At 45.4% G+C, this 144,179-nt stretch overlaps 1 protein-coding gene across 4 annotated transcripts; it reads right to left on the bottom strand.

Moving 5' to 3' along the window:
* Window positions 1-53,233: 53,233 nt before the first annotated feature.
* On the bottom strand, window positions 53,234-124,693 carry CCDC50 (coiled-coil domain containing 50). Of its 4 annotated transcripts, XR_003858636.1 has the most exons (13): window positions 124,234-124,691; window positions 92,672-92,734; window positions 88,055-88,184; window positions 87,084-87,174; window positions 80,260-80,383; window positions 77,228-77,710; window positions 76,782-76,897; window positions 74,571-74,615; window positions 72,525-72,629; window positions 71,913-71,992; window positions 66,728-66,828; window positions 57,506-57,613; window positions 53,234-54,675 (listed from the first exon to the last, which is right to left on the bottom strand). XR_003858636.1 is itself a non-coding variant. In XM_029616011.1 (12 exons), the coding sequence occupies exons 1-12, from the start codon at window positions 124,280-124,282 to the stop codon at window positions 54,662-54,664; spliced, it is 1,401 nt and encodes a 466-aa protein (XP_029471871.1). In that variant the 5' UTR covers window positions 124,283-124,693; the 3' UTR covers window positions 53,234-54,661. The 4 variants fall into 4 exon arrangements, 3 of the variants coding, with proteins under 3 accessions (XP_029471871.1, XP_029471870.1, XP_029471872.1); XM_029616011.1 differs by lacking the exon at window positions 57,506-57,613 and having other exon boundaries at window positions 124,234-124,693; XM_029616010.1 differs by lacking the exon at window positions 53,234-54,675 and having other exon boundaries at window positions 56,912-57,613.
* Window positions 124,694-144,179: the final 19,486 nt, after the last annotated feature.

Below are 144,179 nucleotides of genomic sequence, written 5' to 3'. Positions count from 1 at the left end.
AGGCACTCCACTGCCCACTCCCTTCCAGTGAGAAAATTGTCCATTTACTCCTACTCTCTGTTTAATGTCTTTTAGCCAGGTTAAAGCAGCAAGCTGCGAATGAAGGAGGCCAAGGTTAAATCACCCCTGCTCCATAAACTCCTGCGACAAAGATATTCTCAGAAGTGACCTTTTCCCCTCCAGAATTCTTCTGCAAAGATGAAAGCTAAGGTTCTGTGGCTTTTGCTTCAGGTGCAAAAATGTCTGTACATCTCTGCTGGTGTGAACACAAGAATACTCCGGTGGAGCGCAGGTCCCTGGTTCCTGTAACCTGAAGCTGGCCAAGTTTTTGCTCAGCTGCTACGTGAAAGAATTAAACCCGACCGGTTCTCTTGACCCCCGGGACATGTACTGATGGAGACGTCATAGCTGGGAAATCAGAAACATTGTTGGATATTTTACAAAGCTACTACAAAACCGCTGGATCCTGTCAATCCAGTTTTAGCTTTTCAGTTGTTATCTGATGAAGTGAGGGCTGGGCCTGTGATCAGAGGACGAGTCTGTACGCTAGGGGCCTCTTACATTAAAACTAGAAAGTCATCATGAATAATAGTAGTAAGTTTTATGGTTAGAGTAGAGCAATAGTAAAAACTGGAAGCATCTTACAACTGAAAAGCTTAAACTTGTACAGAAGGGAGGTTTCTGCGCTGTTACTTCTTGGTGCCTCTCAGAGAAGGTCGCACCAGGAGGTTCTTTTATTCACTAGAAAAAAAAATAATCATGGGCACAACTGTTCAACTAAGAAAAAAATCTGTTTCTCCTCTAAATCAGATGAGTGCACGTATGTTCGACAGAGAAGAGGCGTGGCCTACAGGTTAAAGCAGCAGGCTGCGAATGAGGGAGGCCAAGGTTAAATCACCCCCTGCTCCAACCCTCCAAAAATCACCCCTGGTGGCCCCCACTCTGGATCCCCCTGACCCCCCCTACCTTTAAAAAGTTCATTGGTGTCAGTGGAGGGCTCCCTGGTGACGCCATTTTCCAAAATGGTGCCCACTTGCCTTTGCCTCTACTACTAAGGCCACCAAGATGAGTTTTGGGGGGGTTGGGAGAAAGGGATCCTACCTGGGTTTGCCATTATTGGAAAGAGGGCATTTTGGACCAAGGGGGGGGGGGGGGTAGGGGTTTGGGGCAGAGAGGTGAGGCGTCGCAACATGGTAGTCTATTTTTAAACATTTTTTTGTGGACCCCCTCGAATGGCAGCCCCGGGGTGGGGGGTCTACTAAGATCAGAGTGTCTTTGGTTAACTATTTTGTTTGGGGGGGGGGGTCATGCCGGGCTGCATGTCTCTTTAAATTAATGGCAGCCCCCGTGATTTGGGGGCCACCCTTGAACGTTTAGTAAGCCCCCACCCACGTTCTTTTGTCTTGGTGACATTTTCTGTGAGACTACAACAATGCAGCAATACAGATGCAAAATATTGCGGGACTGGGCCCCTCCCATCATAAAAAAACAAACGGTGGCTTAGTAAACCTAGAGCTATGATTGTAACAGCCCTCTGGGGACAGGAAACTTACCTGCAATACCTGAATGTAATCCTGCTTTGAAGTGTTTTTAAATAAATGGCATATCAGAACTGAAAAAGGCTTTGTCCAAAAATAAGGGGGGGATTTTCAGTTTGTTTGTTTTTTTGGCGGCCTCCCAGGGCCCCCCCCTATTGCCACTTCCTAGGGCTTCTAGCACCTCCCCAGGCCCCCCTTCAACTCTGTACTTCCAGAAATCAGCTGGGCTCAAGTACCTCCCTGGCCCCCTCTTACCCCTTCTGTGGGAGACTTGCAAAAGAAAGGGGCAGAAGTGATCCCCGTTTGCTTCTGCCTCACTGCATCTATTTAAAAATGGCACCCAGCCCTGCGAGCAGCACCAAAGTGATGTCAAATGGTGCCAGTCTCAGGACCAGCACACGCTCCTTTATCTTGTACGGCTTGTAAACAAATGGCCATACAAAAAAAAAAAAAAAAAAGATCCCAGTTGACCCTGAGCCCGGTGCAATTTTGACATCACTTTGGTGCCTGTCTCAGGGCCGAGCACCATTCAAATTTATGTGGCAGGGCAGGAACGAGCGGGGATCTTTTCTGCCATTTTCTTCTGCCACGACACTGCAGAATGGATAAATGGGGACCTGGGAGATCCCTAGCTGGTTTCTGTGGGGGAGAAGGGGGGGAGGGGATGGGGAGCTAAGAGGAGCCTGGGGAAGACCTCAGCCCCGCTGGGTAGGCCCTGGGACCTTGCATCTTAGATGGGGGGTGGGAGGAGTCTGAAGGGCGTAGGAATGCCACAGGTAGTCGCAAGTAGAGCCAGGGTAGTCTCTTTTAGATTTGTTTAGTTTTTGTTTCTTATTTTGGTTCAGCAAAAAAAAAACAAACCGAAATAAATATTAAAATGATCCTAAATTCCCAAACGTCCCTAAAATGAAAAAAAATGAGCTGAAAATAAACATTAAAACAAAAAAAAAAATGTAGTCTGCACATCCCTAATACCCCCCCCCCAACACACACACACACACACACACACACACACGCTTTAGAGGACTTGTTAACAGTGAGGCTGGCATTGTTGTGTTACCTGTTGATCTATACAAAAGCTTGTGGGAATCATGCAATGATCAGCTAAGAAGTAACTCTTTTTTCCTTCCAATTCAAACTATGGGGTCTATGTACTAAAAGTTTCCTCCCACTTTGTGTCTATGGGAAAAATGCTCAGTGTAGAGAGCTCCGTGTTTAGAATCGCCAGCTGCATTGCTTATCATGAGGCCTTTACATCTTGCTACACAGCAGAGAAGGGGGGGAGAAATTTGCTCAGAAGCCTAGGATCCGGGATAGGAGGAGCTGAGGCCCCCTCTAGAGAAATTGACAGGGATGCTGACAGCCGGGAAAGTGCCAGTAAGCAGCACTGCCAAAAGAGCTTGGCTGAGAAAACTGACAGGTCCTTTCTACAGACATAAGGTTCCTCTGTCACAAGGGGAGATGCCGGGGAAGCAGAGCAACATAAATAGGCCGCAATGTAGGATCACAGGGCTGGAAAACTCTAAAGTAAACACATTCAAAATGCTAAACTAGATGACCTAGAAAATAGGTTGAGAATGAAATCATCATATATATGTGTGGTGGAATTCCCTGAAGGCGCAGGAGTCTCAGGTGCAGAGGATTTAATTGACACACGGTTTAAAAAAAAAAAAAAAAAAAAAAATCAGAATTCATGGGGCAAGATTCACTCAGCTACTTGACAGTGGAAGGGGCTCCTACGTCTCCATTTTCCACCACAACCTCGGGAGCTCCACCTAAAGTAATGATTGTCTGAATCCTCAATTCTCAGAATATGTTATGGAGATGGCCAGGATTTTAAAAAATAAAAAAGAAAAGAAAAGGCCGGATTGTTTTCCATTTTGCAAAGCTAGCATTGTTGCCCGAGTTCTCAGTGGATGTGCAAAGGAAACAGTATAAATTTGATAAGGCCAAGAGACAAATATGCAATTTGACAGTCTGCTGTTCCCTGCGAGGCTGCGTGCGGAATAAAAGGGTCAGACAGCCCAGAAGAAGCAATTAATTGGGCAGAATGTAATGTGTGCAAATCAAAATCCGACAATTAGGTGGTACTGTGATGTTATAGCACCACTGAAGAGGGATTCAAGTGATAATGCAGGAAACTAATATTGAGAAATTACTACTTACCTGATTAATTTCCTTTTCTTTAGGACAGACAGATGAATCCAGAACCAGTGGGTTATGCACCTCTACCAGCAGATGGAGATGGAGCAAACTGATGTTACAGTATACCCCTGCAGTGACATCAGCCCGCCAGTATTCTCCGCAAAAGCCATCGTGGACAGACTAGCAAAGAACTTGATTAAAAACTGACAAGCAATACCGTACTCAAACAACAAGAAACACTGAGCTCAGACAAAGAACCAACTAACACTAGTTTAGGGACTGCATTAACACTTATCAGTAATCCCTGGGAACTCATAGCCTTGCAGGAGGACCATAGCGCAATAATTCGACAGCCCATGGTGGGAAGCTGGAGTCATCTGTCTTCATTAAACAAAAGGAAATTATCAGGTAAGTAGTAATTTCTCATTTCTTAGTGTCCAGGCAGATGAATCCAGAACCAGTGGGATGTACTCTAGCTACTCCCAAACAGGGTGGGAGGCTGCCCACAGTCCAAACCAAACGGCACGTGCAAGCAAGGCTGCGTCCTCCCAGATGATAATACCTGGAAAAGGTGTGTAAGGAGGATCACGTCGCAGCTGGGCAAGACAGGAGAAAACAAACTAACCTTCACCCATGACACTGCCTGAGCCCTAGAAAATGAGCTCTAATCTGAGTGGGCAACAGCTTTTCAGCTGCCACATACACGGCCATGACCACCTACTTAATCCAGTGGGCTCTTATAGCCCACGAAGCTGGTTCACCCTTTTTTCCTCCACCATGATGGACAAACAGGCGATCCATCTTTCGGAAAGGTTTAGAACATAAGAACATAAGAACATGCCATACTGGGTCAGACCAAGGGTCCATCAAGCCCAGCATCCTGTTTCCAACAGTGGCCAATCCAGGCCATAAGAACCTGGCAAGTACCCAAAAACTAAGTCTATTCCATGTAACCATTGCTAATGGCAGTGGCTATTCTCTAAGTGAACTTAATAGCAGGTAATGGACTTCTCCTCCAAGAACTTATCCAATCCTTTTTTAAACACAGCTATACTAACTGCACGAACCACATTCTCTGGCAACAAATTCCAGAGTTTAATTGTGCGTTGAGTAAAAAAGAACTTTCTCCGATTAGTTTTAAATGTGCCCCATGCTAACTTCATGGAGTGTCCCCTAGTCCTTCTACTATCCGAAAGAGTAAATAACCGATTCACATCTACCCGTTCTAGACCTCTCATGATTTTAAACACCTCTATCATATCCCCCCTCAGTCGTCTCTTCTCCAAGCTGAAAAGTCCTAACCTCTTTAGTCTTTCCTCATAGGGGAGTTGTTCCATTCCCCTTATCATTTTGGTAGCCCTCCAGATGTCTCACGACATGTCTCTTGACATCCAAGGGATGCAACAGGTGGTATTCCGACCTCCGCATCGCTTTCCTTATCCAAGGATGGTAAGGAAATGGACTGATTCAAGAGAAAATCACTTTAGAGAAGAAGGAAGGAATAGTAAACAGCTGTAATGCTCCTGGAGTCACCCGAAGCAATGGCTCCTGGCAAGACAAGGCCTACAGCTCGGTATTTTGACGCGCAGAACCAAACCACCATTTTCAAGGATAGCTACCGCAAGGAAAGACTATGCAATGATTGAAACATAGGACCCACCAAGAAATCCAACACCAGGCTAAAACTCCACAAAGGAACCGGTAACCACAAGGGAGGATGAAGATGCTTCACTCCCCTCAAGAAACGGACCACATCAGGATGAAATGATAAGGATTGATCATTCATGTGGCCCCCGTAACAGGTAAGAGCCATTACCTGTACCTTCAAGAAATTAAGGGCCAATCCTTTATTTAACCCATCCTGCAAGAAATCCAAGATGAGCGGGATCTTAACTAAATGAGGAAGAACACCTTGATCTTCACACCAAGCCATCACTCACCAAACCTACACATAGGCTAAGGAAGTGGAAAATGTATGTTCTCAGGGCAAGGTGGCAATTACTGCAGTAGAAATCCTCATTTCAACAAGTGAGTCCTCTTAAGGGCCATACTGGAAGACAAAAAAGAGTCAGATCTACTTGAAGGCCAGGCCCCTGCTGCAAAAGGTTCCTGTGCAGTGAAAGACGCAGGGGGGTTTCTACCAGGAGTCTTTGTAGATCTGCATATTATGGTCTTCTGGGCCAATCCAGTGCCACCAGCAGCACCATCCCGCTGTGGCCTTCGATTCTTCAAACCATTCTTCCTAACATGGCCATAGGGGAAAGGCATATAGCAGCTTGCCTTCCAGCCAGATCAGCCCGAGAGCATAGATTCCCAAGGACTTCAGATCTGTGACGGAAGAATCAAGGAACCTTTGTATTGCGAGAAGCCACCACCATGTCTAGAAATGGAAGGCCCCTGCGATTCATCATCAGCTGTTACGCCTCGTCTGACAATACTCATTCTCTTGGGTCCAGACTCTCCCTGCTGAGAAAATCTACTCTTACATAGTGTCTTTTCCTGAATGCGCGAGGCTGAAGCTGCACTTAAGCCTATTCCATAAATTGGTCTTATCTCCTGCTGATTGATGTAAGCCACCATTGTTGCATTGTCTGACATTATTCAGACCACTGAACCCTGCAGCTACCCTGCAAATATGCCAACCAGATTGCCCAGGCTTCCAGCCGATTGATGCTCCAGAGAGACTCTGTATTCCAGCACCCTTGGAGGCTCGCATCTATCGTGAGTACGAACCAGTCCAGCGACATCAGGGAGATTTCCTTTCTCAGATGATCCATTTGCACATCTCTCGCCACTGGATCCAGGGAGCACAGGCCTTCCAAGGTCCAACCCCCTTTAAAATTTGCCTCTGGGGCGCCCCATTCAAGATCAATCAATTCTTGATTGGCCTCCATAACCAGGAAAACAAAAGGCTTTACGCAGTCCCTAGTAGGGAGAATTGCGCCCACCATCTGCTGGAAAAACGGAGAATACTGGCAGGCTGATGTCACTGCAGGGGTATATAATACTGTGACATCAGTTTGCTCCGTCTCCATCTGCTGGTAGAGGTGCATATTACCCACTGGTTCTGGATTGATGTGTCTGGACGCTAAGAAATGCTCTATTTATTGATACTGCTTGTCAGCTGGAGAAAGGCACTGAATGTTGTTCTCAGAGGAAACAATGCTCATGGGGTTGAGATAAACTTCCCAGGTTTGAGGATGGAGGATGTGGGGGGTAGAGTGGGGTGGAAGTGGTTTGCACAAATGTTCTGTGTATATTACCTTATGTGAATTTCTTTTATACTGTCCACAGGCTCTGTCTTATGCTGCTGACATGCCTGCAGTCAGTAGATTGAAAGGAATCTCCTGGAATGTGAGGGGGGGGAAGATTAAAAGAACCAGAGCACGGTAGTATGGAAAAATGACTGAATCCCGACATGAAAGTCACACCACAGACCGGATGTAATAAGGGTTTACTTTTTTTTTTTTTTTTCCATTTCCTGTCCAAGCAAATAGATCCCCTGAATGGCTAGAGATCCTCATTTGCCTTTGAGACTGCCAGGAGTACTTTTAATTAAAACTGGATAATCCGAAAGGCTAAACAGAGCTAATCAAGCTCTGAATTGCATACAGAAAGAGGATGAGGTTTGTGGCAGGTTTGCTACATTTTTTTGGGGGGGATTTTAATTCCAGTCCCAAGGTCAGTATGTAAATGTGCTTCTCTCCTAGTTCCCCCTCCCTAGACAATTCCCGCTCACCCTTGACCTGTTTCTTCATTGATATTTACATTTCCTAAGGAAATGCCCAGCCTGCTTGCATGATGCAAGTGAGTGCAAGATGTACTTCTATCTTAGATATATCTGTTTTTAAAGATAAATGAATTACAGATGTAATATGAAAGAGGCTGCAGCTGAAGCCTGCTCACATCTTAGAAACCCTTTTCTGCGTCTGTGGGAAGTATGCTTCGTGCATGAGCCTCCTCAACCGGAGAGAGAGACCTGTTTGACTACAAAAGGGCTGGATGGGCAAGCTCCACATTCCACTTTCACAAGTCACTCAAAAGATATGCAATAAATAGTCACAAAAAGGTAGGCAAGGCAGAATTAGAAAAAGCCGAAGCTGATAAACAGGGCAACCGTTTAGTAGTTTCTGGAACTTTCACCCCAGAACTCCCTCACATTGATTCATTTCCGTGCTCCATCACGACTGAGCTGTTCCACAAACTACTGGATTCAGCTGATGAATTTCTTTCTGCAAGAGTCCTTCATTTTTAGTTTAAACTGATTTTCACCAATAAATTCCCAGGGTTTATTAAAAACTGATATACACTCTAATTTTTAAAAACATAAACAGGCCTGCATTACTGTCTGGCATGTCCTCCCCTGGAAGAGCGAGACCTGCACACGAACCGGGCCTGGACCATACGTGGAGTAAAAAATGCCGGAGCAGCATGCACATGCACGTGGCATGCTGCAGCCGTGACGACAGGCCTCCTGCCATGGGACGAAAAAAAAAAAAGGGATGCGGCTGGCGAGAGATGGATCCACTGTGAAAGCCGGAGTCACCACGGGAGACGCCCCAGAAGGCCAGAGTCGCTGCTGCTGCCACAGCTAGTGGGGAGGGAGGTCGGAGTAACCACTGGTGAAGCCAGGACAGAGAGGGGGACGAGGTGGCACGGGCTCATCCTCGGTCCTCCAAGGCTGCATGGTGCCCGACACAGAGATCGTTGGGAAACGCCTGGGTCTCCCAGGTATGTTGGAGGATGGGTCTCTTCGGTGGCAGTAGGGTGGCTGCCAGTACTGCACCGGAGCAGGAGCCGCATGTCGACAGCCACCGGTGTCGATGCTTGCGGGACCTCTCATGGTGCTCGGCCCGGTCTTTCCCCGGTTTCGAGGAGGCGGAGAATCCCGATGTCCTGGAAACCGGTGAGATCATGGAAGATCGGTGACTCTTTCCTCGATCCTTTGAAGAAGTGGAAAGCGGAGTGGCAAGAGGGAATGTATCCAGGGACTCCCCTCGACCCCCTGGCTTCGATGACTCCAACACGGGTGTGGATGGAGTGGACTTTTTAGGACCGAAGATTTTCTCCATCTTATCAAGGCATGCACAACAGCCCTTGGGGGGGTCATCTGGTCACACAGCTGACACCCCTCGGATGTCGTGCGAAGCCCACAGGCAGAGGATACAGAACTCATATGGATCCATGATGGACATGGTCCGCGGGCACTGGGGGTATTGACGAAAGCCAGACGACACCATAGAAAATTACCTGACGCACGGCCGATGACTGGCAGTCACCAGGAAGTGAAAGCTGGGAATCTACCACAAAAAGCAGGAAAACAGAAATTTTAACCCCTTCACACAGACCGCGAAGAGGGACCAGACGATGGAAACAGGAAAAGAGAGACTTTTCTTGCAAGAAAACAAGAAAAAGAGCAGAGTTCCATGAATCATGAGGCAACTGCACCACGGAAAAAGAGAGACTGAAGGGACGGGCAGATAGTGGCATGCTGGGCATGCTCAGTGTGCTGGTCAAAGCTTCTAGAAACTTTGACAAAAGTTTTCCGGACCGGGCTTCATTGGATGATGTCACCCACATGTGAGGAGAAAGGGGGGATTTTGAGAAAGAGGATGTGGATGAGAGAGACTGAGGATGGTGGTCACTGAGATCCAAAATGAAACAGATGATGCTGGTTGGAAAGTCCCTGACGTGCCCATGCAGAAAGATAAAAATCTGCCATCCGCCCCCCACCCCCAGCTATAGGGCCAAAGTACAACCTAACTACCTACAAGAAAGTTTCCCCCTATTCTTCCCCTTTCCAAAATGGCTAAAAGATAAGTCCAATCCACACAATCAAACAATTTCTGTGCATCAAAACTGATTATGTTACGGCCGGTCACAGACGGCTGCAACCGCTCTGCCTCACCTCTTTCTCCTCTCTCCTGGTCTATTGGAAGAATGGCTGTCTCTGCTGCGGCCTGCTGCACCTCTCGGTGTTCTCGGACCGGCATGGGCGTTCCCATCCGCCATGCCTTCCTTGGGGCCGCCTAGCTGCACTCGCGCCACCCATGTTCTTGTACATGTCATGGCGGGAACCTCAGGGGCGTCCCCACCGCATTATGTCAGCATCACTCGCTATTTGAATCTCCGCTCCGCTACAGTCCAGCGAGTTACCAAGGACTTCGGTTCGCTACTCTGACCTTCGCTAAGTACCCTCTTAGTGCCTACCTCATCTTTGGATTGTTTGCTGGCGGAAGCTCTAGGTAACCACTCCTCAGGGGCCTTTCACTTCTTGCTCTACTAACCATATACCCGCTCCTCAGGGGTCCTCTGTTTCTCTACTTCCAGGAACCCTCAGTAGTTGTGGGTACTCGCTCCTCGAGGCCCATCCAGCTCTGGGAATCCTGTGCCACAGACCGGGTCGCTCGTCCATCTTACAGATGAAGCCTTCATCTACTTTATAAGCTACCCTCAGTATTTGTAGGTACTCGCTCCTCGGGGCCTAGCTCTGGGTAATCTTCCTGCTCGACCCCGGGTCCCTCCTCGCTCTCTCTTCAACAGAGCTTACTACCTATGCCAAGCTGTGAGTATTGTTACGCTTCTAGCCTTCTAAGAGCACTCCTTGAATCGCTGCCAGCCCCATTCTACGGGATCCCCATCAAGCATCGCTACTTCCGGGTGAAGGCACCGTGACGCTGCTACTTGACATTCAAGGATTAAGCTACAGCTTGATGCCAGCACTATTCGTCCTCGGACAGTATCACTACCAGCATTTGCAGTATAATAAACGTATCCTTGCTCTGTGTCCGTCTCTAGAGTCTAGCCATATCGTATTGGTTCCCCACGGGGCCCCTCCCTGTGGGAGGAGTCATCTCCAGTACGACCAAGGGTCCACAAATACCACAAACACAACAGATTAATAAAGAATCTACATTTGATGCACTAACAGTAATTAGGGAGGCCAGAATGTTCTGGCTATTGATCACTGAATGTCTATATTGCACAAAACCAACCTGATTTCCCAACATCAGCTTAGGGAGTAGAAGAGCCAAACTCTCAGCCATAATACTAGCTAGCAGCTTCAAGTCAAAGTTGAAAAGTGAGATGGGTCTGTAAGATTCAGACTTCTAGAGGTCCTTCCCAGGTTTAGGTATCAAAGTGATATATGCCCTATTTGCACCATACAAAAAGGAAGCCTCCTTCACAGCCTGCTCATACATAGCTGCCAGCGGAGCCACTATCTGTCCACTTAGCAACTTATAACACTCACTCCCATACCCAGCTGGTCCTGGAGCCCTATGTAAACTAGCTTGCTGGGTACCAAATTCAATTTCTTGCACCCCTATAGGTGCATTAAGTTTATCAAGCTGCACTCCCATTAATTGGGGTAAACAGATCTTATCCAAATACTGTCGCACTGAATCTGTTGATCTCTTCCCTAGTGTACAGATCCCAAAAAAGTCTTAAAAATACCTCCCATTCCTGGTTTGTTTTGTTTTTGTTTTTTTTTAAAGAATTAACGATGGCATCAGACGGTTCCCTAACTGCCACTATACATTTTTGCCCCTCCCGTTTCTTAATTAAAGCCACCAACATTGTCCCAGTCTTATCCCCATACTGATGTAGTTTAAATTTATAATAAAACATTTACTTTTTTGATCATTTGATGTAATAAGTGAATTTATTGTGGTTTGCATGGTCTTATAGGAAGCCTTTGCTTCTTCTGTATGCTTAACAGCTAAAAAAAAAGTTTAGCTTTATTGACCTCTCTTTCCCATTTAAAAATATTCTTATCCAGACTCTTCTTATACTGGTGCATAAAATAAATTATCTCCCCCCCACCATCCCCCGCATACCTGCCTTTGCCGTTTCCCAGAATGAGCTGGATTTGACTTACGGTCGGAATTAAAAGTCTTGAAACTCCTTCCACTTGTTCAGTAGAACTTCTTCAAAAAGAGCATTCTCCACAAAGCTGAGCAGGGAACTTCCAGGTTCGAACCCTCATCCCGTTCCTCGTGCCAGTGCAAACCTACCCACACCACAGCATGATCAGAAATCTGAAACTACTTTAGAAAAGCATGTCTGAGAAACCAGGAGATAATCAGTCCTGGACTGGGTAGCCTGCGCCCTGGAGACAGGGGTGTAATCCCGCTCTTGATGATGGAGATCCCTCCACACATCTAACAGGTTGAGTTGGCTACATAAAAAGGGAATGTCCGTGATCCCTTTGATCTGTCTTGACAATGATCAAACACAGTATTAAATTCTCCCCCACAAATCAGTGGACAGATGTTAAATACCTTTAAGCTTATCAAGAAGGGTTTGGAAAACAAAACCATGATCATAAACATTGAGGGCATATAAATTTCACAACACCACTGACTCTCCCATTAATTTAACTTTAACAATCACAAAACACCCCTCAGGATCAATAAGAGTAGATTTTGGTACAAAGGAGATCCTTTAGTGAATTAGTATCATCTCGCTGGCTCTCTTAGTCCCTGGGGACACCCCTAATGTCTCCCCTGCCCATCATCTCCTTAATTTTCCCATGCTCTGGCTCCGTGAGATGCGTTTCCTGGAGCATCGCAACATCCGCCCTCTGCCACGCAAGAGCTCTCAATGCCCGGAGGGGCCAATGCCCGCGACATTCCACGACACAACTCTCAAAGAGGTTTTAATCATAGTCACACATTTTACATTTATTCTTCAAAGTAGAAAGACTCTAAATGAAAGAGGACCTCCCCCCCAGGTCTAGGGCTCCCCCACTTTGCTTCCTGAGTACAGAATAGAGACCTCCTTTCAGGAATCCCTCGCTATAAAGATATGCGCTCCGTCCCTCCCCAATTATCTCCTTTAAGTCCGCTACAAATATTTGGACTACCCCAATAATCCCTATTCCCCCCCCTCCCGGTCCCCCCCACTTCCATTCCCTCCCTACCCCATACTCCCGACACTCTCTAACGTGAGGCTTTGAGATCACGCGTATCACTATGGACAAGCCATCCATCCCCCACCCAGCTTCCCAGTAGAACCCCCCCCAATGACATACATGGAACCTTTTATCCATCTTCCCACTACAAACAGGAGGAGCAGGCAGAAAAAAAAAAGATTTAAGGCAAATTCAGCAATCGTTAAAGGCTAGCGCCTGCAACCTTTTCAAATAATCCTAATAACCTCTCGCAGATCTGTAACTAAGTTGAGGCGTCAAAAACAAATAAATTATACACAGTCTACATCCCGATCATAATGCAGGTGACTTCCTTTACAATCCCTTGGTGTTGTTGTTCACCATAATATAAACCACGAAGAATGTCGGATAAATATAAAATCTCATGCAGGAAGCTCCATTATGCTCCCGAGTCAGATGGAAGGCCTATTCCATCAAAACTCTACATCAAACTCATTTAAGATTTTGAGGCATCTCCTCCTACCGACGCCAAATTTTTCGCAAATGCTTTGGGTCTCCGCAGCTGTAGAATACCAAGTTACCGCTCCATTGTGCACCACACACACGGATAGATTTTTAAAAACTATGCCCCTGAGGCAAGCGTAACTTGTGCGCGATTCCCCAGCCCAGGAGCAGTTTCGGAGGTCTCGGCCAAGCCCCCGAAACGCCCCCGGGCCAGAACTGTGCTCGCGGCCCCGCCCCCGGATGACGCGCCACCGTGACTCGCCCCCCCAGGAAAGCCCCGGGACTTGCGCGTGCCGCCGAGCCTATTCAACATAGGCTTGGTGCACGCAGGGGGAGCTTGGGGCAGGTTTTTGGGGGGTACGCGCCTACCCCTTTGAAAATCTGCCCCAAGCTGTTTACCGGATATCACCGCTCTTATCATCGCCTCCTTATGCAAAGAGTTAAAAAAAAATCGAGCGATGACCACACAGGCCTCCCCCTACATCACTTTCCTTTGCCCAGGCCTGGGCATATGCTCCACCGTTACTGCCGCCAAACTGCCAGTGAGGCCTAACTCAGAAGGCAGACATTTTTCAAAGACAACCCTGAGCTCACTTTTTAGCAGGCTTTCCAGCAACTCTACGAATCAGAGGTTGTTATGGTGAGATCTATTTTCAAGATCTTCCAGCCGCATTTTAGAAAAGCTCACATTGTAGTTACTTCATCCGCACGCTCATGCAGCTCATTCTGCACCTCGGATTTCCATTCCTCCACATCCGATGCTCGCTTGGTTAGATCACCAAAAGTAACCGACATTTCCTTCCAATTTATCGTATATTTTATTTAAATTTATCAAACCAAAGCTCTAGGGATTGCAGTCTCAGTCACACTGCTGCTTACAGCAGGAGCCTCTAGGTTCAGGGCTGCGGACGCCATCTTAATGTTCTGATATGCCTGGCTTTGCTTTTTCTTGCTCCTTTTTAGCTGCTTGCATGCTTAATCACTCAGATAACCACCAGAACAAAAAAAAGAACAAGTACTTTGAGCTGCTAGTACATTTTAAGGGTGTAAGAAGGCATTTAGAGGCCCGATCGACAAAGATAGCACCCAGAATAAAGCTCCCCTTCATCCTGCCTTGCCCACAGTGACACGTGAACTCGTCTGTGCGTTCGTGCAACCCTTTGTGCTTTTATTTTAATTCCCTTAATTTTTCCTTTGTTAATTAACCTTTTTCAAAGTATTTAGTAATCCCTTGTTAACAATTTCCTTGTTAAAAATGTTCAATGTATTAGACTTAGGAAACCTATTTTCCTGCATACTCTGTTTTAATGTAAACCGGAGTGATTTGTATTTGATACAAGAATGTCGGTATATAAAAATTAAAAATAAATAAATAAATGAATGAATAAAACAAATCCTATTCATCCCATTTATTTTCACTCTCCTTTCATTTCTAACCTAACCCCAGGCGCAGACTGGGTTCCAGCTCCTAGGCCTGGCCCGATGCCAAGACCCAGTTACTGATTTTTAAGTCGCTGAGGCTGAGCCAGAGCCCAGCTGAGGCTGGGTTTTGTCGCCGAGTACTGGGCCTGTGCCCGGGCCTGATTCTGGTTCCTGATTGTCGATGCCCAGGCCTATGCCAGGACTCAGCCGAGGCTGGGCCCCTGATGCTAGGTCTCCATCATTGAGGCCCAGGCTCAGATCTGAAGCTGGGATTTAACAACAAGGCCCCTGCCTGGGACTAGATATGCCCAATGTGAGCCCTGGTCCCGGACACCAAGGCTTAGGCCTAGGTCCAATGCAAAATTGCACCATCCACCCTGGAGAAAGACATCACAGTAACATCACTTCAGCGTGTCCTCTGGTGGAGGATGTCATTCTTAGTTACCGGATTAAGAAAAGAAGACATTGGGAAGCCTGCTTCCAAACCTCTAGGCCTAGGCCCCAGTGATGGGACTGGGCCTCAGCATCAGGCCTAATGTGCCTAGGCTCTGGTCTCAGTAACAGGACCAAGCCTCAGCTGGGCCCTGGCATTAGACCTGGTGCTAGACCTCAGACCTAGTTTTGGGTTTCAGTGACTGAGCCCCAGATTCAAGCCAGGCCCAGGCTTCTGAATCACAACGGCATAGGCTTCGGACTGGGTGACCAGACCTCAGCATGAAACCTAGGCCCAAGGCCCAGACTCTACTAGGCCCAGGCTTTGGGATAGAAGCCAGGCCTAGGCCACAGGACCTGGCAATGAGCCTGGGCCCTGGCCCATTTTGCTTTTACAGTGAAGTCACTGGGGCCTTCCCCCATTGACCTCAATGTAAAATAAATGGAACAAATGAATAAATGATTTTTTTTGTTCCAAAACTAATGAAACAAATTGAGGTTGCCACAAAATGAACCGAAACTAATTTTTCTAGGCTGCACTAGGGACTCTAGTTCACCATTAGTTCGTGACTTGGATTGCCGGCACTCTTCAGATAACATCAAGGGTTCAAAATCTATATTGGCAGATACTATGAGTTCATAGGAGTTTCAAGAAACATGGTGACTTAAGAACACTAATTTAAAAGACTTATGCTGTTTGGCAACATACAATTCCTGTGGTGGCTATGCTCCACTACGAATGAATTCAAATCGAAAGAATACTGGATGCAGGAACAGTTTGTACAGCACAATTATCCAGGGCAAGTGTTTTTGGCAGGCCTGTAAACAGGCCCTTCATATTAATAGAGATCTTTTATTTGAAAAGCAGAAGACTGTGAGATCAGCTCATCCAGTTTGTGTTTTACCGTATACTGTTTTTCAACTCCTAGGTGGTACCTGTTATAAAGAAGCATTGGCATATATCTAATTCGGATTCATGAACAGTTATCTAATCAAGTTCCATTGTTTGCCTTTAAAAGAACACATAATGTATGTGATGCCTTAAGTAGCTTTGTGTTTTCTGAAGTTGCAAAATTGGCACCTTTCACCCTGGAGGTAACAGTGACATCACCGTGCCTACAAGACTAGACTCAGGCCCTTGCGTCAGGTCAAGCTCCAGGGTCAGTCCTGAGCCTAATTGATGTGTTATTGATAAATATAATAGCAATGTATTTCGGCATAAAATGTTAATAAACTTTAGCTGACCAATCATCTGTAACAATAATATGAGTTTTTAATTAGGATATTCCAATCCAAAACAGCTCAGACGCAGATGCTCTATAACAAAATAAAAAAAAATGAACTATGATGATACACTCCAAAAGAGTGATTAGAGATGGAGGGTTTTCTTGTGTTTAAAAGTGTGGCGTGGGATTTGGTTGACTTTATGTGAATTTTCTGCTGTGTATGTGATTTTGTGTTTTGTTTCCAATGTTTGTTTGTTGATTTGATTTAAATTGGTTTTGATATTGTCTATACTGTATTTATTTAAAAACTTTTCTATACCGTCGTTAAGTTAGGTACCATCACAACGGTTTACAATAAGGCACAAACATTAATGTTGGAAAAATAATGAATTCTATCCACTAAACAGGTGCCAACAATTTACGGTAACAGTTTGTTATAATTACTCATAGGTGGGTGTGATACATCATGTCCATTCTTTTTATTGACAGATTTAAAATAGAGAACTTATAGTATTTTAATTTGTAATGTTGAATGTCAAGGTTGGCGTCAGTATTTTTTTACAAGTATTTTTTGCAAATGATGTTAAAAATAATTTATTTGATAAATATTACTGTACAAATTAATGAAACACAAAACAAAATAAATACAACTAATAAAGTAAATGAACTTACCATAAAATATGAGCATGTTAGCGCAGACCCTGCAGGTTTCATGATGGAACACTACAGCTACCCATACACAGAGAAGTCTTGGTGATGTGAGGTTAACACTTATTCCTCCAAAATTAAAAGCATAATTAACTTTTAATTACAGTATTTAGTATCTACTCAATTTCAATATCAGGAATCTGGGAGCCATAACAGATTTTTTTTACTTCCACAATACCTTTTTAAATGGTTTTAATTTACAGTTTAGACTCCGCGAGCATGGCAGGTGCACAGTCTCCATTCTGTGTACTGTAAGCAAGTAGAACGCAGTCATTTATTTGGTACATCCTGTTAGTAATTTCGGTCTACATGGAATATGGAGGGCTCGTGCTTTCAGGAAGCGTTTGTGCCAGTGATCGCCCTGCCGAAATTGCCTCCAGGTACAGTGTTGCTGCTGCGTATAGACATGCCCTTTCCAGTAACAGAAATCCTGGTGCGTGTGGCATTCAAGGAGGCTTCGTCACTCACACTTGTTGGTATTGTGTGAAGGGTAGTAAAGGGGGGGGGGGGGGGGGTCAGGCATGGTGGCCGTTTTATAAAATGCTTCCATTTGTTTTCAAGGATGCACGTGAAGAGTTAACGGGTGCTTTTCCCCCATCTGTCGCACGAGACACCAGCAGCGTGGGCCATAACTTTTAACAATATAGTCTGCAAAACGTTATCTAACATATGCTGAGACCTCACTTTCATTCCCCCCATCCAGCACTCACTGTGACCTTCCAAATGCTCTCAAGCTTAAGACTGCAAGCTGCAGGGACGAAGGACATTGCAAACCATGCGAGCTATCTTTTACAACACAAATAACAAGTATTATTCATTGAATTATAAGGAAGTCACAGGTCTTGCAGGGAACAGTAATTTTTTTTGCAGTGGTTTACAAGGGCTCCATTTTCACAGCTACAGTCAGGCAAACCTGCGCCAAGCACCTAGATCTGGCTGAACCCTGTCATCCTAACAGATCATAAAACAAGGGCAAGGCAAGCCACAGCTGCTCCTACTGCTGCCACCCTCTTACCCCATTCCTGCCGCCATGACACTTTCTGCATCCCCTTTCCAGGTGCCCCTGCTCCTTCTCGTACGACGAGTGAGGTGATCAAATCTGTGGATGACATAAAATTATGCAGAGTAGTTAAATCTCAAGTGGACTGTGATGAATTGCAGGAGGACCTTGCAAGACTGGAAGATTGGGCTTCCAAATGGCAGATGAAATTTAGGGAAAAATAAACCCATGCTGTAGATACACAATGTTAGGTTCCATATTAGGAGCTACCACCCAGGAAAAAGATCTAGGCATCATAATGGATAACACATTGAAATTGTCGGCTCAGTGTGCTGCGGCAGTCAAAAAAGCAAACAGAATGTTAGGAATTATTAGGAAGGGAATGGTGAATAAAACGGAAAATGTCATAATGCCTCTGTATTGCTCCATGGTGAGACCACACCTTGAATACTGTGTACAATTCTGGTCGCCGCATCTCAAACAAGATATAGCTGCACTGGAGAAGGTACAGGGAAGGGCAACCAAAATGATAAAGGGGATGGATCAGCTCCCCTATGAGGAAAGGCTAAAGAGGTTAGGGCTGTTCAGCTTGGAGAAGAGACGGCTGAGGGGGGATATGATAGAGGTCTTTAAGATCATGAGAGGTCTTGAACGAGTAGATGTGACTCGGTTATTTTCACTTTCGAATAATAGAAGGACTAGGGGGCATTCCATGAAGTTAGCAAGTAGCTGATTTAAAACAAATTGAAGAAAATTATTTTTCATTCAGCCCATTAAACTCTGGAATTCATTGCCAGAGGATGTGGTTACAACTGGGTTTAAAAAAGGTTTGGATAAGTTCCTAGAGGATAAATCCATAAACTGCTATGACGGTAATTAATAAGCAATAGTTGTTTGTGATCTATCTAATGTTTGGGTACTTGCCAGGAACTTGTGACTTGGATTGGCCACTGTTGGAAACAGGATGCTGGGTTTGATGGACCCTTGCTCCGACACAATATGGCAATTTCTTATGTTCTTATCCTCACAGCTGGTGCTGCTCTTTCCTTCACCCCAGCCCGATGCTACCGCTGTATTTGGTGTCGGGAAGGAGTTTGTGTCATTACAGTAGAGCTGGTTACAGACGCAGGGTGTTTTGTGCTTTCCTCTGCATTACCATGTGGGGAATAGTTAGGCAGGCAGGTTGAACATGTTGGCTCCCTGGTCTTCTTTCAACTTAAAGCAACTATGTACCCCTATAGGGTAAAGCCAGGACTGGCTCTGCAGCCATTGAGTAACCAGACCTCAATGGATCGGAATGCCTTTGGCACAGTTATGGGACTTGTAATATTGAAAACAGAGCTGTGAAATCTTTCAAGAGGAGGCCAAATAGAAAAATGAAAACTAAACATAAGTCTGAAATTACACAAAATGATCATGGAAAGCCTTCCTCACTGTGCAACCTCTACACCTATGGTAACAACCATCCTCGTGCCTGACACAGAGACTGGGCGATGTCTTCTGCAATGTACAGGAAGCAGCTGGAGAAGCCTTTCCATTGGTTGAAATGGGCCCCTGATTTCATCACTAGCAAAGGCAGGGGGAAATGTGACACCGGGAAACCTCTGATCCAGGGCTCTTTTCCCTTGCTCGCATGCCAGTCTGCCCGGAGCTGGAAAGATTTGATTCCACAAACTGCATGCTCGGCCTGGACGACGGGTTTTTCGCATTGATATTGTGCAGCAAGCAGCACGTTTCTGCAGGAAGGCGTGGAATAAGTGCAAGATCAGATCAGAACTGTTCGATTCGGATTGTGCCAATGCAATTAGAAGTACACCGTATGGGCCAGATGATCCCATCAAACCCTTGTTTAGCAGAATATGTTCTGAAAATGAGGCTTTTTTTTTTTTTAAGCCAGCAAAATGCCACACTCCCTGCTTCGCTGGTGAAGCCGAATCTCTTCCTTCCCAACTCTGCCTGGTGCTGAACCCTCCTTCCCAGTTCTGATGAGGCCCTCCCCTCCCCCCTGCGATGAGACTTTTTGCACTCACCTGCCAGGCACAGACACTAGGCCCTTAAAAGAAGTGGAGAGAGAGAGAGTGAGAGAGACAGTGATTCTGTTGACTCAAATCTGTTCTTTCCAGCAAACCGGTTTTTCCTGAACTATTGCTACATAGTTATCGGCGTAAGAAACCAAAACAAGAAAACCTAAAAATGAAACCCCCATGCATATATCTTCCTGGTGTCTTGGGCACGGCCCACACTGACATTTTGCAGCTTTCCCCCATCCCCTAGCACATTTTCTGGACAGCCAGCTGCAGCCACGGTCTTCCTCACATAGCGGTGCAGAAGATCTTCTCCTCCCCCCCCCCCCCTGGGCAGAAGTCAGAGGAGCTGTCTGGGGATTTGTACGCCAGGCTCGCAGCTCGGGGGTGAGTATGGAAATCCTTTTAGCGTCTCCCTGCGAGGTGAGCTTGCAGGTCCTGCGCGCCGAATTCGGGAATTTAAGTTTTAGAGGCGCAAAGCAGGCGGCGTTCGAATCCCTGCCAGCAGCAGATTCTGCCTTTAAAAAAAAAACCATGAAATCAGCTCTTGAATATTGCGGTTAAGACTTTTTTTTCCAGCTGCGTAGCCGGTGATCTGAACACCGAGGCACATGGACTAGCCCGTTTTTAGCGCCGAGCGCTCCTAAACACAAACAGTTTCCTGTTCCTTGCAGTTTATGGAAGGGGGGAAACCTGATAGTGGGGTAGCCTAAGGAGTTAATGCCTGGCTCTTTATCCTCTCTTTTGCAGCCGTGAGTATCCAGCTGCACACAGCTTGACCCCCTGCTTGGAACTCACCTCCAAGGGGCATGCATTCTTTTTTTTTTTTAGCTCCACCCTCAGGGGTCATCACGCACTCTCTCTCTTTGGCTGATCCGCAGCTTGGCTCCTGCCAGAGCCCACTGCCGGCGAACCTCCCTTTTGGCTGCCGGGGGAAGCGCAGGTCAGTAGCTGTTGCCTTTGAGTGGTTACCTGCAGAGTAACCTTTCCTTCTAAAAGACTGCGAGCACTGTTTCCACAGCATGCCCAGCCCAAAGGTCAGGGGGGTCAACCTAAAAATAGGCTTTTGCAAATCCTTCAGGATATTTAGCGCAATAGCTAAATATCCTCCTTCTTGCTAAAGTTGGCTGAATCAGAGTTTTAATGCTAGGCCCCTGAATTGCAAGCAGTAGTTTTAATCTTTTAACCACGGCAGGATCTTGACCTTTGTAGCTTATTAAAAATATTGCACAGTAAACACACGACTCAGCAGATTTTGTTTTCATTAAATTGCCATTCAGTGGGCGCTTAACTTTATAATATCCACACGTAGTAAAGGGGGTTGCCGTGCCATGCACTTTCAATCTGAAATTAAAAATATAAATGCACAGTATCACCAGTATAGCTCATTAGCTTTAAATGGAGCACAAGCCCACTCAATCTCTCCTTAATTCTGAAAGCTCTTAATGCTGCTTTACCGCATTCGGACAGTAGTGTTTTAGGCGAGCAAAAACCCCTTTTACAGATGAAAAGTGCTGTGCTAGAGCCAGTGGTTTCCGGAACAGTGAAGTAAACACACGTGTGTTAGCACATGTTAAAAGTACTATTAATGCATGTAAACTAGGGAAGACGGGCCATTACTGCATGCTTAACTTGTGAGTTTTAAATGCAAAAACCTAGGCTGAAGTAACAGGATACAAAACTGAGGGACAGCCGTGTTAGTCTGGCCTAGCATCTGATGAAGTGGACTCTTGTCCTCGAAAGCTCATGCACTTAATAAATTGGTTAGTCTATAAGGTGCCACTCAATTCCTGTCATTTTAGGATAAAAAAAACCCCCAGCTTATTTCCTATTGGTACATAGAGTACCACATGTTCAAACACACAAAAGTTAACACTGACCCGTTCACATCAAGAAGATGTAGTTCATTTTTTTGACGATAAAGTTAGTGCAATAATGTGGGTGCCGACACTTGTGAATTACTGCAAAGGTTATTTGCATGTCATTAATATGGGCTACTAATGCATGCCGAATAATATGCATGGTAACATATTTTAATACCTTGGACACCTTGTCAACTTGAAAAGCCGTCAAATAACCGCCATGCCCAGTCTGCATTGTGAAAACTCCACGCTGATTAGTTAGCATTGGAGTTGACTTTTATAATGACCTTCTGGGAGATGCTAGTGGCAAATGGTGGTTTATTCTGGTTGCTTCTAGTTCAAGCATTCACTGTCGCCAACAGACATGAAGCAAAAGACGGCAGGCTGAGCCCTCTGTTTCTGTGCTACAAGTCTCACTAACCTTGGTGGCTGTGGTAATTATTACAGATTTTGGCAATAAGAACACAGAAGGGGGCCTGGGTGTTGGCTTTAAGTATTGGTGTAAGAATCCAAAGCAGAAGATGACAAGGCCCGAGATGACCCTACTGGTGGAGGCCAAAACTGTAACAGGTTCTGGGCATGTTGGAACATTTGTGTGAGCGGAGTGGTAGGAAAAGTGTTGAAAAGTTGGGGAGGGGGAAAGCTGTTGTTGGAGTACATGGGGGGAATTTATACGTGCATTTACCCAACATGGACAAATCTGAACTGGACAGACTGGATGGGCCATTTTGGGGGGCTGTAGCTGCCCTCATAAACGGGCCGATACAGTAAAAACGCGGGAGAGCGGGCGAGCGCCTGCTCTCCTGTGCACGCGATTTATTTTAATTTATTAAAATTAGGCCCGGCGGTAAAAAGAGGCGCTAGGAACACTACCGCATCCCTAGCGCCTCTTTTTTGACGGAAGCAGCGGCTGTCAGCGGTTTTGCATCCGGTTTTCGACCCGCCAGCCGCGGGCCCATTTAAATTTTTTTTTTTTTTTTTTTACTTTTTTAAACTTTCGAGACCTCCGACTTAATATCGCCATGATATTAAGTTGCACAGAAAAGCAGTTTTTACTGCTTTTCTGTGCACTTTCCCGGTGCCCGGAGAAATTAGCGCCTACCTTTGGCTAATTTCTGAATCACGCGGGAATACCTAATAGGGCCCTCAACATGCATTTGCATGTTGAGGGCGCTATTAGATTCGGGGGGGAGGGGGGGGGGGGGTTTGGATGCACGTTTTGGACGTGCTATTACTCCTTACTAAGCTAGCGCGTCCAAAACGTGCATCCAAATGCCGGCTAACAGTGCATCGGAGCACACTGTACTGTATCGGCCTGTTACTAAGTTACTGTGTAATAGGAGAGCAGAGCGTGCCTAGAGCAGGTGAAATGTGCCATTTTGGACTTCTCCAGAAACTTGTCCAATCCTTTTTTAAATCCAGATAAGGTAACTGCCTTAACCACATCCTCTGGCAACAAATTCCAAAGCTTAATTATGTGTTGAGTGAAAAATAATTTTCTCCAATTTGTTTTCAATGTGCTACTTGCTAACTTCTTGACCTGCAACCTAGTTTTTTTAATTATTTGAAAGAGCAAACAACCAATTTATATTAACATATCCTAGTCCTTTCATGATTTTATAGACCTCTATCATATTCCCCTCAGCCATCTCTTCTCCAACCTGAAAAGCCCTAACCTCTTTAGTCTTTTCTCATAGGGGAACTGTTCCATCTCCTTTATCATTTTGGTCGCCCTTCTCTGTAACTTCTCCAGTACAACTATATCTTTTTTTTGAGATGTGATGGCCAGAATTGAACACAGTACTTAAGGTGCAGTCTCTCCATGGAGCAATACAGAGGCATTCTGACATTTTCTGCTTTATTCACCATTTCCTTTCTAATAATTCCTAACATTGGGGGTCATTTATCAAAATGCGATAAGGCGTTTTCGCATGCGTTAAGGGCTTATCGCATGCGAAGAGCCCCGTTAACGCATGCGATGACGTGTTTAATGCATGCGATAGCACCATATCGTATGGTGCGATGCAAAATCGGAAAATAGGAGTTAGGGGCGGAGAGTGGGCTGGGTTAGCCTGTCTGCGAAGAGCTATTGCACAGCCGTAACGCCGATTTTAACAACACCTCTTTGAATTGAGCTAGGCTGTGTGATAGCTGCCGTGACCTCCCGTAAGGCCTATTTGAGGTGAATTGAAGGGCCCGGCCCAGATCAGAGAGAGAGAGAGACTGGCCATAATGTCATCCCCATAGGTAGGTAATTGAAGCCCTAGGCTAGGCCCACCTAGTAACTCGAGGTGGGGTTTAGGTAAGAGTGTAGGGGGTTAGGGGCCACTTTGCCATTCTACGTGACACATACGAACAGAACAGTGGTCTCTTGTGAAGATTTGATGACCTTCGGAGTGAGGAAACTCACTCCAAGATGAGATTTGGGCAATGTTCTCTCCACCTAGCTTGATGTTACCCAGGTAGAGAGTCCATTGCCCAAATCTCATCTTGGAGTGAGTTTCCTCACTCCGAAGGCCAGCAAATCTTCACACGAGACCACTGTTCTGTTCGTATGTGTCACGTAGAATGTCAAAGTGGCCCCTAACCCCCTACACTCATACCTAAACCCCACCTCGAGTTACTAGGTGGGCCAATGTTTGCTTTTTTGACTGTTACAGCACACTGAGGCAATGATTTCAATGTATTATCACTATGACGCCTAGATCTTTTTCCTGGGTGGTAGCTCCTAAGATAGAACCTAACATCGTGCAACTACAGCAAGGGTTATTTTTCCCTATATGCATCACCATACACTTGTCCACGTTAAATTTCATCTGCCATTTGGATGTGCAATCTTCCAATCTCACAAGGCCCTCCCACAATTTATCATAATCTGCTTGTGATTTAATTACTCTGAATAATTTTGTATCATCTGCAAAGTTGATCTCGTCACTCGGTCTTTTCCTTTCCAGATCATTTATAAATATATTAAAAAGCATCGGTCCAAGTACAGATCCCTGAGGCACTCCACGGTTTACTGTTTTCCAGTGTGAAAACAGACCATTTAATCCTACTCTCTGTTTCCTGTCTTTTAACCAGTTTGTAATCCACGAAAGGACATCGCCTCCTATCCCATGACTTTTTAGTTTTCTTAGAAGCCTCTCATGAGGGACTTTGTCAAACTCCTTCTGAAACTCCAAATACACCACATCTACTGGTTCACCTTTATCCCCATATTTATTAACCCCTTCAAAAAAATGAAGCAAATTTGTGAGGCAAGACTTGCCTTTGGTAAATCCATGCTGGCTGATTCCCATTAAACCATGTCTTTCTATATGTTCTGTGATTTTGATCTTTAGAATAGTTTCCACAGTATTTACTGACACTGAAGTCAGGCTCCTGATCTATATTTTCCAGAATCACCTCTGGAGCCCTTTTTAAATATCGGGGTTACACTGGCCACCTTCCAGTCTTCAGCTACAATGGACAATTTCAATGATAGGATACAAAGAACTCAAAAATGAAATTTCAGATCTTTTACAAATTACTAGTAAAAGATCTGAAATTTCATTTTTGAGTTCTTTCAGAACCCTGAGTTGTATACTATCTGGTCCAGGTGATGTGTTGCTGATTAGTTTGTCAATCTGGCCTACTACATCTTCCAGGTTCACCATGGGATTTGGTTCAGTTCATCTGAATCATTACCCATGAAAACTGTGTGCGAAATGCGTATCTCCGCCACCTCTTCATTATTAAACATGGAAGCAAAGAATTCATTTAGTCTTTCTGCAATGGCCTTATCTTCCCTAAGAGCCACTTTCACCCCCTCAATCATCTATTTATTTATTTGAAAGCTTTTCTATACCACCTGTACAGTATGTAGGACTAAGTGGTTTACAAGATTTAACATACCTAAATGAATTCTGACATAAAAGCAGTCATGAGGGAAATAAAATTGCAAACAAATTCTAAAACTATATATAATAGAAAACAAAACATACATAAAGCAAAAGTTAAAAATATAAGGTTCGGCAAGAGGAAAATAACTTTCATGCCTGAGTTTCATTGAAAACTAATGAACACAGGTTATTTTTAATGGCCTTTTTGAATTCTTTAGTATTTGTGAGAAGTTGTATGAAATATGGTAATGAATACCACAGTATGGGGCCTGCCACAGAAAAGGCACGTTTTGGTACTTGTAGATAGTTTTTGTCAAGAGAACATGGGATCTTCTTGGTGTTTGGATAATTGCCAGGTTCTTATGGCCTGGATTGGCCACTGTTGGAAACAGGATGCTGGGCTTGATGGACCCTTGGTCTGACCCAGCATGGCAATTTCTTATGTTCTAATGTCACAGAGGTTGGTAGAGAAGCAGAGAGGAACATAACCACACAGTTGATGAGTTATAAATCAGATTGTGAATTGTGGATAGACTCATATAATGAATATGTAGATGTATTGGTAACCAGTGGTGATGATTTAAGAAAGGAGTTTTTTTTAGTTACAGATGAAATATTGGTAGTCATGCATAGATTGGAGTTTAGAATGACGCCTAAATTGCATGCCTGTCTCGTATTGACAAATGTAAGCTCTGAAGGGGGAACATGTGAAGAATTGGATTAGCTGACAAATATATAATTTCAGTTTTTGCGGAGTTGAGAGTGAATTGATTGTGTGACATCCAGGTTTTTTATCAATTTTAAATAAAAGGTCTAGTAACGAAAATGTGTTACTCCAAGAGGTGTTATATGGTAAAATAAATTGAATGTTATCTGCATATATTTTGAATGTTATATTGTGACCGGAGAGTAGGTGGCAGAGAGGTAACATGTAAATGTTAAATAAGGTAGCGGATAAGGTTGATCCTTGAGGGACACCTGAGACGGAGTAGTTCCAGTTGGAATGAGGGTGTCCGAGATTAACTTGTGGTCTGTGAGTTAAAAATTAGTTAAACCATTGGTGAATCTTACTGTTGTCACCAATGTGTTGAAGAGTAGCACAAAGAATGTTATGGTCTAAGGTAAAGGCAGCTGAGATGTCAAGAAAAATTAAGATGTAAGATTCAAAACCATGAATTATGGAGTCAAAGGAGGAAAGAAGTAATGATTCTGTACTGCGTCCTTTACGGAATTCGTGCTGGTCTGGATGAAATATGTTATTTTCATTAATGTATTCATTTAATTGGTAAAGTACTACTGATTCAACTGTTTTAAGCAGTGTGGTTAGCGAGGCAATTGGACGGTAATTAGTGAGGTCACTGGGGTATTTTGATTTCTTTTTGGGAATCGGAAGAATTGAGGTTTGTTTCAAGATATCTGGGAAAGTATGGGAAAAGATAGGCTAACTAATGGCATCAATGATGGGGAAATGGATTCTCTAATTTGTTTTAGTAACTGTCCAGGACAAGGATTATAAGGACTATTTGATACTTTCACTTTGGTGAGAATATGATTAATTGTAGAAAGATCGCTAGGCAAGAAATCAGACTGTGAGCTGATTACCGGTGGAAGATTAATTTTCGGGATAGGAAGATGATTAAATTTGGATGGTTTCCTGATCTTTGGATATATTATAAATATACGGCCAACTTTTCAAATTCTCTCTTAGCCTGTCTTATTAGTGTCTTGCCAGTGCTTATGCTTTTTTCATATTTTCTTCAGATGGATCTTTCTTCCAATTTTTGAAGGAAGTTTATTGACTAAAATAGCCTCTTTCACTTCACCTTCTAACCAAGCCAGCAGACGTTTGGTCTTTCTTCCAACTTTCTTAATGCATGGAATACATCTAGACTGTGCTTCTAAGATGATATTTTTAAACAATGTCCACCTTCATTGCATACTCTTAACATTTGTAGCTGCACTTTTCATTTTTTTTCATTTTTTTTCATTTTAATCAACATTTCCCTTTTTAAAGTTTAATGCTAGAGCTGTATTTGCTTATTGTCCTCTTTCCAGTCATTAATTCAAATTGGATCATGTTATGATCATTATTGCCAAATGGCCCCACCACCATTACCTCTCTCAACAAATCCTGCGTTCCACTAAGAATTAGAACTAAAATAGCTCCCTCGCTCGTCGGTACCTGAAGCAATTGCTTGATGAAGCAGTTATTTATTCCATCCAGGAACTTTACCTCGCTAGCATGTCCTGATGTTACATTTACCCAGTGAATAAATGAAATCTCCCATTATTGCTACATTGACAAATTGGTTAGCTTCTCTTTTTTCTCTTAGTTTTTCATTCTCCATCTTATTATTATGGCCAGGTGGATGGTAGTATACTCCTATCACTATACTCTTCCCCAACACACATGGGATTTCTACCCATAAAGATTCTATTGTGCACCTTGGGGGGGGGGGGGGGAGTCTGATTAGCAGGTTATTTAGTTTATGCTTGTATTATTAAAACTTCAATAAAAATATTTCTCAAAAAAAGAAAAAGATTCTAGTGTGCATTTAGTCTCTTGCAGGATCCTTATCCTGTTGGACTCTATGACATAAAGCACCACCTTTCCATCAAATAGTTCCTCCCTATCATTGTGATATAATTTATATCCTGGTATAGCACTGTCCCATTGGTTATCCTCCCTCTACCAGGTCTCTGAAATGCCAGTTATGTCTGTCTCAACATTAACTCTCCCATCTTAAACTTCTGGCATTGGCATACAGACATTTTAAAGTGTGTATTTTGTTTGTATTAACAACCTGCTTTTTAGTTGATAGGGATAATGTGGAATCTTTTAATTCAGGTGGTTCTTTACCTACAGGCAAATTGGAACCTCTCTGTTGGAGTGCCCTAACTCTCCTGTTTCATTAGTATCCTTTGAGGATACTTCCCCTCTGACCCTACAGCCATGGGAGAAAAGTGAGTTGTGAGGGGTTATAGAGGAACAAAAGCCCTGGCTCTTTCAGAGCTGAACTATAAAGGGGGAAAGAGGAGGAAACTGCTGCCTCGACACAAAAAAAGTTAAAAAGAAAAGAAGAGGTAAATAAGAATCTCCTGCTACCTAACCTGTCTGACAATCGTGCTCATAAATCATTCCCAACAAGAAATCCTATGTTAACAGCAGTCACATCACACATCAGGCAGGCGTGGATTAAAGAGGGGCAAAGCAGCACAGGGCCTATAGTAGTAGTAGCCTAATGGTTAGAGCAGCAAGCGACAACCCAGGGAGCCGAGCTTCAGATCCCGCTACCACTCCCTGTGACCTTGGGCAGGTCGCTTTTCCTTCCACTGCCTCAGGTACAGACTTTGATTGTGAGCCCTCTAGGGATAGGGAAATAAGAACCTGAACATAATCCAATTCGAAGTGTCAAAAAGAAATACGAGGGAGGTAACCAAATTTGCAGGTGATACAAAATTAGAGTAGTTAAATCACAAGTGGATTGTGATAAATGGCAGGAAGACCTTGCGAGACTGGAAGATTGGGCATCCGAATGTCAGATGAAATTTAATGTGGACGTGCAAGGTGTTGCATATAGGGAAAAATAACCCATGCTATAATTACACAATGTTGGGTTCCATATTAGGAGCTACCACCCAGGAAAAAGATCTAGGCATCATAGTGGATAATACTCTAAAATAGTCGGCTCAGTGTGCTGCAGCAGTCAAAAAAGCAAACAGAATGTTAGGAATTATTAGGAAGGGAATGGTTAATAAAATGGAAAATGTCATAATGCCTCTGTATCGCTCCATGGTGAGACCGCACCTTGAATACTGTGTACAATTCTGGTCGCCGCATCTCAAAAAAGATATAATTGCGATGGAGAAGGTACAGAGAAGGGCTACCAAAATGATAAGGGGAATGGAACAATTCCCCTATGAGGAAAGACTAAAGAGGTTAGGACTTTTCAGCTTGGAGAAGAGACGGCTGAGGGGGGATATGATAGAGGTCTTTAAGATCATGAGAGGTCTTGAACGAGTAGATGTGAATCGGTTATTTACACTTTCGAATAATAGAAGGATAGGGGGCACTCCATGAAGTGAGCAAGTAGCACATTTAAAACTAATCAGAAAAATTTATTTTTCATTCAAAGCACAGTTAAGCTCTAGAATTTGTTGCTAGAGGATGTGGTTAAGGCAGTTAGTGTAGCTGGGTTTAAAAAAGGTTTGGATAAGTTCTTGGAGGAGAATTCTATTACCTGCTATTAATCAAGTTATCTTAGAAAATAGGCACTGCTATTACTAGCCTCAGTAGCATGGGACAGGCTTAGTTTTTGGGTACTTGCCAGGTTCTTATGGCCTGGATTGGCCACTGTTGGAAACAGGATGCTGGGCTTGATGGACCCTTGGTCTGACCCAGTATGGCAATTTATTATGTTCTTAAATAATTCTCACAGAATCAAATAAAACAGGGGCCCTATTCAAACAGGATTTTTCCCCATTCTATGCCTCTGCCAAAAAGCGTGATTGAATGAGGAATACTGTGAAAGCTTTGGAATCTTTGAGCATTAATAGCTGCTCAACTACATTGTTGGTTTTATATTAATCAATTTGACTTTTTGGGGTGGAGGGGCTAATGCATTTTTTATCCACTGACAGACTGGGCCAATTAGTCTGAAAATGGGTAATATCATGCAAACCCAGTCAGCTGAAAAACACATTCAAATATTGTCTCCCTTTCATCTTGACAATTCCTCGAATTCTGTGACTTCAGACAAGTTAGGAGGTCGAGAATGGACCAAAACCTTTTGCCAGTCCTCAGTTATGGTAGCCCAATATTGGGTGGGGGGATGTGGGACAGATGGCTAAGTTCCAGCCTAATTATGACCGTTCCCTCTGCCCGATGTGATGCAAAGACAACACGGACAGCAACTATCGCCTTGCACGTATAAGGCTGCCCCTTCTCTGACTCTGGATTTGGTTCTCACCTTCATTAACTATATTTTAAAAATTCTATCTCGTTATAAAATCAGCAGGTCATAATGGAAAAACGACAATGGATGACTACTTCTCTCTTCGGGCCGGATGGCGGTTTCCCATTACGGGACTATGCAAAAAATGCTCAAGCCTTAGTGTTGTCCTATCTCAGACACCTGACCATTATGTCCACGTCTCAAGAAGCGACAGAAGGAACTCGCTCTTATGCGTCATAGTAAATGACATTGGATAAAAACCAAGATGGCCCATCCTATCTGCTTAGCAAGGTGTTTAGTATTGTAACCGTCACTCCGTGCAGGTTACACCTCAGTGCTTCATAGGGATCCTCTGGGTTTATCCTATGGGCTTTTGTATTCCAGCAGCATTTTTGTCTTCACCACGTCCTCTGGCGGTGATTCCAGGCATCCACCACCCTTTCTGTGAAGAAATATCTCGTGACTTTCCTCCTGTGTCTACCCCCTTGAACTTTCAAATTATGGCACCGAACTCCACAGCTTCCTTTGCATTGGAAACAAGTTTCTCTCATGTGCATTTTTAATACCTCCCAGCAGTTTGGTTGCTTCTGTCCTGTCTCTATTCTTTCTGACAATCGGCCTCCAAAACTGAGCACAATACTGCAAGTAAAACCTCACCATTCATCTGTACAAGGGGCTTAACACTGCTTTTTCCCTGTTACATATTAGGGATAATAATTTGTTTAAAACGACATTGTTTCTTTAGAACCATGACACACAAGAGAAAACACCAACATTTTGGGGTTATTTTGAGTTTCATGTTAGTGCATTAACAGAACTTTATGCACACTAACCACATTTAAAAAAATGAAATCAAGCAAAAAATGACACGACATGAATACAAAAAACAGACCACTGCACACACCTACTAATTATGCCTTTCTCTAGCATCCCCCTGGCCCTAGACAACACCCATGTCACTTTAGGAAGCCTAAAATCTATGTTATGCTGAAAAAAATAAATGGTTACCATACATTGTATGGCCCAAGAGATTGGGGCTGGGGAAGTCTTTACTTCCAACGTACATTATCCAGCTGTTGACCTAACATCATCTGCTCAGAAATATCTCCAGTTCAGATTGTCACAGTAAGGATAGTGCATGCATGGCGCACCCTCTGGGAGAGGACGGTGAAGGCCAGAACACGAACAATGCATGTGATAAGCAAAGAGGTTCCTTCAGTCACAAGAAAGTGAGGCGGAAGCAGCACGTGTTTAAAATGCAACGACAAATGGTGAGACCGCCGGAACGAATGGCAACATGGCTAATACCGAACGTTAGAAATCTTAGTGGAAAATGCAGGTAACCCCCCCATGGCTATGGCTCTCTGTTAGGCTGTGCTGATAGCATAGTAAATGACGAGAGAAAAAAAGAAGATCCAAGCGGTCCATCCAGTCTGCCCAGAATATTTATTTATTCTTATTTATTTAAGATGATTATTATGATTTTTTTATTACTTGATTATTGCTTTATTCTCAAAGCAGGTACAATAATAATCATTATTTTAAAAAAACCTAAAAACCCCAGCCATCCTACCCAGCAGTCACACAGCAGGCCAGACTGGATGAGGCAATTAGTCTTTCTGACACCATCTACAATATTACTAGATTAATAGGCCTACGTCATCATTTAACTCCTGATTCGCTGTTGTGAAAGCAAATAACAGCTAGCTCTATGACGGCAGCTGGGCACAGGAACCGACCGAAATATGGACTTTTACTTGTGTGTTCAGACTGTTTACACAGCTTTTACATTAACTGAATTTGCTTTCTGTGAAAACTTCAGCAGGGAGATGCAGGCTCCTCTCTACCTATTCAGAAGCAAGGCTGAGAACTTTACATTTTAGCCTCAGAATTTACGTGGATAAATCAGGGTCATCGCTGGCCGAATTCAGATCCGATTTTCCATTCCTCCTGGGAAAAAATCCAGTTCTATTTTTTATTTTATTTATTTAAAACATTTTATATACCGATTTTCACAGAGGGTATCTGACCAAAACGGTTCACAACTTCAAATTAGAAAAGATAAAATAATAATAATACTAAAGAAAATAAAAACCATAATAAATGAATAGAAAATAGTAAAGATTGAAAAAAATACATTATATAATTATAATCCCTAACACTCTGCATGACTTAACTAAAAAGAAAATCTTTTAACAAAACAAGAAAAGTCAGAAATTTAAGAAGAATTACGAAACCAAGGTCCTCATTATCATGTAGTTAGCAACAAATAGTCTATTAGGCTCCAGATATGTATCATAAACCGATATTGATATTATAAGGAGTTTTGAGGAGAGATATTCACTTCCTCAATTCCTGCATAAGCTATTTTAAATAGATAGGTTTTTAGAGCCTTCTTGAATTCCTTGTGATCCATAATTGATCTCAGGGAGTTTGGAATCGAGTTCCAAAGAATGGGTCCCGCCACTGAAAAGGCTCTCTCTCTTGTTATATTTAGTCTAGCCAATCTGACTGTGGGCACCTCAAGCAGATACTTAGAAGTAGATCTAAGATTTCTAGTAGGCTTATATAACCGCAATGAGGTTACCGCAGTCAGGTTACTTGATTTATGCAAATATTTGTAGATATTGTGAATCTTTGCATTCGTTGAATAAAAGTGCATATCTATGAATTCACACCTGAAACAGACCCAAAACAATTAAAAAAAAAAAAAAAAAAGGCACAGATGGAGATTGAAAGGCCTGTCTCAGTTTGCCTCTGGTTATCTGAGTAATCAGAAATTACCTTTGCCCTGTTCAGACACATGCAACCCAAAACCCGTTTCAGCATCTGGAGATAATTTTTGCTGTAAGGTTTTAAACGGTTAACTTTAAGCTCTTCCCTACAATTTGCAAACAAGTAAAAAGTGAATTCACAGGGATGGTAACTTTCAAACCAGTGTGCAGGCGCAAATGTGCGTGCACTGTCCACCTGTACCCAGGGACACGGCTATTATTATAACTTGCGCGTGTACATGTACAAGTACGCACTTAGTGCCGCTTCTACCAGGTAAATCAGGGGATTTTTAAAAGGGACGAAAACCGACGCCATTCCAGCTTTACCAGTTCGCCCAGTTAAGGGAGAGGTCCTCCAAACCTGCTTAGTTTAATAGCTTTCACTCCCCCCAGTTATCCCCGGCCCTTAAAACCCCACACATCTGCCTATTTATCTGTATTTTATAGCTTATACCGCCATCAGCAGAAGTGAAGTTACGTGGCAGGGAGCCTCCGTGCGCTCTGGATCATGTAAGTATTTACAGGCAAATCTCAGGTTCATCCCCCGCCCCCTTTTTTTAAATCATCCGAGATGTGCACGCTCCGGCAGAGATGTGCATACGTGGAAAGCTTTTAAAAATCTGCTCAGCTCACGCGAGCCCGACATTCACACATCCCCCTAACGGATGCGCACGTCAGGCTTCCACGATTCACCTTTCAGGGGCTTTCCCTATTCTGCGTCTACGGGAAAAAGGCTTCGGATGAATCAGGTGTCAAGAATACTGATGCCACGGCATTTTCAAAAGTTACAAGTAGGAACTGATGTCGTGTCAACCAGAGGTTCCTTCTGCCTTTTCCTCATATAAGGTTATTAAAGCCTACGTTTCTTTGTTTTTTGATTGCTTTGTGGACTTTTGTGAGATGAATCTATGGTGGTGGTGTTCTTCTCTTTCTTGCTCTGTCAAGTATAGTATAGATCTGTGCACAATATCTGTTGGTTCTATTTAATTTGCTTAAGATTTATTCTTAAAATATATATGTAAAATAAATAATAAAAGTAAAAAAAATTAAATAAAATCAAGAAGCCAGGCGGCATCATGCTGGGATAGGATGTCACCGTATGGATCAATCTCATCTTTTCAACATCTTTGCTGAAGCATTCTAGCGTTTGTAGAAACATGAGGGCAGAAAAAGGTTGTATGACCTATCTAGTTTGTAATTTACAAGTCCTATGCATAACTCTGCATTTTCCGACATTACATTTTAGCTTCCAGACCCTAGATCATTCCTCAAGCTTCACTGGATCCCTCCCTCATATTTTCCTCTCCTTCATGGCTATCTACCGCGTTGCAGACAAACCTTTCCTGACAATTCTTCTGCACGGTCACTCATGAAAACGCTGAAAAGAATTGGTCAAAGAACTGATAAGAGGCGCACCACTAGTAATGCCCCCCCTCTCTTCAGAATGACCTTCATTTACCACTACTCTTTGCTGCCGCCCACTTAACCAGTTTCTAATCCAATCAGTGACTTTAAGATCCATTACCAATGTATTCATAAATCGCCTATGGAGGCGTGTTAAAGGTCTTACTGAAATCCATGCTCACTACGTCTACTGGTCCAACTCTCGGGTCATCCAATCAAAGAAATGGATCAGATTCATCTAACGTCTGGTAAAACCACGCTGCCTCGGATTTTGCCATCCATTGGATTCCAAAAACTGCGCTATTGAAGAGCCTGAAAAGTGGATAATGAAATAAATCCTCTGCTTTAGCAGCAATGCCATTAATTTGCTCATCACAGAAGTCAGGCTAATCGGCCTGTAGTTACCAACCTTACTTCTGTTTTTATGGACCCACATCTGCCCCTCTTCAGTCCTCTGGAGCTGCTAAAGAAGCATTGAAAGGCTCAGCCAGCAGTGCTGCCAGGACTTATCCCCTTAGTACCCTCGGATCACCTTATCTACTTTCAAGTTTAGTTAGCTTTTCCTGAAAATCGATTGAGGTTTATCTCACTTCCAGTCTTAATTGTGTTCGTTTTATGTGGTCCTCCTCCAGGAGGAGGACCACATGTAATTTCAAAAAATAATTAATTCTTTTTTTTTTTAATTTATATGTAGGTTTTAACTTTATATGACATACAAGTAATTTCAGATTGTTCCTTTTTTTTGGGTTATTATTTATATGTTTCTTGTTTTTGGTTTTTGGATTCGACTTATACACAAACCTCCCGGTGCACTCTTTACAGCGGCACAAGTAGCAAGTTTTACTACCACGGTTTAGAAGTAAAATACAATGGTGCCGTGATATGCTTATAAATTAAATGGCAATCATATTGATTTTAGTTTAAATTATATGTTGTCAGCTTCAGCCCGTGGGTAAATGTGTTTGTTTGGATTCTTTACATTTTTTTGACTAATATAGAGGTGCTACTGTGCACACCTGCATTTATGGACCAATGCCATTTCTCTGTTCACTATTAGGGATCTGCAATTTATGGTAAAACATACAAATAAAATCCTGTATTGTTGCCCACCCCAAACATGGCATCCCCCCTAAGATGGAGAGTACAGTCCCGAAATGGGCACCACTATAGGAAACCACAAAAGGCAATACTAGATATCTATTAAGATGGTTGCATATAAGGCGAAGCACAACTTTTCTGTACACAATACATATTGTGTGAGCATCAATTTTATTTTACACAGCTTTGATGATATATACATATATATATAGATAGATTAGAGGTATATAATGTTTAATAAGTCATGATTTATATACGGAAAATTTGTGCATGTTAAGCATGGCTTTCGGCACACATTTTTGAGTTAGCCCTTTTTTAAAATTCCTGATGCATTAGCATCTCGTTACTTTTTTTGCATGGTGAGTTTTTTAGCATGCAAGTAAAGAAAAACGTGTGAAGTTCTGGTTCTCGTTTCTACTTGTGGTTTCTTACATCGCTGTCCTGTGTTCTCATTCAGTGCACGTTCGGAGATTGAAGAATGCAGCCCTTCCTGTTCAGGGTGATTTAAGTTTGCATCTTTCTTGCTGAAGGCTACAGCTAATCCCATTCACAGGCTCTATTCCCCAGCCCTTTGCACAGCACATCCATTGTGTGCTGCCTTTGCCCCTGTGAATTTTTCATCTGACGGCCTCTCTCTGCCAGATGCATATATAAAGCTCCATTCTGGTGGCTGTTACTTACTGACTCTTGAAGGATAGGTTCCTCATGAACTTTATTTTCATAAAAAGTTGACCATTGTAAATGCCCACAGCTGCTGTACTCAGGCCAGCTGGCTTGTTTGCTAAATGGTGATGTAGTGAGGGGTTCATTCTTGTTACCTGGTGTGGTAGGGTTGATGAGGTCTAACTTGGTGTTGATCACAATACGGATTCCAAGAAGACTCAGCCTGGATTGAGCACCTTAAAGAAGCTGCGGAACATATATAAATCCTTCATTGTCCAAGAATATTCAACAGCAACATGCTATCAGCTATTCTCAGTAATAATAGATAGTACAGCTTTTTTTTTGGAGGGGAGCAGTCGTTTTTTTCAGGATTTGCTTTTAGCCATGGATAATGAAAGCAGAATTTGATGCCACCCATAGCTATAAATAATTTTAAAAAGAAACCATGAATCATAACTCCCCTCACAAAAACAACTTGTTATTATTGCTAACGCAAATTCAGGTGCAGTTGGTGTGGACGCTTTAGTTCTTTGCCGATGAAATATGGGATTTAATTCTTAAAGCTGTATTATTTCAAATAAAAGTCTTTGCATTGCTTGACTGCAGGTTAAGTTTTGACTAGTGCATAAGTGAAATGATAGATCAGAGATCTGAACAAGGCGATAACATTTAGGAAGGTCACATTTTAAAACAGATACAGTCTATTTGAATGAAGTAATTATTACATATGTTCAACACAGGCCGGACTTTACAGCTGGCGAAGAGAGAAAACGTGAAAACCTGAATTAAGGTAGGAAACCACCAGGCAAAAATCTGTAATATGCAGGTGCAGAAGGGTCTCGATCCCGTGGTCTGGATGACTCAAAACACCAGCGTGCCTTTTGTCTCCAGCGTCCCAAAACATTAGGAGGAGGTGGTCTTAACTTTGCTTCTCTAATCCTTTTGCCTTGCTTTCTAGGACGTTGCAACCCCGTGGTCCTCCTAACCTGAGCCCGGTTCTCCGGCTTGACCTTTGGTTGTGCGCCCCACCTGAAATAGTGCCTGCAATGACATCCTCGGCCAATTTCAGTCATTGTTTCTGGTGAAGTGTGGAACCAGCTCACCTCCAGCTGGCTGTTCATCGTCAAACACATGGTTTTTGCAAAGGGGGGGCGGCTGACTTAGAACAAACCAGTCAACGCCTGTCCTTGCAAAGACAAAGAGCAAGTAAAAAAAAAAGTGAATTGAAAGATGACAAAACCTGAAACAAGCTGCGACATGCTCTCACCCTTGGGGCACTGCCCCTCCCTAAGTGCTCCGATTATATGGAAAGAAAATAGAAACTTTAATTTAAAGGCATATTTGTCAATACCCCTTATCCCTTGTGATGCATCTGCAGGGATTCATCCGTGCACCATCTAATACAATAGCATAAGAAAAATAGATCAATTATTTTTTTTCACAACTAAAATGGTAGATTGATTACATTTGTATGCACTGAAACAAAACTTGCATGCATCAAGTTTAGCTCTCGATTACATGTTGCAAAAGAACCTAGTCATCAATGTATTACATCATTGTATCTTTCAGTGCATGCTATGCTTCTGGAATGATCCAATTTGCTATTAAAAATGGCCAATGATATTGTACGTACAGTCTCTCTGAGATTTCAGAATCTGAGTGCCCTAAAGTTCAACAGTGCCTCCTTACATTCTAATTTCCATGTTCTGTAGCTTGCTGGGTGTTGCAGAGTATTCACTGTACGCATGTTGTTTAATGAAAGATACCCATGTACATTAAGGTGCCGTGCTGATGCAGCTCAACTTAAACTTGATGCAAGATCTGTCTCTTTTCCCATCAATGCAGCTGTCCGCAGGAAAAGCTTATTTGGGAGGAATGCTCATCTGCGTACACTTCCAGCATCCATAAGTTTATGAGTCCAGTGCCCTAGATATATCCATTCCCGATGACAGGTATTAACCAGTGCTAATGTCTGCCCATGAGAACTGAGTTTCTAACATGTAAGGTATAAAAATTAAAAGAACTCCATAGCTGTAACCCCTTGTCTCAATTGGTCTCACATACACAAAAACCATTTGTAAAATGGGATTCTTGATACGGGGAAGAGACAAATCTCTTGTAGACTCTCCAGTGAAGTAGGACATAGGCGCACAGTATTCCAGTTGTCTTCTCTCTCCAGATTAAAACTCAGCTCACTGAATTTTGAAGTTCCCAGAGACATTTAGTACAATCACCAGGTACTATTCTCTGCTTTTCTATAGATAGGACATAAGGTTACAGATGAACATCACCATTAGTACAAGTTAGCCACAGGAGTTTTACTCCCCAAATTGCTGGCATGCACATCCACAGGCTGCTGCAAATGTTCTCCACAACCCTTCCACCGCAGAAATACCCGACTGCTGCAGCAGGTCCCCTGCTACTCACTTATCACTTCCCTTCCACTCTTAACTTAGCTTCTATTTTGGTTTTCAAAGAATGTAATGGATGTAACTAGGAACTGTCCTGGCTTTAGGACCAGCTTCCTTCATTTCATCCTTCAAAGCTCTTTCCTCACTGGGATCTCAACTCCAACTCCTTTCTGCAAGAAGACTGCTAAGCTGCTTGCTTCCTCTAGCAGATTGATCATTTCCACAAGAGTCTGCATTGGAACCCACTGGCAGAACCCACTGCATTCACACGATCAGGAAATGCAATTCCTCCTCACTAAAGCCACTTACTCTATACCAGTGAAGTAGCCTGAAAATAATGTTGGGGTGGGTGGGCAGTTGACATACAGGTCTAGGCCCTTCTGGTTGTACTCTTTAGAAATCCATTGTCAGGTGCACTCTAAGTAGTTTCAGCATGTGATGCTTTAAAATATTTTAATTCTATTATAAAAGCACTTACCAGCATTACAAATTCCCTATTAATCTCTATTCATTTATTTTATATTTATTGCAGTTTATAAATTCACATCATGGAAAAAGTAAACCAAAAACACATAACAGAAACATCAGATCCAATCATATAATAAAACAAATATTAATGTATTTTATGAATCCTCTTTCCAAAACTGCAGAGAATATCATAGCTACAATAAAACAGCAATAATCATAATATTCATCATAAGATCTGCAACATATGCAGAACAGAACTAGGCCATGCAAAAAAAAAAAATATATATATATATATATTCAAATTCTGGTGCCACCTCAACAACAGCAAAACAAATTCCCTCCAATGCCAAACATTTTGTGAAGACAAATCCCTACAAAAAAAAACAAAACACAAACAAAACCCAAAAAACCCAACTGAGAACCTTCCCAAGCCATACCATAACAGCAGTAACTCTCAGCACTCAAACAGCAGCAACCTTATCTATAAATAGGCAGCAAAGGCAAACATTACGCCAAGCCCTAGAACACTAATACACCACCTAGTGGGCAAACAGAACAAGCCGAACTGCTACAAATCCCTACTGAGAAACTACACACTAGCCAAAGTACTGCACTTCTGTCACATATGCACAACACAGACAGAGCTTTACCCAATATAGAATAAGGGACTACAAATTAGAAACAGAAACATGTAGACAAATCTGCTATGGAAAGCCTGAGAAACCAGACTCTGAACACTGGAATACTGGAAAAAAAAAAAAAAGCAAAATTCAAATATATAAGAAATGCACATTCCCATAGATTGCATATTTCATTCACTAAAAGTCAATTTTTTTTTTTTTTTACCTTTGTTGTCTGATATGTTTCTAATCGGTTGGTCCCAGTCTCTTTGTTCCCCTTGTCTGTCTTTTCCTAATTCCTTTTTCAGAGTCTCTTATTCTTTGTTTCTTCTCTCTTCTTGTCTTTCCTTCCACCTTCAAACACACAGACTCTCTCACAGGCTCTGACACTTGCATGCTCTCTCTCACATACACATAGGCTCCCATTCCCACACACTCTCTCTCACTCAGGCTCCCACGTTCATATGCTCTCTTTCATGCAGGTTCCCACTCTCATATGCTGACTTTCACATGCAGGATCCCATTTGCCCTCAGACACACACAAGCTCTCACTTTTACATTGTCACACACAGGTTCACATTCCCACACAACACACAGACTTTCACAAGTAGGCTCACACACAGACAGGTTCTCACTTATAAACAGGCTGCCACTCCCACACACACAGAAGTGCCCACTCACATGCAGACTCTCCAACATATATACGCTCCCTCACATACACAAAGGCTCGCACACCCACATGCGCTCTCTCACACACAGCTTCTCCTCCATGTTGTTTCTCATACACAGTCCCACCCGACAGGCTCCCATTCACAACACACACGCAGCCGCCCCAGGCAAGCTCTCATTCATAACACACACAGCCACCCCAGGCAAGCTCCCCCATTCACAACATACACGCAGTTGCCCCAGGCAAGCTCCCCCATTCACAACACACACAGACACACAGCCACCCCAAGCAAGCTCCCATTCACAACACCCCCCCCCCCCAGGCAAGCACCATTCACTTATTAAGCCAAAACCCAGGCAGTCTTCCCATCAGGAGCAGAAGGGGGAGCCCATTGTGCAGCTCCTCATGGGCTGGCCTTTGCGCTATACAAAACGTTTGCAGCTAGCACTTCCTCTTTTCTTGGATGCCTGTAGGATGGGAGCCACTGGCAGCCTGCGAGCCTCCTCCTCTCTTCGGGTGCCAGTGGGACAGGGTCCATTGGTGGTCTCTCTGGCCACTGCTCCACGAGCTGTGCCACTTGGCAGTGCCGGGCCTGTTCATCGGGGGCCCTGAGACAAGGCCTTTCTTCTTGGGCTGCCACTAAGTGGATGGGCCTGAGCTCAAAGTGGGTGGGCTATAGCCCACCCAGGCCCATCAACGGCTATGCCACTGCTCCATACTAAAGACAATGGGTTCCTAGATATAAAAATTATATATTTTTCAGTTAGGCCACAGAGGTTGAACATGACGTTTGCTATTTTTGTATCTGTCAGAGTAATCCAACTTTGAGTCTAAAATGTCACTACTATTTCTGCCAAGTAATTCTTTAGAGTCAGGGTGGATGTCCTAGTCCAGTGGTTCCCAACCCTGTCCTGGGGACCCCCCAGCCAATCAGGTTTTCAGGATATATATAATGAATATGCATGAGAAAATGTGCATGTTATGGAGGCGGTGCATGCAAATTTTCTCTCATGCATATTCATTGTGGATATCCTGAAAACCCGACTGGCTGGGGGGGGGGGGTGGTGTCCCCAGGACAGGGTTGGAAACCCCTGTCCTAGACCCTAGGGCGGTGCTTCTCAACCCAGTCCTCAGGGCACACCTAACCAGTCAGGTTTTCAAATTAGCCACAATGAATATGAATGAAATAGATTTCCATACAATGGAGGCAGTGACTATGCAAACCTCTGTCATGCACATTCGCCGTGGATATCCTGAAAACCTACCTGGCTAGGTGTTGCGTGAGAACTGGGGTGCGTGACACTGCCCTAGGGACCCAAATACTGTTTTTCATTTGGCCATCTCCATCACCTCCCAAAATAGACATCCATGCGCAGAAAGGGTGACATTTGCAAATGTGAGTCCAACAAAAATATCAAGCAGCCTTCCCAAGGTAATAACAGTGGAAGAAAAAAAGCAGTAAAGCCTGGGATAAGCACAAATAATCCTCACCCACGAAGATGTGAAAGGAAAGTCAGAGATCAGACTAGATCTGCCATCGCGGCCCGTGTTTCAATAAAGAGAACGTCTTTAATTTATCCTTACCCTCAGACTCTGCAGTTTCAACCAAAATAATATATTTTTCAGCTACTTGTCAATAAAGAGCAAACTCTTCCCCCCTCTCTGCCCACAGCTAGATTCTGCCATCTTAAATTCTCTTTCAGTGCCACTTAGAGCTATTAAATTCAAAGAAAATCAATTTACCGCACAAACACCAGGAAATTCCTCTAGGCAGTCAGGGGCTGAGGAAAAACTACAGCAGCAAATACCTGTCAGGGTGCAGGGTAAATTCCACAATCTATTAAAAATAAAATTCCTTATAGTCAAGTATTCATACAGTATAACCAGATTACCCAGTCACTTGCCCTGACTTTTAAAGGGGTTTTTTTTTAATATCCGTTAACTGAAGAAAACCATTGCCAATCAGCAACACAATATAAATAAAATACAACCAGTTGCAACAAACATAGAAACAAGCACAAAATTATAGAACCTACAGGGCTCAGGATGCCTCTGCCCCTATGAAAACTCATACAAAAATAAGAAATTGCCATACTGGGTCAGACCAAGGGTCCATCAAGCCCAGCATCCTGTTTCCAACAGAGGCCAATCCAGGCCATAAGAACCTGGCAAGTACCCAAAAACTAAGTCTATTCCATGTTACCGTTGCTAGAAATAGCAGTGGCTAATTTCTAAGTCAACTTAATTAATAGTAGGTAATGGACTTCTCCTCCAAGAACTTATCCAATCCTTTTTTTAAACACAGCTACACTAACTGCACTAACCTCCTCCTCTGGCAACAAATTCCAGAGCTTTATTGTGCGTTGAGTGAAAAAGAACTTTCTCCGATTAGGTTTAATGGTTTTAAAGAGCATTGCAATGAGCAGACTCTCTTTCCTGTTTCCATACAAGACAGGTAACCCTAATGTACAGGAATGTAATGATTTGGATCAGCCAGAAAAAAAAAGGGCAGCCTTTTTAAACGGTTGCTGGCAATGCATGGTACATTTAGGAGTTAGATCAGAACATCAGCTTGTTCAGAACCAGCACAGGGAATGCAGCTGAGGACTGGGATGTACCTGCAGAGGCAGAATAATGCGGGAAATTCTAGCATATTCTTTCCCCGCCCTGTCTCTCTCCCCCCTCTTCAAGCGCACTATCGATCGTTTATTTTTTCCTCCCAGCTTTGCCCGAAAGGGTTGGTGGAGCTCCCATTAACTGTTTCAGCTGTTGTGTTAATTAAAAAAAAACAAACAAACCCAAAAACACTGCAGATGCTGAAATGAAAAAAGGGCACCTCCTGTCACATTCTATCTGGCCTTCAAGATTGTTATCCCCACGCCAAAAGCCCGCAGCCATGCCAGGGGTAAGGGGAACGGCAGTGGCCCAACCCATTCCATTCTGCTAACTTTAGCTCTAAATATGCAACGAAAACATCCCGGTGCCTCCGCTTTGCTGAGGTAGAAAACACACAAAGGGCTAGATGGAGCTAAAAAGGGCAGGTACAAGGTTTAAAAAAGTCCTAGTGCGGGTGCCGTGGACTGCTTGAAAACACCGCTCACCAAGTAATAATATTCAGCTTCTAATCAGTTTTGATATTCTTGGTGCTGGTTCTGCAGTTTCCCCAGAGCCCTCGGGAACAGGGCCACGAGTTAGCTTGCGAGCGAGGGAATCTGATTGGTTCATGCAGCATGCGTGATGTCATTTGTGACATCACACCAAGTACGGGTCCCATTCAGAGAGCAGGCCTGCTGACCCGGCTACCACCAAGGGCTTCCTGGACATTCCGGCAGAATTTATATAAGGACTCCAGTGGCCACTATGAAACTCAGAAGACTCGATTTCCTGAAGGCTGTGTGTATACACACACACTCCTGTTGCTACATCTACAGACATTCAATCAGAGGTACACTAATCAGCTACATGAGTACACGCACCTATTTCACCGGATCCCACTGACTTAATCTGTGCCATTTTCTGTATGCAAAATGAAAGCAAAAACATCTTTTTTTTTCCCGGCCCTTTCGGTTTCCTTTGATTTTCAGCTCAGTTGGGATTGGCCTGTACCGTGTTACCGCACCATAAACCTTCATTCACAGCTACCCAGGGGCTTCCCTCCTCGGCTACTCCCATCTAGCCTGGCCCTCAGCCAGGAGCCACAGGTCATGGCTCCATCTGGACGCCAGTCATCACTCGAATAGTGCCTACGTTTTCAATCCTTCACTACTACCTAAGTGCCTGTTATCCTAGTAGCAAGTGGTAGTCCATGTAATCCCATCATGAAATGTGATTTTTCTTTTGCTTCTTTCTGTCTCGTATCGGCCCCTTGGGAAGGAATGGTGGTCACTGCATGGCATCAGTGTTCATCCGACACTATGGCTTCCTGGGGTATTACGCTTTCTTAGATCACTCAACCGCCGTAGACTGAGAACGAGATTTCATTCTCCAAACACACACACACATTCACTAACCAGTTAGTTACTCAATGTACAGATCACACAGAGTCATCTTATTCGTTTAATGGTTTTCCTTTATCAAATGCTTATTGTGATAGTATTAAAATAACAGATTACATGGGAATATTCAGCTCATGGGTCCGAATAAGAACATGCTGATCGTGTCTTACAAGGACTTTTAAAGAATTGTATGTGCAAATAAACATATTTCTATATTAATGCATGTGTATATTTCAATCCTTCACGTCATCTACGATCGAAGAACAATTTTAAAATTCATGTCACATGCAAAAAAAAAGCCCTTTTGGCAGAGATAACATCTTTATGGCACAACGTGTCAACTGTGAAATGCATAAGTGTGTGCATGTTCCCAAGGGAAAACAAGCCATTGACCAAGCCACATGGCTATTCATATAGTCAGCTCAGGTTGCCCACACAGCAGCCAACAACCATTACATTCTACAGTACAAACAGCATTAACGGACTCAGGTAATCCAGGATAAGGTCAATCAATGGTTTCTTTAGATTGAATCTTACTGCTTTCTGACAGGTCAAGGATTACAAACTTCAAAAAGAGATGAAGAGTCATGTTTGCTGTGGCCTTTATTGCTTTTGCATCTCTCCAGGGATGTCCAGTCTCTGCTTTATCAGGTGGGCACTGGGTTCTTGTAAAGCAGTCTGGGACTTTGTGGTCTTGTTATGCATATGAAGCAAGTGTTGTACAAGATCCAAAATGCGTTGCCTTGAAATGGAGCAGTCCAATTCCAGTGAGGATGCTAGAGGCTTTATTGTATCATCACAGCATAGACCTATCACTGGTTGGGCTTCAGCGGCAATGACTGCAGATTGTAAGGATCATGGGACCACTACAATCGTATCTCTCATACTATCGAACTGTACAAAACCAAATTCCAGATCTTTCTCAACAGAGTCCTAAATAGCACAGACATTAAATATATAGGAGTTGATTTTCAAAAGGTTTAATCAGGTAATTATGGAATTAGCAAGTTAAACCTCTACTTTTAAGTTTCTTCTTCTGGCAGGCTAAAATTCACAAACCAGATCAATGTAACCGGATTAAAAACAGAGACGGCTCAAGACTTAGCCGGTTATTGCTGGTTTTCAGCTCTAACCAGCTACCCCAGACATACAACTAGCAGTCCTAAAATGTAGCCAATTAAAATTTTTACCAGCTTTATCTAGGTGCTTGACTAAAGATAATTGGCTAAAATAAATCCGTCATTTTATCCATTCTGTGGATCTTTGAGAACAGACTCATCAATAACATTTTTGCCATTAAAATAAGATATAGCCCTAAGCACCTTACAGCTCTGGTGACAACAATTACCCTAACCACACAGTGAAAGCACCAAATTAAACTGTAAGATTATGGACAGCGTTAGGGAAATGCTACAGTAAATACCCCAAATCTTCACCCACTGCTGGGTCATGGAGACTTGCAAACTCGTCTGCAGATGAAGAGCAGAAGGCTGGTCAGAGAAACTTTACTGATACGTTCCAACACCAAAGACCGTGAACCTCGACACGTGAAAATCAAAGGCACTGCTGCAGCAGCAACACTGCTAAAAGTCATTTGCCAATGGTTTTTAGTATCTTCCAAACCAACAATACTGGCCAGCCAATGACTGCTCTTTGCTGCAGAATTCTGTTTTGCTCTAATTGATTTCATTTCCTGAGTCAAAGATTGCTTTTCTTTTTTTTATAACTTTATTTTAGCGTATAACAATACAGAAAGGAGGAGAAAATAATCCTTCATAAGAACAGCCCCCCCCCCCCCCAGAAGGGAGCAAAATCAAAACGTTAAGTAGTACAGAGCGAATTGACAAAATTACAAAGAGGCTATAAATAAACACAAGAAGCCAATGCACGAGGTCCAGATTGCTGTCCTCAGGCAGAGTGGCTATTCCGAAACGCCCAACAAGGGACCGGATTTTATCATACAACAGCTTGTTGCGTTGGAGCATAGAGGTAAGCTTCTCTCCCAGAGCAATTTCATGAACCTGCCAGTGACTCAAGAGTAGGAGCAGACTTCTACATTAGAGCCATCGTAAATCTCCCAGTGTGTTCCCCCACATATCCCCAGCAGACAGAGCTCTGGTTTAATGGCTATCTCCTTTCCCAAGATAAGGTGACAAACCGCCATAACTGATCGCCCAAAAGGCACAATAACGTCACAAGACCACCAGACGTGAATATAGGAGCCTGGAGAGCCACCGCCATGCCAACCCAGCCCCGTGGAGTCAGAAGAGAATTTGGCCTAAAATAAAAGGGCATCTGTATGCTCGGTGGAGAAGCTTTACCATCATTTTCCACACGTCGAACACATACAGAGATCTTGTGTGCTTTCTCCCAAATTCTTTTCCAGTGTTGGCTTGTCAATTCCAGCTGAAGGCCTCTATTCCAGTGCTGTATGAAGCCTGTGCAACCTGTATTTTCTACAAGGCTTTATAAAAACGAGCTACAACCCCCTACGAGGTAAAGTATCCTGATTAAGTATCAGGAACCAAAGGCTGCCACCCTTTATCTCAGATTGCTTTTCTAACACTGCCATTTCTTTCTAGTGTTTCACCACATTTGTCCATCTAATATTGAATTTGGTCAGCAAATATGGACATCTAGCAATATGAAGTTTTAGAACACGTCAGGCCTAAAATGTCACAGGAGCAAAGTGGCAGATGTGATAACATGCACGTAAAAATTGTACCTAAAATTTTCCGCACGTTTCCTTTACTCAAGTGTCTGTTTACTGTATCAGAAGTTAATAGTATGCAAATGCACCGGAAGTTTACAAAAATGCATGCATAAACCAAACGTGCACTGAAACCGGAGTAAAACCGTGAGCCTGGCTTGGCAGAGCTCTTTCCATTGAGCAGGTGTGCTAAAAATGGTCTGAATGTGGTGTGGGAGTGTGGATTACAAAAGGGATAGGAGATAAAATGACTATTAAAGGAGATGAGATGCTGTGTCATATGTTCATTTGTTCTCACTGATCTCAGGATGGACTTTTATGATTTTGTGTGTTCGTTTACCTCATGTTAATAAACAATACTATTAATAAAAAGATACACTAAACTAAAAACTTACTACAGTTTTAAGTTCAAACAGTTGGAGACTCTCAGGTCCAGCCCAGGTCCCCCAAGCCAGACAGACTCAACCCTGGGACCAGAGAGCTCCTAATCCAGCCACTTACCCTCTCTAATCCTTGGGAAAAATCCCTCTGATTCGGGATTGTGGACTGTAATTCTTAATGCTGGAATGTAACTCCTGGGTTAGAGATGGAGTAAAGTTCACTCACATTTCTGGGGGGGGGGGGAGCATTAGTCTATGGCAGCGGCTCTCAACCTTTTTCCCATCGTGACACACCTGACAGACCACGCTCACATGTGTGACACACTGTTCATTACAATTCACAGTGGAAATAAAAAATAGAGGTCCAGTATTATTTTTATTGTTAAGAATGACACAAGGAAAAGACAAGTACTCTGTCTGAACAGAAATTGCATAAATAGTAAACTTCCCATACCTGAACAGCACCAATTTTCCAGCACTCAAACAGTAAGGCAACACTGAAAATATTACACCAGGCCTTAAGACACCAATACACCTCCTACTAGGAAAACGGACCAAGCCAGGCTGCTACAGAGCCCTACACAGAAACTACAGGCCAGCAGAATCCCTCACCTCAGTCACCTAACAAAGAATAGAGAAACCATAAAGCATAACTAGAAACATGCAGACAAAAACTGAACTGGAAACCACATCAAGCCAGAGAGGCTGTATGCAGAGCAACAAAGGAAAAAGAGAAACATCTCCAGTCCTCAAGAAATATAAAATCAATAGCAGTAAAACCATACTAACAAAAAGAACAGATGATGAATGGAATATCCAATAATTAAAAACTCATATAAAAATTTTCCATATACCAATAAAATATTTCAAAATAGCAGACACAAAGACCCAATACTGAAAAATAAGGATTACAAAAAATGCTTTGCTCTGCATACCTGGGAACGTTTGATATCCAGGTGCCCTGAGATTGTTTTGAATTCGCACGAGGGATGGTTTGCTTGCAACTTTCTCCTCTCTGTGTCACATACAAGCTCTCTCTCTCACACTGGTTCTCAATTACACACACATACACATGCTCTCTTTCACTTACATAGGCTCTCAATCACACACACATATACACATGCTTTTTCTCTCTCAATCACACATTTACACACAAGCTGTCTTCACACTTACACACAGACAGACATGCCCTCTCTCTTACTTATACACACAGGCTCTTAATCATACATACACATGATCTCTCTCACACATACAGGTTCTCAGACATATTCATGCTCTCTCACACACAAAAGATCTCAATCACACACACACACACACACAAACAGGTTTTCAATCACACACATATACATGCTGTCTCACTCACTCACACTGGATCTCACATATGCTTGCTCGCTCACTCACTCACTCTCTCTCTCCCCCCCAACTGAACTATTGACATCAGCAGCCTCCTCCTCCAAGTTTTATCCTATATATTTATTTAAAAGAAATATCTTTAAACTATTCCTTTAAAGGTTCTATTTGAACCTTATTTACATATAACCTGAGCTCCGGCCTAGTAGCCTGTGGTAGCCATGATTAAGAAGAAGAAGGGTTTTCTAAAGCAAGGCAACAGATAGGGTTGGATATGAAGTTGAAAAATGCCCCTGAAAAGTATTTTCACAGGAAATAACCATTTGTTTAAATCATTGCCTGATTTTGTCATATTGACACTGGCAAGTTGCTTGGCAACATGGACAAGAAGGCTTACAGCATATAAACACTGGCACGTCAGTTTTATACAACTCAGCATTTCAAATATTACAAAAGAACATGATGCATCCAAAGCCAAATTCTCATTTCAGTAGTAAAGCATTTTATTCATTGTATATCAGCAACATTGTGGTCAGAACCAACCACAAAATGTGCTTGATTTGTGTAGAACTAAGCCATGACATTTATTTGGCCAGCCTGAGATGCACTGTTGCTACATTTGCTTCCCTAGCATCTGTCATCATACAGTAAAACGACAATCAAGAAATATTAAAACAAGATTTGCTACTACCTTTGCTTGGAAGAATGTGGTCATTGGTATCATTATACAAAGTAAGCAGCTCACAGCCTTATTTATAGCTCATCAAGATCGATGATTAGTAATCACCTTCTCAATATCAGCTCCTGACCCCAAAACGGCATTATCTTATCTAGGCCTGACAGCAGAAAGAGGAGACAAGACAGTGTACCGCCTTGTACAGCACTTCTGCTCTCCTCCCAAGTTCAGACGAGAAACGAGGGGAGAGGGGATGGGCGACAGGAAAGCAAAAAAAAAAACCAAACAAAAACCAGCATGACAAGAAGCCCCTCCAAGGTCTGGCTGGTGAACAGACAAAGCTACATGAAAGTACCGAGACAGATGGTTATAGGAGACACAGGAGCGCCTGGTGGCAACACGTTACCAGCAATAGATGATAAGGGAAGCGAATGAGAGAGGCATGCTGACTTTGGAGATGTAATGAAGGAGGTGGAGAGAATAAAACATGGATGTTATAAACTAGGGATGCCGTAGCAACCCTTCCGCTTGAAGTGTAGGGATGCTGACGTGTGTTATACACAAAAGCCATAAGGTGTTTTCCCCCAATATAAAAATTGTTCAAATGCCCCTGAAATAAAGGCTGTACTGACAGGGAAGGAAGAGATGAATTTGAGGGGTCTGAGTAATAACAGGAGTACGGGCAAACAGCCTGAAACTGCTCCACCATCTCAGTGGAAGGATCCCCTATTGCGAAGCCAGAAGGTTACAGATCCAAATCCCAAAATCACTGGCTAGAAAATTAGGCATGGAGACCTCAACAAGGGGGAAGGAGGAAGATACCATGAGAAAAAAACCTCTATCAGCACAAAACCACCTATCAGCAATCCTCTCTTCAACTTACCATCCCTCTCGAAATCCATTCCTCCTCAAGGCCGATTAGAGCAGCAATACAAAGGTTCTCTCCGGGCTCCCCCCAACAAATACTCTATTCACAACTCCATTCAAAAATGAGCACTATCCACCGCTGGACCGTATCATTGGAATTCATTACCCCCGGATCTATGCCAGGAACAATGCCATTTAACCTTCAGAAAGAAACCGAAAACCTGGCTGTTCGCTCAAGCATACCGTTGAAGGAGCCTCAACAACCATCACCGACTCTTCTCACCTCTCCGTTATTACCCTCCGTCCCTGCTCTCTACTCCTCCCTCCCACCCTTCTAGTCCCTACCCTTCCACTGCCCCCAGCGGTTGCCTCCTCTGATCCTTCCACAAAGGAACTCCTATGCTAGACACTGCTTATTTAATTACCTGCTAAGTTCAACACCTCCATGTTAACCAAATATGTTTTGCTATCCGAGTTATTGCTCTCGTTTAAACTACTTCTTCTCTAATGACGTTTTACACTCCCTGTTTATTGTAACTTTGTCTTTCTCTGTCCGTGTTAATTGTTTTTGGGTTTTTTCCCCCCCCCAGTTTATTGTAAACCGGTATGATCAGACTTGTCTTGAGCATCGATATATTAAAAGAAGTTAAATAAATAAATAAAAAGAGTGAGAGAGAAGGGAAGGGGGAAGGATTATATTGAAACCCCCATGGATCCAAGAAACAAGTTTCCTGTGAGTGGGTCCAGCTTGTTGGTGGAAGGATTGCCTGCGGGTTATACCATCTGCTTCTGGGCGGGTTGATTCTGGTCCCATTGACTCTTCTGTCCCTTCAGCCTTGCTCGGTGACATCGACTCCAGCGTGGTCCCCTGGTGTCAGTAGGAGTGGAAGGAGGCCCGGCGACTCCAGAGACTGTAGCTAAGCTTGAGCTCAGCGTTTCGTTCCTCCGTGGAGATGGCGATGCTTCGTTGGTGGCGTTTTTGGATAAAGTCAGAGAGAGATGTATGCAGTTGAGAGTGCAGAGGGTAGAGCGGGTCTGGCAGCAGAGTGGCATGACGCTGGTTGGGGGGGGGGGGGGGTCAACAGGAGCCTTTGGCTGGAGCAACTTTGAGATGAAGGTGTCATTATCTGATCCAAAGGCACTTAAAAGAGGTACTGCTTTCTGAATAAGGGAACTCTTTGGGAGAGCAAAGACCCTCCTGTCTGCCTGGTGTTCCAACTTCGGCGAGACAAACATTTTAAATTTTGAAACATTATGGGAAGGCACATCCGCTATGGAGCAGACCCTTCCTGGGCAAATTCAAGCTATTTCTACCAGTTTGGAAGGGCTCTTGAAAAGAGGCGGTGCCGAAGAGTTGGACATTTCAAATATTAAACAAGCGAAAGTGCTTGAGGATAACATTAAGCAATTTCAAGTCTTTGTTAGAAAATCATAGTAGTGCACAGTAAATTAGAAAATATGGAGAATGTGATAAGGCAGCACAAGCTGCGCCTTCTGAATTTTCCCAGGGTGCCCTCCATATCTGCAACTGAAATATTAAAAAAAAAAAAAATGTTGTTGCTATATTGAAGATTCCTCCAGAGTCAGTTCCACCTCTCTCCAGGGCATTTTATTTGCCACCTTTTGAGAAAAAGGAGGCAGAGAGACAAGAGCAATCTCCTCAGCCATCCTCTGATACTTCGGAGTTAACCGGTTAAGCAACATTGTCTACGCTGAGAATTTCATGGGCTTTGGAACCCAGCAGGGAGTGGTTACTTAAAATGTTTTTTTGTTTGTTTTTTTTAAGGCAAAAGATTTCCTGTTTTTGAATCACCTTATGTTCCCAAAGTTACCCAAAAGTGAAGGAAGCAGTTTCTTCTTTCAAAATCAGAGGTCTGTCTGTCTTGCATTTGCCAGGGTACTAGGTTTTGGTTTTTTTTAATCCTTCCCAACTGGCAGCATTTCTTAGCACGAAATCATCTCGATCCCAGCTATACCAATCTGACCAGTTAGACCTTTCTAGTTCCAACTCATGTCTCTCTGAATTTGTGAATATTGTCACGTAGCCTTTGCTTTTATGTTTCTGGCATCATTTTTCCGTTACTCTGTGATTTGAATCCCCTAAAAGTCTGATTGTGAATTGCAGAATAGCAAAGTGAAGACTTTTTTTTCTTTCTCTTTTGCTTGGTGGTCAATATTGCACTGGTCGTTCTTTTGCTTTAACAAGTGAATCCTAACTCATGTATAAATTCATAAATAATTAAAAAAACAAAACCAAAACAAAATTACAGATGCGAAAAGAAGATCAATTAAAAGGTAGCTTAGGCATTTAGCGACATCATGGCACTCCATCCTCTTACTACCTTTAACCCCCTTCTTGTATACAGAGACCTAAAAGTAATTCTGTGCGCTATAGCCACCAAGAAGGTAAGGGAAGAGAATAAACCTGGAGAGGATACAGTGACTCACAGACTACAGAGTCCAACACAAAGTCAACACCCATAAGGACATCTGTCAACCATTCCTTAAATTGTACAAACAAAAAACGACAAAAGAAAAGAGACACACGGACAAGACGTGATGACCCAACAGGGTGGTTTATTGAAGGTGATGAACAATGAGGCTCTCTGGTCATGTTTAATACATTCGGAAGAACTAAACAAGCAATGGTACCCTCTACATCTAAACTGGATACTTTGGTTAAAAATTATTCAGAAGCTCTGTGTTAAACTTCAGATGAACAGTCAAAACAGGATTGCATAGATGAATTGTGTTTTACATGTAAGGGAAGCTTCTATACGTAAAGGGGCACTTAAAACCTGACAGGACACTGAAGGGGTTAATTTCACGGCTCCGGTGAATATGAGTGAGGCAGAAAGATGCCAGGGGCCTATCCCTGGAGTGTCCTATTGTTACCATAAATAGCTAAAATGGAACGAGACAGCTTTTAAAATCCGTGTACTTATTGGACATCTATCAACATGCTCACAAAATCTACAATTTCCTACATTTGCACGCAAGCCTTCTACATAAGTCTAAGGTTGTCCAGGAGACATGAGTGCCCTTCGGCACAGGTTCACATTTTTCTTTTTGTGGCTGCTGCTAGCTCTTGTTTTCGGCACCAAATGCCCGTGCAGAGCCATCTAAAAACCACTTAATCAAGGAGCGTTTCCACAGATCAGCATCCGGATCCTTTTTTTTTTTCTTTTAAAGGGACCTTTTTTTGCTGTCTTTTCAACATTAAATCTCCACAAACAGAGAAGTGTGGCGTGCCATACCCTTTACTACAAATCAGTCTCCACGCAACATGATGGGGCTCTGTGGTTGACTTGTTGCCTGCATCCCATCGATAAGTAAAATTCAAGGCTGTTGGTCCTTTGCTGCCTTAAGACTAGTTCACTGTTTTCGGGGCAGTCTCTGCAGAAGGGTTGACATTCCAGCTCTCCAGAATCACTGTCTCTGTGCTCTGTTCTCCACAGCAGGCCATTCAGAGCCACAGCGATTTGATGCTGGGACTCAGCATGCACATTACTAGATGAGCTGTGAAATCTGAACAGCTACTGGAGATGGCTAGACACATCTCCTTTAACCCAGTTCAGGAACAGTGCAAAAGGATGCTCTCTGCCCCTCGTCTGCAGTCACTTCTAATCCCTGTGGTTACATGGGCCCAGGACCCATTATATGCATCAGGACACAGGCTCAGAGTATATGGCGTTAAGAATTAGTAGCTGATGTTAAATCTAATACAAGTTAAGGCATCCTGGGAACACCTCCACTTTTCTAATGATCAGTTTAACAGTCTGACTTTCTCATCTCCTTTTCTTCCTTTCAGTGAACTGGTGCTTCTGATTTTCTTTTGCTAAAATGCCCTGCAAACAGCATTCTTCGTTTATTTGACTTTTATCAATTTGTTTCTGGTTGCTGAATAATTTGTTGGGAGTCCCGGACAGATTTGTATCGTTTTCTGCTGAACTTCCCCTTCAAGGGAATCTATGGAACTCAGTATTTATAAAGGTGCTGCTGTTAAAAAAAAATACATAATAATAATAATATTAAAATCCCTGAATGAAGTCGCACAGGCATCGCACGTGTCCACAGTTGGATAGAGAGATTTGGCACAAACTTTAAAAAAAAAAATAAAAATGCCCTTCGTAGACAAACATTTTACATTTTGAAACATCATGGGAAGGCATATCAAGCGTGCTCAAGCAGAATCCTCACAGTTTTTTAACTCACAAGTGGAGATGGTTTTGTTCATGCATTCGGTGCTCAAGCTGCAAGTTAAATAAAGCTCTTTCATAGTCATGAAAAATGTTTTCAAATTAAGGTTTACGGTTAGTAAGGTCGTATCTAAAATGAATCTTTCAGAAAGGCCGGTATCTCGCACTCAGTCCCGTTACCCTGAGAGGGGACTACACACCTAATAAAATCAGAGTGAGTGTGAGAGTGTGTGTGAGTGTGTGTTTTCTAAAAAAAAAAAAAAAAAAAAAAACCTCACAGGGACAAAACGAGCGGGTGAAGGGTCTGGCCCGGCCCTGCGTGGCGTCAGCACATTACAGGGGTGACACCCTCGGAGGGTAACTACCGCTGCATTAGAGATCCCCCTCCCCTGCTGGAGAGCAAGAGTAGCACTGAGAGATTGAAAAATGACTTTCAGCAAGAGTCCTCCTGTCACACGGGCAGTCCTCCCGAGGAGGGGGGGGTCATAGAATTAACAAACTATTTATTTGCTTTAGAAAAACAATTGAGGCACCTGAACTTTCAGCCTTCACCCCCCACCCCCCAAGTATTGCTTTTGGCAAAAATGCTGATCAGTAGTGTATTTCCTTGAAGCGTAGGAAGGGACGTTTTCAAGTGAGCCTGACAAAAACCTCTCCACTTATTGGGGGGAAGTGAGGAAACGGAACAGCTTCAGCAGTTTAGGGAAATTCTGACAAAAACAGGATTTATACCGAGGCATATTTTCCTACGGATGCCGTCAGGAGTCGCAGAAGATCACCTTATCCTACACATTCCAAGCAATAAATACAATTCTGTTCATTGAAATATAAAAATAAAACATCTAAAATTAAAAAAAAAAAAAAATCCTTGTAAATGGCACTTAACCAGCAAAATTATCAGGTGCGTTTTGTGTTCAAAGTCGCTGGTGGCGCTCAGTAACAAACCCACTGGCAGGGCCCGTCCAGCACAATCTAGCAAAGTGGGAGGCGGCTTCCTGAGAACGAAGTCCCCTTCAAAGCACAGCATCCTGGGAGATCTTTGCTAACAAACCGCCTTCGTGGCCTCTCGGATCTTTGTTCTCTGAGGGTCGCAATGGTTTTTATTGGGCCGAAAGATGAGCCTCCCAGAATATAGATACACACACACACACAGACCCCCCCTTTCCTTCACAGGCTGGATGATGCGCTCCGCCATGGATCCACCCCGCATCGTTTATCTTCTGAGAACTCTTGTGCTGCTCCGAGAGAGAGAGAGAGAGGTGATCCTGAACCCGCAAAAAAAAAAAGTCCAGCCGGCCTGTAACAAAAGCCCTTCTTCCCCGCTTACACAATGCAAACCACTGAAAAGCTGACAACACGGGAGTGGCCGGGAGCAGCACTCAGCAGGCCACTCCTTTTAACCCCCTGTATTTCCTGCAGCCGGTCCTGGCTCTGGCACGGTATTTTAATGATCAGCGAAGCATCTGAGAGGGGGGTAACCCTGCAAGATCCCTCTTATGCTGCTTAGGGTCACCCCCCCCCATCTTTGAATAAAAGAATAAATTAAAAAAAAAAAGATGAGACACCTCTCTAAACAAGAGAAGAGGATCTGGTGCAGCCCCATCGATATATTGTTGATCATTTATTGACCCACGTTATTGATATTGCAATGGAAAAAAAAAAAATCCCCCCCTCCCTCTGCCAAAATGTAAAAACACCACAAGGTCGATATTCAAAGCCATTTAGCCATATAACTCACAATAAAAGGTTTTGAACACCCACCTTGCTTAGCCAGCTAAGATTTGGATGGATACGAAAGGGGCAGGGCTAAATCAGCCGAATAACTTAACTGGCCACCTCTGAAATTTGGATGAGACGAATAAGTGTCAAGATGTGTCAGAGAGGCGACCTAAAGTTATCCAGCCGCACGACGACGGATAACGTTAGCCTTCACCGGCCACACTCAAAAGAACACGGCCGGTTAAATGGCACCACGGCGCTCCCAAAAAAAAAGGCCGTGGGCCTAGCAGTCCCCAACCCGCACCACCCCCTACAGCAAGAGGCCCTACCAGGCCAAGCGTCTCCACACCCTCTAACAATATTTAATTACGAGGTCCGGCACCAGCCTGCCCCTCCCTCCCCCGGTACCTTTCGCTTAACAATTCTCCAGTCCGGCTCGTGGCACGCAATGGACTGCAACCCGGGCTTTTCTGCGCTGCTGTGGGAGCGTCTTTCTGGGGGGTTTTTTGGAGTGCCGCAGTGCCTCTTTAACCAGCTGATATTCTTTTACTGGGTTAAAGTTACGTGGCTAATCACAGGGCTTTAGCAGACTTACTGCAAGATGATTCCACAAAGAAACTGCAAAGGCCTCTATCTACAGATCATCTCACATTTGTGGTAAAAGGAAATCATACGCAGGGGGAAAAAAAACCCAACCCCATCTTCCAGGCCATCGGCCCGTTTCAGCCTGTCCTCGCCTCTTATCACGCCACCACGCAGAGCAGCTAGATTGTACTGGATGGATTAAGAGTTATATGCACGATATGGTTGTCTGGATATTGATAAGAAAAGATATCCCACTCCTTGACAGGATCGCAGTTAAAAAAAAACCAAAAAAAAAACAAGACAAAAAATATCCTTGGAATGCAAACCATGAAGGACAAAACGAAGCGTCTTCTGACTTCTATTGCCTTTTTTTGCTACAGTTTGCCAGGCTTGGTGGGAAATTCCAGGTGAGTTTTACTGCCAGTGAGAGGAACCTAGAAAATAAGAGATTATTTTATGGGACATCACTGTACAAAACGTTCCGCGGCCGATGTCTACCTTTCCTACTAGCTGCCTAAGCTAATGACATCTGAAATCTTAGCTTCAAGAGTCAAACAATCGATGCCTTCTTTATAACAATGATTGTATCTCATCTTGTACTTTTCAGGTTAATAGGCTGCTCCAATCCATTAGGGACAAATGGAGACAGTTTTATTTACATTTTTTCATCTTGGACTCGGTGCATTCTGGGACTTGTAGTGCTGATAACGCTGGACTACAAATCCAAGTTTGTCCCTGATAAGCAGGAGAGACAGCTGGTGGATCCTCACTGTTTTTCCTTACACTGTCCTCCCAAACAGTGGTATGCGGGGTGGCCGATAACAAAAAAAAAAAACCAAAAAACCCCAGGATAATAAACCACAAAATGTACTGGCAGAACCGTCAAACTAGGACCAGCTAAGTGCTCACTAATCACCTCTCCAAGCAAGTATCTTTCTTTTCCCTCTCGTGTCTCCTTCCTTGCATAAAATAAGTAACTAAGGCACAGATAAACCATGCAATTGAGCAGGAGCACGACACTTAACATTTTCTTCATTTAGAATGTTTACAAATTTAGAACGCAAATGAAAAGGTCCCATGCATCCTTCTGCATCTCTTTTATAGCGGAAAGCTCTTAAAATAGCAAATTCTACAATCTCATATTTTATCCCCAACCTCCATCAATAGGAAAATTGGTTCTTACCTGCTAATTTTCGTTCCTGTAGTACCAAGGATCAGTCCAGACCGCTGGGTTATGCCTCCCTTCCAGCAGATGGAGTCAGAGAAAAGCACCCCCCAGATAACCCGGTGTACCACCTGCGATCATTCAGTATAATCAATATCAAAGCAGAATGAAGTAAATTTAATAACCAATGACTAGATCAAGGGGAAAAAAATGTTTTTTTTAAACAATAATCCGGGAAAACTATGTATAAGTGTGCGTGCGATACTTCAAAGGCGTCGAAGATCTGTAGACAGAAAAAACAATTGGCTGAGCGGACTCTCCTGAACATTATACCCCTGGGCGGGTGTCTGGACTGATCCTTGGTACTACAGGAACAAAAATTAGCAGGTAAGAACCGATTTTCCTTTCCCTGTACGTACCAGGATCAGTTCAGACTGCTGGGTTGTACCCAAGCTGCCCTAAATGGGGTGGGACCCGGAGAGTCCCGCTCGAAGCACACTGCTGCCAAAAGAATCAACATCCGGAGCCCGGACGTCCACATGGTAATGCTTAGCAAACGCATGCAAGGATTTCCAAGTGGCTGCCCTGCAAATTTCTTGAGGTGACACACATCGGCTCTCTGCCCAAGACGCCGCTTGCGATCTGATGGAATAAGCCTTAAGACCATCTGGCACTTGTCGCCCGTGACATATGTACACCGAAGCAATAGTGTCCTTCAACCATCGGGCAATAGTAGTCTTGGAAGTCTTACACCCTTTCTTAGGACCGCTCCGCTCCCATAAGACAAAAAGATGATCCGTCAATCGAAAAGCATTAGTCACTTCCAAGTACCATAGAAGAATCCAGCGGACGTCCAATCTCCTCAGATCCTGAGACGGAGGAGAATTCCTATCCACATCTCGAAAGGCCAGTAACTCAACGGATTGGTTGACGTGAAACGCTGATACAAGAAGGCACTGTCTGAAGCGAAACCCCAGAGTCCGAAATTCACAAGAACGGTTCTCTTTAGGACAACGCTTGAAGATCCGAAACTCGTCTAGCCAAACAGACAGCTACAAGAAACACCGTCTTGCGTGTTAAATCTTTCAACGTAGCCCGCTTAATAGGCTCAAAAGGAGAACCGCAGAGCCCATGGAGAACCAAATTCAAACTCCTTGAAGGACATACCGCCCGAACCGGCGGGTGTAAATGTTTGGCTCCCTTCAAAAAATGCGCTACATCTGGATGCCTAGCAATGGAGGTACCATCAACCTTACCTCGTAAATAGCCTAACGCCGCTACCTGAACCCGGACCGGAGCGAGCTATACCTTTCTTTAAGCCTTCCTGCAAGAATGCAAGAATATGCACAATAGTGGCCTGTCGCAGGGACACCTTTAACCCACTGCACCAGGAATCGAAAACCTTCCACTCCCGAACATAGGTGAGAGAAGTAGAGGTCTTTCGTGCGCGTAGAAGAGTGGTAATCACCGCCCCCTCTCATAAGCCGAGCTGCCTGATCAAAAAATACTGGATCCTGTCGGAGTAAATTTGGTAGATGACCCAGGCGCAAGGGAACCTCTACCGCCAAGTTGATCAGGTCTGTGAACCACAGCCTTCGCGGCCACTCCGGAGCCACAAGAATTACCGGCCCCCCCGTGGGACTCTATTTGCCTTAAAACCTTTCCCACCAATGGCCAAGGAGGAAACACATAGAGGAGCATGTTGTGAGGCCATGGAAGGACCAGGGCATCCACCCCTTCCGACCCGTGCTCCCTTCTTCAACTGAAGAAACGAGCCGCTTTCACGTTCAGCCGAGTTGCCATCAAATCCAGCCGGGGGACTCCCCACCGGCGTGTCAAGAGCCGCTTCGCCTCCTCGGACAGTTCCCATTTGCCGGGATCTAGCCTTTGTCAACTGAAAAAGTCCGCTTGAACGTTGTCCACTCCGGCTATGTGAGATGCCGCTAAGCGGGCCAGATTGCGTTCCACCCAGGCCATCAACTTGTCTGCCTCGGCGGTTACTAGCAGACTCTTTGTACCCCCTTGACGATTTATGTAAGCCTCGGTGGTCGCACTGTCAGATAGGATCCGTACCGACCAGTGACGGACAAGCGGGAGAAAACGGCGCAGCGCTAGGTGAACTGCCCTGGTTTCCAACCGATTTATGGAACACTTGGCTTCCTGAGCTGTCCATTGACCTTGTGCTGATTGTGTCTGACAGACTTCCCCCCCCCCCAACCAGAAAGGCTGGCATCCGTCTTCACGATTATTCACTGGGGATTTTCCAGGTCCACGCCTTGAAGCAAGTAATCGAGGACCAACCACCAATCTAGGCTGGCCCTGGCCAGTTCTAGCAGTGGCAAGGGCAAGTGGAACTCCTCTGACTTGGGGTCCCAACGGGAAAGCAACACCCTCTGCAAAGGTCTCATATGAGCAAAGGCCCAAGGAACCAACTCCAGAGTAGACGCCATAGACCCAAGAACTTGTCAATAATCCCACAACTTGGGCAAAGGAAGGGCCAACAGACGTCGAACCTGAGTCATTAGCTTGCCCATCCTCTCCCGAGGCAGGGAAACCTTGCCTACAGATGTGTCGAAACGTGCTCCCAGAAATTCCAACATCTGGGACGGGACCAGTTGGCTCTCGGCGTAATTGACTACCCAACCTAGCGAATGCAGGCGGTGTAAAACCGACTGAACCGCTATCGTGCAGAGCTCTTCCGACTTCGCTCGAATAAGCTAGTCGTCCAGATAGGGATAAACTAATATCCCTTCTCGCCGAAGACACGCTGCCACTACCACCATCATCTTGGTGAAGACTCGGAGAGCCTTCGCCAACCCGAATGGTAGGGCGCAAAACTGGTAATGCTCTCCCAAGACCATGAACTGCAGGAACCTCTGATGATGTTCGCGGATTCCTATGTGAAGGTAAGCTTCCGACAGATCCAAAGAAGCCAAAAACTCGCCTTTGTGGACAGCCGCAATGACGGATCTCAACATCTCCATCCAAAACAGAGGGACTCGCATCGCTTTGTTGGATATAAAACGGGTCAACATTGGCCGGAATGAGCCCTCCTTCTTGGGGACTACGAAGTAAATGGAGTATCAACCAGTCTGACGCTCGGCCGGTGGCACCGGGACAATCGCTCCCAGAGTCTTTAATCAAGATAGAGTTTGAAGTATCAACTGTTGCTTTGCCTGAGACCCGCAAGGAGACACCAGGAATAGATCCTGTAGTGGGCGAGCAAAATCCAAAGCGTAACCACGATTTATGATATCGAGAACTCACTGGTCCGATGTGACCTTGACCCATTCCTCGCGATCCCCATCCCCCAATCTTCGGAATGGAGGAATGGGCCGGCGCACCTTCATTGGGGAAGCTTTGTTGGAGGCGAAACTGTGAGAGGTTCCGTAGCGCTGAAGCCGCCTACCACAAAAGGAATGTGCCCAGGCCTGAGACCTTGTTGATGTTTGCCGAGGAGCAAAGGAGGAACTCCTACCTGTACAGAAACAGCGCTGACCCCGAAAACGACCCTGGGACAAGCCGAAGGGGCGAGCCGGCCTGGGCTTGTCTTCAGGGAGCTTGTAAACCTTGCTGTCCCCTAAGGCCTTAATAAGTTGTTCCAGCTCATCTCCAAACAACAGCTTTTCCTTGAAAGGAAAGGAGCCGAGCTGAGACGTAGAAGAGACACCAGCCGACCATTTACGGAGCCACAAAAGCCTTCTCGCTGAAACCGCTGAAGACATAGTACGCACAGAGATACGGAGAAGATCGTACAACGCATCCGCTGTATAGGCAACCGCCGACTCCATGCAGTCCACCTGTTCAGCCTCCCCCGGAGGAAGTGCCAAAGTTGTGAGCAATTGCTGAATCCATCAGAGGGTAGCTCTCTGCATAAGGCTGCTATAGACGGCCGCCCTCACTCCAAGCGCTGATACCTCAAATATCCGCTTGAGGAGAACTTCCAGCTTTCTATCCTGGAGATCCTTGAGAGCTGCCCCTCCCGTCACCGGAATCATTGTGCACTTAGCAAAGAGGTTTCAGGCGCATCCCATTCCCGGGACATAATCTGGAAAAGCTTCAGGTGAAAAGGAAAGGTTTGAGGGGGAGCTCGTAGGCCCAATAAAACCGGATCCCCAGAGGAAGAATCCGCCACTGGCTGAGGAGCCGGAATATCCAGTTCCTGTAGCACATGTGGAATTAAAGGGTCTAGTCCCTCCTTGCAAAACAACTGGAGCACCTTCGGATCATCTCCCTTCACTGGAGCGGCACTATCCACATCATCGCTCATATCCACCGTAGAGGGGTCCTGGAGCGCGGGACCCGGAGGCATGGAGGGCATCGGAAGCCCCTCGTCAGGAACTGGACGGGGAAGCCGCGTTCCAGCACTCCCCTGGCCCTCTGCAGGCTTAAAAGCCTTAGCCGGAGGAGGCATTGAGATATGCGTGAAAAAGGTAAGGGCAGCTGAGTGAATAAATCCACCCCTTCCAGAGGCCCGGGAGATCTCGGCAGGCTAGGGCTGACTAAAAGGTTTGATTTCAATTAAAATATGCCTCTCCTTGTCTTTTTTTTTTTTTTTAAACTTTGCTACCAAGCAGGGGAATTACCGTCCCTGTGATTATTTTACAGGTATTAGCACCCACCAGAGGAATTTAGTCTCTGGACCTGTAAGGAGGGGGGAGAGGGACCTGCCCACCGGTAAATCCCCCCCCAACTCACCGGGTTAAGGAACAAATCTCCAGGTATGAAGGCCGCAGGGCACTGCCCAGCCTTGCCTGCTCTTATAAAGTGCTCAGTACACGTTCCCCAGTTTCTGTATGCTCCCTTAGTAGCACTTTGTTTTGTTGGGGTTTTTTTTGTAATTACTGCAGGTTGATCTAGTCAAAGGACCTAAGGTTTATTTAAAATACAAAACCTTTCTAGCACTTATTAATCAATCACGAATTTTGCCAAGGATCAGGACCGCAGGTTATGCCATCCTTCATCTGCTGGAGTTATCTGGGGGGTGCTTTTCAGCTTTTCTCTGACTCCATCTGCTGGAAGGGAGGCATAACCCAGCAGTCTGGGCTGATCCTGGTACGTACAGGGAAACGTCAATTCTGGCAACAGTCTACCAGATCCATGTTGCAGTGAGCGAATCACCCCCATGTGCTCCTATCACCTCGATCCTGCAAGGAGGAACCGGTGACCGGAAGACAGCGGTTATCCAACGCCAGGAGTGTTTTATCCAACCGCTAATTTCTCTCTACCAGGCAATTCATTCTAACAAGCGATTAAATCAAACCCTTGTGCTTATGGGCTTTGATTACGTCATTTCTTGTACAGGCAGTGCTCTTCATACATAAAGCCTCTGCTTAAAAATAAGAGCACCCCTGATTCTCAGATTATTCCCTGGCAGGACAAGATTCAAAAATCATTTACTCAGATAGTACACGGAATGGAAGAAGATGTTAAGATTTGAAGGGAAATAGCAGATAGAAATCTCTGGGCCTACTTGTACCCAAGGCAATTTTCAAAATGCACACCCGCAGAGATCTGAATACTGCCCCCTTAATGTTCTTAGCTAGCTTAGTGCCAGCATATCAAAAGTTTTCTACTTATTTTTTTTTTGCCTTCACAGCCAGTAAAGCAGGGGTAGCGGTGTGGTGCAAACCTTCTCCGCAACCCTGGTGAGAGCGCGATTAGGCCTTTGATGATGCTACCAACAACGGTTTTAGTGAATCTACTGAGAACCGGACTGAGGCCGCCATTTCACAAATGACACCAAACTACTTTCTGGAAGCAAGCACCTTTGGTCATTACCAACCCAAGTCAGACTTGGAATCGGCGACCTGGAGGCGAAAGGCGCTGTAACCCTACACCGTTCTCCTGCTGCTTAGATCAAATCTGATCAAAATCGTTGCTATTTGCATTTTACGTTTTTACCCCTTAAAATCAGCTTCAGGCAGTCCTAATGGGCTTAATAAAGGATTTCCCCTTAGGAGATTTACCTGCACCTGATCACCTTTACCTGCAAGAGACGATCCCTCAAATCCTTCCCAAAGGTGCTACATCTTGTGAGCAAAGGTCTACCCAAGTTCTGCACCCAAAAGGGGCTGCAGGAAAGCTACAATCATCAACATTTTCGACATTTAGAGGTCAATCGTAAAAGCGTTCCTCGTGTAAAAATGCCCAAACACGCTCGTGAGCAACGCAGATTTCAAAAAGCCGCAAAATATGGGCGTGTATATATATATCTGCGCGCACATCAAAAACGAGAGGGGGCAGGGCATGGGCGGAGCATGGGTGTTCCAGGCTGGGGCCAAGACTTACACGCGTAACTCCATAATTTAAAACGGGAGGCCACAGCACGCCTTGGCTCGTTATCTGTGTAACTCTATCGCTGCTGAAGATAAGGAGCAAGTCCGCAGATCTCGGGTTTTAGGGCTCAGAGCACAGGGTGAGGGTCAACTGGGAGGTGTGCAGGACAAAGAACAGGGGGGGGGGGGTCTGGAAGGTCTCTGGAAAAACTGGGCTGTCCCTTGCACGAGCACGCTTTAAATTCTGCTCACCTACGCCTGTAAAAGCCAGCAAAGTCCTAGGCGAAGTCTCTTTTCTTGAGCCATCTCTTAAGATTCAATGCATACTTAATTAAAGCCTGGGAGGCGTATTCCAAAACACACGCCAGCACGATTTAAAACCGCAGCGTATCTCCGCTCGCGCCCTCGTTTTAAAAATCGGCCTGATTTAGGGTTGCCGTGGAAGGCGGCCCTTTTGCCCGATTTGATGTAAAAAGTTGCCCTTTAGCTCGGTTCCGGCACTTGCTTTAGCAATGGTTCCACTCCTGCTTATCCCGTGTGGCACACGTACGCCGCCCAACACTGCCCTCTAGTGGCTCCAGACCAGGGCTACACCACAGAGCTTTTCAACGGGAGGGCAGTTCAGTGGTGTTGGGACGTGCACCTGCGTTTTGTGGCCGCTTGCTACGGCTGGAGGGGGTGGGGGAAGGGGGAGAATTTTCAGGAGCCTGCCAAAAGGGGTGCCAAGACGCTTTTGTGCCCGCGCTGAGCAATCAGGACCTGGGGCAGGGGTGAGCAAGCGAAGTGACCGCCCCAGGCACCAAGTCCATGGTGAGGGTAGGAGGCGCCAGGCTGCTGTTTTGAGTCATTCACATGAGCCTGAAATGGAAAGGGGGGGGGGGGGGAAATTACCCGGGGTGCCATTTTGTCCAGTTATTGCCCTTTCAATAATTTTCAAAGACAAAAGTTTTGCACTGAGTTTTTCTTTCGAATATTTGCTTACGCGGGTTTACCTGGGATAAAAGTACTCGCAGACTGCACCCTCCTATTTCTGGGGGGCAGGAAGGGGGGGGGGTGAAGCATGCCCTCGGCTTCATAAGATGGCATTCTGCATAGGCGCTTTCCTCCCCCGACCTAATCAGGACGTGACACGAGGGGCGAAGCCCGCATGCCCTTATCAGACGTTTTGGGAACAGGGGAGGGCTAATTTCCCGAGAGGCCAAGGGCTTTGAAGATTGCCCTCGGTGCGTGTGGCACAGATGCGTCTGCCAGATCTCTCCCGCCGCTTTTGGTTTGTTAAGACAGAACCAGCGAAGGAGGTAATTTCGTTACCAGTTTAATACAATTTCTCCTATGCAGGGTGACCGCTCAAGGATTTAACGACGATCGGGGTGACTTAGGTGACGCCAGATTGAAAAAAAAAAAACACAAAACCCATCAGGCCCAGTCTGCCCCCTTCGCCCCTCCTCGAAGAAATTTTTCATCATTAGCTAAATATTCCAGGAATTCACGAACGTTTGCTTTTTTTTAAAATAAATTCCGGCAAACGGGTGCAGCGCCATCACTTCCGATAGCTAATAATCACATCAGCTGGCTCACTGGGAGGCAGCAGATAATCTGCATAAAAATCGAAACTCTCTCTCTCAAGACCATTTCACACAGAAAAACCGCAGGATACGGATAGCACGAGGAAAATGCAAGCCACGGGGTAGCTGAGATTTGTGCACGAGAACTAATGGAAAAATATAATGAAGAAGAATTCAGGGCTCTCTCAATTTAAAACGGAAAGGAGAGAAGCATCAAAAGCATCTTACTGATAAAGTAAGAACGGAAGAAGGGGTAAAATGGGACATTCTCTTTCAGGAAGAAGTCCTGGGGTATGAGATCAAGGCAGCCCTCTGCTACAAACTCTGTGCGACCCTGGACGCGACTCTCTCTCTGCGCCTCCAGGACCCAACCGGGAAGATTTGTCCTGATCGGAATCTCCCAATTCAATCAATTTCTCGGACCACCCAACCCAGAGATGGCTAGGCATTCATTTTTTGAGACATTAGACAGTAAAAACACAGTGGGATCCTGGCTTGGATAAATAGTGCTACAGAAGCCCGACCAATGATTCCTCCTACCTTTCTGAGCAGATTCCAGTTTGGCAGCTGGGCGAGCAGAGCTGTGCTGAGGACGCCTACACTCGGATTCCACATGGTCACTCAGGGAAGGGGGCAGCGGCCTGGGAAAGCAAAACATCTATTAGTCTGACCTAAGGCTGTTAAGAACAGCTGAGCATAATCTGCTTTATTAGCCATCAGCCTAGTCCTGCCAACATTCATGCACACTGTAATTTCACACTGTTTAGTTCTCCGGCAGGATTCGGCACTCCTCTGACTTTTCGGTACAGGCTGTTCTAGGTTTCCTTCAGCTCTGAAATCACCACCCCATAGACTTTTTCCCAAGACCAACGATAAGGGGCTCATGAGAGGAAAGGCGGCGGGAGGGAGTCCCGGAGGAAACGCTTCTCAACAGAGAGGCATAACCTACTAGCACAGGTGGCAGCAGCCAAAATCGTGGCAGAATTCAAGCATGCTTGGCACAGTGGTAGGGCAGGTGATAAGAGATAAAATAGAGAATGTAAGAGTTAAGAGAAAGGGGAGGGATAGGGATAGGGTGGGGTGCTGGGTATTGGTTTTGATATGGGAACGCACCTACGCATCTATCCGTAAGAGTAGAGAGCCAAAGAGGGGGACAAGAAAGCTGGTCTGCACACAGCAAGGAGAAGCAGTTGGGGTATTGGCACTCTCCCAAGTATCAATGCAGGTACGAGTAGCCACACATCACCTACCATATGTAGCAGGACGGCTTGGCCACACTCCCCATCCTACACTAAAAGAAGATAAGGAATGACCTTCTGAAGGTGATTATTGTACGGCTGGCAGCTGGGAGATCTCCAGTGCATAGGTCACTCATAAGGGCAAGGAAGGGCCATGACCAGAACACTATAGGCGGGGGTACCTGAACAGACTGGATGGATCAAAGGCTCCTTATTGGAGACATCCAGTATATATCCGAAAAGATGGCTCCACCTTAACCAGAGAGGAACCAGGCTGCTGGCACTCACTTTTAAAAAGGAGATAGAGCAGCTTTTAAACTAGAACAAGGGGGAAAGCCGACAGTCACTCAGCAGTGCATGGTTCAGAGGGAGATATCGTCAAAGGATACTAATGAAACAGGAGAGTTAGGGCATCCCAACAGAGAGGTTCCAATAAAAGCAAACCTAGTCCATATGCCTGTACGTAAAAAAATCACCTGAGCTAAAGATTTCCAAATTATCCCTAACAACTGAAAGGCAGGTTGTTAATACAAACAAGAAACACACTTTGAAATGTCTGAATGCCAATGCCAGAAGTCTAAGAAGTAAAATGGACGAGTTAGAGCAGGGGTCGGGAAACCATGGCTCGCGAGCCAGATATGGCTCTTTTGATGGCTGCATCTGGCTCGCAGACAAATCTAAATCAGTGTGTCGCCACACTTTCCAGTCCCCCGCTGACCCAGCTGCTCCCCGGTCCTCCTCCGCCCGGGTTTAAAATGCTGTCAGCCCGGGCGGAACGCGGCAGAACAGCTGGAGTTGGCGGCACCGGCGTGCTCTCTTCTTCCCCCCCCCCCCCCCCCGTGGCCCGGAAGCGGAAGTGGTAAGCATCGGGTGCGTGCACGGGAAGAAGAGACCACGCTAGTTTGGTCAGTGTCGGTCCGACGAAAAGAAGACTGTGCAGCGCGGCTCGGAGGAAAATAAAGAAGAGCTTCAACCGCGGCCGATGGGACTCCTCCTCCGCGAGGGCTGAAAATGAAGGAGGTTAGCGTTGGGAGGAGGCTGCTGCTGCCGCGAGTTCCCGAGGTGGGGGTGAGAGAGAGTGAATGAGCGAGCAAGCATGTGTGTTTGAGATCCTTTGTGTGTGAGTGAGAGATTGCATGTATGTGAATGATTGAGAGCCTGAATATGTGAAAGAGAGTATGTCTGTGATTGAGAGCCTGCCTGTGAGAGAGAGAGAGAATGAATGTAAGTGTATGATTGAGAACCTGTATGTGTAAGTTTGTGATTGAAAACCTGTTTGTGTGAAAGAGTATGTGTGTATGATTGAGATACTTTGTGTGTGAGAGAAATCATGTGTATGTATGATTAAGAGCCTGTGTGTATAAGTAAGAGAGAGCATGTGTGTCTGTGTGTGATTGAGAGCTGGTTTAGGGGAGGGAGCATGTGAGTATGTGATTGAGAGCCTTGTGTTTAAATGAGAGAGAGAGACCATGTGTGTCTGTGTGTGTGATTGAGAGCTGATTTAGGTGAGGGAGCATGTGAGTATGTGATTGAGAGCCTGTGTGTAAATGAGAGAAAGAGAGGACATGTTTGTAAGCATGTGAATGAGAGTCTGTGTGTGAGAGAAAAAGACAGCATGTATTTATGTGATTGAAAGCCTGTGTGTGTGTGTAAGCGTGAAAAGATAGACAGCATGTGTGTAAATGTGTAATTAAGAGCCTATATAAGTGAGAGAGAAAAAGCATGTGTATATGTGAGTACTGTGAGCATGTGTGTATAGGTGTGTCATTGAGAGCCAGTGTGAGAGAGAGCGCTGGTATGTGACTGAGAGAGGAGAAAGTTCCAAGCAAACCACCCCTCCTCCTGCTAATTCAGAACAATCTCAGGACACCTGGATATCAAACGTTCCCAGGTATGCAGAGCAAAAAAATGTTTGTATCCTTATTTTTCATTACTGGGTCTTTGTGTCTGCTATTTTGAAATATTTTGTTGGTATCTGGAAATGTTTTATATGAGTTTTTAATTATTGGATATTCCACTCCTCAGCTGTTTCGAAATATGTTCTTTTTGTTAGTACAGTTTTACTGCTGATGATTTTATATTTCTTGATTTGTTTTATAAGGATGGGTGATGTTTCTTTTTTCCTTTGTTACACTGCATACAGAGACTCTGGCTTGTTGCAGTTTCCAATTCAGTTTTTTTCTGCATGCTTCTAGTTATGCGTTTTGGTCTCTTTATTCTATGTTAGGTGAGGGACAGCACGTGATTCAGGTGAGGTTTTCTGCTGGCGTGTAGTTTCTGTGTAGGGCTCTATAGCAGCCTGACTTGGTCCGTTTTCCTAATAGGAGATGTATTGGTGTCTTAAGGCCTGGTGTAATATTTTCAGAGACTTATTGTACTTTAAAAGTGTGATCTTACATAAAATGCACACATTTACTTGTATTTAGTATTAAATACATTGTATGGCTCTAATGGAATTACATTTTAAAATATGTGGCGTTCATGGCTCTCTCAGCCAAAAAGGTTCCTGACCCCTGGTTTAGCCATTGCTCTGCCTACTTTCAGACCGGCGTCAGGAGCTTCCCACTCCCGGGTCACCAACTTGCGAACCTTCTTCGGGAGAGGAGAAGACGTAGTAGGACCCTTAATGCCGTTGAGAACGGGATTAACCCCCTCATTATCCGACTCCTCCTGAGATATCTTAAGGTCCAGGACCTCCAGGACCTGAGGAATAAGGGGCCGCAGTTCATCCCATTTAAACAATTGGACCACACTAGGATTATCACCCTCTGCAGGAGGCATATCTGGGTCATCTGTATTGTCCATATCCACGTCCCCTGGATCCAGATCCGTCCCTGCTCCTGCAGGCGTCCCCGACCCATCCCCTGTAGGGATCCCTGAAGGCTCTGAACGTCCTCCTTTCGTGCGTGTCCCGGATCCATAGGAGCCTGCCCAGGATCTGCTGCCCTAGCTACCTTCTCCGGGGGGGGGGGGGGTGTGACAGACAGCCCCCTGGGCTGTCTGTCACACCCCCCCCCCACATGCCTGCGAGCCAAAAAGGCCTCCTGCGTGAGAAGGATGAACTCCGGGAAAAACCCCCTCCAGAGCCCCCTCCCCTGCCGTTAAATTGACTGGGGGTGGAGAGTCCGCTCCTCCAGAAAGATTCTCCCCGACAGGAGCTAAAACCGGGGGGGGGCGTTAGGCTCGGGCCACCCGGGCCGTCCACAGGGGAGGGGCCTTCTGGTCCTCAAAGCTGCCCGGCTTCCTGAGCTCGCTTGGAGCACAAAAACTGAGCATGAAGGGCCTTGGTCGCGATTACCACACACGTGGCAGGCCGCCGATTTGCAGCGCAGCCCCATCAAAGGAAACGCGCCGCCTCGTGGAGCAAGCTGGGAAAGGGCCGCGATCGCTGACCCACCGCACTCAGCTGTGATGCGGGAAAGACAGGCAGAGGGGGAAGGAAAAATGGACGAAAACCCGAGCGTCGAAACCCCGGCACAGTCAGGCTGCAGGAACAAGGCCTGTCCCTAAGAAAAAACCGCCGTCACAACAAAAGCAGAAAAGGAGAAAAGGAAACAGTTGGGCAAACAAAGTCAAACTTACCCCATCCCTTTCCCGGCAACCTGGAGCCCCGGGAGCTGAGGGGACCCGAACTGACAGCCTCCCCCCACTCGGCCTCTGCGGGTCCAATCCCCCCAGACAGACTCCTTACCTCAGAGTCGACTGCTTCCGGCTAGGTTCACAAAAGGCCCCTCTTTTGTTTTTTAATTACAACTTTATTGAGGCCAAAACCTGTAATGTCCTAGCAGGGATCAAGGGAGCAGCTGGAGCCGTGATCGTGGTGAAAAATCAGGAGCTCCTGGCCTTCACACACAGACCTGAAGCGGGCGAGACCTGGACGGGGATATCCAATCCCCTGGACGCCCGGCTTCCACTGAGGGATGGCCCACGAAGTTGCCTAACACCTCAGGAAACAATTGCAATTAAAGAAAAGAAAAAATTCCAACTAAGTACTAAAAAATAAAACTGCAGGTGTGTAGCTCTGCCATCTGCTGGAGTCAGAGAAATACTGATGGACTGCAGGTGGCGCTCTCGTATATATGGCAGTGCCCAACGTTTTGTTCTCTGACTCCATCTGCTGGTAGGGATACACAACCCACTTCTCTGGACTGATCCTGGTACGTACTGGGAACGTTATTTTTACCTGCAAAGGAAATAATCCCTTGACACATTTATCTTGGGACTATTCAGGACAGCCGTAGCCTGCAATTATCTTGATTATTAGACCAAATATAAGCACCAACCAAGGGGGTGCAGTGTTACAAATTAGCAGTACATACCCTAGGGGGAAGTGTGCCCACACCTAGCCTGTCAGGTTTTCAGGATTATCTACAAGGAATACGCATGAAACAAATTTGCATGCAAGCGAGGCAGCGCACGCAGATCTCTCTCGTGCATGTTCCACCAAACCACCACGGCATTCCCGGAGCAGAACACACAAAGCTCACCGTGCTGGTTTATCACTTTTCGATCGGTGCCCTTCGTAGGCATCTCGGGATCTTGGACGAACATGCTCGCCTGCCTCGGTCTAAGGAAGAGGTAAAAAGGGAAAATGTTTTTCCTCCTCATATAAAGCAACCATGAACAAGAATATCCTGGACTAAACTCTTGGTCTGTCCAACTCAATTTACCGTTCCCACACAGACTGGGAGCTCCTAGCCTATTCTACTTTTTCAGCTGCTCAAAGCCATCATATACAATATTCTTACAGTACACAATAAAAACACACACCACAGAGTTGAGGGAGCTAATTATATTATACATATTTGACTTTCCTAGGATAAACAACTTTCAGTAGATTTTAAAAATTAGTCAATAGCATTTATTCCTCTCAACACACACCAGCCCCACTCCCCAGGCTTAAATTCTGCCCTTGTTGGGTTCAGGGCAACAAGCTGGTGTTGAATACAGAGCTGTGGTAATATCTTCTTTGTGAAGGGCTCTTATAGAACTGAGGACATGAATAATGGGGGGCTCGTCTTTAGTAGAGGTTCACAGTTAAGAGAACTTCTCATTTTACTGAACGAGTCAACAAAAAAAAAGGAGATAAAAAAGCATACCTGCCATTCGGGCTCCTGCCTTCTCTTGTCAGAAAACACCTTTTCCCGTTCCTTGGCTTTCTTGTAAGCTTTCTTCTCCTCAGCCATCAACAATCGAGCGATCTCCTGCAAGGTAAAGAGCAGAGAACGCTTTGGAGACACAGCCCAGCAGAAGGCAGCAGTTCACCTTCATACATCTTCTTCAGCTAAGAAAGCGGCAGTGAGAAACCGCAGGCCACACAGAAGCCTCCAGACAGTGGTTCTTGACCTTTACCACCATATTTGAGAAACCCCCCTCTAATAGCTTTATGCAGGCTCCAAGCTCATACACCTCACTCCCTCCAGCTTTGCTTTGGAAAATTGTAGAATTGCAAAAGAAAATTGGTTCTTACCTGCTAATTTTCATTTCTGTAGTACCACGGATCAGTCCAGACTCCTGGGTTTTGCCTTCCCCACCAGCAGATGGAGACAGAGAAGTTTTGACTGACTCTGCCCTATACCCTAAGGTGCCACCTACAGTCCCGTCAGTATTACACTGTGTCAAAGCAGAACATTTTAAAATCCAAGAAAAACCCCATACTCAGTCAGCCCGCTCATTAACCCCAAGCATGAGCAGAACCCGTGAAAAAAACTCGGAAACTTTGAAACTAATCTGCAGAAAAGAAAAGCACTGAACGAGAGGACTTTCCGTTATCTCATACTGAAAAGGGCAGGACTCTGGATTGATCCGTGGTAGTACAGGAACGAAAATTAGCAGGTAAGAACCAATTTTCTTTTCCCTGTACGTACCTGGATCAGTCCAGACTCCTGGGATGTACCAGAGCTTTATTACGTGGGATAGGACCCTGAGAGTCCCGCTCGGATCACACCTTCACCAAACCCCCCCCCCCCCCGATACTGAGGTCTGAACGCCAAGCGATAAATGTCTATCAAAGGAGTGCAACGACTTCCATGTGGCCGCCCTACAAATCTCTTGCGGCGAAATTTGCTAACTCTGCCCAGGAGGTTGCCTGTGAACGGGTAGAATGTGCTCGAAGACCAACCGGAAGTGGCTGGCCATGAAGCAGATACACCAAACCAATAGCCTCTTTCAACCAACGAGCGATCGTCACCCTAGATGGCTTGTGCCCTCTTTTGGGGCCACTCCACAATACAAAGAGATGGTCCGACATATGGAAGCTGTTTGTAACCTCCAGATACTGCAACAGCACCCTGCGGACATCCAATCTGAAGAGCAACTTGCCATCTGTGGAGACAGAGAAATACTGACAGACTGTAGGTGGAACCTTAGAGTATAGGGCAGAGTCGGTCAAAACTTCTCTGTCTCCATCTGCTGGTGGGGAAGCAAAACCCAGGAGTCTGGACTGATCAGGGTACGTAGAGGGAATTTAGGTTCTTATTTTCCAGCTAATTAGGTGCTCTTTGTGGGTACCAGAAATTGGTGCTTATCAGTGTTTTCGCAGCACAGGTACAATTACTGGGTATCTTTTCTGCTTGAATCAAATATACACATTGTGCAGCTGAGAAGTCGTCAATATGGAAAAGGCACAAAGTGCAGGATCCAGGGCAGAGGAAGGAGGAGTGAGAGAACATTAGGGGAGGTGTTTTTTTTCCAGTATTTATCTAACACATACCTATTTTATCAGGGGGTGTTTCATCAGGGTTTATCGATTACAATCTAAAATCAGAAGTCCTAGTTATAATATAAGATACAGGAAAAGTTGATTTTCTAAAACGCAAAAAAACCCCAAAACCCCAAAAACAAAACCAAACCCCCACCCATCACAGAAGCCTTGACCAAGACAACAAGCTCAGCCCACACCGATCATTTTACATTTCTCAAACTTCAGACTGCTCCTGCAGATTACAGGCAGCAAAGGATTTCAATGCAGCCGTGAGAAAAAAAAACGGGAGAATGCCGACGCTAACCGAGGTCTGACTTTCAAAGTCAGGCAACCACCTTCCGAGGTCCAGAAGTGCAGAGAATGACTTTCTGAAGACGGCACAGGCTAGCAGCCACCTCGGGGAGATGGGGGGGGGGGGGGGAATGCCAGGCCTTACACTCACCTCATCCTGGGCCACCTGAGCTGCTCGCATGTCAGTCCTGGTAGCCTAAAAGTACATAACAGGAAAATCTAGTTCAACACACACACACATGTGAAACCTCCAGAAAGCAGTGAGAGAAAAAAAAAAAAAAAGGTGCAGGTTCTGGAGAAAGATAAAGAAACAATACAAACGCGTTCTCTGCTGAATTTCAAATATTTGAATATGGTCTGCTTGGTGATGGGTAAAGGACACAAAAAGAACGCAATTCAATTTTCTCCAATTCGGCTGGCTCTGCAGCAGCTTCAGCTTAGAAAACCTTACAGTGTGGGTGGTGATTTCATAAGTAGCCCACCTAAATTAGGCGGCAAGCGTTCAAAGCTGACCTGCCCCCCCCCCCCCCCACCACCAACAAATCCACTCTGAAAACCATCCCAGCAAACTTAGCCACGCACCGTTACACCCGCTCAGCCCGGGCACGTGACACACCCACGTGAGCGCACCCACATATCCACAGCGTACGGTGCTGCTTTATCCACGAGAAAGCCTTTGAAAATCCTCCTCCCCTGCGATGACAGGTGGACTATACAGAAGGCGCACGGGAAATACTGCTTCATTTTCGCGGCTTGAATTATTGCGGAACGGGAGCGGGTCTGGACCCCGGGAGTAATTCAGCCTCAGTAACGCTTTATTTACAGTAAATAATCGAACCATGCTCACGTCGCGAGCAAGCTGGCCCAACTGAATCGCTTTTTTTTTAACAGGTGGTTTAATCCTCCAAAGTTTGGCCAGAATCCAAATAGTTTTGTGGCCCCCATGGTGGCAGGATGTTGATCCCCCCCAATGCTGTACCGGTTCTTAATCTTGGTAAAAAGGAATTCCCCTCAGCTTATGACTCAGAACTTACACAGTAACATAGTAATGACGGCAGGAAAGGACCAAATGGCTCATCCAGTCTACCCAGCAAGCCTTTTATGGAAGTAACTGCCGCTCCGTGCAGGAGACCCCCATCTTTCTCTTAAGGGTAATAACTGCCATCCGTGCAGTTATCCCCATGCCTTACGATAACCCATACAAAACTTTCTGCTAGCAACATTTCTAACGGGCGAGGAGCCTTCTTGGAAATTCAGACAGTGCTGCCTGACGTGCTTTCTCGCAGAGGCAGTCCTGTGTTTTGTGTCTGCATATCCCTACCAGACCATAAAAAGTCAGGGCCTGCGTTGGTTACTGTCCGAATCAAATTCCCCCTTCCCCCTGCCGAAGTGCAGAGCAATGTTGTGGTTATGTCAAAAGCATCGAGGCTTATTGGTTAAGGGCAGCAGTATTCCCATGCTTTCTGTTAAAGGTACTAACTGCCTCTCCGTGCAGGTTACCCCCCAGGCTTATCATTACTCCAGACCATACGTGTTGGGGCCTTCGTTGGTTACAGTCAATAAAAATTACCGTACTAAAGGACAAGCTGCTCCCACATCTGCAGCTGCCTTTCCAGGCTTCCGGCCCATCTACCCTACATCTCACCTCTGATTCACAAGGGGAATGCAGTTGATTTTGTGTCCTCACCTATCCCAGGCCTCTCCCTTCCCCTCAGCAGAAGTCTCTGGGCCGAGCCTGGCTGGCATGATCCATTCCAGCCGGCTGGCCCGCCTTCCCCAGCACAGATCGGTAAACACAAGGAGGGATGGCCTAGGGGTGAGAGCCCCAGGCTGAGAAATAGGGAAGGCCAGGTTCAAATCCCAAGTCGCTTTATCACCACTGAAGACCGGGGGTGGGCAATTCCGGTCTTTGAGGCTGCAAACCAGTCGGGCGTTCAGGACATCCCTAATGAATGTGCATGAAATAGATTTGCATACAACAGAGGCAGAGGGCATGCAAATCTCTCTCATGCATATTCATTAGGGATATCCTGAACACCCGACTGGTGTGCGGTCCTCGAGGACCAGAACTGCCACACCCAACGTAGGCTGTAAGCTCTTTAAGTCAGGGACTTACTGCATCCAAACACTTATCACCATTGTACAGCGCTATGTAGGCCCAGCACAGCTATAAAAACGAATATTATTATGAAGCTGAATTGGCCATTAAAGCTATGTAAATGGGAACATGCAGGCTCCATCTTTTCTGAAATCACACACAGGGTAAGACAGGCAGAGCTGAGATCACAGTCACGCCGGCTTCTTTGCACCCAGGCCAGGGATTTTTCCTGGCTTTAGCTTCTATTATAATGAGCTCCTTCACCCTTAACTCTTCTTCCTGCAACCTCCTGGCTATCTGGGCGTCTTGCAGTTCCAGCTGCTTTACGTCGGCCTGCATCTTGCCGTAGGTCGCGTCTCTTGCCCCTCTCGACCCCATTCCTGGAGAACCGATAACAAAAATGAAACAAAGCATCAAGTCACCGGAGTTTGGCATTTATAAACTAACCTCCCCCCCTTCGCCCGCCCGCCTCTAAACTGAATCACCGTTTTCACATCTTTGACCCCGGTGTGCTATCATCATCAAGGGCAAATTCTATCCAGCTTCTCATGTTCCCAAATCCAGATTAACATCCTTTGGAACTAGGATGCAACCTTTTCCTGGAAACCCCCCATGATTCTTCCTGCACAGCATCACGTACACTGACGGCACTCCATGAGTAATCAGCTCGCTCACAAACTCTACTCCTGTCTGCAGCCGGTGCATGTTACCTGGATCTCGGGGATGGTCTCGGGCCCTTCCATTGTAGGGCGAGGGGGATCTAGGTGATGCTCTCTTATCACCGCAGGGCTCACCCCACCTAAGTTCTCTTCCCTTCCATGCCTCCGAGTCGTGGCGTCTGGCATCAGGAGAGGCTCTCGAGCCCAGGCGCTCTTGGCTGTGAGATCTGGGTTGGTCCGGGTTCAGTAGTTGCCCTCTAGCTCTGGGCTCGGTATCCACGTCGGCGTCTCGGACACATCTGGGAAGGGGAGGCCTGGCGGGCCTTTCGCTCCAGGAGCTGGGTCTGTTGCGATGCTCCCCCTGCCTGGGAGCCCTTCTGGCCCCGGGATCCTCTGCTGCAGGACGCTGCTGATCAGAGGCGTCCGTGCAGAGCGCGGGCTGCGGGTGTTTGCTTTTGCTCTGGGGCTTACGGTTTCTCTCATGGCTCCGGGGCGGATCGCGCGAGTGTTCCTTGTACCTACCTCTGGCACGATCTGAATGGAGCACCAAGGGGGGAGGAGATGACAGACAGGGAGGGATGCAGGTTAGTGACACAAAATGTTAATGCATACAAAGTAAAGGCTATATAAGATGCACAAGCTTTAACATGACACACTTAAAAACAACAACAACAAAACATAAAAAAACAACAAAAAAACAAAAACAAAAAACCCCCAAGGATTTAAATGAAGACTGGCCATGCATGTTTCCTCAAAATATATTTCCGGCAGCTTATTGATAACATCACGATGAAAAGCAATGCAGAAAAACAAATGACCCATTCAGGGGAAGGGGGAGGTCAGTGTCAGATACAAGACAGAAACTACATGGACAACAAACGTGAGAAAAAGACACACACACGTATGATCGTATTAGTATCTGCCCAAAAGGACCAAAAGACAGATCTAAACACAATGCACTGCCTCTAGGGTCTTTGATATTTTGCTGGGGTATTTGTTTGGGTCCGGGGACTCCGCCCATGATCTGCAGTGCATTTCCCTCGTCTCCCCATTCCCACAAGAGGGAACCAGGCCAGGAGAACAAGGGATCAAACGGTCGGAGGAACATCTCTCGGTATGACAAAACGCAAAGGGGATCAAGAAAGGACTCCAACGTGCCTAGCAATTCACCGAAGGCAGGGTCTGAGATCCAGCGCAGGGAAGGCAAGACCCCGTGCAGCAGAAAGCAAGGGAGCGAGGCGGGTGCGGGCGGCAGCAGAGCAGCTTTGCTGGGAAAGGACATCCCGAGAGGTCAGCGCTGAGCCTTCGCTCCATGCGCAAGTTAACGGCTTTTACAGAGTGCAAGAAACATGAATGTCCCATAAAGGGAAGCACGTTTCCGGGTGAGGACGATATTAAAAGTCAAGCAATCCCGAGGGACAGAAAACAATTGCGCAGTCTGCTATGCATTTTTTTTTATTTTTTTTTAAGGACGCCAACAAAATACAGCTTTTGATCCATCTCCAACCGTCGAGTTTTCCAGCCTACTCGATCTTAGCACGAGGTCTGGGGTAAGGAAAGTTGAATGCCTCCTGAAGCTGGGTAGGATTAGGACAGCTGCTCGGGAAGCAGAGACAGCAGAGCTGCAGACCAGTTGGCACGGGCGGGATTCATCTTCTTCAGGACCAAGGTGCTGGGGGGGGGGGGGGCAATTGCTCGCACGGGGATAGGTTCAGAGGAGCTCTACTTTCCCAGCGTGTTCAAAGGACAGAGCCAGGAAAACCACCACCATCACCAGCAGCGAGAAAGCAAAAGCACAGGTCACCCAATCGTCGACAGTGTCTCTTAGGCCTCCCTCTTAAGTCAAAGCAATTATTGTCCATGGGGCAGTTCATCAAAAGGAGTGCACACACGCGCACACACACGCACACACACAGACGCACGCACACGCACGCACACACGCACACTACATGATATTTTTCCCCCAGATAAACAAGCAAGTGGTGCTGCTTGTGACTTCTGACAACACAGCGGCTGCGATCCGATCACTCGGTAATGGTGCAAGTCGCATCCTGGTGCTGTGTACGCTAGTAGGGAACTGGATTTCCAAAAGGTTACAGAGCAGCAATTTGTGCCCTGCTCTCTTATTTTGCACCTAACTAGCCATTTCATTTCTCTAAACACTTTAGAGAATTAAAAAAAAAAACAAACAAAAAAACAAAAAATGGTCTACCCGAACTAAACAGTAGAATGTAATTTCTATGAAAAACCTGCTGTGTCCAGTAACAGCTTTTCTAGCTGGCTCACTGTACCAAGGAGCGATGGATTTCACACCACAAGTCGCTCAAGTCTTAGATACTTCTTCTACTAAATGTCCACTGAAACTCAACTGTGCTATGGTTTTAATCATTTTTTTGGAAAAATAATTAAGACACTCTCAAGAGGCAATAAGTTGAATCAAGAAATCAATGCTGCTGCTGTTACTAATATTTCTCTAAAATATTTCTAGCCTGCCTACCCATCCCGGTGGTGGCCAACGTCTAGCTGCGCACACCTCTGCCAGAGAAATGCTGTTTGTGGCTGTGACCTACTTGTGGTTGAGCACTCAGAGAGAGGAAGGGGCGGTGTGACTAGTGTGTACGTGTGTGTGTGTGTGTGTGTTATGTGTGTGTGTGTGTGTGTGTGTGTGTGTGTGTGTGTGTGTGTGTACGTGTGTGTGAATGCGGTTGGGGGCTCAGAAAGCACCCCTTATCTGCTGCCAAATTCTTGGCTTCTGCTTGTTATGTTCCTGTCCCCGGGAAAGGCCTTTGGTGTGTGCCCTAAGGCAGCAAAAGGCCCCCGGCTTAAAAATCAAGGCACACAAAATGTGCACAGGTAACTCCTGAGTAAGCTTTATGAATATCCTAAGAATTGGACCTGTTGCAGGGCTCGATCCGGGACCCGCTGTCGTCACCCCCATGCGGCTCATTCAGATGGGAGAACCAGCATCGCTGCTTTGAATAATGCAAGGCTGCCATCCCTTTCTATTGCTCTGACACAGAAAACCCCCTGCGAGGTCCTCAGACCGGGCTTTTGCCCTGCTGCTGCTGGCACAGGACACACACCTCCAGTTTCCTGATAGTAGCCATCTTCATACGGCTCGTGGCCCGGACCCTCCACAAGCTGCTGCTGCTGCTTCTGCTTCTTCTTCTCCTTTAATTCTCTCTCTTGCAATATCCGAGCGATATCCTGGCGGAAGATACAATGAAGAAAAATATTCATGGTTTTGCAATTTGTTGGCTACCGCTCCACCTGTGATCAGGCCCTACTAATTCAGGGAGGGGGGGAAATTAGCAAAGCTCTTGTGGCCCAAATGCCAAAAAATAAAAATAAAAAAAATAAGCTGCAAAGTTGCTGTACCAATGGGCGAGGAGAGCGGTGTCCCCCAGCCTGAAGCCTGCCTGCCTCCCTGACAAGTCATCCATGCATCCTGAGATCAGCAGAGCTGGCCCGCAAGTTTTGGACACGCTCCCGACGCTGGCACCCTTGGGTTAATTTATCCACCTTAGCCCTCAGACTTCTCTCTCTCTCTCTTTTCCACCTAAACTCTCTGCAATGTTCAAACTGACTGTCGTACAGAAGTATTATCAGAAAAAGGTACAGCAGGACGTCACCCTGTAGCATAAAGGAAAAAAAAAAAAAGACATCTTAAAAGATTTTTTTTTGCTTTTAAAAAAGTAAACGTACACTTAAATCCAATAAAAGAAAATATTTCCAAAGCTCAGCTGACGCCCGCCTAATACAATGCAAAGTTTTACACATCCATGAGCGAGAAACATGCAAACAATCCGAGGTCCAGCCTGAACCACGCAAGAGGTCAACAGAAGATAAGGATTTTGCCCCCGCAAATGATGTATTTTTAGGTAATACCGGGGACTCGGCAATCGGCCCACTCCTCACTCAGCAGATACTTTCCAGTGGGCTCCATGCAAGCCTTTCCTCTCGTTTCCAGGGTGCTTCTGTGCTGCGGCGCCAAGAGATGAAGGAGAAATACGGCAGCCCCAAACTGGCCTGTAATTTAGAGGGACTGCGGGATTTCAGACAGAGCAGCGTTGCCACTCTACTGGGTCACCTGTTAGAAACCCGGCACGGAGCCTTCTGGAAGGCCCGCACGCAGCAGGGGGAGGCGCTAGCTGCTGCTCTCTACCCTCCCATTCAGTTTTAACGACTTATAATTTGTGCTGAATAAACAAAAACCGTCCCAGCAAATATCAGTCCCCTACAAGAGAAGGCAAGGGCTCATTTTAGTGTTGCTAAGCAGCTGGAAATCAATGCAAGAAAAAAACCCCAAAAAAACAAACCTATACACTAACACCAGCAGCTCTGCAACCATTCACTCCGAGGAAAGTTGTGAGAAAGTTTCAGTGAAACGCTCAAAGGAAAGGCGGAGCTGCAGAACTGATACTGAGAGGAAGGATAAGAACGGAAGTGGGGAGACACTGGGTAATAACCGGGAGGCCTGGGTGTTAGTTTATACGTTCAACTATCCAGAATTATAGAGGACCAAATGGTCGGAGAAGACAAGCGATGCCCTGCAGGTGGTCAAGCTTGAACAGCTGACCAGCCAGAGATATCCCTGAGCAGCGAAGGCAGGGACAACCGAGCAGACTGGATGGGTCAATTGCCCCTTTTCCTGCCCACATTTCCTCTGTTTTTATGTTACTATCTGCAACTGCCTGCACTTGGTAGGCCCATGCCATTCTGGTCTGTGCCCTTCTTCCTCCACTGTCGTATCCCGAATCCACGCTTTCCACCTCACCGACCCATTTTCAGGGACTTCTTGCTTCAATGCATCATGCTCCCTTTCTCTCTGGCAAAGTGAGTCTACAACCTCACTTTTTTTTTTTTTTTTTTTTGAGGCTGCTTTTAAATCCCAAACACCAGAGCTGTAGCCGGGCAATTTGGCGCCTGCGGCCAGGCGAAAAACTGAGCTCTCGCCCATTACACGCACCACGCACAATGTTTGTATGGCAAAGCCTAAGGCTAGTGCAAGGGTATTAGGCCCCCCTACACTAACCTTAAAGCCTTGCTTCGCCCTCCACACCCTCTACACACAATTACAAATTATTTCTTTATAATAGATTTTACATGAAAAAGAAAATTCAAAATACAGTCTTCTTATGTAAAATATCCCTTACAATATGTATATTACATTTACATGCACTGCTGGGGGGCCAACCAGAGAACCCTACAAAAAAGCAAAAGAGACACTTGAAACCCAAATGGTATTAGGACTAATGTAACGTGCCATGGGCGTAGAATTGCTGCTCAGGAAACAGAAATACAATACAATAAACTTTCCTTATAAAGACAGCACTACCTGCCAGCACTCAAACAACAAAGCAGAGTTGCTTACCTGTAACAGGCGTTCTCCGAGGACAGCAGGATGTCAGTCCTCTCACACATGGGTGACCGGATGGAGTCCGGCACGGAAAACCTATGTCAAAGTTTATACACCTTTGACTGAGCCTCATTACGCATGCACTATACCACGCGTCCACCCAGTATCACCCCCTTCAGTCTTATATCAGAGAATTCAGAAGAAATATAAAATAATGAAAAAAACCTACATGCTGAATCCCAGCTCCACGGTGTGGCAGGCAGGTTTCGTGACCGACATACTGCTGTCCTTGGAGAATACCTGCTACAGGTAAGCAGGATGGCAGTCCTCACACGTGGGCGATTCCTTAGCTACAGGCTGCCCTCCAACATAAAAGGGGGGCCAACAAAACACAAACAAGTGCCAATGGGCACAACAAAAACACATTTTATTGGTGCCGAGGGGGCACCCTGAACAAAAACAACAGGCCCTAGGAAGGAACACAATTGGGTTCAACACCTCAAACAAATTCCGAAGGACAGATCGGCCAAACCTGCTGTCCTGTCGGCCATCCCTACCCGAACAATAATGCGATGTGAACGTGTCGCAGCTCTGGCGATTCTCCTCCATGGGAACTGCTTGCAAGTGAGCCACCAACACTGCCATGGCTCGAACAGAGTGAGCCTTGACATGATCCCCAAGATGCAGATCCACCTGGGCATAACAGAAGGAAATCGTCTGCTTGGCAATGGCGATACCAAACTTATTCCTATCAAAAGAAACAAAAAGTTGGGTGGACTGTCTATGGGCTTCTATCCGCTCCAGATACAGGGCTAAGGCTCTTTTGCAGTCTAAACTGTGCAGGACTTGTTCGCCTTGGTGCGAATGGGGCCTGGGAAAGAATGTTGGCAGGATGATGGACTGGTTAAGATGGAAGTCAGTCACCACCTTTGGCAGGAGCTTAGGGTGTGCGTACATAAGACCACCCTATCATAAAAAATTTAGTGTAAGGTAGATAAGTCACTATGGCCTGTAGCTTGCTGACCCTGCATACTGAAGTGACTGCCACCAAAAATATGACCTTCCAGGTCAGATACTTCAGGTCACAGGAGTGCAGCGGCTCAAAAGGAGCTTTTATCAGCTGAGCTAACACCATGTTGAGGTTCCAAGACACAGCAGGAGGCTTCAACTGAAGCAGGTCCTGCATGAGAAATACAACTATAGGCTGTACAGAAATGTGCATACCATCTACACCACAGTGATATGCGCCAATCGCACTTAGATGAACTTTATCAGAATTGGTCTTCAAACCAGCTTCTGATAGGGGCAGATAGTGGTCAAGCAGTTTTTGTGGGGAGTAGGAGAAAGAATCTAGGGCCCTCTGCTCACACCACGGAGGAAATTTCCTCCACTTCAGTCCCTATCCTCCTAGTGGACATCATAGCAGAAGCTGGTGCATTCCCATGCCCAGCACCATGTATCGATAGGGACAGATGCTGATGCTTCTTTGGCTTCTCTCGATATTCGGATAGGTCTTTCCCCGGTGCCGAGGTCAAGGATGACGAACCCAACATCCTAGACCTGGAGGACCCATAGCATTCTCCTTGCCACAGGGGTCGCTACAAAGGCATCATAGCAGAAGCTGGTGCATTCCCATGCCCAGCACCATGCATCGATAGGGACTGATGCTGATGCATCCACTTCAATCCCTATCCTCCTAGTGGGAGGATTTTTAGAAGCCACTAGGACCAGAGACACATCTTCCGAGAGATAGGTCTTTCCCCGGTGCCTCCACTTCAGTCCCTATCCTCCTAGTGGGCATCATAGCAGAAGCTGGTGCATTCCCATGCCCAGCACCATGCATCGATAGGGACGGATGCTGATGCTTCTTTGGCTTCTCTCGATATTCGGATAGGTCTTTCCCCGGTGCCGAGGTCAAGGATGACGAACCCAACATCCTAGACCTGGAGGACCCATAGCATTCTCCTTGCCACAGGGGTCGCTACAAAGGCATCATAGCAGAAGCTGGTGCATTCCCATGCCCAGAACCATGCATCGATAGGGACTGATGCTGATGCATCCACTTCAATCCCTATCCTCCTAGTGGGAGGATTTTTAGAAGCCACTAGGACCAGAGACACATCTTCCGAGAGATAGGTCTTTCCCCGGTGCCTCCACTTCAGTCCCTATCCTCCTAGTGGGCATCATAGCAGAAGCTGGTGCATTCCCATGCCCAGCACCATGCATCGATAGGGACGGATGCTGATGCTTCTTTGGCTTCTCTCGATATTCGGATAGGTCTTTCCCCGGTGCCGAGGTCAAGGATGACGAACCCAACATCCTCGACCTGGAGGACCCATAGCATTCTCCTTGCCACAGGGGTCGCTACAAAGGCATCATAGCAGAAGCTGGTGCATTCCCATGCCCAGCACCATGCATCGATAGGGACTGATGCTGCTTCTTTGGCTTCTCTCGATATTCGGATAGGTCTTTCCCTGGTGCAGAGGTCAAGGATGACGAACCCAACATCCGCGACCTGGAGGAACCAGACAACGGGCGGTCTCTGGCATCTCTCTCAGCCAATGGCCTCGACGGAACTGGTGGCTCCACAGATATGGATGGCTTGGTGTCCATCAATGCAGCTCCGAGGTCCCTCGATGCCGATGGATCGGTCTTCTCCGGTCCAAAGAGGCACTCCATCTTATCAAGCTGGATCTTAAGTCCCTTCGGGGTCATCTTGGCACACTGTTGCAACTCCGGACGTTGTGTGATGCCCCAAGGCAGAGGACATATCACGGGGATCCGTGATGGTGCTTGTACACTTGGGGCATTGCTTGAAACCAGAAGTGGACAGGTCGTCGTAAAACAAGAGAGTTGCGAGATCAAAATAGATAGTAGCGGTCATCAATGGCCACTGGGTACCGAGCGCACTGCCACCCCAGGGGATCAACAACAAAAATAAGCTTACCTAAAAATGTTCAGAAACCTATCTAGGATGCTAACAGGAGAACTGGGGGGAGGCCTCAACCGCGTGAGGAACATGAAAAGGAATCGCTGATAAAAAAATTACTTTAAAACTGTGCCAAACCTTTCAAAATGTTTGAGGCTCACCCAACTGCAAGATATGAGGCTCTGCAGAAAATAAGAAACCGAGGGGATCCTGTGTGGATGCATGGTATATTGCATGCATGATCATGCTCAGTGAGGCTTGGTCAAAATGCTAGAAACTTTGATATAAGTTCTCCGTGCTGGGCTCCATCCGATGTCACCCATGTGTAAGGACTAACATCCTGCTTGTTATCGGAGAACAACCCTACCTATAAAATGGCAACATTGCAAATATTACAAGGAGTCCTAAAACACTAATAACACCCCCCAAGCTGCTAACACTAATATATGTCAAGCTGCTTCAGATCCATACACAGAAACTATATGCTGGCAGAATACCTCATCTCATTCACACATGCAGAACAGACAGATCCTCAAATACAGACTAAAGAGCCCATAAAATATAACTAGAAACGTGCAGATGAAAACTAAACTGGAAAGTGCAATAAGCCAAATTCTGTATAAAGTGTAACAATGGAAACAAGAATCATTACCATTTCTCACAAAACAATAAAATCAAAAAATATACATTTTCATCAACAGTAGTAAAACCAAACCAACAAAAAGAATAATTCAAAACAGCTAACAAATAGAATAACGTCCAATAATTAAACTCATAGAAACATTTTGCAAACACTAACAAAATATTAAAAAAAAAAAAAAAAAGACATTAAATAACACCCAATAATTAAAACAAATAATGATCTCTTTTTTTTAAAATCCTCCACTTTACACACACCCACACACACTTTTGAAGCAGCAGTCTCCTTCTTCAGCCCCCCCATAGGCAACAGGATGACTTCTTCTTGGGCCATGGCTGCTGACCCAGCTCCTGTAGAGCAGCCTACACCACTTTCCTTCTGGTGATTCCGGCAGGGCCACACTGCTTACTCAGACCCCACTGGCTATGCTGCGATCAGCGCTACTCCTACTCAAACTTTACCGGCCATGCTCGCAATTCTGGTGGGGTTGCTGTGCTCCTCTTCCTGCTCCCTATGGCTGCGGCGGGAGACGTCACCGGTGGCACTATGGTGCCCTTAGGGTAGCGGTACCTATGGCCAAAGACTATATTAGCTATAGGCAAACTGTAGCTCTGCTCACCAATGTACATATTTCCTATAGATTCTAAAGGATAGTCCCTGCTCTGTAGAGCTTACATTCATGACAAACACGAATCTGTGGGAAATGTGTATATTGTAGAGCAGTGTCTACTAATGCTTTAAAAATAAATAGTAATAGTAGCAGTAGTAGTAGGATTTCAGCTAAAAAAAAAAAAATCAAAAAAGGGTTTATTTTTTCACTATTAAAATTCTCCCAAAACAAGCATGAGGAAACAACTAATATCCAAACATTGGGAGTATCTCAAAAATTGAGACCTTGTTATTTTCATTTTACTGCTGCTTTGAATGCATGCACTTTCAGAACGGAGCTGATCCTCTGCTCGCATTGTGTTCTCCTTACCTCGTCCTTCTCCTCCTGCCTGCGTCTTTGTTCTGCTTCAATCACCAGTTTCTCCTGAATTTCCTGAGCAATTTCACAGTCCTGATGTTCTCTGGGACAGAGAGAGAGGAAACGGTGCTCATGAATTCCTGATTGTAGGAATTATAAACGAGAGAGGAGAAGGCGGAAACAGAGACTGAGGAAGGCAGCAACTCGTTCAATATCTGGGGTTTTTTTCCATCCATGGGTATTTGAGAAGCTGCATTTCTTAAAAAATACAAGCCAATAAAAAACACAACTTAGTGAAATTACCTTTAAGAAACAGCTGCATTAAGACTGCATTTGGCATTGATCGTTTGTACAGTTAATATTAAATAAAGTTTTACGGTGGGCACTTACATTTTCTAGGAGTACTTACATACCCTAGATCTTTGTTAAGGGCCCAAGCATCACATGCATTCATGCATATAAAATCTGGTTTTATGCATGTAAAGGGGATGCACGTGCAAACGCACACAGAAAAGTGATTTTGAGCATAACGGAGAAAGAGGCGCTCCCGGGGGGAGCAGAGAAACCATTCCCTTCCAATTTTCTATTATAGGTGGACACATTTACACCTGCTTCCGAACATTCGCCCGCGGACCGTGCTGGATTCCATGCACACCTGCTCATTTTCAAAGCGGACTTATGCACGGGAAGTCCACTTTGAAAATTGGGGCTGAAGTTTGCGTGCACCTTCTGTAGTTAAAAAGTTACCCTTTAAAGGAGCACCAGTTTGGGGCATCTAAGTAGATCACTTAAATTATAGGTGGAACCCCCAAGTTCATTACTTCTGGGGACGTCAGGTGAAATCCCAAACCTGAATTCTTCAAAGATTAAAGACTAAATTAAGGCCCACCTAAAATACATTAAACAAGACAATTACAAGGGAACTCCAAGAGGGCTTCAGGATTTCATCAGTTTCTCCCTGGATCTGGCAGCCATTCACTCACAAGTGTTTGTGGAGCTTCTGGATCCGGGCTCGGGCCTTCAGGTCCTCTTCTTCCTGCAGCTTCTTTGCTACCAGCAAGTCATGTTGCACCAGACGGGTTCGCTGAATGTTCGACGCCAAGTGGTGCTCGACTGAAGAAAGATTAAGACCCACAGTTGGTAGTGCATAGAGAAAACGGAGAGGAGAGAGAGTGAGAGGGAGCCGGTATGTAAGAAGCACAAGAACTGCCCATCTCCTCCACTGCTGTGGTTATTGGAGTGCAGCTGATGTATGACTGTCTCATGACTGGTTCCTTCTGCGGAAGAGCTCAATGTTGAAAGTGTGTTTGTATCAAGAGATTCAATCAATTTAAAAATGTCAACACGCTTCTATTAAAAAAAACAAAAAAAAACAACCCATGCCACCACACACAACTCTCAAGAATACTGTTTGCAAGCTCTCAACTAGCGAGTGGCATTCCTGGAATGAGACTGTGTCTTTGGCTGTCCTGGCCCTGGGGCTCCCGTGAGCAGTCTGGGGCATGGGATGAGGGTGGGCAAGATTAAGAACATAAGAACATAAGAAAATGCCATACTGGGTCAGACCAAGGGTCCATCAAGCCCAGCATCCTGTTTCCAACAGTGGCCAATCCAGGCCATAAGAACCTGGCAAGTACCCAAAAACTAAGTCTATTCCATGTAACCATTGCTAATGGCAGTGGCTATTCTCTAAGTGAACCTAATAGCAGGTAATGGACTTCTCCTCCAAGAACTTATCCAATCCTTTTTAAACACAGCTATACTACCTGCACGAACCACATTCTCTGGCAACAAATTCCAGAGTTTAATTGTGCGTTGAGTAAAAAAGAACTTTCTCCGATTAGTTTTAAATGTGCCCCATGCTAACTTCATGGAGTGTCCCCTAGTCCTTCTACTATCTGAAAGAGTAAATAACCGATTCACATCTACCCGTTCTAGACCTCTCATGATTTTAAACACCTCTATCATATCCCCCTCAGTCGTCTCTTCTCCAAGCTGAAAAGTCCTAATCTCTTTAGTCTTTCCTCATAGGGGAGTTGTTCCATTCCCCTTATCATTTTGGTAGCCCTTCTCTGTACCTTCTCCATCGCAATTATATCTTTTTTGAGATGCGGCGACCAGAATTGTACACAGTATTCAAGGTGCGGTCTCACCATGGAGCGATACAGAGGCATTATGACATTTTCCGTTTTATTCATCATTCCTTTTCTAATAATTCCCAACATTCTGTTTGCTTTTTTGACTGCCGCAGCACACTGAACCGACGATTTCAATGTGTTATCCACTATGACACCTAGATCTCTTTCTTGGGTTGTAGCACCTAATATGGAACCCAACATCGTGTAATTATAGCATGGGTTATTTTTCCCTATATGCATCACCTTGCACTTTTCCACATTAAATTTCATCTGCCATTTGGATGCCCAATTTTCCAGTCTCACAAGGTCTTCCTGCAATTTATCACAATCTGCTTGTGATTTAACTACTCTGCACAATTTTGTGTCATCTGCAAATTTGATTATCTCACTCGTCGTATTTCTTTCCAGATCATTTATAAATATATTGAACAGTAAGGGTCCCAATACAGATCCCTGAGGCACTCCACTGTCCACTCCCTTCCACTGAGAAAATTGCCCATTTAATCCTACTCTCTGTTTCCTGTCTTTTAGCCAGTTTGCAATCCACGAAAGGACATCGCCACCTATCCCATGACTTTTTACTTTTCCTAGAAGCCTCTCATGAGGAACTTTGTCAAACGCCTTCTGAAAATCCAAGTATACTATATCTACCGGTTCACCTTTATCCACATGTTTATTAACTCCTTCAAAAAAGTGAAGCAGATTTGTGAGGCAAGACTTGCCCTGGGTAAAGCCATGCTGACTTTGTTCCATTAAACCATGTCTTTCTATATGTTCTGTGATTTTGATGTTTAGAACACTTTCCACTATTTTTCCTGGCACTGAAGTCAGGCTAACCGGTCTGTAGTTTCCCGGATCGCCCCTGGAGCCCTTTTTAAATATTGGGGTTACATTTGCTATCCTCCAGTCTTCAGGTACAATGGATGATTTTAATGATAAGTTACAAATTTTTACTAATAGGTCTGAAATTTCATTTTTTAGTTCCTTCAGAACTCTGGGGTGTATACCATCCGGTCCAGGTGATTTACTACTCTTCAGTTTGTCAATCAGGCCTACCACATCTTCTAGGTTCACCGTGATTTGATTCAGTCCATCTGAATCATTACCCATGAAAACCTTCTCCATTACGGGTACCTCCCCAACATCCTCTTCAGTAAACACCGAAGCAAAGAAATCATTTAATCTTTCCGCGATGGCCTTATCTTCTCTAAGTGCCCCTTTAACCCCTCGATCATCTAAAGGTCCAACTGACTCCCTCACAGGCTTTCTGCTTCGGATATATTTAAAAAAGTTTTTACTGTGAGTTTTTGCCTCTACAGCCAACTTCTTTTCAAATTCTCTCTTAGCCTGTCTTATCAATGTCTTACATTTAACTTGCCAATGTTTATGCTTTATCCTATTTTCTTCTGTTGGATCCTTCTTCCAATTTTTGAATGAAGATCTTTTGGCTAAAATAGCTTCTTTCACCTCCCCTTTTAACCATGCCGGTAATCGTTTTGCCTTCTTTCCACCTTTCTTAATGTGTGGAATACATCTGGACTGTGCTTCTAGAATGGTATTTTTTAACAATGACCACGCCTCTTGGACATTTTTTACTTTTGTAGCTGCTCCTTTCAGTTTTTTTCTAACAATTTTTCTCATTTTATCAAAGTTTCCCTTTTGAAAGTTTAGCACGAGAGCTTTGGATTTGCACACTGTTCCTTTTCCAGTCATTAAATCAAATCTGATCATATTATGATCACTATTGCCAAGCGGCCCCACCACCGTTACCTCTCTCACCAAGTCCTGTGCTCCACTGAGAATTAGATCTAAAATTGCTCCCTCTCTCGTCGGTTCCTGAACCATTTGCTCCATAAAGCTATCATTTATTCCATCCAGGAACGTTATCTCTCTAGCGTGACCCGATGATACATTTACCCAGTCTATATTGGGGTAATTGAAGTCTCCCATTATTACTGCACTACCAATTTGGTTGGCTTCCCTAATTTCTCTTAGCATTTCACTGTCCATCTCACCATCTTGACCAGGTGGACGGTAGTATACCCCTATCACTGTAGTCTTCCCTGATACACAAGGGATTTCTACCCATAAAGATTCAATTTTGTATTTAGTCTCATGCAGGATGTTTATCCTGTTGGACTCTATGCCATCCCGGACATAAAGCGCCACACCTCCTCCCGACTGCTCCTCTCTGTCATTGCGATATAATTTGTACCCCGGTATAGCACTGTCCCATTGGTTATCCTCTTTCCACCATGTCTCTGAGATGCCAATTAAGTCTATGTCATCATTTACTGCTATACATTCTAATTCTCCCATCTTACTTCTTAGACTTCTGGCATTAGCATACAAACATTTCAAAGTTTGTTTTTTGATTGTATTTTTATTCTGCTTTTTAATTGATAGGGATAAGTTAGAATTTTTTAGCTCAGGTGAGTTTTTAGTTACAGGCATTTGGACTACTTTTCTAATTATTGGAACCTCACTGTCGGGATGCCCTAATTCTAGTGCATCATTAGTATCCTTTAAAGATACATCTCTCCGAACCATGCGCTGCTGAGCGACTGTCGGCTTTCCCCTTTGTTCTAGTTTAAAAGCTGCTCTATCTCCTTTTTAAGGGTTAGCGCCAGCAGTCTGGTTCCATCCTGGTTAAGGTGGAGCCCATCCCTTCGGAAGAGACTCCCCCTTCCCCAAAAGGTTCCCCAGTTCCTAACAAAACTGAATCCCTCTTCCTTGCACCATCGTCTCATCCACGCATTGAGACTCCGGAGCTCTGCCTGCCTCTGGTGACCTGCGCGTGGAACAGGGAGCATTTCAGAGAATGCTACCCTGGAGGTTCTGGATTTAATCTTTCTACCTAAGAGCCTAAATTTGGCTTCCAGAACCTCCCTCCCACATTTTCCTATGTCGTTGGTGCCCACGTGTACCACGACAGCCGGCTCCTCCCCAGCACTGTCTAAAATCCTATCTAGGTGACGCGTGAGGTCCGCCACCTTCGCACCAGGTAGGCATGTTACCAGGCGATCCTCACGCCCACCAGCCACCCAGCTATCTACATTCCTAATAATCGAATCACCAACTATGACGGCCGACCTAACCCTTCCCTCCTGGGCAGTAGGCCTTGGGGAGATATCCTCAGTGCGAAAGGACAATGCATCACCTAGAGAGCAGGTCCTTGCTACAGGATCCTTTCCTGCTACATCTGATTGCTGCAGGGATTCACTTTGCTGACAGTTCTATGCAGCAGAGCAGTGCCCAGCGCTCTGATACCTGCACTGGCAGGAGGGGGTGGAGAAAAACAAACAAACCCAGAAATGCAGAGCCTGCAAGTTGGGTTTTGTATTAATTCTCAAGTGCTGCGCTCCACGTGTCACTGCTTGTGCTGGCCCTTTGTTCCATTCCGGGTGACTGAGCTGAGAACGGACAGAAAGAAAATTCAACAGCTTTGGGCCAGGTGCTTACTTTCCTGCTCCTGCAAACTGTGCGCCAAGGTATGATCCTCCAGAACCGCAAAATCCCGACACACTACAGAACAGGGGAGAAAAAAAAAAAAAAGACAACACAATGAGTCAGTACTAAAATGTGAACAGAACAACGGCAGGATCTCTCTAGTTAAACAGAAATTCAGCAAGACAGAGAAATAAATGTTGTTTCATACCAGCCTGAAGAAGGAAGTAACAGATGTATTAAGTTACACCAATAAAAATGTGTTTAGTAACCTTTATTTCTTTGTATTTAAGTGATTTAACATGGCAAGCACACTACTTCACCTCCAAGGAATTATTATCGTTCACCCTGATCACCCGCTAGATCGCCTGAGGATCACTGCAGGTGGACTCAAACTGTTCCGGAGAACACATTCCTGGCTCCCGCTCCCAGTCTCAAAACAGCAGGTTGAGGCATGGATCCTTAGCACCGGAGTCAGATAAATACTGTCAGGCTTTGACCATGAAATATCATTTTACAAAAAGATCTTGGTCTTATCTTTCACGATCAAAGCCTCATGAAGTTATTTCATGTTTCAGGAGATTTTCTTCATAGAGAGCTCCTTGTTTGAAAATCGAGTTATCTTATAATTATTGGGCAACTGTTTATTGGACAGTGGTAATACGGAAAAGAATACAATCTAAGGAAAGGTTAGGTGGCCATGATAAAAGCTAACCAGACACAGATTATGTTTGAATTATTCCCATCTCTCCTAATTGTTTTCATATAAAAACAATTTTCTAAATAAATTTTCCAATTATAATTTTTACATATAAAAATATCTTTTTCGTAGAAGACAGATTGTGTCAGCAATGTAACTATTCAATAAGACGACTGCTTCTGCAGATTGGATTGATTTGCATTGCCTTCCTTTTTGGGTTATTCACTATTCAGTATACACGGTTGACTTCTCAGGGTCAAGACAAAACAGAAGTGAAACTGAAAAACAAAAACTAAGTGTCTTGGTTTCGGAGGAAAGCAAAGTCAAAGTGAAAGTGAAAATCTGACATTTTTGAGCAAAGTTTCTATCAAACAGACCAAAATTCTTCAAGAACCCAGACTGAGGTTCAAATTGCAAAGAAGATGAAAAGTAAAACAAAAGCCCTTCGGATCTGGCAGTGATCAGCCCGGCATAGAGGAAAATTGGTTCTTACCTGCTAATTTTCGTTCCTGTAGTACCACAGATCAGTCCAGATTCTTGGGTTTTGCATCCTTGCCAACAGATGGAGACAGAGAAAGTTTTACTGACACTGCTAAATAACCTCGAGTGCTGCCTGCAGTTCTTCGGTATTGACCTGTACCCAAGCATAAAGACTGTATTCCAAAACTTAAGACTTTCCCCCCCAAGAACCGGAGGATGGTGACCTCTTTAGAAGCGTAACATACAAAAACCAAAGTATGAACCCAACAAAACCAAGTCTATATTCTATGCCAAGAAAAAGAACATACGGACGACTCTCCTCCTTCAAAGATTGGGCAAGTTCTGGACTGATCTGTGGTACTACAGGAACGAAAATTAGCAGGTAAGAATCAATTTTCCTTTCCCTGTACTTACCCAGATCAGCCCAGAGTCCTAGGATGTACCTAAGCTCCCTAACTAGGGCGGGACCTGGAGAATCCCACTTGCAAAACGGACGACAGATCCCCAACATTCAAACAATAGTGCCTTGCAAAAGTGTGCAGAGTCTTCCACATCGCTGCCCTGAAAATCTTTTGTGGAGAAACCCGCTGAACTTCTGCCCACGAGGCTGCCTGAGAATGCATCAAATGGGCTCTCAAACCCTCAGGAACCAGTCAACCCTTAGCTATGTACGTTGAACCAATGGCCTCCTTAAGCCAACTCTCAATAGTGGCCTTAATTGCTTGACCACCTCTCTTCAAGCCTCTCCACAAAACAAACAGGTGATCCAACCTTCTAAAGTCATTAGTCACCTTCAGATACCTCAACAAGGCTCACTGCACATCCAAGAGCCTAAGTTCCCTTGTGTGAGGTACAGACGAGTCTATCTCAGGAAAGGCTGGAAGCTCCACTGTCTGATTCACGTGAAACACCCAGAACACCTTAGGCAAAAAGGAAGGAATTGTACGCAACAACGCCCCTGAGTCCGAAATCTGCAGGAAGGGATCCCGGCAAGACAAAGCCTGTAGCTCTGAAATTCTTCTAGCTGAACATATGGCCACAAGGAAAACTATCTTAAGGGTCAAATCTAAGAATTGTTCTCCTTAGCAGTTCGAAGGGAGCCTCACACAAACCCCTGAGGACCAGATTAAGGCTCCAGGATGGACAAACTCTCCTTACCGGAGGACGCAAATTCTTTGCACCCCGGAGAAACTGAATTACATTAAGATGAGTGGACAGAGGAAATCCTTCTACCTTACCTTAGAGAGAACCTAGAGTAGCCACCTGGACCCTGAGGGAGTTAAAAGGCCAAACCTTTGACCAAACCCTCCCGAAAAATGGACAAAATATGAGACAGACACCGTAGCTTTGAGAGCTTGTACCCCGCTAGCAATACACCAGGTCTCAAAAACTGTCCAGACCTGCACTTATGAAAGAGATGTAGACTTTCGCCTAGCCTGCGACAGAGTAGTAATAACTGCTTCAGAATATCCCGTGTCTCAAGCATCGCCTTTCAAAAGCCAGGCCACTAGACAAAAATGTGCCGTCTGATCCGAAAATATTGGGCCTTGATGAAGAAGATCTGCTAGATGGCCAAAGTGTAGCGGTTTCTCTACGGACAAGTTGATGAGATCCGCAAACCAAGGCCGACGGGCCACTCCAGAATTATGTCACCCAGATGTTTCTCTATTTGTCGCAACAACTTGTCTATTATTTATTTAGGCATTTTATATACTGTCGTTCCATGTATAGATCACAACGGTTTATGAAGTGACATTCATAGTTATTACTCAACAGGCAAACAATGTTGAGATTACTTACCTGATAATCTCCTTTTCCTTAGTGTATGCAGATGGACTCAGAACAAGTGGGTATAGTGTGCTCGTGCTAGCAGTTGGAGATGGATCTGACGTCAGCACGGGTACATATACCCCCACAGGAAGTGAAGCAACTCAGTAATCTTCCTTGCAAAAGCTGTTATGGATATATGTGTACTGAACAATCAATGAATTAGTGAAACAGGATTCCCCTGACCGATTGATAGTAGCTGGAGACCGCCAGCGTTCCCAACCGGAAAGCGTCGACACCTGGTAGAGGGGACGCTCTCGTGTAAGAAATGACATGCCTTACCTTGAATTGATGAAGCCCATGTATACTGGCAGCCGGGCGGGATGGTGAGTCCATCTGCATACACTAAGGAAAAGGAGATTATCAGGTAAGTAATCTCAACATTTCCTAGCGTGTAGCAGATGGACTCAGAACAAGTGGGATGTACAAAAGCTACTCCCGAACTGGGCGGGAGGCTGCCTGAGGACCGCGTAGGACTGCCCTCGCAAATGCTGTGTCCTCCCTAGCCTGGACATCCATACGGTAAAATTTGGAGAAGGTATGGAGGGAGGACCATGTCGCCGCCTTACATATCTCTGCGGGCGACAGCATCCTAGATTCCGCCCAAGAGGCCGCCTGCGCTCTGGTGGAATGAGCCTTGACCTGCAGAGGTGGTGACTTCCCGGCCTCTACGTAGGCCGCTCTGATAACTTCTTTGATCCAGCGGGCGATGGTGGGCCATGAGGCCGCTTCTCCTTGTTTCTTCCCGCTGTGAAGGACGAACAGATGGTCCGTCCTTCGTACTGCTTCTGTCATTTCCAGGTATCTGGGCAGCAATCTGCTGATGTCGAGATGGCGTAGTAAACGCCCTTCTACTGATTTCTTCAAACCCGCTGTGGTTGGCAAGGATATGGTTTGGTTGAGGTGAAATTGTAAGACTACTTTAGGCAAAAAGGAGGGAACCGTGCGAAGATGGATAGCCTCTGGAGTGATTCTGAGAAAGGGATCACGGCAGGACAGCGCTTGTAGCTCCGAGATGCGGCGTGCTGAACATACAGCCAGCAAGAACACCATCTTCAAAGTTAGCGAACGGAGAGACAGGCCCCGAAGGGGTCTGAAGGTGGCTCCCGCGAGGAAATCCAAAACTATGTTGAGGTTCCCCAGGGGCAATGGCCACTTCAGTGGCGGACGAATGTGCTTGACTCCTTTCAGGAAGCGGGAAACATCTGGGTGCGTGGCAATGGTCTTGTCATCCCTCCTGGGACCGTAGCAAGACAGCGCAGCCACCTGAACCTTGATGGAGCTTAGGGAGAGACCCTTCTGAAGCCCATCCTGCAGGAAATCCAGAACAATAGGGATTGTGGTCACATGTGGATTGGTGCCATGAGTGTCGCACCAGGCTTCAAATACTCTCCAGATCCTTATGTAGGTGAGGGATGTGGAAAACTTGCGAGCTCAGAGGAGTGTATCTATCACCGGCTCAGAGTAACCTCTTTTCTTCAGTCTAGCCCTCTCAATGGCCAGACCGTAAGAGAGAATTGAGCCGGATTCTCGTGGAGGATGGGACCTTGACGTAGCAGGTCCCTGAGAGGAGGCAGGGGAAGAGGCTCCCCTGCCAGTAGTCATGTCCACGTACCAGGGTCTTCTTGGCCAGTCTGGTGCCACTAGAAGAACTAGGCCCCTGTGCCTCTGAATCTTGTGTATAAGGGCGCCCAGCAGAGGCCATGGCAGAAAGGCGTATAGCAGTGTCCCTGGAGGCCATGGCTGAACCAGGGCGTCGATCCCGTGAGAGAACGGATCTCGCTTGCGGCTGAAGTATCTGGGTACTTGAGCATTGGACCCGTCCGCTAGTAGGTCCATGTCCGGAGTCCCCCACTGATCCACAATCATCTGGAAGGCTGTGGGGGACAGCTGCCATTCTCCCGGATTTAGGCTTTCCCTGCTGAGGAAGTCTGCCGTGGTGTTGTCCCTTCCGGCAATGTGGACGGCGGAGATGTCCTGGAGAGTCGCCTCTGCCCAAGCCATCAGCGGGGCTATCTCTAGGGACACCTGTTGGCTTCTGGTTCCGCCCTGTCGGTTGATGTATGCCACCATGGTGGCGTTGTCGGACATCACTCTGACTGCTCTGTTCCGCAGTCTGTGAGCAAATCGCAGGCAGGCTAACCGGACTGCCCGTGCCTCTAGACGGTTGATGTTCCACCCCGACTCTTCTCTGTTCCACCGCCCTTGGGCGGTGAGCTCTTCGCAGTGTGCTCCCCATCCGCTCAGGCTGGCATCTGTGGTGAGCAGAGTCCATGTGGGGGAGGACATCTTCGACCCCCTGCTCGTGTGGTTGGTCTGCAACCACCACCGTAGCTGGGTCCGCACTCTGGCTGGTAGAGGTAGATGCACGGAGTAATTCCAGAAGCGTGGGCTCCATCGAGAGAGGAGGGAGAATTGTAGTGGTCTCATATGGGCCCTTGCCCAGGGTACCACTTCCAGGGTGGATGCCATGAGACTGAGAACCTGCAGATAATCCCAAGCTATGCTCCCATCAAGGACCGTAGACGCGTCTGGAGTTTTAACCTTCTCTTGGTGGTGAGACTGACTTTGTCTGCCTGGGTGTCGAACTGGACTCCCAGGTATTCCAGTGATTGGGAAGGCTGTAGGCAACTCTTGTTTAGGTTGACTACCCATCCCAGGCTTTCCAGAAGGGAGATCACTCTGTTGGTTGCCTGATGGCTCTCCTCTCGTGATTTCGCCCTGATCAGGCAATCGTCTAGGTAGGGATGGACAAGGATTCCTTCCCGTCTGAGCACCGCTGCTACCACTACGATCACCTTGGTGAAGGTCCGCGGCGCCGTGGCTAACCCGAAGGGCAAAGCCCGGAATTGGAAGTGTCGTCCCAGAACCTTGAAGCGTAGGTAGCGCTGATGATTCCGATGGATCGGGATATGCAGGTAGGCTTCCGACAAGTCTAAGGCCGTGAGGAACTCCCCTGGCTGTACTGCGGTCTTGACTGAGCGCAGAGTTTCCATGCGAAACCTCGGGACCCTTAAGTATCAGTTGACTGACTTGAGGTCCAATACGGGCCGGAAAGTGCCCTCTTTCTTGGGTACCATGAAATAAATGGAATAGTGCCCAGAATCTATTTCCCATCCAGGTACTGGGATTATGGCTTTCAAGGACAGGAGCCTCGCCAGGGTAGCTTCCAATGCTGCCTTCTTGTGGATTGGACACGGAGATTCCACAAACCTGTCCGGAGGGATGTGATGGAAGTCCAGATAATACCCCTCTCGGGTGATGGTGAGGACCCACTGGTCCGACGTAATCTCGACCCATCTGGGGTAGAAGAGGGTTAACCTGCCCCCTATGGCTTCGCCCCCCGGATGGATCGGCTGATTCTCATTGTGGGGTGCGGCCGGGACCCGAGCCAGCTCCCCTCTTGTGCTACTTGGTCCGAAAGGACTGGTTCCTGGCCTGAGGACGAGGTGCCTGGTAGCGACTCCTATAGGGAGTGAAGCGTTGGGAGCTTCTACCTCTGGAGGGCCTCGGAAAGATGCGCTGGTTCCTCTTGGACCTGTCTTCCGGCAGTCGAGGTACTGGAGAGGCGCCCCATGTGCTGGCCAGTTTATCTAGGTCGCTGCCGAACAGGAGAGAACCCTTGAACGGCATTCTAGTGAGACGTGTCTTAGAAGGAGCATCAGCTGACCAATTCCATATCCAGAGCTGCCTCCTGGCTGCTACGGAGGATGAGACCCCCTTGGCTGTCGTACGGACTAGGTCGGAGGCGGCATCCGTAAGGAACGAGAGAGCTGACTCCATATCCGCTGCCGGAGCATTGTTCCTGACCTGTGACAAACAGGAACGCGTTACCACTGTGCAGCAGGTTGTGATTCGCAGAGACAGAGCTGCCACCTCAAAGGTTTGTTTCAGGATGGTGTCCAGGCGTCGGTCATGAGCCTCCTTGAGGGCCGCCCCCCCCTCCACTGGAATGGTAGTGCGCTTGACCACAGCGCTAACCAAGGCGTCCACCTTAGGGCACGCCAGCATATCCTTGATTGTCGGGTCCAGGGGGTACATGCCAGATAGGGCCTGACCCCCTTTGAATGAGGCCTCCGGCGCATTCCACTCCAAATCGATCAGCTGTTGCGCCGCTTGCAGGAAGGGGAAATGGCGGGCTGTGGGACGAAGACCCTCCAGCAGGGGGTTCTGCGTAGATGCCTCCATGGTGCTGGGGCCTGTAATAGCCAACTCCGTCAGGCACTGAGAAACCAGGTCGGAGAGATCTTCCTTGGGAAAGAACTGCCTCATGGTTCGATATGGCTCAATCCCCGAGGGAAGTTCCCCCTCCTCGGGGGGCCCGGACTCGTCCTCCGAGACATCAGGATCCGCATGAAACGGACTGGCCGGAGGCGGGTGCCCGCGGTAAGGGCCTGGACGGGAAGCCTACTGCATCTGTACAAAGGTGTGGATCCCCTTAAATAAATCCACCCATGAAATGGAAGCGGTCTCTAGCCATCGGGGTACCAGGTCCCCCAGGATTCCTGGCTGTTCAAGACGGCCCGCTAGATCCGGGGTGGCCCCTGGGGAACTGTTGGCAAACCTCGGTTGAGACTGGTCCTGGCCCGAGGCTCCCACGGCCTCCTCACATTGGGCACAAAGGGAGTCTGGCTCCTCGCTCTGCGTGGCTCTAAGCTGGCACGCTGAGCACAGGCCAAGCGCTTTCACGCTGGAATCAGGAGGTGCCGCCTCTGGAGACGCCGGAGCGTTTAAGTGTTCCATCGCGTCTTGCGAATGCAGGGCGCCGGCGCTTATGCTGTCAGCAATATGCGCTCAATAATAATATGAGCCCAATAATAATATGCGCTCAATAATATGCGCTCAACAATATGCGCTCAATAATATACAATATGCGCTCAATAATCTGCGTTCAGCAATATGCGCTCAATAATATACAATGGGGCGGATTTTCAGAGCCCTGCTCGCGTAAATCCGCCCAAAACCACCGGGCGGATTTACGCGAGCAGGGCCCTGCGCGCCGGTGAGCCTATTTTACATAGGCTCACCGGCGCGCGCAGAACCCCGGGACTCGCGTAAGTCCCGGGGTTTTCGGAGTGGGCGTGTCGGGAGGCGTGTCAGGGGGCGGGGCCGGAGCGCGCGGCGTTGCGGGGGCGTGTCGGCAGCGTTTTGGGGGCGGGTACGGGGGCGTGGCTACGGCCCGGGGGCGTGGCCGCGCCCTCCGTACCCGCCCCCAGGTCACGGCCCGGCGCACAGGAGGCCCGCTGGCGCGCGGGGATTTACGCCTCCCTCTGGGAGGCGTAAATCCCCCGACAAAGGTAGGATGGGGGTTTAGACAGGGCCGGGCGGGTGGGTTAGGTAGGGGAAGGGAGGGGAAGGTGAGGGGAGGGCAAAGGAAAGTTCCCTTCTAGGCCGCTCCGATTTCGGAGCGGCCTAGGAGGGAACGGGGGTAGGCAGCGCGGCTCGGCGCGCGCAGGCTATACGAAATCGATAGCCTTGCGCGCGCCGATCCAGGATTTTAGCCGATACGCGCGACTACGCGCGTATCTACTAAAATCCAGCGTACTTTTGTTTGCGCCTGGAGCGCAAACAAAAGTAGGCTGTTCGCGCTCGTCTGAAAATCTACCCCAATATGCGCTCAATAATCTGCGTTCAGCAATATGCGCTCAATAATATACAATATGCGCTCAATAATCTGCGTTCAGCAATATGCGCTCAATAATATATAATATGCGCTCAAAAACATACGCTTAGCAATCTCTATGCTGCGTTGTGCGCCTATCAACAGGCGCCTATCCGTATGCGCCTATCCATGGGCGCTCAATACCTGAACAAGGCAGACAAAATGGCGACCTCCACGGCATGCCGCATGCAGGCAACGCCGCCGATCCTCGTACCTCGGAGACCAAAAAGTAAGAGATGTACGCCTTACCTGATCCTCGGCGCTTCCCAGCTGGAACCCGGGCGGTCTCCGGCTGTGGGGGGAGAGGGGAAATACCTTCACCGCCGCGCTTGAGAAGTGCACCCACTGCCTCTAAGCTGCCGAACTCGTCTCACTCGGGGCTAAGTCCACGCCGGGACCGAGGCGCCTCTCAGCCAGGCCCGAGCCCTTTTCGCTCGGGGGCTAGATCCCTGCCGCGATTCGGCCACCGGATTGAGGCGTAGACCTCCGAGGGATCGCGGAAATCACCTCGGGAAACTCAACTGGGGGAGGGACCCGAGGGTATCACCGCAGGAGTGCGGGGCTCGTCTTGAGAAATTTGGTAAAGTAGAAAGTAGAAAGTAGTATTGGAAAACACGCTCAGCGAGCGTGCAGGCGCTCCAAACTGCTTTGGAGACGGAAATTACTGAGTTGCTTCACTTCCTGTGGGGGTATATGTACCCGTGTTGACGTCAGATCCGTCTCCAACTGCTAGCACGAGCACACTATACCCACTTGTTCTGAGTCCATCTGCTACACGCTAGGAAAAAGTTGGTTACTGCATTGTTATTCATTGACATGCAAAAATATTAACAAATGAAGTTATGTAGAGTGTATTAATAATTGATCTAGTCTTTAAGGTAAAGAATATGGCAAGTTTAATGTAAAAACTATCATTTCAATTTTAGTCAGAGTGTTGTTTAAGAATCTTATATTCTCTCTTTTGGTTGTGTCTTCATGATTTGATTATTATTTTTTTTTATCTTTAATATCTTTGTGATTCAGTATATTCTGCAGTTTTTATGTTAATTCATAAGCATTTTTAAATAGCCATGTTTTTAGTTCACATTTACATTTCTTTCTATCTGGTAAAATACCTAACATCTCAGGCAGAGAATTCCAGAGCTTTGGACCTGCCATGGAAAACACATACGATTTGCGTCAGATGGGTTCTCCTTATTGTGGGAATAGACAATAGTCCTTTATTTTGGGATCTCAGTGGATTTATGAATGTAGTATCACTCTTAACAAGCCAGTATTATCTGAATGAATGTTGTTGAATATTATCATAAACACTTTAAACAATATTCTCAACTGTACTGGTAACCAATGCAGTGACATAAGCAGGGATGTAATATGATCATATTTTCTAGATCCTAATAAGAGTTTCGCTGCTGTATTTTGTAATAGTTGTAGAGGTTTTAAGTGACATGCTGGTATACCTAGTAGTCTAGGTTTGAGAAGATTAGTGTTTGCAATACAGTTCGGAAGTCAGCAAAAGTTAATGGTTTCAACCGATGTAGGATACTCAACTTTGAGTAACCTATCAATTATTATTCGTTATAATTATTACCATATTATAATTGTTACCATGTTATAATGTAAAATAGGGCTGACCTCGCCCTATTCTCTCAGTTACCTGTAAACCGATGTGATATCTCGATTGAATGTCGGTATATAAAAGAAAATAAATAAATAAAATAAATAAATTAATTTACTAATGTGCATTTTCATTGTAAGATTCTCATGTAACTGTATACCTACATTCCATACTTGATTTGAGGGATTAATTTGAATATTATCCAGGTTGAGAGCAGTTGGTTTGACTATTGATGTGTTTCTACTTATCCAAATGATTTCAGTCTTTTCAGGGTTTAAAGTTAGCTTAAGTTGTGAAAGATCTTGTTATACTGCTTTCATATAGCTAGAGAGTATTGAGGCAGTATTTTCATATGATTTAGAGAATGGGATGTAGAACTGTAAGTTGTCAGCATACAAGAAGAAAGTTATTCCTAGTCTGTTTTGGTGGCTCCTTTGTTCCAACCTGGACCGTGGTGTAGAGCTGGAGGTTCCAGACTGGGTGATTCCGATGCCAGTCTGTCTGGATGGGGTCATTTTGCCAGCGACAGTCAATGCAAGTTCCAAGAAAGAGGCTTCTTGGTCTATCAATCAGTTAGAGACCAGAACGGCGTGTTTTACTTTACTTGCTTTTCTGCCATTGGTGAGAGGTCGGTGAGGGACCTGTCGGACAATGTGAAACTGAAACTGCAGGAGGCACTTAGGGTTATGTAGCAGTGTCAGTAAAACTTCCTCTGTCTCCATCTGCGGGCAGGAATGCAAAACCCAGGAGTCTGGACTGATCTAGATAAGTTCAGGAAACCAATGGTGCAGTCTTCCCCACCTAGCAGAAATCCTTTGCTCATCTGTAGCGGGTCTCTCTCTCACTTGGAGCAGCTGCTCAGAGATGATGCCCATGGGTGAGACCAAAGTCTTTATCGCACATTGCAGCTACCTAGCTCTGTTAAGAGTTCATTCTTGCAGGGATTCAACTACTCAAGAGGAATACAGAACATCTTATTTAAAAGGTCGGAAACCATCTACTGGAGTTGCAGAGCTCAATCAGCTTATATTCGGGACGCATGAAAGAAATGGAAACAGAAAGTGGTTTTTGAAAGGTCTTGTGGAACCCCCTGAAGCAGATCGTCTACCGAAACATGGCCATGTCAGGGTTGTGAGTAAAACTGGACTCTGGATAAAAAAGATAAGTGAAAGCAGCTCTCATTAAATTTTTTGAAATGAGATACGGTGTTTGGGATGTGACCTGATTTAAAGATCTTCACGGTTTGGACTGTGTTTTAAAGAAAACAAAAGTTAAAAAACTACAAAAAATGGATATATTTTAAAAACCTTATAGAACTTATCTCGTTTTAAAGTGTTTTTGCTCTCATTACGTTTTTGAAATTAAAATCTGTGCCGTTTACCCGCGCCGGGACCTTCATGTTGATGGGACTTTTTAAATAAATTGAAAAACAAGAGAATAAAAGTCTAAGAAGAATAAAATAAAAATAAAGTAAATGGACCAAAGGTCTACACAGCTTGTTGACATTTGCAAGTTGTATTCAAGAAGGTCCTATACATATTTGTTTAAATTAATTGAAAAATTTTAAAAAAATATACTGGGGAATACTGTGGTGTTTTTTGACCTTACTTTACATATATCCTAGCACACCTTGGAGCACCTCTTCAACTCTAAACTCTTGACTGCAGATTTAATATTTGCTGCAGACAGAGAATACTGAGCGTCTGCAGGTGGCACCACCGCCAGAAGCACCAGCAGCGCTGTAAACATTTTCATCTCTGTCTCCATCTGCTGGTGGGGGAGAAACACCCAGTTTTCTGGACCGATCTGGGGGACGAGAAGGAATGAAATATTTTCCTCCGTTCCTTCTTTTTATTTCATTTCTAAGCAAACTTCTAATTTTCATCTTTTCCCATCTTTTGAAATCTCTCCCTTCCCAAACCAACCTTCCCCTGTTCATCTCTTCCTCTTTCATGCTCCAGCCTTCTCCATCCTTGCCCCTCTATCCATTCAGCCGTAATCTTCACGCCTTCCCTGCACCTTTCATTCTCTCCCCCCATATACCCTTTTCTCAACATCCAATCCCCCCCCCCCCCCCCACACCTTGGGCAGCACTGTGGATGCGTCAGCCTTGCTCTCCTCGCCCCACCATGCCTACCCATGCACTTGGTTCCGGTATCGCTGCTCTCTCCCATGCATTTCCCTGCACCGGTCTCCATATAATGAAAACCAGGAATATCCTATGCATTCTGCAGTCTGGCCTTTTTTTTTCCAATGGAGGCTGGATTTCAATGGTGTATTTTTATCATCAATTTACATCCAAAAAATGGGGAGCAGGTAGATACAAGTATAGTGAAACAGAAAAAAAGAAGGCCCAAACATTGCCCTGGCAGTACTCGATGCTCAGGCGTCAGTTCTCTCTCGCCCTAGTACTGATTGTAAATGGGTACACAGAACATTGTTGATACAAGCTGATATGGTGCATTCCCTGATGCACACGCAAACCTACACCTCACTTTAGTAATATCCAACATCAGTAAAAAAAATCTGTCATAAAAACCAGCCAGGAAAGAATGCAAGTGGGAATGGGATTAAAAATGTCACGGCCCTAGATGACCGCCTATTGGGATGCGCCGGCCCTGTCTGGGTCCCACGATAAACGAAATCTTATTTTAAAAACCGCCCATCCACCCACCTCATTAAACAGGAGCCTGGCGCTGTTGAAGGGGGAAGACTGCAAGCCAAACTATTTAATGGCAGATTCAGATGTCAGGCTGCAGCCCTGCGAGTTTGATCCCTCCCTCCCACGTCTCGACCAATTTCCAAGCCTTGGTGGGGTAAGAACGCCTTTTCTGTCACTACTTTGCAAGCCCGAATGAGCGCTGCACGTGTCTGCGAAACCTCAGGGCTGCACAGCACGCTAAGGATCGCACTGTACTCTCCCATTCCCCTGGGAGGATGCGTGTTGCTCTACACCTTGCAGCTGGGCTGCTCTGAACACCCACACTGTTTACAGCTGGTTTCTGCTGCTATTTTAGCTTTCCGGCGTTTTGTTTCCCTGCCGTGTTCATCGGCAGCGTGCATGTGCTGGTCATGTTCTGGTAGACAGTTAACGAGGCAACAGGGACCTTAACTATTTCTCTGGGCTAGTGCTGGTCTCTGCCCTCATGGCAGCTGAGAGAGAGGAGATCCTCTCGAGAAACTTTTCTACTGCTCCTCAATTAAATGCCTTTCTGGCAGAATGAAAACTGAAACACACTTCCGGAATTCTAAATTATACTAAACTGTTTAAAGCGCTGCCTTTTTTTTTTTGTTTGTTTTGTTCCTCCAGTGAATTCAGAGCTCATGAAAAGGTGCCAGGCGCTCGTGCGCAGGAGAGGAAGGGCCCAGGCAGTCACAGGGCAAGCTCTCCACTTGTCCCCTGCTGAGGCAGCCTCTGCGGGTGCTGGGCCAAAAGGGGCGTCAGCGAGTGCCGCGGCATAACGGGAGCGAGGATGCCTGTCCACCCAGGGGCTTTTCTGATGGGATGGCCTTGCGCCACGTCCAACCCGAGTCAGGCGTGAGCAGGCGAACGGATCGGCACAGGCGTGCACAGCCCGAGCTGGTGCGTTTTTTAAAAAAAATCATTTCCGGCCTGCGTTCACAGAGAAACAGGATCTGGGATAATAAAGCAGGGAAACACGTTGCACTCCATCATACACCCACAGCCAGAATCCATCCGGGCTCTCCTCTGCAACGCGGAAACAGAGAAAAAGATGATTTCTCTACTACTAATGCTCCACCAGGCTTGGCCCACGCTTTACAATATGGGTCTTCTGTGATTATGAACTGAAAAAATTAAAAGCAGACACCTCTTAAATGCAAATGTATAAAATAAGAGTGAAAAGGTGCGACGAAAACGTGACAAACATTTTACACAACAAATGTACGCTTTGAACCCAAAAAAAGAACGCAGCATCGGACTTAAAGTGCCAATGGATATTCGCCATTGCCTCACACGCAAACTCGTTCATTTGCTGGCTCAAGTCAAAAGGTGCTTTTTCAAATAAACACTTTTAGAAAACCTTAATCAAAGGAAAATTTTCATAAATGGTAAACCTTCCTAAAAAAAAAACCCAAAAAAAAAACCCCAACTAAACTGAATGGCAAACGAATACAAATAACAACCATCATTTACTTTAGAAAACTTATCTTAATGTGTCCCAAAATAAGCCAGAAACCTGTGTGAAGATGCTGTCCATTTAAATGTAGCCAAACAGAGCTCGACATTGGCCCATGTTTCGGACCTTCAGTTTTGTTATCTGTTTAGGAAGTTTCACCATTTACGAAAATTGTCCTTTTATTAAGGTTTTGTAGAAGGTTTTTTTTTTGTTTGTTTTTTTTAAACCTCCTTTTCACTTGAGCCAGCAATCGAACACGTTTGTGTGCGAGGCAGTGGAGAATATCCATTGGCACTTTACGTCTGCCGCTGCCTTCTCTTTTGGGCTCAGAGTGTACATTTATTGTGTAAACGTGTTGTGATATGTTTTCTTCACACCTTTTCTCTTCCTTCTGCGCTTATCCCAGACTTTCCGAGTTCCATTACTGTGTCTGCCTCCACACCACCCTTTTCTGTGAAGAAATATTTTCTGGTGCTACTCCTGAGTTTACCCCTTGCAGCCTCATTCCATGATTTCTTGTTCTAGAGCAGTCTTCCCTCTGAGAAAAAAGGGGACTTTACGTGCTCCAAATCAGCATTCTGAGAGCAATGAGGAAAAGATGCCTCGTTTTATGTAAAAATGTGATTCCGGTTAACGAGCAAGCAAATTTATTTACCAACACTGTAAAAGAAAAAAAAAAAATCACACATTTAAACTTTTCCTTCTAGGCTAGGTGGCCACTTCAAGACCAGAGAATGAGTCAGGGATAGTTTCATAGTTCTGTGCCCTAACCCCTAGGCCTACAACTGCCAAGCCTGTGAGTCACAGATCTGATCTGCACCACGTTATCACCTGCAGCAGCCACCTATGTTCAGATATCAAAGAAGAATTCTTTCCCTAAATACTTAAGGGATGGCTATTTATGGCCAAAGAGCGCAGGGGAACGAGCTGAGATGATGAAAAGCGTACGCTCACGTTAGCCCCAAGTTGTCCTCACGTTATCGATTTACACGGCAGCCAGCAAAACAAAGGTGATTTCTTTTGATTCGTGTCAACGAGAGACGTAGACAAACAAACATAAAAAAATGTAAAAAAAAGATAATAAAACAAAATAGTAACAGCCTGCGATATAAGAGAGTACAGGTCATCACAGCAGGGCTTGCTGTGATGAATCCGGACTCGGAAATAGTCATCACACACACACACACACAAACAAAAAGGATCAAATTGTTTACACAATGATTTCCCAAAACGCAAGCATACACAAAAAAAAAAAAGTTTTACAAACCAAGCCTCACAGCCCAGATTTGCAGTTGATACAAAATTATTCAAATGAGTTAAAACACAGCCAGAGGGCCTTGTGAGACTGGCGAACCGGGCACCAAAACGCAGGATGCAGTTTAATATGGAAAAGTGCAAAGTGATGCCCACGGGGAGAAATAAAATAATCCCGGCTCGAGGTACACGCTGCCAGGTTCTGCATTGGGAGTCACCAGCCAGGAACAGGACCTTGGACTCCTTGTGGGCGCGGCCTTGAAAAGCCTTGGGCTGAAGTGTGCGGCGATGGCCAAACAAGCAAAGAGAATGCCAGGGTCCCGTTGAATATCCATAATGCCTCTGTGGCACGTGGATCCAAACCGACCCCCCCCCCCCCCCGCACCCCCCACCTCAGAAAAGACACAGCACAGCTAGAAAAGGTACAGAGGAGGACAACAGACACGATAAAGGTGATGGAAGCCCCTCCCTGATGAAGGGGAGGCGAAACGGGCCAGGGCTCTTCAGCTTGGAGGGGTTCATGAAACCATGAGAGGGTGAGGAACAGGTTAAAAAAAAAGGGACTGCAATTTACCTAGTACCAGGACTAGATGGCTCTCCATGAAACAAACTAAGCAGCAGATTGAAAACAAATTGAAAAAGTACTCTGTTCAGTTATCAAGGCACAATTAAGCTCTCGAATTTGCTGCAGGTCGACATTGTCAAGGCTAGAAACGTAACTGGGGGGTGGTGGGTTAAAGAAAGGTTTGGAGACACTGCCGGAGGACAGGTCCCGTTAGCAGCCCCAGCGAGATGATGGAACGGATCTACCCATCCGGATCTGCGGGAACCTCCGAGCGACCCGGCCGCTGTTGGCGGGCAGGACGCCGGGCTCGCCGGGCCGTTATTCCGACTCTTCTCGCGTTCTCGTGGAGCTCCTCACAGCTCTCACTCCTCAACGAGATCCATGGCTACTGCAGGCTCACCGGCTTTGAGGAAAGATTCAAAGCTTTCTTGTTCAGAAGCATACATAAGAACATAAGAACTTGCCATGCTGGGTCAGACCAAGGGTCCATCAAGCCCAGCATCCTGTTTCCAACAGAGGCCAAAACCAGGCCACAAGAACCTGGCAAGTACCCAAACACCAAGAAGATCCCACGCTAAGGATGCCAGTAATAGCAAAGGCCATTCCCTAAGTCAACTTGATTAATAGCAGGTAATGGACTTCTCCTCCAAGAACTTATCCAAACCTTTTTTGAACCCAGCTACACTAACTGCACTAACCACATCCTCTGGCAACAAATTCCAGAGCTTTATTGTGCGTTGAGTGAAAAAGAATTTTCTCCGATTAGTCTTAAATGTGCTACTTGCTAACTTCATGGAGTGCCCCCTAGTCCTTCTATTATCCGAAAGTGAAAATAACTGAGTCACATCTACTCGTTCTAGACCTCTCATGATTTTAAACATCTCTATCATATCCCTCCTCAGCCTTCTCTTCTCCAAGTTGAACAGCCCTAACCTCTTCAGCCTTTCCTCATAGGGGAGCTGTTCCATCCCCTTTATCATTTTGGTTGCCCTTGGATGCTGGGTAAGGCTGGTCCTCGGCAATAACCCAGGATAAAGGCATGGCTAGTAATCGTGGAGGCTCTTGAAGAAACCATTGGGAGATGGCAGCGTGTGCATCACCTGTAACACGCTGTTTCATTTTATTTTGAATGCTTCTGTGCGTAAACTGCCCAAAATGCTAGATACTGTGGTCAATAAATTCTTTTAAATAAAAAAAAATAAAAATAAATCGGAAATACAGTAATAACTTAAAAAAAGTTACAAATTTTCCACTTTTGAGGGTAGCATGCCCTAGGTCTCAGCATTACACTGCAACCGTAGCCATGGGCTCTCCCTTCCCATCCCCCCTAACATCACAGCCGACAAAATCTGAAACGCGCTTCTCCAAGTATTTGCACAGCAGACAAGCGAAGGCCCTCTTTTCTGAATTAGCTGTCAAGAAGAATTGAAAATGCACTCAAACTTCGAGCAGGCTCTCCCCAAGGGAATACTCTGCCACCAGAGCTTTACCCCAGACACTAAAAAGGAAAACCGGAAAAAAAAAAAAGCAGATGGCGTTGGTTTTTTTTTTTCCTTTTAATCGTTTCATTACACAGACACAGACTGACGTTTGCAGCTGGATGGAGGACACGCCTGAAAGGTGGATTTTCTGTGAACAGAGAAAGACAAAGCCTTATTGTATACCAGAAGTCATTTTTTTCAGATTCCCCCCACCCACACACCCCCTCAACAAGGGCAGCTGATTCCTCCCAAAAGCTAAGGCTCTCGTACACGTTCCCCCGATGGATGAAAAGGTCCCTTTCACGCATGTAGAAAGTGCTTTGCATGGCTTGACATCTTCTGCTGACCTAAGAGCAGGGGCCAACATGTTAAAGGTTTCTCCCATCGTATCTATGGTGGGGGGGGGGGTTTACCCTCTGTACGTGGATACATAAGCTGCATTACGCCTCTCCCTCCTTTGTACAGCTCTGAAGGTCTGCTCGGGCAGCAGCAGCACCAGAACCCGCTGGCGATTTCAAGTAAACGCAGAATCGCAAGCACGTTCGTCTTTCGCCAAAGTTTAGCGCAAGGCGATCTTGTTGGAAAAAAAAAAAAAAAAAGAGCCTCACGTTCGTTTACCTTGACCATGTCTGTCAGTCACACAAGTGTCCCAAAAGCTGGGATTTTCTATGGCCCTCAGCATTTCTCTATATTTAAAAAAAGTCATTCTGCGCATACAAGAGATGAGGCTGTGGCCTGGAAGCAGCCGCCCATGCGTCGAAACATTTAAAAAAAATATGCAGAAGACAAAAACCACCCTTTCGGGGAAACAAACGCTGCATTACCAACACCCGGACTTTAAAGAACTCGCTCAGCAAGTAAGAGCAGGCCTGAGGGACAGCGACAGCTTCATGACGCCGGGAGGAGCTCTGGGAAGAAGAAGAAGAAGAAGGGTGCTGCTGCCCTGTAAATCATCAGAAATGTCGGCCAGCAACGGCATTGTGCGTGCGCCTCGGTACAGTCCTGTGACCACCGGAGAGAAAGCTTGGAAAGAAAGGTATTAACCGGGACCGTGTCGCCATGCACCAAAAGAATTAGAATACCTGTGCAAAATCAAACGCTAAAAAACAAAAACAAAAGTCTTGGAGCGATTTGATGCTGTCAAAGCATAAATTCCTTACTGCAGGGAAAAGTGAAAGACGCGCAAGTGTAGGTCAGAGGCCAGGAGTTTATTGCCTTTAGGAATCATTTTGTACTTTTTAATAGACCTATATCATGTCGTCCAGGTCACCTTGAGCAAAGCCTGGGTTTTGTCTCTAAAGCATGGTGATAAGGATTTCCGTAAGATGAAGAAATAAAATGTCAACGAACGAGCCGAATCAAAGCTGGAGATATTCTCGGGGGGGGGGGGGGGATAATTTAAAACACCACACACCATGCTAGACGACAGTCACCCAAACTGCCAATACTCTGGTGGAAAATTCGTAGCGGTGTTTCAAAGCCCCTGCATTACTGTGCCGACAATTTTCTCTCGTTGTTTTTACAGTTTGCACAATTATTTTCAATTTTCTGAGGCTGAAATTATAGAAGGGTCAATATTGAAAGGCTAGCCAACTAGCCAAGTTATCCGGCTATCTGCCAGGATATTCAGCAGTGCAGTTGTGCAGCTAAATATATCCAGCTAAGTCAGAGATAAGTATATCTGGCATACTTTAGACCTGCTCAAGAGTAGAGTGAATACTGCCATGAATATCTCCACTTATCCTCCTAAGTTAGCTAGCCAAGTGGCTCCTCCCTGCTACGCCTCTATCCTGCCCATCACTCAGCTGGCTAAGCAGCGGCCGCTAAATGGGGCCGGATATTCAGAAGTCGCCACTTAGCTGGATAAGTCCCTACCTACCCGGCTGTGGTGCTCAACATCGACCTCCATGTGATTACTGAATGTCTACGTGACAAAGGCGAGGAAATAAAGGTCAACAGAGGATCAGATTTCTACACGACAAAGAAGAAATCATATTTACACTTTCCCCAACAATTTTAATAAATGTTTTCTTTTAAGGGACACTCTAACCCGATGTCCATCAGAAACCCAGAATACGGATTCCTACGAGGAACGCAGACTCAGCAGGGCTGGCGCTTTAAACGCCAGGACTGGTCTCCAATGACCCAAAGCTCATCCCAGAAGCTAAAGCCCACGGCTCTTCCAGTCTGCCCACTTCCCGCAGTCCCTACCCTATCCTTGGCATTTCCGGTCCTTTACCCGCCCCCACGCTTGTCCCATGCTGTCGGAAAATCAAACATTTTTAATGTCTCCCGTCTTCAGCGGGAGATGTTTCAGGGATCCACCACTCTTTCCGTGAAGAAATATTTCTTCAGATTGCACCTTCCCCTCCTCCCGTGACCCCTGGCAGTGCAGCTTCTCATCCGTTGAAAGAGGCCTGCCTCCTGTGCATTTATTCAAAGCTTCCTATCGTATCCCCTTCTCTCTCCTTTCCTCGGTTCTCTCCCCCCCTGTAAGTGAAGACGGCTGATCATTTCAGTAGCCGTCCACGGGGGCCGGCTCCATCGCCTTTATATCCTTTTCCAGGTTGCAATCTCCACAACGGGACATGAGGCGCTAAATGAAGTCTCAGTAGAGATTTATACAGAGGCATTACCCCTTCTCTTTAATCCTCTGAATGCCCCCTACCCTCCCGCTGTAGGAGTTTGCCACCACCTTTGTCATGTTTCCTAGGGCTGTGAAATATTAACTCTTTAAAAAAAAAGTTAAAACCGCAAGTAAAGGCTTCCTGCTTAATCCTTAAAACATTCATGCCTGCCAGCATGAACTGGAGACGGGCGCAAGCTGGCCCGCAGCTTACCCAGCACGTTGCACGGCTCCCCCATATTGTGACAGCGCGGGTACATCAGCATCCCCTCCTTCTTCTGTTCCTCTTCCCCCCTCCCCCCTTTTATTGTTTAAAGGGTTATTACACAGAAACTGCATGCACACATCAGTCCTGGGGGAATTCTGTGCTACTGCAGAACACCCCCCCATGCGCAGAACTGCCATTTTCTGCGCAGAGTTTGGCGAAGATGGAGGCGGCCCCAGCGTGCCACGAGCAGAGCTACTCCCACTCACGGCGAATATGAAGGGCCCGCCGAAAATGGAGCAGGCCCACGTGAGACTGCAAGCCTGGGGTGGGGGGGAGGGGGGCTGAGAGAAAGAGAGAGCATGTGTGAGGGTGATTGAGTGTGGGTGCCAGAGAAAGGGAGCCTACATGAGGAGATTGTGTGAGACTGGGAGCTGGTGTGTGTGAAAAAGGGACTGTGTGTATGTGAGGTTTGTTTGTGAGAAAGGAAGCCTGTGTGGGTGTGTGTACGCGAGGGAGAGAGGGCCCCTGTAGGAGGGGATGTGTGTGCGTACGCGAGGGAGCGAGGGCCCCTGTAGGAGGGGATGTGTGTGTGTGTGTACGCGAGGGCCCCTGTAGGAGGGGATGTGTGTGTGTGTGTACGCGAGGGCCCCTGTAGGAGGGGATGTGTGTGTGTGTGTACGCGAGGGCCCCTGTAGGAGGGGATGTGTGTGTGTGTGTACGCGAGGGCCCCTGTAGGAGGGGATGTGTGTGTGTGTGTACGCGAGGGCCCCTGTAGGAGGGGATGTGTGTGTGTGTACGCGAGGGCCCCTGTAGGAGGGGATGTGTGTGTGTGTGTACGCGAGGGCCCCTGTAGGAGGGGATGTGTGTGTGTGTGTACGCGAGGGCCCCTGTAGGAGGGGATGTGTGTGTGTGTGTACGCGAGGGAGCGAGGGCCCCTGTAGGAGGGGATGTGTGTGTGTGTGTACGCGAGGGAGCGAGGGCCCCTGTAGGAGGGGATGTGTGTGTGTGTGTACGCGAGGGAGCGAGGGCCCCTGTAGGAGGGGATGTGTGTGTGTGTGTACGCGAGGGAGCGAGGGGCCCCTGTAGGAGGGGATGTGTGTGTGTGTGTACGCGAGGGAGCGAGGGCCCCTGTAGGAGGGGATGTGTGTGTGTGTACGCGAGGGAGCGAGGGCCCCTGTAGGAGGGGATGTGTGTGTGTACGCGAGGGAGCGAGGGCCCCTGTAGGAGGGGATGTGTGTGTGTGTGTACGCGAGGGCCCCTGTAGGAGGGGATGTGTGTGTGTGTGTACGCGAGGGCCCCTGTAGGAGGGGATGTGTGTGTGTGTGTACGCGAGGGAGCGAGGGCCCCTGTAGGAGGGGATGTGTGTGTGTGTGTATGCGAGGGAGCGAGGGCCCCTGTAGGAGGGGATGTGTGTGTGTGTGTACGCGAGGGAGCGAGGGCCCCTGTAGGAGGGGATGTGTGTGTGTGTACGCGAGGGAGCGAGGGCCCCTGTAGGAGGGGATGTGTGTGTGTACGCGAGGGAGCGAGGGCCCCTGTAGGAGGGGATGTGTGTGTACGCGGGAGCCTGTATGAGGGGATGTGTGTATGTGCAGTAGAGAGAGGGAGGCTGTGCGAGAGAAAGGAACAGAGGGAGCCTGTGTGAGGGGCAGTACTGAGAACGGGGTCAAACTCTGGGACTGGCGAAAGAGTGGAAGGGGTTGAGCCTAGAGGTGGAGGGAAGAGATACTGGCAGGTGGAGGGGGCCTGAGAGGGCAAAGTGGCCAGGAGTAGGGAATTTCTAGGGAAATTCTGCATCTTTAAGTAATAACTTTTTTCGGTATTAATTTAAAGTGTAATTACTTAAAGATTTTCACGTTATATTGTGTTATTTTGACCACTATAAAGTTTGCAGAATTTTATTTTGTACAGAATTCCCCCAGGAGTAGCACATATTGAACACAATACAAAAAGGGGTTACAGCACCGATCGTCAAGGCTTCAACCCGGGCTGCTGTCCATTCGTGCATCTTTCGCACGCATTCATAACTCAATCAACGTTTTTTTGGTTGTTTTTTTTTTAATCTACCTAAAGTGGCGAGTGTAACAAAGCGCAATTACTACCCCCGCGGCTCGGATCCCAACGGGTGGCCACCCTGAAGCCCTTAAGGATCAGTGGCAATGCCTGATTCTTGCTGTTATGTTTTTGTGATTTTTTTTTAGCTCACTCCGTAGGTCTGCATCCCAATTACCTTTAAACACAGCCCCTCCCTGCGAAATCACACCTCTTCACCTATTGATATTTAGGTCTTTCCAGGCAGCTCCTTGTTTCAGCTTGCATGCCGGCCAATCATTTGTGGTCCAGGCTTCAGGTAAGTAAACGGGCTTTTTATACTCTCCAGTGTAGAAGACGACTGAATTATGAACGCGTGCGGTAAGATGCACAAACGGACAGCAGCCAGGACTGGCGCTACTGCTCACAAGTTTCACACGTGTACTAATTCCACCTCTTTCTGTATTGTTTAATGGGTAAAATTGTTTAAATCCCAGTTGTTTAAAACTGTTGTCTTCGTAAGTCGTATTTGCAGCCCTAGTCTTTGGCAACCTTTGGCTCGTTTGATGCTGACCTCGCTTAATGCACATCGGATGATCGTCCCCTGTTTTGTACTGTTCTCAAATACATAACTCTGCACTTTTTGGCATTAAATGTTTGCGATACATTATAAACCACCACAAGCGGGAAGGGGTTCAAGGTAGGGCGGGAATAGTATAATGGACACAAAATAAAGTGACAATCCAGAGCATAAAGCTCCACAGTATAACAACTGAGAGAAATATATAACAATTTCAAAGAAAAATATATTTTTTTAAAGTGCAAAAACAGAGAAGGTACCACAATATATATGATTATATAAGGATGGTAACAGCCAATGCAGTGGAGAACCCCACAATATATGATACCAGAGAAAGCTATTTAAGCAAATTAGCCTCTTGATAGTAAAGCAATTAAATGTTTGTTGCCAAACCTAGGACTATTCCTCAAGTGTCTTTAAATCATTATCTTTTCTGACTTCCCTGGGAGTGGCGGGGGTCACACACTTGCAAATTTCAATATCAACTACAAAGAGACAAATCTTTCCTGACAGTGACTCTGTAATATTGCTTATGTACCGGTAAATGCTGAACAGAACAAGACCTAGGATCCAGGCTGGTAATCAGAACAAGACCTAGGATCCAGGCTGGTAATCAGAACAAGACCTAGGATCCAGGCTGGTAATCAGAATAAGACCTAGGATGCAGGCTGGTAATCCCATTTCTCGGTGTGAACTCTGTTAACTGCAACTTTTTGTCACTTCCCACTCAACCAGTTTCTAACCCCAACAGTCACTTTTGGACCCACACCTAGGCCGCTCAATTTGTTTATAAGTCTATCAGAAGCATGTCAAAGGCCTTGCTGAAATCTAGGTACACCATATCAAGTGCTCTCCTCTTTTCCAAGTCCCGGGTCAACTGTAAAGAAACTGGCAAGATTTGCCCAACAATGGCTACCTCGGGTGAAACCTGTAATTCGCTGTAACAACCTATCCTGCTTTATCAATTATTCCATTCATTTTCCCACCATGTCAGAGTCACTGATCTGTAGTCTCACCCGCCCTCTTTACTGTCACCTACATCTGACTCAAATGAAGCGTTAAACTGGTCAGATACTGGGGCTGCCAGAACTTCCTGGTGCTCTCCTAATACCCTAGGGCAGAGATCACTAAAACTACAGCCTAAGCCAGGAGTAAGGGCCACATCCAATCTGCACCTGAATTTCATCTGGTCCGGTGGCCACAGGAGGAGCAGTGGAAGTGGGTTTCTCCATGGACAAGCACGCAATACAGCCACACAAGTGGGTGACATTATCCACTGGTGCCGAATTCTGGCAGGCTTTCCTTATATGCTCAGAAGATTCCAGAACTTTTCTCTGAGCATGCGCAGGCATTCCTGCTCAACTGCCACATTCGTCAGTCTCTGTTTCTTCGTGTCCACTGAACGCATCAACAAGGAATGGTGAAGTGCTCTCTGAAGAAACAATGTCCAAAAAGGGGCTAGTTCCTTTAAAACTATGCAAGAAATGTAACAAGATGTTCATCACTGATTTCCACAGATACTGCCTCAGATGTCTGGGTCCACGACATGACATGGCAAATAGTAAGTCCTGCACAATCATGTCGTCAAGAGTTCGGTATATCAAGAGCTAAAATTGAGATATGAAGTGTTTTTACAAAAAGACAACAGAAAAAAGAAACATCAAAAGATCAAACTGCTCAATCCAATAAGTCGAAAACTAAGTCACATTCTGATTCAAAATGGAAAAAAAACTTCTAAAACCGATAAAGAAAAATACAGCACAAAGAGATATATATTCCGACAAGGCACCAACAAGAAAACACCATGAACATCAGGACCACAGTCAACATGCCAAGAAGCACCCAGTGTCGAAAACCACAGAGCCCAAGAAAGTATCAGTGCCGACATTCACGGGGCTGACATTCTGCGTGGAGATCACAGCGCCAACATTCAACATTACGGTGCCATCATTCAGTGCTGAGACCATGGCACCAACATTCGGTGCAGAAACCACAGCGCCATCATTCGGCACAACATATTTTCCTAGTTTTGAATCTAAAAGACAAACAAACCTTCACAGATTCACTAAATATAAGGAAAAGAAAAATTGGGATGAGCAAGACCACCACCTCCAAAGAAAGAAAAAATAAAAAACAAGCCATATCAGTACTTAGACTCCAAAGAATCAGAAGAAGGCGAAATATCTTCGCAGAAACAGACCAGGATCAAGATAACACAGCAGAATATGATTCAAAAAGCAGTATTCTACTGCCATTACCATCCCTGAATCAACAGTCTTCTTGTCAGAAAAATGTAGTCAGATTTTGTTAAAAAAATATATGCATAGTCCTTCAAAAGACCATTCAACAGAGAAATTGTCAATTAAAAAACATCATAATAAACAACAACACGATTCAGATGCAAGAGCAGAGTCAGATGCATCATCACTAGTAACTATATTTTTGGACTACATGAACTCCACCATAGATTCTCTGGCATGCCCTCACCCAAGTGAGTCACCTGATTTACCATCAAAACCTTCTCCGAATGTTCCCAAAAGCGACACTGCCTAATGACAATACATCAGTCATTTTAAAAAGGATGGAAATATCAAACTCATTCACAACAGGAGGATTCGTCTTCTACCCAACAAGGAGTTTTAATTTGTCTACAGACACAAAAGCATAATAAAGAGATATCAATGCTAGACGCTTTTCTCAGCTTGCAACATAGCAGATGGTTTACCATAATTCCACTTCCCAAGCTTTTAACAATGAAATACAATATCCAACAATGTTCGGGACATTAAAAAAGTCAATCCCGCATGATTCTTCTATCGTAGAGTCCACGATGAAAAAGGCTAAGTAGTCAAGATTGTACTCAAGTACACCACCAGGTAAAGACTAGAGGATGTTAGACTCTACAGGAAAGAAGGTTTTCCAGGCTACAACATTACAAGTTAAAATTGAAGTAGATCAGATTCAGATTGTGCGATTTCTATACAATATGCTTCAGGCCATGAAAAACTACATAGCTCACATACCAGAATATGTAAAACCGGAATTCAACCTTCTATTTAAGGACACTGAGGATTGTGTGAAGCACATGACTAGAACAATTTATGATGCTTTTGACATACGCCATAGCAGCAAGGAGGTTAGCATGGCTGCAAGCATTCAATGTCAGAGAGGATGTACATAAAAAACTAGCGGATGCCCCATGTAAGGGGAACAATCTGTTTGGTGATAAAGGCGGTGAAAACCATCAAAACACAGAGCATAGCACTTCAATTGTTGACCACATCCAATACAACTGACCAGTACCAATCCAGGAAGCACTATTCCTATGGATACAAGCACTCTTACTACTCAGTCGTTATATCGTAACAGATACCAACCTTACAGTTACTATAGGCAATTGCAACAACCTTTTCAGAATATATTGGTACAAAATAAACAACCCAGAAACTAAAGACCACGGGCTGCAGGTACGGGACAATCAAGACAGTCCCAGCAAGGACAACAAAGACCTCAACCTAGTTTTGACAACCATCTACTGACAGAAATACAACCCTGCTGTCCAACAGAGGCCAGAGTAAAGCATTTTTACGTTGCATGGACCAGAATAATAACAGTCCAATGGGTATTATCTATTGTGAAGCAGGGATATTACCTCAATCTAAGGAGAATACCAAAACATTACTTTCAAGAAATGCAGCAAACAACCATTGAGAACTTTACAGAACGAAATAACTTTGTTACTACACTCCAATGCTATCAAATGAGTGCCAAAATTGCAGTGCAAGAGAGGATTTTACTCCAAATACTTCCTCAGTCCAAAAAAACCAAGGGGAATTACGACCGATTCTTGAGCTCAGAAGGTTAAACCCCTACACAAAAAACTTTTGCATGCATTCACTACAGACAATAATGTCACTGCTTCAACAACAAGATTGGCTCACCACAATAGATCTCAAAGATGCCTATACCCATATTCCAATACAGGAAGATCCTCATTACTTCCTCCGCCTCAGTGTACAAGGAACACATTATCAATACCAAAGTACTCCCCTTTGGTCTGGTAACAGCGCTGGTAGTTGCAGTGTACATCAGACGATGAGGAATTATGATAGTCCCTTACCTGGATGTCTGGCTAACTGCGGTGACTTCAAAGCCAGAATCCATTCAACACACTTACACTGTCATCGAAATCCTAAAGAATTTGGGATTTTTAATAAACTTCAAAAAATGAAAGCTGACACACTCATAAAAATTAGAATTCACAGGAGCAATACTAAATACAATCAAAATGAAAACATCCCTATCTCTTCAAAGAGCGACAACTTTGCACAACTCAATATACACAATAATCCCAAGAACTCAAATATTGACTCGCACCCTATTGAAACTGATAGGCCACATGGCCTCTATGATACACCGTTCCACAAGCACGCCTAAAGATGAGATGCACCCGATGGCATTTACGGACACGTCGGAATCAAAGGACACAACTGTTGCCCACCTTCTAAAATCTCTGGACTGGTGGTTACATACTTCCAATCTAATAAACGGTCACAGAATGCACCCACTCACACTGCAACAGAAGATAAGAGCAGCTGCATCTTACCAGGGTGGGGGAGCTCATTTGGAAGGCAAAAAAAAAAAAAAAAACCAACCCCAGAGCATTTAATCTCCGGAAGAAAGATCGAAACATATCAATGTCCTGGAAATTCAAGCCATATTCAAAGCAATACAAGTTTTTCATCCATACTTATGAGGTCAAGTAGCCAAATGCAAACGGACGATCAGGCCACCATGTCTACATCAACAAGCAAAGAGGGACAAGCATCTCTGATTTGGGACTGGGCAATAAACCAGGAAGTCCATCTCACGGCACTATATCTCCCAGGAAAAGAAAACAATTTAGCAGATCGCCTCAGTAAACAGCCACATCCCCACAAATGGGTACTGAGCAATCATGTTTTAGCCTTGATATTTCAAAAGTAAGGAAGACCTCACCGTTCAACAACAAAATGAAAACTTTCTGCTCCAAACGCTTTTCACAAAATGCGATAGCACAGGGTGCTTTTTCAATCCCATGGAACACCACCTTCACCTACGCTTACCTACCAATACCCTACTGAAACTCACATCAGAGGGAGGCATGTACATTCTGATAGCCCCATTTTGGCTAAGGCAGTCGTGGTTTCGCTGGCTGAATCAGCTGGCAATCTGCCTGCTGTGTCACCTTCCAAGTCTACCAAACCTCATAGTACAATTTGATGGAACACTACTACACTTGGATGAAAGAACCCTAGCATTGACGAAATTGCTCTTGAAATCTATCCCCACGTGCACATGAACTTGCCAGATAAAAATCACAAAATGTATAACTGCTTCAAGAAAACCATCCACACAGAAGACATACTTATGTAAGTGGAAGCATTTTTCTATCTGGTGTTTATCTAAACGGATAAACCCGTATGAATGCACTGTATCGGAGCTCCTCAAATATCTTTTCCACTTATCTACTCAAGGACTCTCAAACACTTCAATAAGAGTTCACCTAAGTGCCATAGCAACTTACCATGATACAACACTAGAAAAACCAATGTCACAGGAGCCAATAATCCAGAGATTTATGAAAGGTCTTGCTAAGACACATCCTACATCAGCTAATTTCATCACCCTTTTGAACTTCTAGGAGAGCTTTCTCTTCAGTTCATGACCTGGAAAGTCATATTCCTCATAGCAAGAAGAATATGCAAGCTTTGGTTACTTACAAACCATTCACCACCTTCTATAAAGACAGTTACATTGAGAAAGCACCCAAAGTTCACTCCAGATTTTCACCTAAATCAAGTAATACAGTTACTGACATTCTACCCGAAACCTCACAAAACAAAAACAAAAAAAGAACAGATCTACCTTTTCTTAGACTGAAAACAAGCCCTACTGCACTTTCCGAAGAACCAAACAATTATTTGTTTCCTATTCTGACCACTGCATAGGTCTCAATATAAAAAAAAGCAAACTATCTCAAGATGGTTAAGACAGTGCATTGACTTGCTATACCTTGATTAGAGCACAGTGGATATAGGCAATAGCTCAAGTGCCCATTGCTGACATCCTGCAAGCTGCAACATGGTCAGATAGACTCTCGTTTATTATAAATTATAATCTTGACTGAGATATGTATGCAGGCAAAAACTTCAGAACATCAGTTCTAAAGGAAGTATCACATAAAAAAAAAAAAGAGCAACCTTAGCTAGGGAGTTGCGTGTCTGCATTGTGTGTTTGTTCACGGAGAAAGCCAAGTTTCTTACCTGTAACGGGTGTTCTCCACGGACAGCAATGCAGTCACACAATCCCTCCCACCTCCCAGCAAGCAGACTGAATTATTGGACTAGATAGAGACTGATTAGTGCGGTGGCTCAGCGGGAACGCCCGCGCATGCTCAGAGACAAGTTTTGGAATCTGAGCACATAAGGAAAGCCTGCCCGAATTTGGCGCCAATGAATGCTGCCACAGAGAACACCTGTTACAAATAAGAAACTTTGCTTTCCACCGCTACCAAATGCAACTGGAGCAGCATGGCAATCGTGTTCAGAAGTCACGGACCGGCACATCCTCCCTGCTGATCTCACGATGCACGAGACTTGCAGTGCAGGTCCAGGCATGGTCAGAGTGGTCAACCCAGTGGCGTAAACACGGGTGGGCGGCCATGGCAACCCGAGAAGGGAGGACCTGTGAATAGGCCCCAGTGTTGCCCGACATGCACAGCCAGTGGAGCAGCAGCTGAAGAAGGAATACCACCAGGAGAGAGCTCATTCACCTAAACCACCACATGTGCCGGTCCTTCGGAATTCAAAATTGTTGCGGCTAGCGCATGCTTTATGCTGATCTTGCAATGCACGAGATCAACACAGAGGAAGTGCTAGCCACAAGAGTTCTGTACAGTGCAGAGGCCAGCACACGAGGAGGCTTCCCCTGATGGGCAGACTGCTTGCGTGAGTGTTTGTGTGAATAGAAACCTACCTGTGGTGTGTGTGTGTGAATGGGAGCCTGGCTTGGGGGTGTGTGTGTGAGGGAGGGCGAGCATGTGGGTGTGAAAGCGTGTGTGTAAGACAGAGCAAAAGCAGGTATGTCTGAAAGAGAGAGTATTTAGGAGTGAGACCCAATGTGTGAGGAAGCACATGTGTGTGTTGAAGTGGCAGCCTGCTTGTAAGGGTGCGATCCTATGTTTGTGTGAGCCTGCGGGCTTGTGTGGGAATGGGAGCCTGTGTGTGAGACAGAATGTAAGAGTGAGAGCTTGCCTGTGTCTGAGGGGGTATGGGAGCCTGTGTGTGAGACAGAATGTAACAGTGAGAGCTTGCCTGTGTCTGAGGGGGTATGGGAGCCTGTGTGTGAAAGACAGTATGTGAGAGCGAGAGCTTGTGTGTGGGGGAAAGTGGGAACCTTATTGTTGTTTTATTGTAGTTATGATATTCTCTGCATTTTTTGGAAAACCCATTCATAAAAGAATACATTGATATGTGTTTTATTACATGATTGGATCTGATGTCTGTTGTGTTTTTGTTTACTTTTTACATCATGTGTATTTAGAAACTGCAATAAATATAAAATAAAATTAATATAGACTAATAGGGAATGTTTAATGCCGGTAAGTGCTTGGAATAGAATTAAAATATTTTAAAGCATCACTCATAATAAAACTACTCAGAAATCCATTGTCAGGTGTACTCTAAGGCATTATTTATGGATAAGAGTGCAACCAGATGGGCCTAGACCTGTATGTCAACTGCCCACCCGTGTTAACCTTGGGCCCCCTCAGAAATGCAGTTCTGGCTACACCACTGGGTCAGCTCAGCGTTACAGGAACTCAGGTAAACCGAGGGAGGGCGGGAAAGGGGCAGTGAGCAGAAGGGAGCGAGGCTGGGCCAGGGGGGAAAGGTTTGGGGATCCCTAGCCTGCGTGCGCCTTGGCCGCTTCCCGCGCTGCTGGCTCCAGGCAAACTTCCTCTCTCTCCCTCTCCAGCAGAACTTTGTGGCCTCCTCCTCCTCCTCCTCCTCCTGTCCCTTTCACTGGGATAAAGGGAAGGCGAGGAGAGGTCTTCGGCCCGGGGGGGGGGGGGTTCTCCCTCAGGAGGGTCAGCACCAGATCCAGGCAGGAGCCCGACCCCGCGCTCATTCACCTTTGCAATCGGAAAGGCAAGAAATTCCCCCCAACATTAAGGATCGCGCCGCTTTTTTCCTGGATCTCATCAGAAGCTCACGAGAAACACAGCAGCAACAGATCCCCCCCCCCCGACATAATAAGCCCGCCCCCCAGCTAGGAAGAGTTTCAATGCAAGGAGCAAAGTAGAGGACGGAGCCCCCCACCCCCGGAAATAAATGCCAGGCGGGCAGCGCTGGCCCGGGGGCCTCCTACCTTCCTTCACGCCGGGCAGCTTGGACTGGTCGATGCCGGGCTCGGCCATGGCTCGCACGGGGGGGCCCCGGCCGCCGCCTGCTCGGGCTCAGCAGCAGGAAACGGCGGCGGCTGCGGATTCCGCCGGCAAACACAAAGGAGGAGGAGGGGGCGGGTCAGCGGCGGCGGCTGCCGGGAAGAGCTGGAGCCGGGATCGGGAGCAGGAAAGCCTGCGGTGCGCCCCGGGCCCTGCCGCTGCACCTTGCGCCGCCTCCTCCTGCTGCTGCCCTGAGCACGCGGGCCGGGGACGTTTCCTCGCCTCCCTCTCCGGCTTGCACATGAATATGCATGAGCGGCGTCGGGATGGCCGGGCTGGCTCCTGCACGATCTTTGTGGACCGGCCGGGCTGCACTCCAGGACCCAGTCTTGGGGAAACATTTTCAGGCTGTTTCCAGTGAACCTCGGCCGACGATTAAGCACAGCTCTGCAAACTGCACTTAGCAAGGAGTATTATCCATGGGGTTGGCACTTCCTGCCCGGCTCCCGTGTTTTCAGGACAGGCGCTGCAATCCTGATTGCCCAAAGAAAGGTGGGCATAGCAATCCCTGCGGGGCAAAACAAGGACTGGATATGCATGACCTGAACAAAAAAAAAATGGTGCCATTTGGCAAGACCCTTGCAACTAGTGCAAATAAAATAGCAGCCCCCAGGTTAGCTGTAGGACCGGCTTCGGTCTCACTCTGAACAGAGTAACTTGCAGCTAAGTTTAAGTGGGTACCGGGGGCAACAGGAGATAAAGGGGCTTTCCCCAAGTCTAGGTCACGGTGGAGGTTGTTTTCCCCAATTTTTAGCCCATTGCTTTAAAAGGTCTACATCTTCTCGGGTTGAGGAAATAACCGTACTCATCGCCCCACTTTCTGGATTGTATAGGGTCCCCAGAAAGTCATTTGATTTCCACTTTGAAATTGATTTAAAAAAAAAAAAAAAAAAAAAGGAGTTATCGCACAATTGAAACTTGTGCAGTCATAAAGGCTTCAGCCCTAGCTACTGTTCACTCACACATCTTTCGTAAACATTCTGCATTTACCTTACAAAATCCATCAAAAGTATGCAATGGCTGCTGGGGGTTTCTGGACTCAATAAAAAAAAAGGGGGGTGCAAGTGATGACTTTCCTCCCAGCAGACTGAGAGTTCAGTCTCCCTGATATCACATCCTGCCTGCAGGGGGCACTGGGTATGCGTATGGCTGGGGACTTCCAAAGTCCAATCCCTGCGAAGGCTAGGAAAACAGGATCCCAGCACAGAAAGGGTGTTTAAAGCTGGAAGGCATTACCAAGTGGCTGGTTTTCGTTAAGGGCGGCCAGCGGCCCGCAGGACCTTTAACCTGGCAATATTATTGCCCATATTTTGCCAATCACTGGCCTTCACACTGACAAAGCTGCCATGTCTATGTCGCCCCAGAGTTTCTCTTAGCCTCTTCTCCCTCGCTGTCCTTTACTTATACAGAAGAAGCTGGCAACGGGGGAAACAGCAAAAAACTATTCAGGACATATACATGAGCAGGAGACCGAGCCTGTGTATGTTCTGCTCCCAGGCCTTGCCTCCCATTTGGAAGACGGGAGGAGGCAGAGCCCCTACGGGGCACGCAATCTGCTGCTGCCGCCTAGTTCTAAACCAGTAGCTCTCAACCTTTTTCCCATCATGACACACCTGACAGACCATGCTGACACTGCTTATTACAATTCATTGCGGAAATGAAAAATAAAGGTCCAGTATTGTTTTCATTGTTAAGAATGACTCAAGGGAAAGATACGTACTGTCTGAACAGAAATTGCATAAATAGTAAACATCCCATACCAAAATACCAATTTCCAGCACTCAAACAGTAACCACCTTAACTAAGAAAAGGCAACACTGAAAATATTACACCAGGCCTTAAACACCAATACACCTCCTATTAGGAAAACGGACCAAGCCAGGCTGCTACAGAGCCCTACACAGAAACTACACGCCAGCAGAGAACCTAACAAAGAATAGACGGACCATAAAGCATAACTAGAAACATGCAGACAAAAACTGACCTGGAAACTGCAACAAGCCAGAGAGAGTTATGCAGTGTAACAAAGGAAAAAGAGAAACTTCACCGGTCCTCAAAACAAATCAAGAAATATAAAATCAATAGCAGTAAAACCATACTAACAAAAAGAACAGCTGATGAATGGAATATCCAATAAATCATAAAAAAGTTCCAATACCAATAAAATATTCCAATACCAAAAAAATACCAATAAAATATTTCAAAATAGTAGACACAAAGACCTAATAATGAAAAATAAGGATAAAAATGTTTTGCTCTGCATACCTGGGAACATTTGGTATCCAGGTGCCCTAAGATTGTTTTGAATTTGCAGGAGGGATGGTTTGCTTGCAACTTTCTCCTCTCTCTGTCACACACAAGCTCTCAATCACACATGCTCTCTCTCTCTCACCCTTACATAGGCTCTCAAATACACACATACACATGCTTTTTCTCTCTCACTTATATAGGCTCTTAATTACACATTTACACACATGCTGTCTGTCTTTCTCTCACACACAGGCTCTCAATCACATACATGCTCGTTCACCTACACCGGCTCTCATTCACACACGGACACACATGCTCTCTCTCTTACTTATACACACAGGCTCTTAATCATACATACACATGATCTCTCAGACATACAGGTTCTCATAGATATATTCATGCTATCTCAATCACACACACAGGCTCTCACTCAAAGAGGTTTTCAATCATATAGAGGTAGATCTTTAAAAAGTACGCTGGATTTTATAAGATACGCGCGTAGCCACGCGTATCTCATAAAATCCGGGGTCGGCGTGCGAAAGGCTGCGCAAAATCGGCAGCCTGCGCGTGCCGAGCCGCACAGCCTGCCTCTGTTCCCTCCGCGTCCCCCCACCTTCCCCTCCCTTCCCCTTCCTAACCCACCCCCCAGCCCTACCTAAATCCCCCCCCCTTACCTTTGTTGGGCAAGTTACGCCTGCTTGAAGCAAGCGTAACTTGCGCGCGCCGCCTCGCATCCCCCGGCACAGGCCGCAGTGCCGGGGGACTCGGGACCGCCCTCCCGGCCCGCCCCCAAACCATCGCCACGCCCACGGACCCGCCCCCTCCCGCCCCTTTTACGAAGCCCGTGGACTTAACGCGCGTCCCGGGGCTTTGCGCACGCCGGCGGCCTGCGCGCAGGGCTTTTAAAATCTAGCCCTTACTTACTTACACAGTCACTCACCAATCAAAAATTCTTTATTGAATATTGTGAATGAAGAGAAGAGGCAAGGGGTGGCTTGCTTGCGGGAATGACTGCTACTACCTGGAGATTAATATCCTTATTCAATAAACATACACACAGTTAATGCGACTTCAATATTGCTCTATGCTTCAACGGCAAGAGGAAATGTGGAAAAAAGGATTTGCATCCACAAAAAAGCAGGGGAGTAGCTTGCTTGTTACGGCGGTTACTACCCCAAATCAAATAAGCCTGATACTTCACTTTCAATGCACATCCAGCATAGCTCTCTCCTTCAACGGCAGGGAAAATGAAGAAAAGATGATTTATATTCAGCATCAACCAACAAGGAATGAATTACACAGTCTGGGTAAACAAATAAGCATAGGAGTAGCTGGCTTGTTACGGCGCTTACTACCCCCGAATCAATTAAGCCTGATACTTCACTTGCAACGCACATCCAACATAGCTCTCTGCTTCAACGGCAGAGAGAATGAAGAAAAGATGATTTATATCAGCATCAACCAACAAGGAATGAATTACATAGTCTGGGTAAACAAATAAGCATGGGTGTAGCTTGCTTGTTGCGGTGGCTACTGCCCCGAATCAATTAAGCATGATACTTGACTTAGAATAAGTATCCAGAGCAGCTCACTGCTTCAGCAACAGAGGGAATTAAGTAAAGAGGATTTTTATTCAGACAACCAACAATGGCTGAATTGCACATGCAGGGTAAACAAATGGGAGTAGCTTGCTTATTACGGCGGTTACTACCCCTAAACAATTAGCTATATACTTCACTTAGATGCAGCTCCAGCACTGCTGCCTGCATCGATGGTGGGGGTGGAAGGGAATTGGAACCAAAAAGTTACCAATAAGGGCCCTGACCTCAGCGGTCAGAGTAACAGATTATGAAAACAAATAGGTGTGAAAGCTTGCTGGGCAGACTGGATGGGCCGTTTGGTCTTCTTCTACCGTCACTTCTATGTTTCTATGAATAAACTTCATCTAATTGTCTTGATGTTTATAAGTTTGAAATCATAAATTGCATAGATGTTAGAGTATACATCATCCTGACCTAACAAATCACTAACAAAACGACAAATGTCAAATTACAAAACCCATGTCACAAACCCATATGTCACAAACATCCCATCCATCCCTACAAATACTCGTGAATTAAAATACAAGTCATTCAGCGTGACCATAGATACAATGTATACAACAAAATATCCACACACAGTATACACAGATACAATGTGCACAACCAAAATATTAAGAGAAATTAAATATTAAGAGAAATGAAAATGCCAAAATATTAATAACTGCACATTGTATCTGTGTATACTGTGTGTGGATATTTTGTTGTAACATATTATCTGTGGACACGCTGAATGACTTGTATTTTAATTCACGAGTATTTGTAGGCATGTATGGGATGTTTGTGACATCTGGGTTACATGTTTTGTAATTTGAGATAGTCATTTTGTTAGTAATTTGTTAGGTCATGGTGATGTATATTCTAACATCTATGTTATCAAATTTATAAACATCACAAGACAATTAGGTGAAGTTTATTCAATAAAGAATTTTCGACTGTGTTAAAGTTAAATATTCCCTTCCTTTTGCTTTGGGAAGGGGGAACAACCATTTTTAAAAACTGAGAACCATAGAAGACAGCAGTAATAGGCCAATTTAATTTCTATTCATATTTTGTCAACTGTATATTCTTTTCAATTTTTTTTTGGCTTTATTCATGTAATTATAAGCAAGATCCCCCACATTTCTGAAATTCTTGGACCACAAAATCTGCTTGCAGCTGCATGATCCCTTCTATATACAATTTTCATGTTAAAATTAAATGCCCTATTTTTATATTAATAACTGAATTATGAGGAATGAAATAGCTAAAAATTTGCTCAAAGTCAATAACTTTGTTCTGCTTCAGGCAGATTTAGCATTTCTATAAACACACTGAGCTGTCAGACCAATTATAATCACCTTAATGAGGTACAAAAATCTTCTGTCTTCTTTTTTAGGGTCTGAGAACACTGGTGCATGGGTTTTAAAATGCATGCGTGTATATTTTCAGAAACATTTGTGCAGATGATTTAACAAGTAAAACTTGTGCGGGCAGCTGTTGCCTAAGCACCCGGCCTCCTAGGACCTCCTGCATAGCTTTCCCTTGCCTCCACTATGGCCGCGATGTAATCAGGTGCACTCCACTGTGCACACATTACTTTGCACACAGTTGTGCATACAACTTTACTCCTGATGTAATAGGATTTTCAAAATGCAATTTATAAAAGAAATATATTTCTTCCATGCACACTGACGTTACTCTGCTTCAATAATATTATATGAGTGTGTCTGGCACTGCAGATAGGTCACAGATAGGGCAGTAGAAAACTAAGTGCCTTGAATATATGAATCCCAGTACATTCTGCAAATTACAAGTCTAATCCTCAGAATACCAGTTTGCCTCTGGTGCTTACTTTGCCAGCAGCAGGATAATATATATTATATTTTCCCTACATTCCAGGCCCTGAGGGCACCGTGCCAAATACGTAATTAGACAGGCTGAGTGCAGGATACTGTGAGGTTTGTGGTGAGGTAATTTTCAGGAGCTGAGCTGGAAATTCACCTGGGACATCCAAGGAGCCAGGCTTATGCTGAGGAGGAGTCACTAATCAAGGAGAAGGAGAAGCAGAAAATTGATAACACTGCTACCACCAGGAACGCCAAGATTCAGTGCTCTGAAATGCCATAAAATGCTCTCAAGTTTCAGGTTTGTGCTAATTAAAACTTATTTATGGAGTGCTGTTATGTTTCTAGGGCACATCAGTTGTATTTTCAGTGGGAAGCATATTGAGATAATTCAAGCAAAAGGTTTGGCACAGAGTGAAAGCAAACAAGGAGAGAGACAATTATCATTAGTCATACCCATTAACTAGTTCACCAATATTATCCGTATTAGCAGAGCAAATCCGGTTAGCTGACCCAGAAACCTGGTAGCTCTCAGGGATCTGAGATGGGCTTGATGGTTCTTTTCTGTAGAGGGGCAAACACAACCTTCAAAGCCGTGGTGAGAGACACCTTGATCCCACTCTGCTCTGGAACAAACAGTCCCCACACAGTCTTGAAATCCCTAAAGCGTTTCTGTTACTTTCAGAATTAAAGCAGGCAATCAAAAACTAAAGCACGGTCTCTGTACTCCGTCCAATAGCAATAGTCATGAGTTCTTCAAGACAAGTTGCTTCCTACAGATGATTAACAGGGAGCGCGACGGCATTTGCTGCCAGTCTCAGCCCTGGAGGGCTCTGCAGACTCTGTGCAAGGGGTCTTCAACTTCAGGGCTTCCTGAACGTTTAGCCAGTCTGATCTTATTTTTGTACTAAAAACAAAATGACAAAAACAAATGAGCAGGGTGCATTTCCCCTCCAACAATGATATGTGTGCCTGAGCTGGAGACCAACATGGAGATGGCAACTGACCCAGAATCCTCTGCTATCTTAGCCTTCCTGGCCATATGAACTTCAAATGACTTACTGACCTGGAGGAATTCCAAAGACACCTGGGCAGCAGTTGAAGCTGGCGACACTCTGTGATGCCTAATTATAGGGTCACAAAAGCAGAAGGCAATGGTTGGGACTTCAGGCTGTACTATCACTATAGAGGCATCATTTTCAGGGCCATCTGTAAACACAGCCCAAGATGTGATAATTGCCCTGACCAACAAGACTCTAACAGAACAAAGGACTATCTAAAGAGTGATGGTAAATGGGCCCCACCTTGGAGAAATAATCAAGATGGCTTAGGGATAATCTTATCATGCTGTTGACATGACAACCTATGTAAATTATTCTCTGGGGAGTCACGCACTCTTAGAATTTCTAACCTAGTACTATATTGTATAAAAGAAGGATCAGTTCATGTATACAATGAGATGCTGTTGGTCTGTTTGTCAGAGAAATGGCATCCAACATCTCCCAAGAATACTTATATTGATCAATAAAAAATTATACTTTCTACAAAACCTGTGTTCTTGTATCCCTGGATATAAGTGTCATAAAGAATGGCCTGGCACATAACAAAAATCTCTCCACTCTTGCCCTCTCCACACTCCAGCTGATCCTCTCTCTCAACCTTCACTCTTTCCTCAATCCTTTCTTGCAACCTCCAGAGGACCTACCCGCTGATGCTCCTACATCACCTCTCTCTTAATCTCTTCCGCCCTTTGCATCCCCCAGCTGATTCTCTTTCACCCTAAGCCCTTCTTATAACTCCCACTGATCCTCTGTCATCCTGTCCCCTCTCAACCCATCCTCCATTCCCTCCTCACTGTCATCCCCATCCGTCTCTCAGTTCCCAGCCTCAATGCCTACCCTCCAACCCTTCTCTCACATCTCTCCCAGCTGTTCCCCTCTATGCCCCAGCTCCTCTCTTACATCTCCCAGTTGATCTGTCACTCTCCCTTTCTCACCCTCCACAGCCAATTCCTCTCCACCTGATCCATCCCTCAAACCCCTCCTGCATTTGATCCCTCCCTTCAAATAGTCCTTCTTAAAACATACCCCAGGCCAGGGTTAGCAGCCTGGGGTCCAAAGGACCCCAGGCTGAAGGTGGATGAAAACTTGTGGGAAGAGGGGGCAAGTTGACAGGGGCAACTTTTTTTTCTCTTAGGTAGGTTCAGTGGTGGGTAAGGAGAGAGGAACAGTGGCAAACTCCACTCATCCCTCCCTTCCACTGGCCCAAGGTAGATGATGATCGCCAAGTGGCAGCCGCATTACTAATGAAAATCAGCATGGGGCCCGTGACCTAAAGCAAGCTCACAGGTCCTAAAACAGCCCCAATCCATCCTCATGCAGGGCTTCCTATTACTACAGAAACTCATGCGAGGGCATGGCACTGCAGGGCCTGTGAGTGTGTGTGCTGGCTTGCACTACTAATGCTGCTGCTACAGGGACCTGTCGTACGAGGCATTTGTGACCCCCAGCTAAAGGTTTTGCGACCCTCAGTTTGGGAATTCCTTTTCTAACTTGCATTTACTACTTGGCCATCTTTTTTCCAACCCAAGATACCAAATCCCATGGTACAGTTACCTGACTATCCAAGCAGCATTTGGTGATCGGTTCCCTGATCACAGATGAGCACCACTGCTGGATGTTTAGGAATTTTTGGACTCGAATCAAAAAATCTCCCAGACCTCATGATCTTCCAAAGAGGGGCTTACTTTGTCAACTTACAGGTAAGGCACCACAAGTCAGAATTTGAAGCAACACAAGAATTCAGATTGCTGAATGATTGCCCTTCTGAGACATGGGTCTGCAGGTCTTCACTCACCCAGGGATCCTGGGATCCTCTTGGTATCCACCCTAGAGGCAACTCAACATCCCTTTAGAGGTCCTCATCCCTAATGGGCTGGCACATACCAAAAATGCACACATAAACAGGGGTGCAAGGAACTGGGATAAACCAAGTTCAAATTTACTAAATATAATTTTTAATGAGATCACAAGAACCTTGCCTGTGTTTAAATGTTTCTGTGGTACAGTGGGAGGCAGAAAGATGGGGGGAGGGGGGGGGGGAGGAATGGTGAATGCCGGTAAGAAATATCCCACCAGGCACAGAAGCAAACTCTTTAACAACAGAAGGACCTGGCAGCCAAGCTCTTCAGTTCATGATTCCTGGCCCTGCATGCAGCATGCAGATTTGGCAATGTGAATGAATGCAATTGTGGGAGAAAGGACAACCTCGGAAACTGAAAACATCAAACACCATGATGGACAAACAGAGTAAGGAAATCGTGAGCATTAAAGTTGCTGATATTCATAAAATAGGTGGTTAAAGTGTATGGAAACTCCCTTTCTGCTGAAAGATGTTGTAATCACCTGAGCAATGAAGGTGACTTGGCAGAAGCAGTCAGATATGCACTTTGTCGAGATCAATACTTTAACAAGGATGCACAACACCTACCGCCCCAACCACCAACAACCTCTGGCAGGACTACTGTAGGACCCTGAGACAGTCATGGACAGCCACAGGCAACCAGCAGCATCAACATTTCTTTGAAATAAGCCACTGTAGTTTATCGGTGACTGGCATAAGGATTTCTACAGGATTCTGCAACTCTTCTGTGGTTGGCACTTTAGTTAACAACTACTGAGAAGTCACTCTTTTGCAAATATTTCTGTCATTAAATACTATAACTGGACTGTTAAATGTCTGTGCTTATATTATTGACACATTATCAGGATATTTAGCTAGTTAGTTACTTACTTTTATATACCATTGTTCCAAGTGAAGATCACAACAGTTTACAAACATAACATTTGTCCTTTAGGTCATTAAATTATGGTGTAACACAACAAGAGACCATGTAAACGGCAGAAAGTGAGATATTTTTGTATAAGTAAATTTTGCACGCACATGTCTGCAGTGAGAAAGAAAAAAGAACAAGCACCGGGGATGACAGAGCTGAGGATGGTAAAAGCCTAAGATGCTCAGGGTGCCACAGTCAAGGGATGAAGGAAAAAGCAGATGGCGGCAGAGATCGTAGAGAAGGCGAGGGACAGAAGAAGTGGAAGTTATGCCTGCAGGAAGGTACTGGAAATGCAGGGTGAGGGGAGAAGGCTCAGAGGAAGACCAAAAGAAAAAAAGACATGGATCAGTATTGTTCATGATTTTAAGCCCCTGTGGCTGAAGAAAGAGAGTTGTGCTTGACTGGCAGCATGTGCAGAGAGTGGCTAGGAAGGACCCCACGACTGGGGACAGGCATATGAGGAGAAGACTTCTGAAGTGGTTAAAAAAAAACCAACGTTTCTTTCTTATACTTTGCAAGTTGCAGAATCAGTAAGGGGTCTCCACCCATGGGTCAAGCACAAGGAACCATTTCTATCACAGCGGGTACAGTATGGCACAATGATGATATTTATTTATTTATTTTTATTTACTTATTTATAGGTTTTTATATACCGAAGTATTAACAACGAGATACAATAACAACGAGATGTGCATAAGTTGCGTATCCATACCCCCACAACGTAATTTACGTTCGGCCAATAAAGGTCTCCTTGTTGTTCCCCTCGATGGCAAGTGCCAAACTAACATTGGTCAGGGAAAGAGCTGTCACGTTAGCGGGCCCAAAATTATGGAACACCATGCCCCCCCCCAAATTGAGACTTCAAAAAGATCTGAAACTGTTTAAGAAAGCGTTAAAAACATGGCTTTTTTTAAAACCAGTATTGACTCAAGCCAGTGATTTAGATTTTATTTTGTTTCAATTTATTTTAGCTTAATGTGTTTTTATTAGTTTTAAGGTTTTCAGTGAGATATTTTATTAAGTATTTAATTGTATTTTTATAGTTTATAAGTCAATTTTATTTTAAATTATGTTGTTTGTATGCTGTACTATATGTTCTTTTATTTTATACAATTGTAAACCGTTGTGAAGGTCCAAAAAAACCGAACACCGGTATATAAAACTAAATAAATAAATATAGTCTAATTTTTGGTTAATTTAACAAATATTTCCAGTGAATCTAGCATATGTGAAAGGTGCCAGATTGAAAGTACTGGAGAAACTGAAATCTTGTAGTTATCCATACATCGGGTGGTACCTTAATAATAAAGTAAATTAAAGAAATGAAATACAAATGGTCTTCTTATGGAACATAAAGGTGACAATTTTCTGCATGTCAGCAGGATAAAAATATGTTGACGTGTGGAGAGCAGCATTTTCGTCCTTGCCCAGCCTTTGTGCACGCAACGCCCGCATGTTTCCTAGCCAGGAGACCTGCTTGTGCTGACCCGGCCTGAGGAGACCTGCTTGTGCTGACTCGGCCTGCGTGTATTTATCGAATGGGAGAGAAGGGCGTCAGAGCCATTGCAAAACGGTGACACCTAGTGGCCAGATTTAGGGCCGGTGATTTGCAGGGTTCTGGAGGAAGCCCTGGTGCTGTTGGCGCATGGTGCGGGCAGGACGGTGCTAAAGTAAGTTGGGAAGCAGAGGATTATACAGGAGAGGAAAAAAAATCCCTGGGGTAGTTGCCAACGAAGGCTCATTTCTTGGTTGCAATGAGCTCAAGTCTTCTGCCCTCTGCCTCTAAGATTCCCGTGTGTCTGCTCGAGTTCTGTCACCGTTTTGACTTCTATAACCTCTGCTGAAAGTCGGGTCCAGGTGCCCCTCTCCTTCTCAGTGGAAAAGTCTTTTCTCATATTCCTTCCACCCCTTGTCCTCTGTCCTTGTACTTTTCATTCTATGGAAAATACTTCTTTCTGGTACTTTATTGAAGCTTGCTGGACATTTCTCACCTTCTCCCTTCTTTCTTCTAAAGACTGTCTTTTACTCCAGTCTCTCTCTCTGTGTATTCTTTCTTAGGGAAATCAGAGCTATCAGTCCATGCACGGAATAAGGTAAAACCAGGACTGGGTCAATCTGCCTGAAAAAACAGAGTCAGCTGGCCAGCCTGGAAGGTGACCTGGAAATGATCAGCGACCACAGCACACCCAATAGGTCCGGCTGATCAGCATCAGCCTTGTGCACTGGACATGCAATCTACAAGCAGCTTTTTCTCCCCCTACTCACTGACGTTGTCAAAGTAGAATTACTGAGCTTACTGATAAATTTCATACTGGTCATTGCATGTGGAAAATTCTTGTCCCCTCCCCCCACCATTTGTCTTCCCCTCCCCCCAAATTAGTTGTATAACCACAAGGCCGGAGAAGTAATTTGGAAGTTAGGCACCAGGACACTCACTTCTTCCAAGATTCTACTTGGCACTACCAAGAAAGATTTCAGGGTCATTAAAATGAGTACCGAGACGGCAAATTAACGAGATTCAATCACCTCGTGGTTCTATTTTATTTTGTTCTCCTCCTTTTCCGTGAGGATGTTCATCGTATTAATCACCTATGAGCCACATCAACCTGTGGTTTTGGCCCCGAGGAGCACCCCCCATTCATGTGGCAGCTTCCCAAGAACTGAATAATAACACCGCCCGTCCTGGGGAAGCTTGAAAGAGCGACACAGCTCCGACATGGCTGCTGCCGTTTGAAAGTGCAGATGGAGCTGGAAAGTGGGGGTCACATTTAGGTCCTCCATCAGTAGGGTCGCTCATTGAGGAGGAAGCAGCATCACCATGGACAAGCCGTCTTCAGTCCATGTTAGTCTGGTAGTAATTCATACTGTTCCTGCAGTGCACTAACAGAAGACCTTGACTCACTGCAAGGTAAGCACCTACACCAACTGGCGAGAGAGAGAGTTTAATTGCACTTCTGTTTGATATTGTATCTTCCAAGGAGCAAAGACATTTTACTACATGGGATAGAAATCCCAAAGAATTACTCTGAGTAAAGCACTCCTTATAGCTTCCAGTTAAAGGAACGCTGACTTAAAAAAAACATTCAAAACTATGAGGGCAGATTATATTACATGACACTGTCTTGCCAAAATTATTATTTAAAACATTCAGGTATTATATATATTTTGTTTTGTTGTAAACCTCCCTGAACTTCAGAGGGAGCGGTCACCAAATCTTTTTAAATAAATAAATATGTGGTTTTTTTTGCTTATAAGAATATTACTTTCTAAGGGCCAGATTCATTAAGGCTTGTCTCCCATTTTGGGCCTATGGAACTGAATCAGGTACTAAATGAGATACATGGAATCTTTTGACTTCCCTAATATAAGATTTAACTGAGATGCGGATGATAGGGGGGTAGACAAGAATAATCTAAGGAAATATTTCTTTACAGAGAGGGCAGATGATGTACGGCAATAGGCTCCTACTGGAAAGGGTGAAGACCAGGACAGTAACTGAATTCAAGAAAGCATGGGGAGCAGTAGGGATTGTAGAGCTGAGCAGATATGTGGAATGGGCAGACTACACAGGCCGTGTGGGTTTTTTTTCTGCTGTCATTTTTCTCCGTTTCTATGAACCTCTCCTTCCTCAGACACAACAGAGTGCTACATACATACATTCGTTGATTGATTGATTGTGTTAAGTTAAACATGCACACATTTAACTGCAATTTAGTAAGTTTACCAGATGGCTGTTATCAGGCAGAGTCAGTTCTGGTTTGTTCCTGGTGCATGTAGGGATTTGTAGTTCCAGCTTCTCTAAGAGTAGTCAGACACAGCAAGTCTACATATTCAGTAGAATGGGAGAAGAAATGGCCCCGTGGTTGTAGTACTGGGCTGATGGCTGGGGGGATACTAATGATGTTATAAGCTACCTGGAGCATTATTTGGAAATAACTCCCAGAGGTAGGCGGTTAGGCCCTTGGATAACTGACCCCAGAGTTTCTGATCATAGCTGGGAACTCTCTGGATTCAGCCTGGAGACTCCGGAATTCTAAAAGAATTACGGGGTCTCCGGGCGCTGCAGCAAAACCAATCTGCTTGGACCCGGAAAGAAGAAAGGAACGTCATTGGTCTTGTGCGGCTGAAAAAGGAGGAACTTTACAGTGATTTCTATCATCTCCGGACCTTTTTAACTCTTAACTTCGCTTCCTCATTACTCCACCTGCTCCTGCACAGCCTGTTTCCTGTATCCAGCCACTTGCCCACCCCATCCTGTCTGCCTTGGCCAATCGACATTGCGATTTCCTGCCCCGTGCATCAAAAGAGGAATAAGAAACAGGCAGCGTCCACTTCCGCAGCACAGGAGGAGAAGGAAGAGGCTGCTGCTGCTCCAGGAGCCCACGTTAGAGTCTGCTGTTGGAGTGTGTTTTGAAAGGGGGGGGGGGGGAGAATGAATGAGCGTGTCTGTGAGAGTGAGTGAGTGTGTATTAGTGTAGGAAGAAGAGATCTGAGAGTGTATGTAGGTGAGTAGGAGAGAGTTGAGTGCAAGTGAGCATGTGTGTATGGAAGAGGGAGAGACGTGAGTGACTGAGTGTGTGTTTGTGTGTTGGTGGGAGAATGGCAGAAGTAAAGGTGTAAATGGACATGAGAGAATGTGAGAGAATGAGCAGTGAAAGTAAGTGTGAACATGTAAGAGTATTTATGAGAGCAAATTTGTGAGTATACGGTCCCACTGTGCAGTTGCCCTGCACCCCCCCCCCCTAATCCATGGTAATCTCAGGGTGACTGGAAGTCAAAAGTTCCCAGGTATGTTTATGATAAAATTATTGACGTATGCCGTAACTTGTGAAGACTTTACTCCACCATGGCTGTCGCACATTAAGAGCAGCCTGAGCCTAATGAAAATTATTTCGGGGAGGGGGATGGGATTCTTGGGGCTCATGTCGAAGGAACAGGAACAGCATGGAGGCGGGTAGAGAACTAGGCAGGTGGCTGTGTTTTCCTCCTCGATCCTTATGCACTCAGCATTTATGAATTCTTCTTTGATGTTACTTTGTAAGTGTACCTTTAAGATCCTAAATCGTTCGCGCCTAGTCTGTATGAACAGATTAGATTCCTCTGCATAGGAAGCATTGACAGAAGCATCTGGGTACTCATGGCCGCCTTCCTGTTGCTAATAACAAATCCATACACGTTTAGAAGCCAAGACTCTGCAGCAGCTTTCCTGCAAAGACTTTGTAAGCACCTTACTCTTAAAAAAAACAACTTTTTTTTTGTGCTAAATGTGAAACAAGGGATCTTTATTAAAAAAAATCCTGATTCATTATGTCAGACATTGAAGTTTTGCTGTTTCAGGTTCGCCATCTTTCTGGCAAAATGACTTGGCTTTGCCGTTTTCCCTTCAGTGTGACTAAATCCCTCGTTCACCGGTGTCAGGATGCAGGCCAGATCTTCCTGAAGTGCCGGGCCTTTAGAAAGGGGCAGGCCGGGACAGCGTCATTAGCCACTAGCCTGGGCTGTCTGTGTGGAATCTACTGCTGCCCCAAAGGAGCAGTAAGGTAACTAAAAAAAAAACCAATTCTAATAGGAAGGGGTTAGGGGTCGGGGAGAAGAGGTGAAATGTAGAAGATTAGATAGGGGTATAGTGAAGTTCCCTCCCAGTCCGCTCCTTAATTGGAGTGGACTGGGAGGTAACTGGGGAAGCCCTACTTGCGTCGCTGCGCATCACTTTGTAAAATTCCCTCCCCGCCCCCCCCCCCCCCCCGCACGCACGAGTCATGGGCCTGCCCGCACATGCGCGCATGGATTTTAAAATCTGGCGCGCATGTACGCACGGCCATCGGATTTTCTAACGTGCGCGTGGTGGTGCACGCATGTTATAAAATTGGTGCGTCCGTGTGCATGCACCGGGAACCATGTGCACATGGACACATGCAGGTTTTTAAAAAAATCTACCTGTTGTACTTTTGTAAGAGTTTAATATGTTAAAACACTATTAGCGTGCTGATTTTATAACGTGCGCGCCAGATTTTGTAATCCGCGCACGCATGGGGAGGGGAGGATTTTTGCATACCTTGCGCGGCGACGCATTTTACCCTTCCCCAGTTCCCGACCCCCCTTCCCCTCTCCTCCCCAACCCCTAAATCACAAGCAAGTTGCGCACACTGGCGGCTGGCTGGCATGCAAGGCTCCGGGACAGCGAACAATGGCGCTGTCCCAGCCCACCCCACGCCCACCCCACGCCCTCCGGCTCGCCTATTCCAAGAGGCCCGGCACTTGAGCGTGTCCCGGCCTTTACGCACATGGCCAGGCCATGTAAGTCCCAGCCACACATTTAAATCCCGTAATTTACTCACACCGGGCACTTAAAATCTGCCCTTAACAGTAGTTTAAAGAGTTTTGATGCAAAACCTATGCTAAATGATGTAATGAAATGCAAATCTGTTCGTAACCTATACAGCATATAAAAACAACGCGTGTTAAAATGTGCAAACATGAATGTAGAAAAAGGAAATGCAACTCCAAGAGGTGTAGTTGATCTTTTGTGATAAAATCTGCATTATTTGGGAGATCAAGATGGCCGCCGCCTAGAAAACACGCTAATGCTCTCTCTCCATGAAAGATCTCCTCATAGCTTTCTCTATATCTTTAAGATTTATGTTTCTTGCAATGCCCCACACAAAAAGGAAAGCCAAGGTGAGAGATTCCCTGACATTGATTCCGATTCACGATTCCAGACAACTTCGGATAGAGACGTTGTTTGCGGGGCCCATACAAGCTACACAGGAGGAAGGGGCCGCAGGAAATGCCGGCGAGGCGCAAACGCCGAGCTTCCAGGCCGAAGAAACATCCCGGTGCGCCGTTAGCCCCATTGTCGCCGTTTAAAACTACTGAAGGGAAGGTTTTTGTAGGAGGCAGAAGTTCTGATCTTCAATTCTGTCAAGCCTCAAAAGCATTTGTGGTGGAGCTAGCCTGCACCCAAGGGGAACAGCTGCAGAAATGGGCTAGGGAAATGCTACAGTACCTGAATGCATCCGCTTTGAAGTGCTGAAAAAAGTGCGAAAAGTGGAATATAAAAATCTAAATACATAAAATATTGCTGCTGTTACTGAGTTACTGTGTCCCCTGGGAGAGTTGAAAAAAAAATTTGATTCCAGATCCCAGAGAGACTCCTGGGTCCTGAAGATAAAGAAAAGGAGGGACAGAGTAGTTAATAATAGCAAATTAACAGAAACATGGTAATATTCTTACCTATTCTAATTAAAGGAGAGTGGGATTTTTTTTTGGTGGAAAGGTAATTGCTGTTCCTCTGAAATTAAAGCAGGGATTATTTTCTTTAGCTAGATAAAACAGTTTCACCAAGCCGCGGACATCCACAGCAGAAAGACTTTTAGCTTGCAGAAGATAACTAGGTGCCAGGGAGTTAGTCTTTGTTTTTGAGTTTGTATAGTTAGGTAGTAGGTGCCCCTCTGGAGGAGGAGATCGACGGAGGAAGACCGGACACCAGTGACCTCAGGACCTGGAGGAGACGGTTGCTGTGCCAGAGACCATTGCATCAGAGATTGCATCACAATGGACTGAGCGTAGATCCCAGATGTATACATACACCTAAAAGAAAAAAATCACACCTTAGGTCTGGCCAGACTAGCAAGGTAGCAGAATCTAATTGAGCTGAATAGGAAAGTAACACAAAGGGACAGACAACACTGAAAGTGAACAGCAAACACAAAATAAAAAAAGAGGATACTTACTATAAGAGGGACTCTTGGTTTTTAGAAGAGCCTGGAAAAGAGAAAGAGTAGCCACAAAGACTTAATTTCTTATGATCCAGATTTGAGGGTTAAACGCAGATTAAAGTGAAGACCAACACACAAAAGAATAAAAGTAATACTTAACTGACTTGGAGCTGAATCCAGCAGGTTCCTGGAAACAAGAGAATAAGAATTGTTAATATTGTTTCTGCACTGCTACTGTGAAAGAAAATTTGGAAAGTATTTACAATTTCTAATTGTTATATAACTTTGTTAACAAAAGTTTTTTGGAAGTACTTTTCCAAAGTACTTCAAAAAAAGAATTTGTCACTACAAGATTACTTCTAATCCTTTTCTTTTTGGTAAAAATAAACGTTCATCTGCAATTGTTTATTTCCAAAGTACTCCAGATAACATCCTCCCTCAGGGCGGTTATCCGAAATTTCTCCCTGCTTCCCCTCTCTGTTCTTGGGAGACTTTGCTGGGTAGGTTCTGGACCCCCTTCCTGTGCAGAGGATCCAGTGAGGTTCCATTTAGAGTCCTTTCAATACAACAAACTTTAACGCCCCCACCAGTCTCAGCCACGACAGCGGGAGAAGGTCTCTGCCACAGGGGGGCACTGTTTAGAAGAAGTTTTTCCAAATTTGGTTGTGGCTGAGTGTAATTTATTTTTTATTTATTTAACATTTTTATATACCGACGTTCTGGTAACAATGTTACCAATCACTTCGGTTTACATAGAACTTAGAAATGACTTAACACGAATGTCTTACAGAGAACAGGGAAACTATGGAACTTGGACAACATTGAATTGAATAAATAGTAACTTATACAATATACAATATATACAATTTTAACTAGCAGAATTCCTATAAATTAGGTTAATCATGTAACAAGTGGTTGAAGATTGGCAGGAGGGAAATTCAGATTAATTCAAGGATTATTAAGCAATGTGGGATAAAGAGATCATTAACCAGGCAGGAAAAGTGATATAAAAGATCAGTTCAGGTGTAGGCTTGTGTGAAAAGCCAGGTTTTGAGTCTTTTTTTTAATGTGATGGGGCATTGTTCGAGCCTAAGGTCTGCGGGGAGAGAGTTCCATTGGTTAGGACCTACTGTGGAGAAGGCTCTTTTGTTGGAAGATATTTTGAATGGAGGTATTTTTAGCGAACCTTTATGTGCAGATCTCAGTGGACGGGAGGATGAGTGTAGTTGCAAAGGTATCCTGAGGTCAAGGTGTGATGTTTTGTAGATAGATTTATGGATGGTAGAGAGTGTTTTGTAGAGGATTCTATATTTTATAGGGAGCCAATGGAGATTCTTTAGAATTGGCGTAATGTGGTCCCTTTTTTTGGCTTTAGTTAGAATCCTAGCGGTGGCATTTTGGAGCATTTGTAGAGGTTTTAGGGCAATAGCTGGGAGCCCAAGTAAAAGAGAATTGCAGTAATCAATTTTTGAGAATATGATTGCTTGCAAAATTGATCTAAAATCTTGGGGGTGGAGTAAGGGTCTGAGTCTTTTTAAGACTTGGAGTTTGAAGAAGCATTCTTTCACGGTGTTATTGATGAAGCTTTTGAAATTCAGTTGGTCATCCATGAAGACTCCTAGGTTTCTGACCCGGGGAGATAGAGGGGGTGCTGCCTGAAGTTGAGTGTTGGAGAGTTGGTAGTTGCCATCTTGGGTGATTAGGAGGAATTCTGTTTTGTTGGCATTTAGAATTAGGCAGAGATCAGCAAGGAGATTGGAAATGGAGAGGAAGCATGAATTCCAAAAAAGAAGGGTTTCTTGGAGAGATTTAGTAATTGGAATGAGGATTTGGACATCGTCCGCATATAGGTAGTGGGTTAGATTTAGCTTAGAAAGTAGATTACAGAGAGGGAGCAAGTAAATGTTGAATAAGGTCGGAGATAAGGAGGATCCTTGGGGGACGCCTAGACTTGTACTAATCGGTTGGGATTCTTTGTTGTTGATCTTAACTTTATAGAATCTGTCTTGAAGGAAGGATTTAAACCAGTTGAAGGCAGTGTTTTTGATTCCAATCTCTGCTAGTCGGTCAAGGAGGATTTTGTGGTTGACGGTGTCAAATGCCGCTGATAGATCTAGGAGGATCAGTAGGCATGGTTGTTTTTTCTCGAGGTTGAATAGAATGTTGTCAGTTAGAGAAATTAGAAGTGATTCAGTGCTTCGGGATTTACGGAAGCCGAACTGCGTTGTGGCAAGGATGTTGTTGTCGTCTAAGAATTCGCAGAGTTGATGATTGACTATTCTTTCAAGGATTTTAGCTATGAAAGGGAGATTGGCTATAGGCCGAAAGTTGTCTGGATTTTCCGGAGAGAGATTTGGCTTTTTTAGAAGAGGTTTCAGAATAGCGAGTTTGAGAGGGGTTGGTACTAAGCCCTGTATTAGAGAGGCATTGATGATTTGAGCAATTGGTTTAGCAATAGCTTTGGCACAGGCTATGAGAAGATTAGCAGGAATCGAATCAAGTGGGTGGGATGCAGGTTTAAGTTTTTTTTAGTATGTTTTCAATCTCTAGCGAGGATGCAAGGTCGAAGTCTTCCAGACTTGAGGTCTGAGATGGAGTTGATACTGGGAGAATAGATTGGGAGGAAGGATTTTTGTGATCCCG

The sequence above is a fragment of the Rhinatrema bivittatum genome, chromosome 9, assembly GCF_901001135.1.
Source record: "Rhinatrema bivittatum chromosome 9, aRhiBiv1.1, whole genome shotgun sequence".
NCBI lineage: Eukaryota > Metazoa > Chordata > Amphibia > Gymnophiona > Rhinatrematidae > Rhinatrema > Rhinatrema bivittatum.
The sequence above is the reverse complement of the archived record's forward strand: the minus strand, read 5'-3'. Positions and strand labels throughout refer to the sequence as shown.

Excerpts from the sequence above, each read along its gene's own strand:
- CCDC50 (XM_029616010.1), bottom strand. The coding sequence starts at position 124,282 with ATGGCCGAGCCCGGCATCGACCAGTCCAAGCTGCCCGGCGTGAAGGAA. Across the intron at positions 71,993-72,524 it reads GGCAGGAGCCCGAATGGCAG|ACCGAGGCAGGCGAGCATGT; the intron begins GTATGCTTTTTT and ends CCTCTTCCTTAG. Across the intron at positions 66,829-71,912 it reads AAAAGTGATAAACCAGCACG|GCCGCTGCCCCCTTCCCTGA; the intron begins GTGAGCTTTGTG and ends TTGCTTTCCCAG.